Source organism: Lotus japonicus, chromosome 4, assembly GCF_012489685.1.
Source record: "Lotus japonicus ecotype B-129 chromosome 4, LjGifu_v1.2".
NCBI classification, from domain to species: Eukaryota; Viridiplantae; Streptophyta; class Magnoliopsida; order Fabales; family Fabaceae; genus Lotus; species Lotus japonicus.
Genome location: NC_080044.1, coordinates 66,822,154 through 66,948,337, shown reverse-complemented (window position 1 = coordinate 66,948,337; position 126,184 = coordinate 66,822,154). Strand labels below are relative to the sequence as shown.

At 36.0% G+C, this 126,184-nt stretch overlaps 7 protein-coding genes, 4 long non-coding RNA genes, 1 other non-coding gene and 1 pseudogene across 13 annotated transcripts; 6 read left to right on the top strand and 7 right to left on the bottom strand.

Annotated features, from left to right (window-relative positions):
* Positions 1–11,203: 11,203 nt before the first annotated feature.
* On the bottom strand, positions 11,204–12,163 carry LOC130714846 (protein GLUTAMINE DUMPER 2). Its single transcript, XM_057564811.1, has one exon. The coding sequence runs from the start codon at positions 12,015–12,017 to the stop codon at positions 11,508–11,510; it is 510 nt and encodes a 169-aa protein (XP_057420794.1). The 5' UTR covers positions 12,018–12,163; the 3' UTR covers positions 11,204–11,507.
* Positions 12,164–30,559: 18,396 nt separating this feature from the next.
* On the bottom strand, positions 30,560–36,802 carry LOC130711301 (diacylglycerol kinase 7-like). The gene is made up of 12 exons (XM_057560856.1): positions 36,206–36,802; positions 35,788–35,910; positions 35,400–35,537; positions 35,232–35,317; positions 34,935–35,022; positions 34,222–34,297; positions 33,781–33,863; positions 33,459–33,529; positions 32,350–32,427; positions 31,982–32,069; positions 31,665–31,781; positions 30,560–30,970 (listed from the first exon to the last, which is right to left on the bottom strand). Exons 1-12 carry the CDS (start codon positions 36,554–36,556, stop codon positions 30,812–30,814), a joined length of 1,458 nt encoding a protein of 485 aa, XP_057416839.1. The 5' UTR covers positions 36,557–36,802; the 3' UTR covers positions 30,560–30,811.
* A 4,799-nt stretch (positions 36,803–41,601) lies between these two features.
* LOC130713196 (uncharacterized) lies at positions 41,602–41,952 on the bottom strand. Its single transcript, XM_057562986.1, has one exon. The coding sequence runs from the start codon at positions 41,950–41,952 to the stop codon at positions 41,602–41,604; it is 351 nt and encodes a 116-aa protein (XP_057418969.1).
* Positions 41,953–44,045: 2,093 nt separating this feature from the next.
* On the bottom strand, positions 44,046–48,035 carry LOC130715314 (uncharacterized). Its single transcript, XM_057565394.1, has 7 exons — positions 47,612–48,035; positions 46,841–47,036; positions 46,646–46,738; positions 46,030–46,089; positions 45,828–45,902; positions 45,371–45,451; positions 44,046–44,502 (listed from the first exon to the last, which is right to left on the bottom strand). Exons 1-7 carry the CDS (start codon positions 47,905–47,907, stop codon positions 44,149–44,151), a joined length of 1,155 nt encoding a protein of 384 aa, XP_057421377.1. The 5' UTR covers positions 47,908–48,035; the 3' UTR covers positions 44,046–44,148.
* A 6,668-nt stretch (positions 48,036–54,703) lies between these two features.
* Positions 54,704–58,231, top strand: LOC130714310 (uncharacterized). 2 transcript variants are annotated; one of them, XM_057564214.1, is made up of 9 exons: positions 54,704–54,836; positions 55,214–55,337; positions 55,430–55,516; positions 55,931–56,058; positions 56,832–56,928; positions 57,040–57,117; positions 57,209–57,434; positions 57,624–57,847; positions 57,981–58,231. In XM_057564214.1, the coding sequence occupies exons 2-9, from the start codon at positions 55,236–55,238 to the stop codon at positions 58,002–58,004; spliced, it is 966 nt and encodes a 321-aa protein (XP_057420197.1). In that variant the 5' UTR covers positions 54,704–54,836; positions 55,214–55,235; the 3' UTR covers positions 58,005–58,231. The 2 variants fall into 2 exon arrangements, with proteins under 2 accessions (XP_057420197.1, XP_057420196.1); XM_057564213.1 differs by having other exon boundaries at positions 57,624–57,887.
* A 141-nt stretch (positions 58,232–58,372) lies between these two features.
* LOC130714309 (uncharacterized) lies at positions 58,373–63,780 on the top strand (annotated as a pseudogene).
* A 7,104-nt stretch (positions 63,781–70,884) lies between these two features.
* Positions 70,885–70,957, bottom strand: TRNAA-AGC (transfer RNA alanine (anticodon AGC)). Its single transcript has one exon. It is a non-coding gene; the product is annotated as a tRNA-Ala (tRNA).
* A 227-nt stretch (positions 70,958–71,184) lies between these two features.
* On the top strand, positions 71,185–71,807 carry LOC130713195 (NADH dehydrogenase [ubiquinone] 1 alpha subcomplex subunit 1-like). The gene has a single exon (XM_057562985.1). It carries the CDS (start codon positions 71,520–71,522, stop codon positions 71,805–71,807), a length of 288 nt encoding a protein of 95 aa, XP_057418968.1. The 5' UTR covers positions 71,185–71,519.
* A 497-nt stretch (positions 71,808–72,304) lies between these two features.
* LOC130715803 (uncharacterized) lies at positions 72,305–73,737 on the top strand. Its single transcript, XR_009011784.1, has 2 exons — positions 72,305–73,349; positions 73,496–73,737. It is a non-coding gene; the product is annotated as an uncharacterized LOC130715803 (long non-coding RNA).
* Positions 73,738–74,774: 1,037 nt separating this feature from the next.
* LOC130715804 (uncharacterized) lies at positions 74,775–77,720 on the bottom strand. Its single transcript, XR_009011785.1, has 5 exons — positions 77,577–77,720; positions 77,341–77,390; positions 76,531–76,713; positions 76,087–76,237; positions 74,775–75,899 (listed from the first exon to the last, which is right to left on the bottom strand). It is a non-coding gene; the product is annotated as an uncharacterized LOC130715804 (long non-coding RNA).
* Positions 77,721–81,763: 4,043 nt separating this feature from the next.
* Positions 81,764–82,449, bottom strand: LOC130714339 (uncharacterized). Its single transcript, XR_009011259.1, has 2 exons — positions 81,966–82,449; positions 81,764–81,889 (listed from the first exon to the last, which is right to left on the bottom strand). It is a non-coding gene; the product is annotated as an uncharacterized LOC130714339 (long non-coding RNA).
* Positions 82,450–86,373: 3,924 nt separating this feature from the next.
* On the top strand, positions 86,374–91,164 carry LOC130713977 (uncharacterized). The gene is made up of 3 exons (XR_009011097.1): positions 86,374–86,581; positions 90,816–90,926; positions 91,007–91,164. It is a non-coding gene; the product is annotated as an uncharacterized LOC130713977 (long non-coding RNA).
* Positions 91,165–105,419: 14,255 nt separating this feature from the next.
* Positions 105,420–110,085, top strand: LOC130709895 (protein SUPPRESSOR OF MAX2 1-like). Its single transcript, XM_057559023.1, has 3 exons — positions 105,420–107,219; positions 107,710–108,007; positions 108,114–110,085. The coding sequence occupies exons 1-3, from the start codon at positions 106,033–106,035 to the stop codon at positions 109,755–109,757; spliced, it is 3,129 nt and encodes a 1,042-aa protein (XP_057415006.1). The 5' UTR covers positions 105,420–106,032; the 3' UTR covers positions 109,758–110,085.
* The last annotated feature ends 16,099 nt before the right edge of the window (positions 110,086–126,184 follow it).

The following is a 126,184-nucleotide window of genomic DNA, read 5'->3' as shown; positions in this document are numbered from 1 at the left end:
ATTCTACATGACTGCAAATACACCTCTGCTGGTAACACTGCTTCTTGGCCGTACACTAGTCGAAATGGTGTTGCTCCGGTAGCTTCTTTAGGTGAATTCCTGTAAGCCCAAAGCACTTGGCCCAATGTTTGATGCCATCTTTTAGGTTTTCGACCAACATGTTTTTTAATCAAGGAGATCAATGTTTTGTTGGCCGCTTCTACTTGACCATTCGCTTGAGCGTAATAGGGAGTCGAGGTTAGGAGTTTTATGCCCCAAGATTCCGCGAATGATGTCACTTTTTGGCCTACAAATACTGTACCTTGGTCTGTAGTAAGTGACTCAGGTAGCCCGAAACGATACACTATGTGATTCTGAATGAAATCGATCACCGTGTCCTGGGTAACATTTTGTAGAGGAATTGCCTCTACCCACTTGGTAAAGTAATCTATAGCCACTATTATGTACTTGTGTTGCCTAGAAGAACATGGGTTAATTTCGCCAATTAGGTCTAAAGCTCATCCCCTGAATGGCCATGGTTTAATGATTGAGTGTAATTCACTTGCTGGCACATGTTGTATCCCTGCGTGTCTCTGGCAATCTTGGCACCCCTTGGCATATTCTATGCAATCTTTCATGATAGTAGGCCAATACATCCCTTGTCGAAATAGGATCCATTTCATCTTGATTCCTGCCTGGTGGGCACCACATAACCCATCGTGAACGGCCGAGATTGCTATGAACGCGTCGTCTTCGCTTAAACACTTCAGTAGTGTTCCGTCGACGTTTTTCTTGAATAGCTCGTTTCCCATAATGACATAGCTCATTGCCCTGTACTTTGTTTTTCTCTGTCTGTAGTGCCCACAGGATTTTGCAAGTAATCGACAATTGGCTTTCTCCAATCATTAGGTGCCATATTGTCAATGACCAGGATGTTGAGGTCAGAGGGGTTTAGTTTTTCTTTGACCTCGATAAGCTCTTTTAGCCTGCATTTATCGACCATATATCCTGACGCGATTTGTGCCAATTCATTGGCCTCTTGATTGTCTACCCTGGAAACATGGCTTAGCCTAGCTGTCGAATTTGGCCAACAAATTGTTAGCTTTCGTGTAGTACCTAGCCAGATTTTCACTGACGCATTTATATTCCTTGGTAAGTTGCTTTATTACCAACTCAGAATCTCCTTTTATGACAACATTCTTTGCCCCAAAGGCTATTAGGATTTCGAGGCCTGATATCAATGCCTCATACTCGGCCTCATTGTTCGAGCAATTCTTCTTAATCCTAAACTTGAACTTCGTGGGGGTGCCCCCTTGGGATACTATGAACATCCCGATTCCGGTGCCATTTTTATGGCTGGAACAGTCGAAGAATAGCTTCCAAGGTTGGATGCCCACATAAGTTACAATTTCTTTAGGCAAAGTATGATCTACTAGGAAATCAGCGATTGCCTGCCCCTTAACTGACTTTAGTGGGGCATAAGTGAGTGAGTATTCGGTTAGGGCCAAAGCCCATTTGCCAATTCGACTATGCAAGATAGGTTTAGATAACATGTGCTTTATTATATCATAATGAGAAAAAACCATTACATCGATTGGCTTTATATAATATTTCAGCTTTACACAAGAGAAGTACAAGCATAAGCACAATTTCTCGATCATGGTGTATCGAGTTTCTGCATCATTTAACACCCTACTTAAGTAAAATATGGCTCTTTCCTTGCTATCTTCATCTTCTTGAGCCAACATGCTTCCAATGGTTCCATCCGTGGCAGAGATATACAGCTTCATTGGCTTTCCTCTTATAGGTGGCGCCATTACAGGTGGGCTGGACAAGTACACTTTGAGTTCATCGAACGCTTTTTGATGCTCTGCTTCCCAGCGGAACGCATCTTCTTTTTTAAGTCGAAGAAGTGGGGAAAATGATTTGGTCTTCTCGCTGAGGTTGGCAATGAATCTCCTCAGGAAGTTAATCTTTCCCAATAATGATTGCAGTTGTTTCTTGCTAGTTGGTGGACTCGTGTCGAGAATGGCTTTAGCTTTGTTTTTGTTGATCTCGATGCCCTTTTTATGCACCACAAAACCCAAAAAATCACCTGCAATAACACCAAAGGCACATTTAAGGGGATTCATCTTCAAGCCATATTTCCTCATCCTCTCGAAGGATTTCCTTAAATGGGCTAAATGGTCATCCCTCGATGGGGATTTCACCACAATATCATCGATATACACCTGCATAAAAGTTTCAATAAAGTCATGGAAAATGGTGTTCATTACCCTTTGGTAGGTCGCGCCAGCGTTTTTCAACCCAAATGGCATGACCACCCACTCGTATGTCCCCAAGGCGCCAGGACATCGAAAAGCTGTTTTCGACACATCCTCTTCTGCTATGAAGATTTGGTTGTAGCCTGAGTAACCATCCAACAAGCTTAAGTATTCGTGACTAGCAGCTGAATCCACCATCATCTCAGCAATAGGCATGTGATACTCGTCTTTTGGAGTGGCAGCGTTAAGATCTCGGAAATCGATGCAAACTCTCATCTTTCCATTCTTCTTGATCACTGGAACCACGTTGGCTAACCAGTCCACATATCGAGCCGTTCTGATAAATTTACAACTGAGGAGTCTCTCGATTTCTCCCTTGATTTTCACCAACACATCTGGATGGAACCTCCTGGGCAATTGCTTGAATGGTTTCTTGTCTTCTTTGATGGGTAACTTCAATTCCACCAATTCGCGACTGAGGCCAGGCATTTCATCGTAATCCCAAGCGAAACAGTCTTTGAATTCCTTGAGTAACTTCACCATCCTGTCCTTTAGCTCTGGGTCAATAAGAGCACTGACGTATGTTGGCCTTTTTTCTAAGCCATCTCCCAGGTCCACTTCTTCCAGAGGGTCTTGTGCTTCCATTTTCTTGGAAAGGTCGACACTGGCTTTTCGAACCCTAATGGACCGTCATCATAGATGCAATCCAATCTCAAATCGCGAAGGTCCTCGAATTCGCATTCATCGACATTCTGCTCGTTTTTCCTCATGCACGTGTTATCCTTATTTGTTGTTGCCTCCTCTTGAGGTGTCATTTCGACAGGCAGGATTGAGGCATTGGCTTCGTCAGTAGCTATTTCTTTGGCTATTCTTGCGGCCTCTAAGGCCGTCCTTATTCTGTTTTCGGCTGCGTAAGCCGAAATTCGAGCTAGGCTCGAATCAATCATCTTTGACCTCATTTTGCCACTCAGTTGTGGCATCCTTTTCTTGATCGCTGTGCCATCCACTCATGGCATCAGGTTTGTATGCTTCATTAAGGTTTAATCCCCTGATGGGATCCAACGTCACCGAGTACTCCGAGTACGGGTTGAAATATTGAGAGGCCACTGTGTCTAGAGGAGCAATTGTGGCTAAACTTTTCTCGAAATTCTTTTTGCCGACGTAACATGTCTCCGCTAAGTAGTAGCTCTGATCTGCTTGCACGTTCTCAACGACCCCATCTGCTTTCCAAATAGAGATACGTTGGTGTAGGGTTGAGGGCACTGCCCCCACGCCGTGGATCCATTCTCTCCCCAATAGCAGGTTGTAGTCGGCTTTTGAGGGCACCACGATGAACAATGTGGAACGGGCCACCGTTCCTACGGTTATGTTCAACATAATTGCTCCTAAAGAAGAACCTGTCTTCCCTTCGTAATCGGAAAGGACCATGTCGTGAGGGATTAGGTCTGCTTTAGTTTTGCCCAACTTCTTGAGCATAAACTTAGGCATTAAATTGATTGTGGCCCCTCCGTCGACAAGAACCTTATTGACTCCTTTTTCGTCGACTTTGGCCCAAACGAATAACGGCTTCAAGTGGCTTTTCATCTGCTCCGTTGGCCTCTGGAAAATAGCTCTTTCGTCTTCGACGGATCCTTTTTGCATCACGTAGTAGCACAAGGGGTTGTCATCTGGCTCTTCCTCGTCGTAGTAGTCTTCTTCATTCTCGGTGATCTCCGAGATTCTGTCGAATTCAGCGGGTAAGATAGACACTATGCAGATGATGTTAAGATCTTCCCCATCGCTGTCGTCGAAATCGTCGAGCATGTCTTCATCCTCATCCTCAGCCACATCTTTCCCTTTTTCTCTGGCCGGGTTTGGTGGCGCAACTGTTCCCTGTTTGATGGCGTGGTCGAGCTGGTTGATAATCGACGCCACACTAGGTTCATTGCGAGGGTTATCTTCTGGCTTTATGTCCCATAAGGAGCGGAACCTGCCACCTCTTTCTCTCTCAGCTTTTCTTTTCCTCATGAAACGTCTGAACTGAGTTCTGGTCATTTGCTCAGGAGCATAGTAGTTCCCAGAGCCATAGGAGTAGCTCCGTGACACGCGGGAGTTGTTAATATAGGAAGACCCCTGACCCAAATCGATCTTCGACCACTTTTGATGATGTTTCGGTCTTGGGGGTGCTGGCCTGAACCATTGATTCTTTGGCAAACCAGCATCAGGGACATAAGTCTTGTCCTTGATTCTTGACTTTTGGCCTTTGTGGCCATCGAGTTCTTGATCTCTTTCAACCCACTCCTCGTGGGGATATTTCAACCTTCTAGACACAGGCATTTTGCTCTGGTAATGCCTCTTCATCTCAGAATCTTGATAGGCTTTAGCTGCTGACTTGTCGAAAACGGCACTACATCGAGGACAAAGCATGACTTCTTTCTCGCCATCTTTGCTTCGTGACAAGAACTCAACAAGAGTTTCTCCTGCCTTGGGGTAAACCTCCTCTAGGCTTACTTCTTTCGCGACCTCTTGTTCTTCGACAGCCATGTTTTCCTCCGTTGCCTCCTCGAGTGTCAGGCCTAGATTTAGCTTCTCAGAAATGTCGACCATGCCAATGTAGAAAGGTTCCACATAGTTGGCTTCAGCTACCTGCAGTGGATCGGAGTCAATCTTCATTTGGCTTTTGGCTTTTTCGTCATACTTGAGCCTTCCCGAATCCAATGCCCCCTGCACAAGATCCCTGAAACGAACACACTGTGAGGTCCAATGACAAAAAAAGTTGTGATATTTGCAATATTTCTTCCCTTTCCTTTGCTCAGGAGAAGGAAGTTTTTGGTCTTTAGGAACTACAAGCAAACCATCAGATACAAGTATATCATAAATTGCATCACATTTGGTCACATCAAACGTGTAAGTTTTCACAGCAGGAATTGTGTTTTTGGGGTTTTCCTCCCCAAGTTTGTTTTCGCGTGGTTTCAATGCTTTACAAACATAAGGATCACCTGGCTGAAGTTCAGCCAGATTGACATCATTTAAGTCGACGTCTGCAGGGACTTCTCGATAGACACATGGACTTTGACATACTGGATCTGCATCTATGTACGCTACCTTCTCCTTCTTTGGCCACTTAGTAGTCTTGGCCCTTTCTTCAGACTTTTCGGCCTTTAGCAATTCGATGTGCCTCACTCTGTCTGCGAGTAAAGACATATCTCGAATGTACTGAGTATCGATTTTCTTTCTAATGGAATACTCTAGACCACCAGCGGCTAAGACAACTAGCTCGTGTTCAGGGACATGGGTGAAACATCGAGATTTAAGCATCCTAAACCTGTTTAGGTAATCATCAATTGACTCTGCTGGCTTTCTTTTAACACTAGCCAAATCTTTCAAACTCACCTTGCACTCACCCCTAAAGAACTGCTCATGGAAAATCCTTTCCAATTGGGCCCATGTATGGACTGACCCAGGAGCGAGGGTGGTGAACCAGGTAAATGCATTCTTAGTTAGAGAACTCGGGAAGTACTTCATTTTTAAATTTTCATTGATGGCTAAGTCCCCTACTTCGATTTGGTACCTTGCTATGTGCTCTACAGTAGACTCTCCTGAATCCCCGGAGAACTTAGTGAATTTGGGGACCTTCCAGCCTCGAGGAAGCTCGGATTCGAGAACCTCCTCTGTAAAGGCCGACACAAAATGGGGTCTATTCGCAAAACCCACGTTGAAGCCATGTTGATTCAACAATTGTTCCACTACGGCAGCAACATTTTGTTGCCCCCCAGCGTTCTGGTGTCGAATTTTTTCTAACACACCATCAGCATGTTCTTCCCTGTTCACCATATACACATTTTGCAACGGTGGCTGCACTGCCTCGTTTCCCCTAAATAAAGGGTTTGCCCCCATGTCTTGGTGTTGTGGCACCTGATAGCGCACAGGGGCAGGGTTAGGCAATGGGATTTGGTTAATCCCTGGTGCTGGTTGGATTTCGACTGGTGCCCCCAGGGCTGTCGCCAAACGATCCATCTGACGTGCCAAATGCTGATTATTGGCATTATTATTTTGGAGCACGGGGTTAATTATCTCGCCTATCTGACGAGACAACATGTTAACCATTTCATGGTTACTATCGTCGACTTGCTGTCTAATGGCTTGAAGTGAACCAGTGTTCATACCTGTAGACAAATAAATCTGTGAACTAGACCCAGGGATAGTGCCAGGAGGGCTAACTTGACTCCCTAAGTTCAACATTGTTCCATTTGCCCCAAAGGGGGTATGCTAAAAGGAGGGACATTCTCAGGGAATGTCGAATATGTGCCCTGTATGCCTTGCATTATAGACATGGGCATACCATAAGGCATATCTCCTCTCGTAACAGTTGGAACAATTTGTGCCTGCACTGATGTAGATACAGGCATTTCTGCCATTGCAGAGACTGCCACATTCTGGGTTGGCATAGTGATGCCAGGTCCCATCCCAGTAAACACTTCTTCATTGTTATTATCACTACTCCCCCCGGGGCTACCCTGATTGCCCACGTTGGACCCTTGGGGGGAGGTTCTTCCTCGATTGCTTGCCATACTTATAGTTTTACCACTTCTCAGGTGCATATAAATCACAATCAAGGCAAGTAACAAATCCCAAATAGCATGCAATAAACTAAACACACAAAACGCTTCTGTAAAACTTAGTTTTCACAAAAACGGTCCCACCAGGTGTGCCAATTTGTTTACATGGGTTTTTGGTAAACAAATGTCCTCTTAGTTCGACTAAAGGAAGTTTAGATTCAAGGCCCTTTTGAGAAAACGCTTTGCCAAAGTGTTGTGTGTGTGTAAGTGCTTTTTCGGCACAAACGAGTTGGTTCAAACAGAACTGAATTTCATTAAGCACAGGTTAATTACAAAGAAATCACATACATCGAAATGAAACAAAAGCTACAAGAGGTGAAGATCTCGACAGGAAAATGCATAAAGGAACTGGGAATTAACAAGTTAAATACAAGAAAACTAAAGTGCTGGTTCTGCAACATACTCCTCCATCATCACGTTTTGCTCCTTGAGTCTCATTGATGCGGACATTTGGAGCTTTTTGGTGAATTTTCAGAGTTTGAGTTGGGAACCCTTCTTTTGCTGCTGCTTCCTCTATTTATAGTGTTCTTTCTTCCCACGTTCTTGGCGGTTTTTCTTGAATGCATGATGGCTTCGTGGGTTTTGAATTTTGGCGCCTTACCCCACGTTTAGCCGGTGGTCTTCGCGCACGTGACTCTATTGCCACGTGGGTGGTCCTGAGTCGTGGGTAACCGTTGCTATTCGTGGCATCGTGGGTATATGCACGTGCTTGTAGTTGCTCGTTGCTCGGTAACTGCCTCTTCTGTTAAGATGATTGAGAATCCTTCATCTGCTGAGTTTGTCGAGATATAGCTCTCACTATCTTTACTTTGAGGGACACCATGTGCTGAGTTGCCGGTTTCGCCATAACCCTTTCTGTCGAGAACGCACCTTTGCACCATGATGTCGAGAATCGTAGTATTCATAATTTTAGCTTAACAACTCTCTTCTTGTTTCATTCTAAACACATCTCATAATCTTGGGAAAGAGTGTTGAGCCTAGACCTCTTCACTTATTTGGTTCTCTCGCTCATAAGTGACCTCTAAGTTTACAATCAGGTATTTTAAAGAAATCATCAAAACCTAAAGCGGAGGCAAGGGTGTGATTAGCTTTGTGGTCAAACTAAACCTTTTTTCTCATCATCATTGTTCCTTGCATTTTTAGGTTTAGGGTGTCTCACCCCATCTACCTCAAGGAACCTCAATATATAAACTTCGTATGACCTTCTACCCGAGGGGAAATCTAATAAGTGTTAGAAACTCTTTAAAAATCTAAGAAGAATTTTTCACAATGAGACAAACGAGTTGGAAGATCACACAACTCGTGGAATATGAAAAACAAAGAGATTTATCATCTCTGATGCAATGGTGATCTACTACCAGAAGTTGTTGTTCCAATGTGAAAATACTTCATTTTCTTTCTATTTTGCACTTCTTATCACATTACATCATATATCAAATTTGTACCCTCTGAATTTGGTAACCCAAACTTGGACCTAAACCGCACCCCCCTCTCTCCACCGTAAAGGAGAGGTATGCCAGACCCCACTTTATTTGAATTAATGGTGTTACCCCATTCAATAGACTAATCATGATACTTGAATAACACCATCAATATATCCTAAAATCTTGAATAACACTATCAATGTACCATAAAATCGCCACAAACTCCAACAACCCAAGGGACAAATTGAGCCTTTGTAAGAGAGTTTTGACCCAATATCTAAGGTATCTTCACTCATTATTCACATCCTATATCACATATATACTAATTCTCTCTAAAAAATTTCCCTCACTTACTTTCTCTCCCTCTCTCGCGATCTAGGGTTTGCTGGGGAGGCCGCCGCCGCACCGCCGCCTTGCGCGGCGGCCACCCCCACTCGTCTCTTTGGCTTCTTATCCTACTTTCCTTTTGTGCTTTTCATAAAGAACGGTGCATCACGCCTCTCTGCTGCCTTTGGCCTTTACCCTTTTGTTGTCTCTGCCAGCCGTCGGCCTCTTCTCGCCGTCCTTGGCTCTTGCACCGTCCTTCCCCTTCCGCTGTCATCGACGAGGTTTGTTCGCGTGTTTCGCGTTATTGCTCAGTTCTTTTCAGATCTGAGACGGTTTGGTGTTTGGGTTTCGTTTCTTCTGGGTTTTCTCCCAGGGTCGTTGTTGTCCGAAGGGGCTAGTGGTGGTGACAGGTTTGGTTGCGTCCTTGATGGGTGAGGGGGTTTGTGCCGCGGGCTCGCAACAAGGAGTTCCGTTCTCCTCCTTTACAGGTCTCTGCAATCGCAAAACTCCACGGCGCACGGCTGGGTACCTTGTGTTCCTCAGGCGTTGATTTTTGTTTGAAGGAGCTGAAGGTATTTTGGAAAGTAGTGTCAGTTTGGTTTTACTTTCATCTTCGAAGACGTTACGGCGACCCACCTCTCTCCCACTTGTGTTGGCGAAATTATCTTCAGGACTTTTAGATCTATAGTGGGGAGTCTTTGGCGCGCCGCCACGGTGGATGTCTCATGGTTTTTGGCTGGTGGTGTTGTTGCTGCTGTTTCGTCTGTCGCTTTGGGTGGTTGCTTCTGGTGCGCTGTGTTTGTGTTTCTACAGGTTTGAGTTTGGCTATGCTTGAGCTTAGTGAAGGTCTAGAAGTAGTGTTGGAATTGATGTATGCACATGTTCGTGTCGTAGTCTTTATCGTTTTATTTTCTCTGTATTTGGGTCTTTGCTTTTGGGTCTCAGCTCTATGGCGTGCGATGGGTCTTGTGTTGCGATCGACATAGGTGGTTCCCTCTTGCAGGTGTCGTGCGACTGTTAAGTTGTTGTCGACGTTATTCGGGACCTTTCTTAGTGCTTAATTGCTTTATTCGATCGGGTAGTTTTGTTTACGGGTTTCTTACAGGTTGTTAGGGGTTTTTGCTGTAGTGGCTGAGTTTATGCCGGCTTGATGTTTGTACCCATGTTGAGAGGATTTTTTCTCAACTTTATCCTTATTTATATATCATTTAACTTTCAAAAAAAAATCTTCACTCATTATGATTTTTAAACCTTAAGGCAAGTGTTCTCTAACCTATCTTCAGAATTTGGAGAGAACTACATCATTCGAAATAGATTTGTGCACATTAAAATTTTCAAAATGCTAAAAATCGCCACAAACTACAAATATCACTAGCGTCACCGATATTTTAATGTACAATAATTAACACTTACATTCATTAGTTATTTCTATTCTCTAATTTTCTCTATCAGATATCTTAACACATTGGTGTTCTAAATAACATTTTCCTTCACACTATGATACTTCACAAGTATACTTCACAAGTACCAATGCCAATTATTCTGTTTTATCATTATTCAGGAGAGACACTATGGACATACGTACACTAAACCCGCAACACATCATCCTTACCCCCACTACTTCAATGCTTGAGAAAATAAGGATAAAATCAAAAGCTATTTTAGTCTGTACAATTATAAAGCAAATAAGCAATCCATTGAAAGGAAAATACACTTCAAACTACACTTTAATTATAAGGAAAATGAAATAAAAAAGGAGTTTTTTTATAAGCCAAAATAAAAAAGGAGTACTTAAAATGAATGTTCTACTTGACTTGTCATTTAAAAAAATATGCAATAGAATGAGTAAATGTATAGTGTAAAATATTAGTGGAACAGGGTAGGGTCAATCTGTTTTAGACAAATTTGCCCTAATCATATGCAAATGCTGCTTTGCAATATGGGTTGTCTAAATGACCCATGATAAAGTTTGGGTTAAATAACTCATCATCCAATCATATTTGAGATAAATGAGTTGTAAATAAATTAATAAATAAAATATAGAAATTCCAACTCACTTATCATTCAATCACAATGTGATTGAATGATGGGTTATTTAACCCAAACTTTGTCATGGGTCATTTAGATAACCCCTAATATTAATGGCATGAAGCTGGAAGGTGAACACAGTGAAAGTGTGAAACCATTATTCTAGAGACATGAAGAAAATGCCCCAGTTAGACAACACATTGAGCATTCCCAGAGGCAATGAAACTCAAAATATTGTACTAAAACAGAGAAAGCCCTGAAAACGAGAACAATAAAAAAAATCAAAATGAAAGGAAGCAAGTCTAAAACGCATAATCATCATGAGTGTCACGAGGAACAAACAGTGCACCTACTACTGTTTTTTCATGGTGTCCTCTCGCCGCATCAGACACATACAACAATTCTCCTCCCCTTACTTTGCGCATAGCTTTACACGTCTCAACACACACTACAATGGTATCGCCACATCTTGCAATTAATCAAACCACACTCATAAAACCCTTTTTCTTTCTTTGAATTTCTTATCCAAAATTATGTCTAAAAAAATTCTCAATTTCAAATCTTATCTCAATGAAAACCAAAATTGTGAAACAGCTAGCAAATTAAAGCTTCTTTCATTCCATGCACCTCAACCAATTTACACTCCCGAAATGATGTACAGTTGTGAAAATGAAAATGAAAAACCTTATATATATCATCTATATCTAAATTAATACTAGAAGGATCTGAAATTCTGAACCCATCGCTACATAACCAATCCTGAAACATGCAGAGGAAGACACCTAAAACAAAGTTCCAAAAACCAGTGTCACGAGCTTTACGTTTTCACCAGCTAGAAAACAAAAACCCGGAACATGTGCCGATCGACGCCGCAGATCGATGCTCAATTAACGTTCTGATCCTTCTGCCGAGGTGTCAGGTACCTGACCGCTTCCCTGTTTCACGGCGGCGTCGTCAGTGCTCATTTCCACAGATTTCCGGTCGCCGCAGGTACAGGTGCTGGTGTTGTCGGCGAATGATGAGGTTCTGGTAGTACTACTGCTGCTTGTACTCGAGCTTGTCATGCTTGGTGTGGCTAAGAATGTTGGTTTTTCTTGTCCAGCCATGATGACCAAGATCTTCTCCTCGTACGGTTTCTGCGGCTTCTGGTCTTGGTCGGATTTTCCTTCCCCTGCTTCGAGGTCTCGCTCTGATTCGTTGCTGTTTTCGAGGTAGCCTGAGAGTTTCCAGTAGGAGCATGCGAGGATTAACAGTGCGAAAGCTATGAGGCCTAACATGGCTGCTAAACCTCCGAAGAGGTAAGGAACAGGGGAATGCCATGGTGAGTGTGGTGGTATTTGGGATGAGGTAGGGGCTCTTTCGTGCATCATGGGTTCTCTGTATGCTGCTGCTGCCATTTTGGTTTTTGTGTTGTCTGGGTGTGAAACAGTGAGAACAGGGGAGAGAGAGGAAAGAGAGGAAAGAAGAGGAAAATGATTAGAGAGGGTTTCAAAAGGAAAGAGAGGAGTGAAAGAAAGATTAATGTTAATGGTTGAGGAGTGGGTGATGGGGTGGAAAGGTATTTATAGAGAGTTTTTAGAAATGGGTTTCTGTTTTGGATTATGGAGAGCATAGCTGGAGGTGATTCATGATGTCATTATTCACCTGTGGGAGCAGTGGGGTCCACTGAGGTTCATTTTGTTGGCAATTTTATCTAGAATCTTTTATTTACAGTTTGGTTATCAGTTCGAAAGTGTTTTCACTCGGCAAAGGTTCAAAACTTTTTCACGTTTGGGGCGTTATAATGTGTAATTTTGAATTTTAATGTCTCAAACAAACTTCTAAACTGAAAATCAAACACAATATCGGTCATAAACATTCACATCTTAATAGGGCTTATTATGCTTTATAGGATTTTTTATGAGTTGAATATGAGATATTAGTTAATAAAATTAAGTATATATACTTAAATCACATATGTTAAGTGCGGTTCAATTAGTTTGAGAGTTTTAGATTTTTATTTGAAATTTTGATATTTTGAGTCTCTGCATCCAGGATGGATAGGATTGTCCCAAGGAATGCGCACTCATTGGCGTTACTAGTCATGTCCAAATCATATGAGTAATGATATATACACACATCATTATTTATACACTTCATTTCCACCTATTTTTATTTCTATCTCTCTCATCTTATCATCTATCACATCTTATACTTTCTCTCTCTTACTTTTTCTTTTCTTCTTATCTCTCTCCTCCTCCACCTCTTTCCACCTCAATTTAGAGGTGTGGACAAATAATTATTGAAATCATATCCAAGAGGAACAGGAGAATAGCAAAATGTTTTGCCATAAATTCTAAACCCCAAATGGGGTGTTTACACTCAAAATATGAAGAAAAGAAAATAATGATATTATAATATATAAAATTTGAAAGATTCATGAACAATTGAAACATGTGATACCTCTAGTGTAGTTTGTGATAGTCTTGCGGAGTTTATAAGAAAAATAAATTTTACCATTTGCAATAATATTTTCTAGAGTTTATAAAACAAATTGCAGTCAAATTTTCTGTATCGGGATGTCTAGTGAAAGGTTAATGTACATGAACCACCACTATTAATATAAGGTGATAAGAAAAATTCAACAACAATACATTAAGCACATAGGTAGATATATAGAGGGTTAAAAATCATCACAAAACTCAGTATCTTATGTGCGGTCTATAAATATTTTTTTCGTCAAAAAATAGAGAAGGAGAAAAAAATGAGGATATTGTAATGTGAGCTGACATCATCGTGGTGTCTAATAGTTGAAAATTGATCATGAAATCAACAAGAATGTGATCCTCTTGCATGTTTGGCAAGAAACAAACAAAGAATAAAATAAAATTAGAACATATATTCCGTTGGATATGTTTTCATTTCCTCAAGTCACTTAAAAGAGTATCTAGCGATTCAAATAGATGGATAAGCTCTAGCTAAAACATGGGTTCAGTAAACAACTAATTGTTTAATTTGTACCTAGCTCATTCATATTAATTTATAAAATGTACATGCAATGCATGTTTCATGAGGCTGGATTACTGGAATCTGTAAAGAAGATATATTAATTATTTATTGAATAAATGTAAAGAAAAAATGCCACTTCCAGTATAATTTCATATCGTAATTGTAAACTCAATCTGGATATGGAGATTCGACTCAGGAACAAGCTGATTTGCTCCTTCACAATTAAGAATTTTACATGGAATATAATAATATGAAAAAAGAGATTCCCCAACTAAAACTCTTGGGATTGGGATGTTTCATATACAATTCTATTTATACTCTATGATGCTTATATAAAAACATTTAAATATGATGCAGCATAGCTAGGATGCCCGTATCTCATCCCGTTGCTTCCACACATAAAGAATATCTATTAAAAATTCTACTAATTCTGATATTCGAATGCCTAAAAATATTTTTACTTCTCACCAAACTTCTTTTTCTCTCTAATTCTATTTTTCTTTCACATTAATCACCTAAAACATGTTTAAATCTAGTTTTAGTGATGTTCATAGCTATTAATTGAGTGATACAATTCTCATGATGATTTAGGATATCTTGAGTTGGGAGTGAACAATTACCCTCTTCTGCATGTTTGGTTGGGTGGAAGGAAAATGGAAAGGAAAGAAAACACGGAAACCGAGGAGTGAATTAAGACTAAGGTGTAGTCTTAATTCATCCATCAATTTCCGTATTTTCTTTCCTTCCCGCTTTCCTTCCACCCAACCAAACGAAAACCTAATTTCTCATAAGTAGTCATGAGCTGAAAGTTATTCCATTTCCATGGTTTAATCTTATTTATTTTTCTATATTTTTTTATTTAAAAATACTAGTACTAGCATAGTGCAACATAGGATAGGACCATCTGACATCATAGTGGGGCCCAGTATCATTGAGGTAAGTAAGTTTTATGTGAAGACCACCTGAACCTGATGAGCATGAGATAAACCATATGTGCTCTGCTCTACTGAGTAAAGTACTAGGAGATTTCGTGACAGCCGTTGGATGGAGGAACAATCATCGAACTCAGACATGATCCGTTTGGAAACGGCGGCGCATGCATGCCGTGACGGTAGCGTCCACGGTGTGCTCGTTTCTCACGAAATCTTTACTTCTGTCATAATTTTTGTTGCTTAGTAAGGATATGTATGTACGCATAGCATTAATTAATGCAGTGGGTGGAAAGAAAGATAGTGGAAACCGTTTCATTTTCCCTATCAAAAGCAGCTGTTTAAAAAATGAATGAAATGATACTTCTTTTTCCAAAAGCTGCGGATTTTAAATAATTAGCACAACCATATAATAGAAGGAAGAGCATACGAGCAATGATTACAATTCTTATTTAATCTATTATACTAATCCAATCGGGTTCATTTAGGACGGATATTATCTCCTTAGTTATCATGTGTTTTTTAGTGGCTATGCAGCCACTCTTATAAAAATAGAGGATTTGAAGTCTTTCATGTTTTGCTTAAATTATTATACTAGTACGTATTAGACTAACATGTAAATTATAAAAATATGTTTTAAAATATAAGATGATTTATTAAGTTAAGAATGTACGGAAGTCCTTAATTTTTAAATGCATATTGGAAAAATCATATGCACCATAAAATAGGCAATGTAAATGATGAAGAGTGTTTGAGCTAAATGTAAATAACAATTTTTAGTTCATTGAATTGATTTAGATGGATCGTTTTTTCAATTCTCAATTTCAATAAATACTTGAATCGATGGTGATCGGATACAGTAAAAAAGGTCTAAATCGAATTGATGATCCAATTCAACCCAACATAATGTGTTCAGTTCAAATCGGTTTGATTGTATTCACGGATGAGACAGTACTTACTTACCCTCTAATCTTAATATTTTTGGGATGGATGATGAGGAAGGAATGATGAACAATAAAATTAAAAAGAATAATTATTTTCATTAAAAATTTAAAATTAAGGTTTAGTAATTTTTACTTTTAAATTATTTATTTTTATTTAATTAATTTCATTACTGAGTTCACCCTCATTAAAAATTGGATGTCAAATCGACGGATAAATTCTATTTTCACAAAATTAATATTTGAGGGATCAAAGTTGTTTTATTTTATATTTTAAGATATCTTCACAACCGACAATAAGATTAATCTTTTAAAACTCTAAGATTACGTTAAATGAGTAGACTTCTATCTATAGTTCTTTTAAACATATCATGAGCTGAATGTATGTGTTAATAAGCCAAAAATTAATTGTGGCTAACGTGTACATTATTTCTCCGCGAAGGCGCGAAATCTGTCTGATATGGAATTAATGAGGCTTCGATTTTTCGGGATTGTGCTGGCTTACTTATTGCGTACGTATGAATATAGTGCTGATGTGATTTCCGTTAGCATTAGCAAGCTACCAAATGAAACAACGGCGTCTTATTTTCCGCATATTTATGTAATGGAACCAACTAGAATTAATCAATTAACAACCATAGCCAAAACTTAACATCACACAGCTTATCCCTTTCAGGTATTTACACATGTAAAATTAAAGATCAAAAATAGTTTATGCAAGAATAAAAATAAGCTTAACCAGTTAGATTTCATTCCAAATAATGCTCACTCATGAAAGGTCCTTCACAAAGAGAGCCACACGCCCCGAATTGGTTGGCGACAAGGACCCCTTAATTAATTGATGAAGTGCCCTCCATCTCCATTGTGTATGCTTTGCTTGCCACAGATTTTTGCACAAGCTTTTCCCGTACATAGTGCACCTTGTAACTTATTTAATTTTTGTCTTCTCATTTTATCATGTACCTCGCAGTACTTACGTTATGAGGTGTTCATGAGACGGGTCAAGGTGAATTATAATTGTCTTTCAGCCGATCTGCGCCAGAGCTTCACAATCGGGGTTTACGAACTGCTAACGCAATGCTTCATTCCAAGTTCCAACGACTCCATGATTGGGATTAGTCTTTGATTGAGATAATTTTTCAAACTCAAACTCATCATTAGACTTGAAGAAATTTGATGAGATACAAATTTAATAGACTCAAAACATATTAATTAATGTATCGAGTCGGGTTTTGTACATCCATAATTATAATTATGATATTTAGACTTCAAAATAGTCTAAATGCTTACTAGATTTTTCACTTTATCTCTTATTTTAACACATTTATCTCTTATCTTATCACATTTATGTAAATCGCATTCATTACTTTTTTTTCTTTTCTTTTCTTTTTCTGCTTTTCTCATATTTGTCAGATATATGCATTAAGGGGATCTCTACTAATCAGTTTCCAGATATATGCATTAAGGGGATCTCTACTAATCAGTTTCCTGCTAGCATCACCTATCTATCAATCTTTGTCACTTACTTAGGAAGTCTCATTATTTCCTAATAAAGTTGCAAAAGCATATGCATGGAAATAAAATAGAGCAAGGATATTATATAGTAAAGCTGAAGAGAGTGCAAATTTCAATGCTTATCCCTTGTCTGAGCATGAAAGCAGTGAAAAAAGAATAACAAAAATAGGGAATCACAGTGAGGTGGGTTGTAAGGTAAATGGGCCCCAGCCCAATTCAAAGTTTGGGCCCCATTTAGCCTCAATCGTCACCTTCCACCAACGTACACGCAAAGGACAACATGGATACTACGATATTCCTTTCCATAACATAACATGACACCTCGCCACTAAACAATCATCAATATATATTGTATATTTTATTTATTTATATGATCCGTATAATTTCTACCTTTAATTCTATTTAATCTTTACTTACTCACACCCCACTAAGATTATTTTTAATTGCTAGTCACTACGAATATGATAAAAACAAATGCGCTGAGAATAGATTTGTTGTACAAATCCAAACCAAATCCCACTTATTAGCATTAAATAAATCTTGATTAAGTGACCTGCGCTCCACGTATGTCACTTTCCTACACTGGTTAATTTGTCCTTCCATTTTCAGCATTTTATTAATAATTGTTATCCATAGCTATCTAATTTCTACTAGCCATCATTGGTGATAATTAATTTTTTCCCGAAAATTCACACCCTAAAGTATGCATTGACAATGAAATTTGATCTAAAAATGGTTGACTTTGGATTATCTTCCCTTCTAATTTTTTAACTAGTTGCAATTTAACGGTTTTAAAAACTAAAGAGGTAGTATTATTAAAAATTGCAAATTATTTAATTTAACCACAATTTTCAAAAGTGGATCCTAGCTACTTATTGACAAAGTTGGTGGTTAATTTGCAATTTTAGCACTTCATGTCCAAAGCTTTTTAATGTGAACTTCATCCTCTAAAAGATCCAACTATAATTGATTAGATGTACTATTTTCAATAAATGAGGGGAGTTTAAGACGTGCAAAAAGGTTCAAAATTGAAATGATCATCACTAGCCAAAATGTGTCAATTGAAATGGACTAATGCACAATCAGACAATCTTAGCATGGTCATAAAAACTATACATAAAAAGATAAAGAGGTCAAACTTCACTTCAAAAGCTTGAAAGAAGCTCTACGATGGAAATTGCCAAGTACACACATGCTTTACAGCTTTCCTTATCTCTGGTAAAGAGGAGAACAAGCGTCGTCGTTTTTTTTCTTTATTTATTTTTTTTCTTCTAATTAGTTCGATTTGCCATCAAGATACGCCTGCATTTCCATTATTTATCACTTCAAAAAAAAGGTGGACACGTATCTAACTAGCTAACCTGTCTGTTTTTCCTTTTTGTGTTATTAATTTAAGGCGTGTATCATTCACAAAGACAATTTTATTCGAGACAATAACATTTATACGTATTCTGGTATGACTAACTTGTTAGACGAGAGTTTTTCCATACAAAAGATTTGAATTTAAAATCTTATTTAATATAATAAAACATGTATTATTTGAACCAACTAACCACTCATTATATGTTTGGTGTCTATTTTTCCTTTTTTCATCAATATAACGCATACATCATATACTTTAAGAGGTTTTATCATTTACGCATACTTCTTCTTCATCTCAAAAGTAATGAAAACAAAGGGCGCACGTAGTGGCAGTGTAGCCTGAATCATATGAAACAACTTTGGCAGAAGAAGCTAATTATTTAGTAATGGTGGGGTTGCACTAAATGGACCACCTCGAATAAGAATCCCGTTATTGTTACCATTGCAAAACGTACATGGATTGTTATATGTGAATTGTAGGGTTGTGATAATGGCTTCCATTCGTGAGCCAACTCGGGTTAACTCATTTTTTGTGTGTATTATGTTGAAAAAACATGACATATATTGAAGCAAGTTTCTTTTTTCTTTCTCGGCTCGCCTAATTTGGTGAATCAGTTTATTTTTATTTTAAATTTTTACTTTTTAGTAATAGAAAAGAATTAAAATTGTTTTTTAACATTATAATTGGAACATGAGTTAGTTTTTGTTCATGAAATGGTTATGTTTCACACATTTTGTTGTGGGTAATTTGAAATTTACATTTTTTTCTCACATTTTTCTGTCTAATAGTATTTTTAAATGTTTTTCTGAATTTTTCGTTAGTTTTTAAATAAAGTTGAGTCAGATCACCTAATCTACTAAGGCTATGTTTGTATTTCCGTTTGGTGCCCCTAAAGTACTTTTGGTTCATGTGTAACTCTGTGCCATGATGTTTGGCAACTTCCAACTCACATTCACCCAACTCAGTTTGACCCCTAAACCAGCTTTCATCCCAACTCAACTCAAGTGTAACTTCTCAGTTCAGTTGAGTCAGTTGGGGGTGATTAATCCTGAATTTAGATTCATCACCCAACCTGTAGTGACATTAAAGCCCTCATCTTTCATACCTTTGAGCCCACCACCACATCCAGAAACTCATGCTTCACCATTACACACCACCTTCGAGACCACCGCTTCATCACACACCACATCACCCACCACCTCACCACGCCGCGACCTCCGCCATCGTAGTCCAAGAAGCCACTACAAATTCATTCGTCCTCCTCTACCCCTTCATTGGAACACCATCATCACTGAAGTTGCGAACCACCGCGGCAGCACCATCGTCATACTAACAATCTCTCCTTGGCCAGCGCGAGGAACATTGTCGCTTCAGATTGCCTCCGAGAAGCCACCGTCAATCTCGATCTCAAACTCTCTCTTCCTCCCTCACGTTTCTTATCCCCTTTCCTCTGTTGGTGTGAAATGGTTGGGCCTGAGCCTGGTGCTTAAGTTAGGCTAAATTTTCATTTTGCATTTCATTTTTTGTTTGGTGTTTTGATTTGTTCTGAATTTATTAAATTTTGATGGATTAACTATAAAATAATTGCATAAAAATTACGTTATTGCTTAATATGTACTTAAACATGTACCCAAAAAAATGTACTTAAACAATAATGAAAATGATAAATTTAAGGAATAATAATTTCAAAACCTTCACACAAAAATTCATTATAACAATCATACCCTTTTTAGTAATTAGACACATTTAAAAGTGCTTTCAACTAAATTATCCAAACAACATTCTTTTCATCAAACTTACTTTTAAAATAAAAGTATCTAAACATAAATCACATTACATTCAACTCACATTCACTCAAACTCTGTTTTGCAAACCCACATTCACTCAAACTCCGTTTTGCAAACTGAAAACCAAACACACACTAACTCGTAGTGGGTTGAGCCTAATTATGATTTTAGATGCTCACTCAGTTAAGCCCGGTGAAATGTGGGAATAAACCAAAAACTTGAGATTGAGAGCTTTTGTACTCCAAATATATCTCATTTATTGTTTCACCAATGAATTTTAACATATCAATTAAAAATCACTAATGTAAGATTATAAATGTTATATCCCTAGCTACTTTTTTAGTTGGCATGTCACAATTTCATTAGATGAAATAAGAAATGAGACAATGTTATAAAAAAAATCTGCCTTTCACATCATCTTTACTTTGATTCCAAAGACTTAATTAATCATAATGAATGTACCCTCAAGTGTCCAAATCCATGGTTTTATACAAAGGGATGGACTAGGCCATAGTTATAATTAATGTTTGTTTTATATGTATGTTAGTTAAAATTAGTCTTGTTTTTTTAGGATCGATTATAATAATTTAAACAAGGGATAAGGCACTTGAGTGGAATCACACTGAGAACCATGGCCACAGAAATAATGTAAACTAATATTGATTCATCCTAATAAGAGCCAATTAGTGCAACAAAGCCTAACTAATAAAGTTGGAGCTACGTACCTAGTAATCTGAGTGTGAAAATGTTGGAATCTATTATCTCAACATATAACTTGAATAAAATGGCCTGAAGGATGAGAACTTGTTCCCCTTCTAGGAGGAAAAGACTCTTTCTAGGTCTTTCCTTTGCGCGCATTAATCTCAACGCGGTTGTTTAATTTTAGATTAAACATATTTCAATGATCACTTTGGCCATTAAAAGAAATGAATTAACTAGCACAAGCTCAAGAGGTGCTAGAACCTAAGTACAAAGAGTTAAAATATAAGAGTTAGGTGCCAATAGACAGCCAGCAAGAACATAAACAGGACGGAAAGGGGAGAAAAGCAAACAGAAGATTGTTCCAACTCCAGCGACGGAGAGTCCCAATACATTATTGCTGTAGTAACAAGTATAAATGACGAAGCGTTAGCTTTCCGGTGGTCACTCTCTTTGGCCAAGGACTTGGGTTTCCGAAGGGTGTGCTTGAAACTGATTGTTTACATCTTTTTGAGACTTGGCAGAAGGCAAATCGTGGAGATTCTTATTTGTTTTCTATTCTTAGTGACTGCAGAGATTTAGTTTTATCGTTTACGTCCTTTAGTTTATCTTTTGTTCGTCGTACCGGCAATTCTGTAGCTGATCACTTGGCTAAGAACTCCTCAAATTTTCATAACTCTGTTTGGATTGAGGAGGTGCCGCCGGAGTTGGAGTCTTTGATTCAAGCTGATGTACTAGCCTCTATGACAATTTGATTTCTTTAATGAATTACCCCGTTTCAAAAAAAAAAGTATAAATGAAATAAGTCTTACATTAAATGGAAAATCAGGGATTGAGCAGTTTATATGTGAAATGATTCATTTATTAATTGTATTTAAGTTTTGTGGTGACTGTATGTGAGTGATATCTAATCAGGGCCGATAGTGCAATGACCCTAGTGAAATGTTGATGGTGTAACTTTGGCTAGTGAAGCCAATAATGACGACATTAGTGAAAGATCATGTATAACAATTGGTACTTTTTATCTAGGTAAATTCTGTGGTACCCTCAATTTTTTTTGGGTATGGTACCCTATTAAGTAATTCTATAGATTATTATCATGTTATTCAAGGTAAATACTACATCATTAGATTTTACTTTACTTGTCAATTAACTTTATCTCATGAAATTCATTTTTTGATAAAAATGTACGAGTGGTGGAAACGAATAATGGTGATGGAGATGCGCGTAAAATGACTATGGTTGGTGGATGCACAAAGCTCAGAAAACACAACTTTCAAATCTCACGTCCCTAAGAATGGAACGTTGCATTACTACGATAGAACACAATCAAAATTTTAACCGGTATATGAGTATTTATTATTAAAGCCGACTCATTTTGGGTACCACACCTTAGTCTGGCTTAAGGTACCACAGCAAGTACCTTTTTATCGATGCTTATGATCGTCAGTACATAATCTTTTCCACCATGTATTCTTGCCACACACGAACTTTCTCGCGAAGTCTTCCTGCAGCACACTGATGGTCATGGCTGTTGGTAATAATTTTTTTCTGAAAAAAATGTAATACTATTGGAGAAGTTAGTGATTGATGTTAGGCAGTCGGTAAAAATTCATCAGTATTTACCAATTTACTTGTAGTTGAACCAAATCATTTGCACTAATCAAAGACGATGCCACTGGTACTTAAATCCACAAGTCAATGTGATCATAACTCATAACCCCAAAAAAATCACAAGCCCTGCATACCCCCAAAATCCTAACCATGCTAACTATTAGAAATTGGGAGGCCTATACTCAACCACAAAAGTTAGTTCAAGAGTTAACAAATGGATCTAGAATAAGCTTTGATACGATAATAGAAATTGGGAGGCTTATACTCAACCACAAAAGTTAGCTCAAGAGTTAAGGTTTGCACTACCCCTTATAAAGGCAATATATGCTCTATTTCTAGCCAATGTGGGACTTCTAACACTAACCCCAAATTAACATTACAAAACATGTAACCCTTCCTTTGAGAATGTCCTCTTTCTTTAACCGGTAATTTTAGCATCTGTCATAATCAATGTTAATAGCAGTTCAGTGCGAGACTTAACACTATGTTTGGTTGGAGGGAGGGGAAAGAAAAAGGAAAGAAAACACGAAAATTGAGGAATGAATTTGTTTTCTTTCCTCGATTTCCGTGTTTTCTTTCTTTTTTCCTTCCACTCCCTCCAACCACACAAAGCATAAGTGAAACTAAAAGAAAAAATTGGGTTGATGTCGAGACTGACGCTAAGTAATAGTTTTAAAACTCGGCTCGGACCGGCCGGTCCGACCGGTTGAACCGGGACTCGGTCACTTGACCGGTCCGAGCCTCATAATGGATCGGTCCTGCAATTGAACCGGTGGGAAAAATTGGGTTGATGTCGAGACTGACGCTAAGTAATAGTTTTAAAACTCGGCTCGGACCGGCCGGTCCGACCGGTTGAACCGGGACTCGGTCACTTGACCGGTCCGAGCCTCATAATGGATCGGTCCTGCAATTGAACCGGTGGGAACCGGTAAACTCGGCCGGTTTTAATGATTGAACCGGCGACTCGGCCGGTCTTGGTTGAACCGGCGAGTCTTTTTTTTTCCAGCATGTATATTAGTTGTGAAAAAAAATTGGAAAAGTGCCTAGCATGGATTTGAACACGTTCCCTGCAGGTTCAATACAGTGAACGTTACCATTGGGCTAGGCAAGTGTATTGACAACATGGTTACAATCAATTATATATATATAAACATAAATAATAAGCAATAACAACACCCAATGAAATTCTTTGAAAAGTATAAAACATCAATGTTATTACACAAAAGTGATAATAATTACTTATATATATTATATTATAATTAACAATGACTTAAAATAAATTATTTGTGTGTTTTTATTATGAAGTTATTAATTAATGTTAGTAGTATTATTAATTTTGAATTTTTTTAATATTAGACCGAGTCAAGCAGTCCACCCATTAACCCACTGATCCGACCAATGACTCATTGACTCAGTACCTCAACTGAGTCGACTACCGAGCTGAGTCTTAAAACACTGCGCTAAGTTTTTACTCAACCTCACTTACATGAACTATGGGAGCAAATGTTGGTCAACTTATGTCAGGGATTGGTAAAATAAATTTCCCATGAAAAGACATTGTTACTTATAGGATCAAAATTGTACAACAAACAACTATGTGGTAAGGAACAGGGGTCCAGAAGTCCACTGCTGTCATTGTTCTACATGATGCTTGCCTATTTTGTTTGTCAAGCAAAATTCATAGTCAGTTAAAAACGTGAAACGATGATTGCTAGAATGCTAGGTGATGTATTGGGTCTATCTGGGTCAATCATAACAATAATTTACTTAGTTATAAGCTGAGTCTGAAGAGCACTCATGTTCTATTGGTGGCAACCTGGCCCCGTCTTTATGATTCCATATTTGACCATTTCTAGTGGGAGTGTCGGCATCTACACTATAGGTGACGAAGTCTTCGGTGAGTTGGTTTCAAAATGAACCACCGTGGTTCAGTGAATTTTTAAACGAAAAGACAAAAATGCCCATGTTTTTTTATTTTATTTTCTCTTTTCCTTCCTTTCTTTCTGGGTTCTTCCACTGCTTTCTGGGTTTTTCCACTCTCCTCTGTTAATGGAATGAGTGAGACGCTCAAATGTTCAGATCTGAGCGGGTTAGAAGCCACCGCCACCGTGCCTTCGGATCTGAACAGATCAAGCTTTTCCTCCTTTCTAATCTTAAGGGATATTGATGAAGGAAGTCGGTGGTGTTGTTGATTGTTCTTGTCGTTGGTTTTGTTTTGTTACATCATATTATACTTTTTAGTATTGTTTAACAGCTTTTGAGTTACAAAAAAATTATTCTCTCTTCCTCTGATCTACACCTAGAAGCTGCAACAATACAACCAGTACTGAGAAGAGTAATATGGATTTGCATTTTAATGGTTGGAATCTAACTGTTTTGGTTTTTAATGGAAGAAAATCTTGACATTTTTTTGATTGTTCATCTACACTAGAACTCGTTGATGGAGGTGACCTAAAAGGCTCAGATCCGGAAGTTTTGGTATATGGTCCCGTTGTGCAGCGTTGGTGGTGGCCGGTCGGAGGTGTGGGAGAGGGGCGTTGGAGGTGTGGAAGCTATTGAGGGTGGTGGTGGATTGAAATTGGGTTGAAGGACATTTTAGTCAATTAAAGACTCAACCACAATTAATCTCAATCATTCAATTTTAAATTATTATATCTAATGGTTGTGGTTAAACTGAACCACCGTGGTTCACTTTTTAACCGTCTCACCGAAGCCAACACCCTATCCTCTCCTCTCTCTCTCTTTTTTTCCTCAATTTCTATGGCACACAAATCTAATCTAATCATGTTATGCATCATGATTCATCTGATTTCATGTTAAAGGTTTCAGACTCCAATTGGTAACTTGGCTAATCCAAATCTGAAAGTGGCGAGTGGTTAGCTTGTTTCATAAAAGAATAGGAGTGGAAGATGATACAGATATTATATCTTTGTTGCAAACTAAAATCTCCTGAATAAAACATGAGAGTTATGATAAACAGTAAGTTATAAGTTTTTGCTTGTACTACATGGGACTGTGAGTAAGCGTGACAGGACATTCTGTCGTTATTATGGTCGACATGATGAGGCAGATTCAGAATGGGAAAGGCAGAAAATTATAAAAGAAAAAAAGTGAATTATGATGGTCATGGTCATGGTCAGTGCTCACTCATTTATTTCCTTCTTTGATCTCTTTACCCAAATGATAAAAAGACTTTTCACTAAAACTGCAGTCATCTTCCACATAATTTATTTTCTAAAATGCAATTTCAACTCCATTAAACGCATTTGCACCTGAATGATGAATGACCTCTTGGAGTTTAGTGGAGATGCCACCCACAGATTCTATCGAGAGATTCACTTGCATAACAAACATTTGTTGGTAATGCAACTATAATGTCCACACGGCTTGACTTCAGCTACCATGGGATTCATTGCACCAACAAATTTCCTCCAATGAACAAAGTGTTTTGAGGGGACAGAAGTCCACATCGGTTAAGACTAAATGACAGAAAGACAATATATCATATATTTAAGAGATCCATGAAATCAAATACTGAAATACTAATATTTTGAGTAAATATGTTGTATCCAAATATCTTATTTATAATGGTTTTCCTTATTAGTCCGGAGGAGTAGCTTCTCCTGCTTGCTTCGGGCTCCTAGTCTCCAACTGTCTCCCTGACAACTTGGTTTCCCTTTCAACCTTTGCCATGTTATGCAGCTTTCACATCAAATTTAATACATTTCACTAGTGAATTACATTTTTCCTCCTCAATCATTCCACGATCGAGCACTAGCAGTAAGCATTTAAGGGAACTGTTAGCACCACTAATATAAACAGATCAAAATTTGTGCATTACAAATGATAGCCCCTTGAAAATCTGCCACAGCTGAAGTACAACTTGTCACATTCAGGGGATTTGTACTAGGACTACCATGATATATAACTATAGACAATGCGTGATTACATAACAAATTTTCACCTAGCTGCCAATCAGTGGGAATTTTCGTGGACAACAATATAGACACTGTCTTTCCTTATCTTACAATGTCCTATAACATTTTCCTAGGTAAGGAATCTAAATCAGGTAAACAACATAAAGGAGAAAACAAATTAAAGCACATATCGATCCTGTTGGTATGGTGAACTAGTGTGATATGATATCTGTGGAGGATGAGTATGATGTAGTGGGTAGAAAAGAACAAAGGGTGAATAACACACATGTTTGCTCATAGGGAGACATGAAAAATGGCTTTATAGTACAAACTACGAGTATGTTGCATCGAGGGCCTCAACCAGGGGCCCCTTCAATTTCATTGCTACCTTTATATAACTCACTCCAAGTAAATTGAAGTGTAAAACCTTCAACTTCCAGATGAAATGCAGTGCAAATTTAGCCATGGATACATGTTATATGTATATTGTGTCCTACCCTTCCGAGCTGTCTCAGTCATACCATTCTGACATCATAATCACATGAAAGCTCTGTAGCTCCAACCCTTCCTCTTCATCCTGAAGGCTACCATAGCCTCACTTCTTTCTTCCTCTTTGTAGGGATCAACTTTCACTTTTTTTCTTTTTCACTTTCTACCTTCTTTTTTATTGTGAAAATAATGAGTAAACATACGGTTTCTGTCGACATACATTCACATACAGATTAGCGACGGGTGAATGGTCACTTTCATCCCTAAAGTTACAGACGTCGGGCATTTTAGTCTCTATTCTATGGAAATGTCGTCCGTAGTCCCTGATGTTGCAAAACGTCAGTCACGTTAGTCCCTGGGTTCAATTCTGTCCGTGAATGTTAACGGGAAGGCTGATTTGGCACGTTAAGTGCTCCTATGGAATTTCCACGTGGATTTAAATCTTGAGATTTTTTTTAAAAAAGTTATAAAACTTCAATTCAGTCCCTAGCGAAAATCCCCAAAATAAAACTTAATTTACTTAACTTTAATCTTAATTCTACAAAAAAAAAGGTTTAATCCAAATTGAACTAGTAATCTCTAATCTGCCTTCACCTTCATCTTCTCATCTTCACATCTTCATCATTAAGAACCCAGAAGAAACTATCCATAAACCCACAAAAATCAACCACCCACAACCCAGATTAACATCAGATCCAGAATAAAAAATCTGAAAACCCATAAACCCACCAAATCCAACCACCCTCATCTTGTTTCCCAAAATTAAAGCTTCTCAATATTCCATCTGCAATTATGTGTGTAATTGTTCCCCTTCTTCATGACCCAGAAACATTAAACAAGAAAACACTTAGCAAGAATCTGCAGCATGATGATTGTTCTCCTTCTTCATACATAAAACCCATACCAAAAACATACACTTACCAGTTCTTGTCTGCAGCATGGTGATTGTTCCCCTTCTTCATCAGACCAACCCATAATCGCAAGCACCACACCCAGAGCAAGAAACCCATAATCGCAAGCACCAAACCCATAGCAAGAAACCCAGAATCACATCTCCCCAAACCCAGAATCTGAATGTTCAAAGACCCAAACCTAGAATCTCATGTTCCCAATTTAATCATGGTAGAACCAGAAGACAACCTTCAAGCCTCACGGATCGGAGAAGCCGAGAACCATGCGAGAGAAACCCAGATCAAGAGAGAAAGCCAAATTTCGAGCCCTTCTTCGCCTCTGAAGCAACCACCGCCAGCCATCTTCAACCCAGATCGAGAGTGGACGAAGGAATCGAGAGCGAGAACCAGCCATCGAGAAGGTGTCAGCTATCCAGAGGAGAAGTGTGGTGGCACGACATGTTGTGATGAAGAGAAAGAAGAAGAAGAATGGTTTGGATTCTTAAAGAAGAAGGGTTGAAGAACAAGAGGAACATAAAGATGAAGAAGAAGGGTTGGGTGGTACGGTGTTTTATGTTTTTTGTTTTTTCAGTAATTTGTTTAGATTAATTAGGGTTTTTTTTTTCTTATTTTACTTTTTAATGATTTGTTTTTAATTATTTTGCTTTTTGTTTAAGTATTTGTTTTAAATTATTTTGGGGATTTTCGCTAGGGACTGAATTGAAGTTTTATAACTTTTTCAAAAAAAAATTCCTAATATTTAAATCCACGTGGAAATTCCATAGGAGCACTAACGTGCCAAATCAGCCTTCCCGTTAACTTTCATTGACGGAATTGAACCCAGGGACTAACGTGACCGACGTTTTGCAACATCAGGGACTACGGGCGACATTTCCATAGAATAGGGACTAAAATGCCCGACGTCTGTAACTTTAGGGACGAAAGTGACCATTCACCCGATTAGCGACGATTTTTTAGTAATATATATATATATATATATATATATATATATATATATATATATGTATATATATATAAATTGTTTGTTGACGATAAATTGTATGTTAATGTATAAGATCTCTTTTTCTTGTGCAGCATTTGCCAGCATAGGAACCTCCAAGGAGGTAATCATATCATGGTGACTTTTAATTTTTCCATACTCATGATATTGCTTAACAAAAATCAACCAAAAACTACTTGTTCGGTTCTTTTCAATAATATGAATTCTTTTAAATTAAATAAATTAAACCCTGTATATATTATAGCGCCTTTCAAGTATTTCAACAATAATGAACTAGGTCAAGAAATACTAACGACTAAATTTAATGTAAACTCATACTAGTTTTTCAAATGTTTTGAAATGAAAAATTTCTAGATGCTAAAGAATTCAAAGGTTGAAGTTCCGTTGAATTGACCACTATTGACCTTGTTAGCATTCATAGCTCGTAGAGTCGCAACCAATTTCAAAGGTTGGTTTCCGCTGCTCTATTGTCAACGTAAGAGGACTAAGTAATAAAAATTTAGTGTATGTTTGAAAAAAATTATAATTCATTTTCACATCAAAATCAATTCTAAGAAGATATCTATGTAAGTATAACTTTTGGTTTCATATTTAATCATGATGAAGACCAAACATAATTTAAGCATATGAATTAATTTAGAATAAAGTACTTCTACAATATATCATTTTTTCAAAAAATACCCAAACAGATATTAATTTTTTGAAATTATCAAATGTTATAAAATTTCAATATAAATATTTTCTTAAAACAACAACAAATAGATTGCCCCTTAGTATTAAATCCTAATGCTGAACCAATATTTAGTTTTTTTTTTTGAAATACCGAACCAATATTTAGTTATTTACTCATGATATCACTAATTGCTCGAGGTAGCAAAACGGGTTGGAACCCGTTGTGTCAACCCAAAACAGGGCGGTTGAAGTTTCCAAATCAATCTGCACGTTTTGACCCGACCGCATAACCTTCTAAAAAACGGGTTGATTGCGGGGAATGTGAGTTGACCCGTCGAATGGGTTCAAACGGGTGTTGGGCTTGAACTGCTTTTTTGTTTGATCCAAATTTCATTTCTTTTGTATTTCTAACCAATTTTTTATACAACTTTTTTAGGTCAAGTATATGCAGAACAGGTTCACTAACATATTGGGCCACCTATTTTTTTAATAGCCCAAGGATTAAAACAACACTTTAAGATCAATTAATATATTGACCACAAAAAAAGATCAATTAATATATTATACCTATTCAGTTTAACTCAATTAAAAAAAATTAACCAAAAAAATAAAACTCAATTAAAATGAATTATACCTATTCCTATGATTTTTCATAGAAACACTTTAAGCCACACAGTAATAGTTAATTAGTTATAACTTAAAAAAAAAACAAATTTATAAACATTCAACAACCTGCTGCAATCAAGGAATGTACTACTTCAACGGTGTCACCAAGTTGTTACTTCTTCATCTAAGTACAGTACAAGTCACTTCTTTAGCTGTAAACTTGGAGTCCATAAGTATGTTAAGGGTTGGAGACCAAACCGAATCTGACCGCCCCAACCCAGATGGAACCATTTTTTGGGCCTGACCACACCCGCAACTAACCCGACTAAGCTCTGAAAAAACTAGCGGTTTCTTCATTTTTGGTTGGAGATTGTTGGACACCCTTAGGTATGAACACTAGTTACTCTAGAAATGTAGTGATAACCCTACCATGTCAATTCTCTCCAACCGGGTAATTCAGTCAACACCACAAATAGCTGTTAATACTTAATACTACCTGCTCCAAAGATGACGGCAACTAGAATTTCTTCACAAGTCAAGAGGAGGAATTTTTCACAATAATTATTCCATAATAGACATGCCATCCACAAATTCCATCAAAGAATCACTCTCCATTAGATTTTCACACTGAAATAACAAATTGGGAAGATTTTTACAATACCAAATTCTTCCATGTAACACCTAAGATTACATAAATACACAAACCTTTCATGAATCTCAGCTATATGCACCAGTCAATCATCTAAAAGATCTAAAATAATTACTTTCCACTAATCACAAGTGACTGGAAATGCTCCCTCTTTATCTCCACGAATGTCGAGAAGTCCTTGCTTAGTGGCTGTTTCCAGGGTTCTCCGTCCATTTGCATATAGGCGTTTTTCCAGCCTCCACCTCTGAGTTCAAATCGAATAGCTGATGCCTGACATGTATAAATAGAATTCATCATTGAATAGAAACCAGCAGAGAAAGATATTTCCTAATGTCAAGGATGGCAATGTAAAGAAACAAGAGGTGTGCTATGATCAAATTTGTCAACATGCGCCATACAAGAGAGAATAGAATACAACCTAATGAACCTATATGTTACAGACAGGAGAAAAAGTTTTTACATTATCAAATTTAATATGAACTCAAGTAGCCTGTAAATTTGGATTCTCCAGTAACAGATATAAGTTGTAATACAACAACTGATAAATTGGCCGGCATCCTTCACTAGTCCGTTGCAGTAGATATTTTGTTTCCTTGACATATAGTAATATGTAATGAATTTCGAAGAATGTGGGTTTATTTTATTTTTCTTTGTGAAAGAAGTAGATTTATGCCACCTTTTTCGATGGCACGGGTTTAAATACTACAGACTATATTTATGTTAAGAGTTATTGTTATTTCCTGCTAGATCTTGATATAATCTACAAGCAAACATACAAGTGATCAACACAAACACAGAATATTAAGAATTTTCAAATCAACAAGGGGAGCAACAAGAAAGTAGCATGCTATATTATTGAGAATGTGTAGCCCATCTTATCCACCAGCAGCAATGGAATCTTCATAATATTTCAATTTGAGAAGTAAGCAATTTACCCAATAACACAAACAATAAACAGTGGTACCTGAGCTAAATGCTTCGCACTGATCAGTTCAACCATGACAAACGATGCATGCCATGCTTGCTTTAAGCCAAATATTTCCAAGAGCCCATCAGCGACATCAGCTTCAACAAAGCCTTTCTGGAAGTACATAAAAAAGTATACTCAGCCAAAACGTAGTTAAATTTGAATAACACTAACAAGTTCATCAAGTAACCTTAGAACGCATTCAGTTATACACTTGTTAGGTATAACAATAAATAAATAAATAAACTGAACATGAGAGTGAATGCTTTCACAACAAAACGTCAACCAGGTATAATTTCAGGAGGCATGAATACCTTTTCCAAATATTCTGGTTTTGGTTTACCCCATGGGTTTCTTCCACTTCCATAGCTATGAAGATTCAATGCAACTATAGCCCTTACACTGGAAGGAAATACAAAACCTTATCAATCCAAAAACCTCACAACAGAGTTTGCTACTCTATTACATTCACTAATAAGAAGATTAAACAATTTAGAATTCCAAAAACTAAAACAATAAGTCAAAACAACGTGTAAGGAAAAAATGCACAGTTGCCAGCAACTACAAATGGTGAAAGGTGATTGATACCTGTTTCGAAAATACTTATTTTTTTTTTCTCTTTACCAATTGATAAATATGCACCAGTAACAACTAACAACTATACCATAGGATAAGAAAGTACCTTTTAGGAACTGCGATCGGCTCCCACTCTGAGGAATTTACCTTTTTTATATGCATCCGCAAAATGTTTTTAAGTCCCCTAATGGCAGAAAGGATATTTAAGAATATACTAATGACGATAATCTAAATAGTCATTAAGCACACAGAAATTATCCACAAAGAAAAGGTTTTTTCGAGACAAAAAAGCACATAAAAGAAGTGAAAACACAAACATACTTTCCAGGACCATGTAGAGGATAAAGTGAAAGAAAAGGAAGATAGCCAGAGACTTAGAACGTTCCGATTGGAAAGCCAAATCCAAATTCAATTTAAAGGGCACATCTATGCCCATAGAGCACCAAATCAAAAAAATTGTGACTACTAGCCCCAATAACTATAATTTTCTATATAATTTTTTTTCAGCAAATCTACCTTAGTTTACACAGCATGCAAAATGTTAAAGAAACCATCTCTTCAGGAACTTGGAAACGAGTTTCAATCTAAATGATATTGATAAAAAAAAGTTTATTTTTCATATCCAAAAATGAAGATAACTTGTCTTAACACCCAACCATGTTAAAACTCATTAAAAAAAGTTGCAGGTCACCATAAATCCAAAAACACTATCCTACTTCTTTGTCACAAACACAGTCATATCATATGGGTCGTGCTGGATATAGAAGAGATTAAATCAGTGGCTCTTGATGCAGTTATAGTGCCTCATTTCCTAAATATTTGGACAAATACTAATTTACCAGTCCAAGGGGAATTATCATAGGACCTAAGGAAATAGAAGTTGTCACAAGTTTGTTGTTCCATGCATATTCAGCTTGCACTAAAAGGTCAAATCATGTCATATTAAACAGATGATCTGAAACTACCCCCAGTGTCAGTAAAAAATATTTCTTTCCTAAGACAGGAGAGTAGAAGAGACCTTTTGTCAACTCAAATTTCTGATTCTTTGAAAATAAGAAAAGAAGTGAGTTTGCTGCACTAGTGAAATAACCTTTTTCTTATTAAAAGCAATGTCTGTTTCACATAAAAAAAGAAAACAAGAAGCAAAAACAATCACAGAACTTTTTCTTTGCAGATTTAACATAAGGTTAAAACTACTTTAGTGGCATATCTTACCTTAGACCTGGATCACTTGTGCAAGGTGTGAAGAACCAGCCCTGAGTACAACTGTAACCAGAGTATATAATCTGCAACCAAAATAAAAAAGATTAACAACAATCCTTGCCTAAGTCTATTATATCATTTTTATGAGACATGGTAGTTATTTGACTGTTAACACCAATGCTAAAACGTTCATGGCACATAATGGCGCTGCCAAAAGAATAAAACACTACAGATTGCTTGCTGAAAAATGTCAGATCAAATTAGGTAAACTGAAGCAAACAAGAAGGTGAAGTTATTTATAAAAACACATCCAAAAGCTCCAAAGGTTTAATACCTTATTTGTAATCGGACCACTTGCAAGGTAAGGTTTTTCATCACGTAGATGATGGAAGCCATAAGCCACTTGAGCATCCATTCCTGTAAAATATAACAGGAAATTCCAAGACTGCTCAGAAATACATATTGGAGAATCAATGATCACAGCTTGCATAAAGTTCTGAAGCTGATGCCGCGCAAAATAGTTGTAGGCCTCAAAGCCAAACTTCAGGCATGAAAAATATGGGCAGCATCTATGATGAGTAAGCAACTCCATCCTTGAAATACTCTCCAAGATACATGATTAACAGACAGAGGGTAATTTGTCTTTAAAGTAATGTTTCATAGGATTAGGATATGGTATACTCACGAATAATAACTTAATTTTTAAATCTCAATAATTAAATGCAACTATCATCTAAGGCACTAATAGACACTAATGATGTACAGATCATAGTACCTATGCTGAAGTAATTATAGTACACGCCTTCAAAACTGGAAAGTTTCTCAGGCAGCTCTCCCTCGATCTCTAAGCCCTGCGTAGAGCAGACACAAGAAACTTCATATATTTCACCCCCCATAAAAAAAATTATACTAATAAATTGGATAATGAAATTTGATGAAAAACATTGAATGCAAAAAATAATATAAATACTAATTGTATAAGTTGCATGGGGACTCAAATACTTTGTAGCCTGTTACAAATTTAACACTTCATGGAAAGTTGAGTGTCCTGGAAAGTAAACAACCATTCATGGCTCATTCTATTCCGCCATCAAAATAAATAATGGATCAGGTCATGTGATTTAAACAGAAACCTCAGACACAAATGGCCCTTAAATTCCTTCGTAATAGTTCCTCATCCAGTTATTTGCCAGAAAAATTATTTTAGAAAGGTCGTTGTGACCCTTAAAGCTACCGTATTTCATATTTTCACTTATATACACTTCAAAGAATAATTACAAAAAGTTTTAACTTACTGGCAGAAAAAAATACAACCACGGTGTCACTATATAAATAAGGGGCAAGGTGCGTTATGAAAGTATATGAGGTATATGCATTTGGACCCAAATACCATAAGCTCGACAAAACATTGCAATTACAAAAGAAGCCTGATTCATTCATCGTACAGTTCTAAAACAAGTCAATTACATAAGAGACCAGACCAACCACCTGTTCAAGAGTGAATTCTTCTGTATGCTTCAAACAATGTGGTGGCTTCACAGGTGTGCCTTCTGGCATTGCAAGTGAAACTCGCCAACTACGTTAAAAGTGAAAAATAATTACATGACATTAATATATGAACTACATAACAAAGTGAACTTTTAATGAATAGTCCTCATGTTTTCCATGAAACTACTAATGGCTAAAGCTGAAAGCCGAACTTATTTAATTTAGTGAATTCATATCCACCACCAAGATTGACTTCGTCAAGAAAAGTATATATGCAAGAAATGAAACATACAATACCTGTCCAGACGCTGAATTGGCCCCGTAGTAAGCTGGTGTAGAATTTTCTTAACAGCTGACTTCCATGCAAAAGGAAATGAACCACCCTGATAAATATTAGAAAGACAAATTAGTACAGTAGACCCAATATTCACTTAATCTATAATTTCAAAGCATATCAATGCTTACCCATCCAAAACTCCTAGACAGGTCATTGCCAGTCCCAAGTGGTATGATCCCCACCGGAGGAACCGGTTCTCGACCTTGCAGGCGAAGATCTGTAAGACATCCTAATACCCAACCAACTGTACCATCACCTCCAGCAACCTGTCCAACCAACCAGTTTCATTCATCCAGTGCAACTGCTACTACAGTAACACAACATATTATCTAATATATGACTTGCGAAATCAGATAGTACTATTGTGATTATGGGGTTGACTAGCATCTCATGACACGCAATCGCGCTAATTTTATGAAACCAACAAGTTTATGCATTATAATTACAGATTATAAGAGGCAGAGGAATCAAAACAAGTTATGCAACTATATGCTTCAACTGCACCTATCAACATACCATAACTCGAACCCTTTGGCGAGTTTCCTTGGCACAGGAATCACCAAGACCCGCCAGCATCTCCAGGCAACCCAATCCATACTTCACGAATTCATGAGGCTTCACATCTGATAAGTCAAAAACCTGCAGCGTACAGTCAAACATGAATCAACATGAATCACACAACATGGAATGAAGAACAATTTCAATAGAGAATAACAGGATTGGAAAAATTCAAACAACAAAACCACATGCAACAATCGATGGATGATGATGATGTAACTCAAATCACTAGTAGAATCGTTGAAAATGATACTTCTGAGTAGTTTCAGCGTCTCTAGCACTAGATCGATTCGAAAATTGAAAAAAAACAGTTCATGATTTCATGACATTAGGTTGAGTGATGAGCACAAACAAGCAAGCACGGAAATGGTAAGACCTGCTCTTCGCTGATGAGTTGCTGGAGCCTCTCCTTGAGAGCAGGACCGTGACGGCCGCCACTGCGAGAGTTGATAAAGACGACGACGGGCGAAGGAGGAGCAGCGGCGTCCTGTTCGCGAGTGAGGTAGCGAGATTCACCGGCGGCGGAGTCCTGAAGGCGGATGGAATCGCGCATTGCGAGGCGGAGGTAGGGAGGCATAGTGAGCTTCTTCTTCAAGTCTTCCTTGTCAATACGCATGCCGGAGAGGCCGCAGCCGCTTAGTGACTCCACAATCGACGTCCTCACCGCTATCTTGTTCCGGTCACCGGTCGTCGCCGTTGGCGTTGGCGTTGGCGTTGGCGTTTCCATCTTCTTCTGTGTTGTTCGCTATACCACACACGCAAAGCAAAGCAAAGCAAAGCAAAACCCTCTGAGTTGGAATTGATAGAGGAATCTTCAAATGGAAAGGAAGGAAGGTAGGGAATATTTTGAATAGTATAATAATAATTGAAAATTGTGATGTGTGTGGGAAAAGTGTGTGAGGTAGTTTTTCGCAGTTGGCAGGCGGAGGAGAAAGTCCAAAATTGGAGGAGTGAGACTGGGAGCGGTGATTTTTCTTTTTCAAAACGATTATTATAAAGTAGCGCCGTCGTGGAAATCAGGGTTGGGGAAAATGCCCTTCCTTCTCACAGTTATTTACGAAAACAGGTGACTGCTCCGTTTACCACTTAACGCACCACAAGTCCTCATCACCCGTCGTTGTTTTCTCTCCTATGTTCCCATCTCTTTTTTTTTTTTGTCCTTTCTTAGATTTTTTTTATACATGAAAATGAGTTTTACAACTTGCTAGTATAATAATATAATAATAGTAATAATAATAATAATGATAATAATAATAATAAAAATAATAATGGAAAAGATGGTGTTTATGTTATTTCCGTTTTATTTTAATTTTTTCCACACTTTTAAAATTTTAATATAGTTGATACTTGATAGGTTGATCATGGATATTGTGAGACAATTCTTCCCTTAGTTTATTATATTTTCCTCACTGTACAAAGAAAAATTAAATCCTTTGTAGAAAAATATGTGAATATAAGCTCAGACCCAAGTTATCAAATGTTAAGGTGACCCATGGGAATGCTAGTAATATTATGGTTTTCATCGGTTTGGATTAATCCAATAAATTGAATGATCGAAACCAAATTAATGTAAATGGAATTTGTCGATGGTAATGTTTACACGTACGAAAAAAATCCTCAGCGCACTAATAGTTTGATCAGTGAGAATCCTACCATAGGAGATCAAAGTGAAGCTAACGATGAGATTGATATCAAAATAAGTCATTTGAAATAAATTGCAGGTGCATGTGAAGTAATGCTGGAACAGCATGGGCCATGCTCACATTAGAAGCAAATGGAGATAAGCTGAGATTGGTTGCTTGATGCAATTGAATAGTTGAAATTGTTTATTTCGAAAGTTGGTTGAATTCGTTGTGATGAATTCTAATTTTTCTATTGTTACTTTGGCATAAAATCATGTTTGCATTTAAACAAACACTGAAACAAAGATAGAATGAAATAAATTGGGGCATGTGATGCAGAGCTGGAAGTGCATTGGTCATGGCCAATTGGCCATGTACACTAACTAATTAAAACCCACCATTGATTTCACCAAATACCAAGAATTCATGTGCAGGCAAAGGACGTCTGGCAATTTTGTTGAAAATGAAAGGGCAAATATGGCAAAGCAGAATTCTGATTTCCTGGCTTCTCGAATGAGTGGGGACGGCCCACGCGGTTGGACGACAGTTGATTCAGTTATTGGAATTTTGGAACGCTAACCTTGTCCTCAACTCAGCTAAAAACTGAGAGTCATCAACCAAGTAATGAAATATCCTCTCCCGTCATTTTTATAAGAAAATTTTGACAAAATCATACAAATCAAAGAGATTAACATTTTTTATAAAATAAATTGTTATACTTAATTTTAATGATGTTTTTTCCTTTTCACAAAAATAATTATGCTAATTATCATAAATGTTGACAATAACTATTAGGTACTTGCAATTTTCATCCAAATTTTTGCACGGAGAATATGTATCTTTGCATTGGAATGATTATTTGACTTAATTTAATAAGGTGTTTCTTATAAAAAGGACAAAAAAAAATTGTCAAAGTGTTTCTTATAAAAAGGACCGGAGGGAGTAATTATTAACAAAAAAAAAAAAGTAATGAAATAATTTAACTTCATTTTTCTTTAGTGATATTTTTTCTATTTATTTATCATTTTTAATTTGAAGAGAGCACTAATTTTATTTTACCAATTTTACAGGTGTTATTTAAAAACCAAACATTCTCATTTGATTCGATGTGGGTTCTTCATCTAGCCCGAATTGCTGCGTGGATTCGTGGGTGGTGGCAGGAATGTCCATACTCTTCTTACGACTTTGATCAATACTTTGGGGACTTAAGAATAAAGCCCACAGTACCAAAAACCAGATCAGCAACTTGGTATGCACCTGAAAGGGGAATCCTTAAAGTAAATGTTGATGGTTCTTCAATGGGCAACCCAGGTCCTAGTGGAGCAGGAGGCGTGATTCGTAACCATGCTAAAGAATATATTGGTTGCTTCTCGGAGGCCATAGGACACAAATGGGCATACGAAGCTGAGGTAATCGCGATCCTTAAAGCCCTTCAATTCTGCAAGGCTCATTCTCTCCATCATCTGATCGTCGAGTGTGATTCAATTTTGGCCGTTGGTTGGACTAATAACCAATCCAACAGACCTTGGAAGCTTGGCAATGAGCTCAATCTGATGGATATTCTTAGAGACGAACTGGGGGTGGTGGCCGTGAATCATATCTTTAGAGAAGCGAACCCCATCGCTGATAATTTGGCCAAATCAGGGGTGGAGAGATCCCGTCCTCTTAGCGTTTTCTTTGGTCTACACTCTATGTAGGGTAGACTCGTGGCTGTTACTGCCGTTGCGTCTCTTTTGCTATTTTGGTTGTAGCGTCTTTTCTGTTTTTTTTGGTTTGTTTTTCTCCTTCCTGTAGTGTAACTCTTTTGCCTACTTGAGAGGGCTGGTCTCAAGCTATTTTCTATTAATCATACTTGATCTTTCGAAAAAAAAATTACTCTTAATAATGGGGAAAGAAAAATTTAAAAGTCAAATTTAGTAAGAAAGTGAAAGGACATATTAGGAAGTTAGAAGTAATTTAAAAAAACAAAAAAATTAGTATTAATTCTTAATACATGTGTCAAAACCTTAAAGTGGTAGATATATAAGAATTGATAAGGATTTTCAAGCCTTGAGGGGATTAGTCTTATGCATGTCGGCTATGAGATACCAAAAAGATATAATTATATTGATCTAGGAACATTTTTGTTATATTTTCTTCAATTAATATTAGTTAATACACATATTAATTAATTATAATTATAACAATTTTTTACTAGCTAACTTTTAATTTAAAAAATACATTTTTAAACTTTAATTTTTGAAGTAGTAGTTTTTATGTAAAAAAATGGGTGAACATAACAAAAGTCATACAAAATAATAGAGAGAAAGTTAAACTAAATAAGAGTGTTATTGTTAAAAAGTAATTAATGAATTTAATGCATCACAAACTCCAAGTTGGTTCTTATAAAAAAAAAGTAAGTAAATCTCTCATTTAGTTTTAATAGATAGAACCAAAAGTTTTATAAGTGTTTACGCGAGTGTTTGAATAAACTTATGTGAAGAGCTAATAACTCACTTTTAAATTAAATTATTTTGAGCTTATTTTTATAGATTATTTAGCTTATGTTCAAAAAAAAAAGTTTATAGTTGTTTATGCTCACTTTTTTTTTACATCGGAAAAGATTTTTTATGCTCACTTAACTTATTTTGATTAATTTATCAAATTAATTTATAATTAACCGGTTATTGGTAAACATTTAAAATCATATTAATTACTTAAGTGGTTTGACCAAATTCACCTAAAGCTTACGACTATTCTGACAGCAGATTAACCAAGTACAATACTACCAGTCATTTGAAAAAGTCTTCAACATTTGAGACCCTTGTTCTTTGTCTAGTCTCTATCGACATCTTTTTTTTTTTATTGAACAAAACCGATGCCCATCTTACTTTGCCTCTTAATTATTGTAATTAACTTCATACCAATTCCTCTCACTATCATAATCAGAAAAAAAACGAGAAGTTTTTTTAAATTCTCATCAAGCAATATGTCAATCAATTTTTTTTTCATCGGAAAATAAAAAACAGAACATAAAAAGTACAAGGCTAACACATCCCTTGCTAAGAAGAGATGAAGCGGAAGAGGAGGGTCCTCTAGACGCGTGAAAACACACTACTGGTCTATACCCAATCCTGCAAGGTAATCAACAACTTCATTGGCACTCATAGGAACATGCTCAAGCTGAATATTCCAATATCGATGCAGGAGGTCCCAAAGCTCACAAAAACTAGAAGCAAGTTCATGGAACTAGAAACGATTGTCTTGCAACGTATCTACAATCTCCAAATAGTCAATCACTTTAAGTTCAATAAATCTTCAAATGTCTTAAAAAAATCTTCAAATTTATACATCGCATACTAAATTATTGAATCACATCAAAAAAAATGTTGAAAAAGTGGAAAATACAGCTAGGCAACCCCCACATCATGAGTTTTTATTTTTAAAATATCACTACACAAAAAATTTACATTGATACATTGTCGACTTGTCGTTGGTTGTCAAGAGTCCAGACAGAGGGACCAACGTTAATTAATGGTTCATAAATTTTGATCTGCCAGGAAAATTTTGGCTTATTTTGTATATCAACTGACAATTCTTTCTGATTCTGGGGGATAATGTAACTTATCGTGTTGCAATTAAATTTTCCGAAGAAAAAATGAAGAACTATGATTATTAATAATTATTGTGATCATGTGTTTTTGTTTGTGTGCGTACATAAAAAATTATGATTCTTCATCTTTTTCCTTAGCTGAGTGTCTGAGATTCGTACATCCTATTCAAGTTGTTCTCAGGCCCAAAATATGAATTGCGGAACGTCAATTTCATTCATTATTGAGATAGTTATGGCTCAGGTTACCTCTAGTAGGCTAGCACTCTAGCAGTTTCATGGTATCACTATTCAATTCAGATCTCTTGTCATTATAATTATGAGAACGACGATTCCTTAACTGTGTTTATAAGTGAAGGATGGAGTTCCGGAATCTCCACGTACCTTTTGGACAATGTGATCATGACACGAGCTTGTGAAATGTATTTTAATGTACAAGCTTTTAGGTGTGGAGCTTAACTATCTTTATTTAACTAGTTATCATTGAGCATGTAGATCAATTGTTGGGAGCTGATTTTTTTTTTTCTACATCCAAAAATTAACAACAGAAAAACGAAAAAGCTAAGGAATTGCTAAACGATCCCACAGGACAAGGATCTCTAACTCCGACGGCGGAAACTCCAGGAGACACACATCCATGGACGGAGAGGAAGCACCCTTCTTGACTAACCAATCCGCTGGCTGGTTACAATCCCTACTAATCGCATTGAAGACCACCTTCCAGCTTCTACTGCTCATTTCATGAATATCACTCAGGATAGGGAAGAGGTTGCGGCTATCCTCATCTACTAAAGCCAGCAATAAATCACTGCAGTCCACATTACAGCGAACATCTCTGAATCCTCGGTCCCATGCTAGCTGAAGTCCCAGTTTTAGCGCCCTAGCTTCCGACAACAGCACACTGCCACCCATATGATAACTTGATACACATCATTTAGGGAGAGGGTATATATACCAGAGTCAGTCCTTGTATTACTATGTTGTGATTGATATCCTGTAATGGAACCCCTATTTCCCCTGTTTCTCTATTCTTTCTCTGGTCTATCTTCTTCTTTCCCTATCTCTAATTCTATCCCTATCATTGGTATCAGAGCACCGATCCGGTGCACCTGAGACCAGAAAATCAAAAAAAAAAAAATGGATGCAGATTGGTGGAAAGCCCTAGACAGGCTTGATGAATCCCTGAAGCGTTCCCATGAAGCAGCTCGCCGACGTGAAGAAGTTCGCCAGCGAGAAGAAGCGGCAGCGGCGTATGAGCGGCACGTGGCCGAATACGAGCAGTACATGGTGGCATACGAGCGGTACGAAGCCAAACCGGCAGCGGCGGCAGAAGCCGAGGCCACGGCGGAGGCAGAGCGAGAAGCTGCAGCAACGGAAGAACGTGAAGCAGAGGCGCTCTCAGAGGCGGAGCGTGCGATGACGGTGAAGGAGGAGGACGAGCCAGCGATGGTTATCGACGACGTTCTTCCCGAAATCGTTCCAGTGAAGGTCATTGACGACATTCTTTCTCCAATTGACACCGTCCTTCCAAAAATCAACGTTGTTCTTCCAAAAATCAACACCGTTCTTCCTCAATTCGATGCCGTTTTACCCCAATTTTGTAATTTAGGGCTCGAAATCGTTTTCCCCCAAATCAGCGATTTAAGGTTTGCGATTTCGCCCAAAATTGGGAACTCTGTGCTCAGCGGCGATGTTCTAGGTGATTATGGTGGTGATTCAGCGATTGACGGAGCAGGAACGCCTCCATGGAAGCCTCCAGATTCGTTCTTTTGCAGCGGTGAACTGTGCTTCTTGGTCGCAGATTCTTGGCGACCGGTCCTCTGTGTTTTGATCGATCTTTTCCAAATTGATGATCTAGGGGTCACCGAATGGTTCCAATTGAGTAATTCAAGGCTCCTCGACGACGATTCGCCTAAGTACGGCGACGACGTTGGGCTCGGCGGTGTTGTTTTGTCTCAGGTTGAGGAGTTTGCGTCTGGTGGAGGAAGAAGACCTCCACGGCAGCCACCAGATTTCTTGCTTTGCGGTGAGGACCTTTGCTTCTTGACCGGCGACCCTTGCAAGATGGTGATTGCGAGGAGGCCACCGGCGAAGCCGCCGGATTCGTTCTTGTGTGGCGGTGCTTTTGCAGTCTTTGTCGGAGGTTCTTGCTTGCTGGTCATGGCGCACCGGCCACCTGCGAAGCCGCCTGACTTATCTGTTGTTGGCGGCGGACCATTTTCCTTTGCTGAAGTGTTGATTCGTTCGGTGCCCTTCCACGCAACTGGGCCAGGCCCGCTGTTACAGGATGGAGATGGGCCTCGGGAACTTGGGCATCACAGGAAGAACAATAATGGGCCAAAGGACGCATGGGTTGTGGTTGCTGGGAAATATGAGAAGGATGATGAGGTTTTTGGAGTCATGTTTCATTTGTTTTTAGCTCTATTTGTTTCATTTGAAATTTTCATGTTGCTTTTTGTCTTTTCTTCATTGTATTTTGTTCAGGTTAGTGATTGAATTTTGTTGTGTTTCCTTGAGGACAAGGAAAATTTTAAGGGGAGGGATATGATACACATCATTTAGGGAGATGGTATATATACCAGAGTCAGTCCTTGTATTTGCTATGTTGTGATTGATATCCTGTAATGGAACCCCTCTTTCCCCTGTTTCTCCATTCTTTCTCTGATTCTATCTTCTTCTTTCCCTATCTCTAATTCTATCCCTATCATAACTATGGAACCCGCAAAGGCGCAAACCCACTGGCTGGGAGCTGATCTAACTTAATAAGAAGCCTCAGAGTTTAAATATTAAATCTACAATTATATTATATATTAAGGACAGAACTTAGCTTCTTATACTAAACACTTGGAAACATAGTTTTGCTGCTTATAGTCTTACCTTTTTTTTTATTCATGCTTATAGTCTTACCTATAAGCAACTAGCTCCTGCTTAGATATTTGCAAAATTGCAATCAAATGCAATTAGCTAACAACAGCATGCTATCAAGCTTAAAATCGCACCAAGTATCCAAGAAAGTTCCTTCTTTAATAGAATTTGTTCTAAAAGAGCAAAAACATTTTCATTAAAGTAAAAAAAACGAAAATCAAATTTAATAAGTTATTAGTTAAATTAATTGTAGGAATTGGTCTTATTGTCCAAGACAGTAGAAGTTGACACCTTTTCTACAATTACATTACCATAGTGGTCAATTCTATAGGAGACATCAAGTCCCTCCAAAATGAGGTGATAAATTACTTCCTTAGAGTTTAGAGAACTCTGCTCTCTTTCATGGACTAAAGCAGTTTCATCTTGGTGCTCATCTACATCATAAGTAGTAGTACCACCTAATAGTTCATCCTTTTCTTTTGTCAAGAGTGCATCGTGAGGGCGATTTCGTTGACTCACTGACCGGATATCCCATGAAAGAACCTGCTTTATTAAGCTTTGGAACTCACCTGGTGATGCATAGAGTGACTTCTTTTCCTAAAGCAGTAAAGGAGAATCATCACCATAAGAGGATCAAGAAGATAAGGAATTGTGGCTAATGCAAAAGAAACAAATCTTGTGCTCAATAACATACTCATTTGCAATATATAACAACTGCTACAGCTTTTTTCTATGATTGGAGGTGGGTCAAATAGATTAAATCATTAAACGACACCATTATGTTTTGTTAAGAGCTAATTCTTCTTTATAGAGGCCATTCATATCTAAATCATTATAATGCTTAACTCAATTATTATTGGTCTTCCTCAACCTCTAGTTAACAGCCGCTCATGCTTCTGATCAACTCTTCTAACTAGGGATTCCAATAGTATTCTCATTCATTTTCCAGTTAAGGCAATCAAAAAAGTTTACCAGCAAAGTGTAGCCTACTTGGAGTTTAGAAGTAAGAGGTTGGAAATGACCTTGGACTTGAAAATATCATATGTTGCATCCAATTGCAATACTAGTAAGGCTAGTTAAGGAGCTAAGAAAACTAATTTCAAACACAATATGGCAGTATGCCACCAACTGAAATATAAACAAGTAAAACCAGCACTTAATAAATACGGCTAAGGTTAAAAAAAAAGGTGAGACTTATCAAAATCTTTGAAATAAAGGATGTATGATGGTCAAAGAAAAAAAAATCTTCATTTGAGCCACACTTAATTTACCACTTTTTTTTCAATGTAATCCCTACTGTTCGTAACATCCAAATCCAAATAAAAACGTTACGGGCTTGCAAATGTTCTGAATGTGTCATATTGAAAAGATTTTTTTTTATTCTTTTAAGGGGGTTGAGGAAAAGGATGGACAAGAAGCAGGTACTCAATATTTCAAATAACTAAGGATGATGTTAACAACTCACTGTCATTGTCCAGCAATTCTCAAGTGATGAAGTGAAGTCCTCCGCAAAGCTAATAGAAGCTACTGAAAGTAAGTTATCCTCCTGAAGAAATATACAATTTTTTTACTCAGAATTAGATAGCCATCTATTAAACTTCTAAAAAGAGATGTAGAATAAAATATAATGCTACTAATATATTTCATTGCCGACTATAATGTGGACCATAACTTAAAAGCTTTCAGAGAATAAGAATACAATAACACATGAATAATAGTGTTTCAGTGACTAGTAACTCAAAATGAGGGTTGTCTACTTGATTAGATCTCATTCTTTTCTCATGCTATGAATGAGTTTGATATCCAGGCAACAATGGCTTGAAGTTAGTAAGAGATGCAAAAGAATGAAATTGATAGACCGTTAAGAAAGGTAATATGCAGGCTGCAGCATTAAATATATCCAAAGGATAGTGGAAAATTACCATCAACCAATTTGGCACTGAAGCTTCCTGGATGCTGTCACAGTATGGTACATAAGGCTTGATATCAAGCACTGGCTGTGGATAAGATTCAGAAAATAGGCATCATTTCTCATTAAAGCATCACGATAACAGATTCACAGAAAAATGGCATGTAATTCAAGTTTACCATAAGCAAGATTTCAGATTAGCAATGGAGACTTACAGTTCCATTAACCAGATCCACCCCAGAAAGCAAAATCATATTTCCCTGGACAGCTTCTATCTACAACACACAATCATATAAAACAGAAGTTACAAAATTCAGTCCATCATTATCTCTTTTTATCCTTGAAGACTAAAAAGTTGAAAGGTGAAACTCTAGGGACTGGATGGAAAAGAGAATAGTACAGAATATACTTCATTGATGAGGCTCTGAATAACACTGTGAAACAGGGTGGCTAACACACATCACCAGCATTACTGAAACTGAAATTACATAATTCAAAAATACCAAAGCACTTCTTTCACGACACAAACACAACTTGTCTTTAGTAACACTAACAAGGGTCTGAAATAAATTCCAAAATTACATTAGGAATAATTTTTCATAGTCTTTGAATAATCCAGCAATTCTAAGAGGAACTATACATAGCAACCTAGGAAGAATAAAGGATTAAGTGACATTTTCTGGGACATTTGGTCTTTGTATTTTGCTGGTCTCTCCAACATTGGATAATATGCACTTAACCAGAGTGATATAATTCGAGAGAGTGGGATAAAATACTATCATTTGTGAGAGCATGTAATAAACATCCCACAGGACCAGCAAGTGTCCTTACCTTTGCAACTGTGAGTCCTATGGGGCACGGACGATGTGGAGATCGTGTGGCAAACACCCCCATTCTTCCACCTTTCAGCCTTGGGACCCTCACCTATCCATCCACTAATCCATAAGAAAATATTTCATAGAAATAAAATTTGAGGCAAGAAGATACCGCACAGATAAGATATCAATAAACACCAGAGTCTTAAACCTTTGCCTTGAACCCTGATTGAGATGGATGCTTCCACAGCTTCTCAAGATCTGTATTTAAATGAAATATATACAGAACCCAACAATGAGAATATTCAGCCAGACCCTCAAGAGATGCAGGCGGAACACGAGTTGCATTGAAAACCAAGCTTGCTCTAGCAAGTGGTACAAGTAACGGTTGCCTTGGTGTCCCATTCCTGCACTAATGTGAAGCAATGGTTCATGAATCATAAATTGGGAAAACAAGGTAAATAAGTTCATATAGAAACAGGCATGAAGTAAACAAAACAAAAAATACATACTCAGCTGAATGTGCAGTTTACAATCCGTTTGGAAACACAGCTTAATTAAGCGCTTATTCATAAGCTATTTTAAAAAATTTATTGAAATAAATCGAAAATAAGCTATATATAAACATAAGCTCTTTTTAAGCTATCCTGAGTAGTTTATGAAAATAAGCTCAAAACAGCTAATGGTAGGCTGTAAGCTGTTTGCATAAGCTCTCCCAAACACTGACATAAGAGCTTATGCTATCAGATAAACTCTTCCCACTGGGCCTTAATCTACCTAAAATGTACTTATACATGCACTGAGATTGACTGTCATTTGACTATGACCCTAACAATTATAAATGAATAAAAAAAAACTGGATAAATTGAAAATTCTTAAAGATTATAACTTTATCCAAGTTTTAACTACCAAGTTTTATCCAAATTCAAAAAAAAAAAAAACTACCAAGTTGAAATGTATAATGAATGAATAAACATTTAACCTGGTAGAGAAGCATGAGTGGATAGTAGCAATTGGGATCATGGGATAATAATTGAGCTTCTGATTTTCAGATTGAGGTTGTGCTAACCCTTTTCTCAAGGCCTGTTGAGCCCTAATTCGACCTTGCCTCTCAGAGGCGCATTTATCAGAGCAAGACTTGAGAGATTCCTCCAGTTCACGAATCTTGGAGTTGAGAACATCCCATTTTCTCTTCAATGCGATACCAGAGGAGAAGCAAATGGTAGCGAGTGTTAGTGTTAACGTGGTTATGGTGAGTGTCGCTGGTAACCAAACCATTGTGCTTCTGAAACGGTGCTATCACCGAGAATCAGCTTCACGCTTCCCCAATCAACTTCATGCTCCGCGTGAACTCCTCCTCCTTTGCACTCAGTTAGAACCCTAGATCCTCGTATTCAACTACTGCTACTGGTATTCAAGGTAACTCTCTCAGGGACCATAACACAAATACACAATGCATTGGGTCATATTTACAATCATGCCTCATTATAGGGTCTTATTTGTAAAATATCTTTTAATACACAATCCAATGCATTGCATCATTTACAAAATTCTTTTAATAAAAAATACAAATTTTCACCTCATTTTTCTATTTACTAGCGGAATTACCCGTGCAGGGCACGGGTAACTTTTGTTATTTATAATTGGCTTAAATATGTTGGAGGCCCCTATAAAATAGGGTTCCTTTGGTTTAAGCCCCTACAAAATTTTTTCTTGGGAATAAGCCCCTAATGAGAAAATAATATATAGTGATAAGCCCCTGCCGTCAACTTCCGTTAAAAAATATATGAGTCAGCAAACGGAGCTGACGTGGACCTTTGCCACCTCATCAAGTGGGCCCACAAGCTGTTGACGTGGAAATGAGAAGAGAAATATGAAAATGTCAAATGTGGGATTTGAACCCAAGACCTATAGCATAATGGGCAACATCCTTCCCACTAGGCTACAAGCTGCATCTTTAATACAAGTGCAAAATTTGATATATATCTCATTTAAACTAACAATTTTTTTTAAAAACACCATAATCAGGATTCGAACACCATAAATGGAGGATCATACTCAATGTCCTTACAATTGAGCCACTGGCTCATTTTGTTATTCATGCGCACAACAATATATATATATATATATATATATATTATGTAAAAAAAAGAACAAGAATTCAACCCCACTTAAATCATAAAAAACTATTATTTTGTTCTTTCAGTATATATACTCATTAGTACTTAAAAAAAGTCAATATATGAACTCTAATAAATTTGTAAGATTTAACTTTTTTACGTTTTAAAGTTTTGTAAATATGTTTTTCTATTTACATTTAATATTTTATTTTGTTTCAAATTGATACATTATATAAGAGCGTCTAAGAGCCTAAAAATGTAATTTTTAGATCTACCACATCAAATTTATTTAGCATTATCAGTTTGTTTTTAAATATATATTTAGTTTTGCGCTAAAAATACATGCATAAATTAGGCATTGACTTAGTGGTTAGAGCCTCCTCCATGAACCTCTATGTTTTGGGTTCAAATCATGCTTAGGACATTTTTAAATTTTTGGTTGAAATATTAGCAGCTTCAGTTTAAATAAGATATATATTAAATTTTGCACTTATACTAATGATGCAGCTTGTAGCCTAGTGGGAAGGATGTTGCCCATTATGTTCTAGGTCTTGGGTTCAAATCCCACATTTGGCATTTTCATATTTCTCTTCTCATTTCCACGTCAGCAGCTTGTGGGCCCACTTGATGAGGTGGCAAAGGTCCACGTCAGCTCCGTTTGCTGACTCATATATTTTTTAACGGAAGTTGACGGCAGGGGCTTATCACTATATATTATTTTCTCATTAGGGGCTTATTCCCAAGAAAAAATTTTGTAGGGGCTTAAACCAAAGGACCCCTATTTTATAGGGGCCCCCAACATATTTAAGCCTTTATAATTTAAATTTCGTGTAATATTATATTTTGTATCTTTTTAGTAAATATATCTTAATAATTGTTTCAATTATATGTTCTTAATATTGATAATTGTGTATTAATCTACCATAAATTTTTACTTATTTAAATATAAAAAAATTCAAATTTTTTAACTTATAAGACTTAGATTCACTAAAAATTTTGTATATACATTAAATCAGTATTTTTAATTTTTTAATACATGTTTAATTATTAATATTCGATTGATCATTTTTCATATCAATATTTTTATTTATTATAACAATATAAATAATAATAATAATAATAATATATATTTTGATTCAAATATTTAATTTCAAAGAGAAATCAATATGTAACAAAAAAATGAAACTCCACTTCTAATAAAACGCAAATCAAATCATAGGAATAAATCACCAGATTAAATAAACCAAAATAATAGATAATTTACCAAAATTATTTAGATCCAAAGACTTCTCTTATTTTTGAATAAAGTCTCACGTGACTATTACTTTTAAGTTTGAACTCGTTCCCCTTTTTTGTCTTTGGCTCTTTTTTTTTTTGAAAAGTTGTCTTTGACTCTTTGATCATACTTTTGGTAACAACCGGCTACCAGGGACAATGGAGGAAAAATCCATTTTATCAATCCAAGCAGATAAATGGAAGGATTTCCGTTTTTCCCATTCATGATTTAAAAAAGGGGTGAACAATATATAATTGTGAATCGACAATAGAAGAATGAGTAAATAATAGGATCATGAAATAGCGATGTTCATAACTGAACCAAACCAATTAAAATCGCTCAAACCGGTCCAAAAAATCAAAACCAAAAAAACTGAAAACCGCAAAAATCGATATTTTCTTCCCATGTTCAAAATCGAACCGATCCAAACCAAACTGAAAGTATTTATTTACTTAAATTTTGGCATACATACTTAACCATTTAACCATACTTATAATGTTTTTTTATCTTTTTAGTAAATATATTTTTAACAAATGTTTTAAATATATATTCTTAATAGTGAATATTTTGTATTAATTAACCTAAATTTTTAGTTAATTAATTATGAAAGAAATTAAGAATTTTTTTAAAATACTTAAATTCACTCAACGTTTAAAGTCAAAATCTGTTTTTAATTCATTTGAATTTTAAACTATAAAGTTGTGAAATAAAATATAAGAGGAATAACTTTTTTTTTGTTAAATAAATAAGAGAGAGATAATTTTATTTCGAAAGGTAGAAGATATAATATTAAGACTGCCAAATGTTTTTTTGAAATTAAATTCTTAAATCTTAGATAGATTGACTCATTGACCACCAAATTTCTTAAAAAAAAAAAGACAATTCAATTCAATTATATCTAGTCTATGGAATTTTCCTCTTGTAACCAAAAAAATATCTAGTCTATGGTTGTTCAACAACCTCCGTCCCTGTTTTAGTGTTATTTTTTCCTTTCAAAAAAAATGTATTTTATTTTATCTAAACATTTTTGTTTTTTCATTATGATTTCTCTCTCACATTACAAAATGACCCCAAAAAGCTCATCCTTTTATCTTCCATCAGCATTTTCCAGAATCGACATTTTTTATCCTATGTTTCTCTCAATCGTAAAATTCATCAGCCCCAAACATGCACCATTTCTTTCTTCCATGGATTCTCTAACTTGGAACTGGTTTTGTTTCAATACAATTTTGCTTACCCAAAAAAAATGTATTGCTTGGTTTATATTTGGTGAGACCCAAAAGACTTGGAAAAAAGAGAGAATGATTACGCCATGTCCATCTCTTTTTCTCCAACACTTCAATTTGTTTTCTTAATTTCTTCATGCTTCTTACTTCCATGCGTTTTCTTTATTTCATTCATTTTGTGCTTATAAAATATGAACAACCTTAAGCAGCTTGTTGAATGGTTGTGCTTCGCTCAATTTTTTTTTGATGCTTTTAACCAAGTTGCACTTCCTCCACCGATGATGTGTCTAATATACAGAAACATGGAAGGAAAATGATGGCTCTTGAGGACATGGTGGAAAAGACTGTTGATAGGAGGCAGAAAAGGATGATCAAGAATTGAGTTTCTGGTGCAAGTTCAAGAGCAGTAAAACAAGTGATCTTTCTATTTCTTTATTTTTAGTTCAATAAGTCCTTATTTTCAATTTGTTTTCCTTCAATAAAAGCACTCAATCTGAATGATAGATACTGTAAACATGCATACATAAATGTACTCGAGCGTAATGTCTAAGGTCTTGAAGTGGAAATTGAAAGGCTGATGAAACAAATGGTTAGATTATTGTGTTATACTAAAAAAGATTAACAAATGGTCTTCATTCATAAAGAACAGCAAGGAGCGGAATTGCGGTGTAAAACATGAACTGCACATAAGACACCGATCCAGAATCTTCTGACACAAATCCCTTGTTGCTTCGTGCATGCTTTCTTGACCTGCATAAATTCACATCCAATATAATTAAGTGAATTTTGTAATATTTATTTAGTAAAAAGAATAATTAATACTATTTTCATAGAATACTATATGCCTATGATGTCCCCGAGAGTTAACTCAAGTGGTAAGAGTTAAGGGACATAAGGGTTGGGGAGGGGAAGGTCCAGGGTTCGAATCCTGGAAGGGAAATTTGAAGGGATTTTCTAACTTACTAACAACTAACCACTAACATTTGCCTATTAAAAAAAACTATATGACTATAATACAAAGAATCATGTACGTTATATACTTACGGTTGTTCTTCCTTCCCTGAACCTATTAAACTCAGATGATGCATGAAAAAAATTTAATATACAACCCACTTAAACACCCAAAAATATTTTACATGTTATAATTAACAGATTAACACATAAATTGTTTATAATACCGAATCAAAATGAATCTATAGTACTCTATAAACCATACCTTATAGAGTTATATTTGAAAATACTTTCTCGTACACAACATTAATTGTTTTGTCATAAGGTAGGTAGATCATCATGATTTTCTATTAGGATCCGTAGCCCTTGTTTGTATTTTACTCTAGATATAGCAACATATAATTGTCAATGGTTGAAGACTCGCCTCGGAAGATATAATCCTACACACCCAAGTATTTACTAATAAATAAAATACGAATTTTTTGGTAATATATGTCAGTACCTTTGTACATTTTCATTTTAGCCAACTGCAGAATAAGAACCACTGGACCATCGTGTCCTTCAGCAACATATTGTAAAAATTGTTGAGCAAAATCTTCCCATTGTTGACGGTAGTATCTTCTTTCTTGAAGTCTGATAGTTGTCATTTGGCTACGACAACACCTATGACGTCTGCATCAAAATATCAAAAGTGATGATCTCTATATTTATTTAAAAAATACAAATACTTTTTACACATACCGATCAATTCCTCGTCTTCTTTAAGATTTTCAAATATTGAACCATATGGTGCGAAGCTAAACCCATAATAGAGAATTTTTTGAGCTTCTATAGGTTTCACTTCAGTTTGCAACTTGAAATACAACCTGCATGGATGAGTGCAAGGTGTGTATTTGTAATTATTGATAGCGACGCTGAGAATGACAATTTCATAGCACAACCCCTCTTTTAAGGCTGACTCAAATTTTACAACATGGCTACCCCACACTGTAGCCTGAATCTTGTCACCCTGGAAATTGTTGGATTTTCGTTAAAAAAAAAATGAATGAAAGATTTTTTTTTTTTTGAAAACAGATCAACATGCTCATATCTTAAAAAACGCAAGGGCATGAATTTGTTTATAAATTTAAACCTTAGCATTCAGGAGGATCATGTCAATTTCTTTAATATCGAGTTTTTTTTTTTAAAACATTATTCAAGTATAATGTTCAAATCCTTAATTTCATATAATTTTTAAATGTATAATTTATATCTTTTCATTATTTATTTAATATTTTATTACAATATTCAATTATTATTTTTAAAAGCTATTCAATCAATTTTAGCATTAACGTTTTTTTTTGAACGTGCATTAATGGTTGTTTAAAATAGGAAAAAATTTGAAATTTATGTAGTGATTGGAGAAACTTAATAATGAGTATGGAGAAACCTAATAATGATTGTTTTAATGGTTGTTTAAAATAGAAAAAAAATTTGAAATTTGAATGACTTTTTTTAATATAGTTGTATTTTAATATATAAAAAGAAACGACATATGAATGTCAATATTTTTTTCATTAATATATGTTTAGGTTTTAAATTAATGAATTATTATTTTAATATTTTTGTTTTTTGGTAATATTTGTAAAAACAAATCTGGATTTCATGCTTTTTTTTTCTTTAATATCAGTTTTTTTAAGACATTATTCAATTAAAATGTTCAAATTCTTAATTTCATATAATTGTTAAATGTATAATTTTTCATTATTTATTTAACATTTTAAAAAATTATGCAATTATTATTTTCAAATCTTTATTTTCGTATTATTTAATTCAATGAGTGTTAGGCATTATTTTTGCAATGTTTTCAAAATTATGGTTAGAAAAGAAAACTGAAAATTAAAATGTAATTAAATTAGACCACAATAATTAAGGTGAGTTATGATTGAATGTTGTGTCAAAAAAGTAGATTGGTTTTTTTTCTTGGAGGGAAAATGGATAACTTTGGAGGTGCCATGTGTCATAGGTTTCTAGAAGAAAACATTATTTTCATATATATATAGATTTGTTTTTTCACATCGAAATATAAATTGCACTTTCTAGAGATTGATCTCTAGATCTCCCTCATTAAACTCATATGTCCTCTAACTCTTACAACTTGAGCAATCATTAGGAGACATGTTTTATTTATATTTTTGGTTACAAGAGGAAGGCTAAATGGACAAACTAACTAACGAAAAACATCCTTGTAAAGGAGCTCAACAATGGCAGGGGGTGGGGTATGCCAAACACGTCGGGGGATCGCTAATGCGAAGCTTGCTTCGCCATATAATCCACTACATTGTTCCTAAGCCTGGAGATGAGGTCAATCTTGACTGTCCAACTTCTAGTGAGCATGCGCCTAATTCTAGCGGTTTTTTTTTGTCAAACATGTACCACTTGAACCAATCACCGCTAAGAGAGTTTATTATTACTTATTATTATTATTATAAAAAAAACATATTCCATTTAATTTTACTCAACTTAATTTGTCAAATTCATTGGCGTGGGTGGTTTGACTTTTGGTTTTGGGTTTAGAAAGGTGAATGCGTTTCCTGTGTTTTGAACCGGATCTGAAGGGGGCAAGAGCTGTTATCTACTTCGCGAATTCACACTGTAAGCTACATACACTATCACTCTTCTTTTTAGTATCCATTATATTCAGATTCCAAATTCGTTGGTCTTCTCTTTTGTCTCCTTTCTTCTATTTATGACATGACTGTTGAAGTTGATGCATTCTGATACCGCAATACTTATTACTTGAATCCTTAAAGTCCATGTTTGTTAGAAAATGGAAACACCAAATAGTTTGAACCCCACTTAACTTAGCTGCTACAACATGCATTTAAGAATGTTGAATCCCTATCAAGTTACAATGAGTGCTAAAAGAATTTTTCTACTCCACTTTGTTTTCACTTCCTATCTCATTTTTCACATTTTAATTTCCACTACCAAAACAAGTGTGGCCTACAACTATTAGCAAATTTTTGCAGGATATTGTTTCGACATTTAGGCATGGCGGAAAATGGTCCAGTAGAAGGGCCACTAGTGGAGGAGTTCACTTTTGTTGCAGGATCAGCTCCCTTCAAGAGTTGTCATGCTTCTACCATTGTTGAGGTCATGAAATACAGCCAAAAAAATTGCCCCCTAAAAATTTGTGGATTTTTATTGGCAAATGAACTCAATACTATGTTGTTTGATTTTTGCAGGTTGATAAGGATCACTTTTTGGTTGCATATTTTGGGGGCACATCAGAGGGGGCACCTGATGTCAAAATATGGTTGCAGACTTACAAGGTAGTAATAAATTTACATGCTATATGCTTAAATGCTATGATTGGATACACGTTGACATTAGTACGACCAGACGTTAGCACTCATTTTGAGATAAAAATATAAACTGAACACAACTTTTCTCATAGACCGACATGAAAGTCTGTTCAAATTGCACTAAATTGTTATCCCAGCACATACTAAGTCAACGAAGATGAAACCAATACAAACTAGTGCATCAGGTAAATAATGTGACTATTAATTAGTTTTACAAATGTACCTCAAGAAGTGGATACAAATTTTATTTCTAATCACTTAATCAGTCATAAACTATGTCTGTCTTTGTGCCTTCAACTATGTATGAGGGACAGAGGGAGTATTGATCTCAAAAATTTGTGAATGCTGCATTAACTTTCTGAACACAAATTTGGTGGACAGAATGGAACTTGGCAATCACCTGTAATTGCTGATGAGCAACCAAATGTTCCTATGTGGAATCCTGTACTGTTCAAACTTCCATCAGACGAGCTACTTCTGTTTTACAAGATAGGCCAAGAAGTTCAGAAGTAAAGTTTATAACTTCTTGTCCTCCTACATCTATTTTCCCCCAGTACAAGTGTTTGTTGCTTCAGTTCTTTCGAATATGGTATATGAGAGTTGAGAGATCTAGGTTCATTTAATCCACTTTCCACTATCCTGCATGGTATTATAGACCTAAATGCATATTTGGGATTTGCTATTGTAACTCTTTCTCACTGTAACTTTTTCTTCCAAATATATGTTAATTGGAACTTTCATGAAAGCATATATATTCGTAAATTCTGAATCAGTTTAGTAAGTCTTATGATATGAAAGAGCATTTAATCACCCTAAAGTACTATTCATGAATGGTTTTTGGCTAATTGCCATGGCTCCAGATAAAATTATGCTTCCTAGAACATCAAAAGCATTTCATGTGTTACTATGTAAATTTCAATGCATGCTTTAATCTTATTGCTTCTCCTTAGTAAGTTCTTGGTAACTGGGCAGCCGGAATGATATATTCATAGCATACTAGAACCTGACATGTTTCAGCAAGAAAGCTCATATTTATAAATAAATATCATTTCTAACTGGTAAAAGAGAAAAACTTGTAACTTCATATGGAAATACTTGATGACAAATAATATATTGGGAAGACGTATGGACTAAATTCATGATTCATTGTGAAGAATTTGTTATCAAGTTATGTATCTAAACGGGTCATCATAAACTGCCCTGTGTATATATAGCACCGCGAATTTTGAGTTTATTATTTGTCTCCTTTTCATATGACCTGAATGAGTTTGTTTAATTTCAGATGGAGTGGATTCATGAAACGCTCATATGATAAAGGCATTACATGGACAGGAAGAGAACAACTACCTCCTGGTATCTTAGGACCTATAAAAAACAAGGTACAACAGAATCTATTTCATTGCGTTTTTATCTCTGGCAAGAGGTTTGAAATTTATTAGCTATATAAAATTTATTCTTCACTAGTTCTACCTTTGATTACTTTTTCTCAGCCAATTTTGCTAGAAAATGGTCATCTACTTTGTGGATCATCTGTCGAAAGCTGGAACTCCTGGGGCGCCTGGATGGAGGTTTAAACTGAAGTCTTCCTAGCTGAATAGTTGTATCAGAGATGCTTTGAAATGTTAGCTTGCTGACATTTATTGCTTCTTGTGTTAATAGGTCACAACAGATATTGGAAGGTCATGGAGCAAGTATGGCCCAATTTACATTGAAAATAATCCCCTGAGTGTTATTCAGCCTGTACCTTATCAGTCTGCAGATGGGAAATTGCGTGTTTTACTACGATCCTTTACCGGCATTGATAGAGTGTGTATGTCAGAATCATCTGATGGTGGCAAAACTTGGGGACATGCAAAACTTACTGAGCTCCCTAACCCAAATTCAGGTCAATTTGCTGTATAGTTATGGCAAATGTATTTAACTGAACTATAAGATCTAAGTTGACCATGCCTTACTATAATTTTGAAGTTCTTTACTTCAACCCTGAGTATCCCTTTTTCCATTCATAGTCACTTTCATTTATCTATTTTCTGTATTAAGTATTAACTATTTATCTGGTAATATCGTCTGCTAGGTATTGATGGAGTTAAGCTTAAAGATGGTCGTTTATTGCTTGCTTATAATACTGTATCGAGGGGTGTGCTTAAAGTTGCACTCTCAGAGGATGATGGTAATTCCTGGTATGAGGCTCTCACATTGGAGGATACATTGGGAATGGAATTCTCATATCCTGCTGTTATTCAGGCTAGTGATGAGCGAATACATATCACTTACACATATGATAGGACACAAATTAAGGTACTACCTTCCACATTTATATGGTAGTTCTCTGTAAATGGTAGGTTTCAGGCTTTTCAGCTATCCCTTGAGCTTTTCCGTTCATACATTTCCTGATGAGATTAACTCCTTATTCTCTTTTTTATTTTGGCAGCATGTTGTTCTCCAGCCAAAGTGATGTGGGGTAAATTGTTTCAACTAAACAGAAACAAATCATGTGGCCTTTTCTATGACTTTGGTGTGAACAAAACGTTTTCTTCTTCCATCCTATTTTCATCTACTTTCTCTTCCTATCTCTTTTATGTTCTCATTGTATCACTCATCATATCTCTCACTTCTCTTCCTATCTCTCTCTAAATGTATAGGTGGAATTGGTTTGAATAGAACATTTTCCTTTTTCTTTTTTTTTTTCGGTTACAAGGCGCGCTTACACCAAACTACCCAACAAAACCTCTAGGGAACACAGTTCCCCTCACATCAAAAGCTAGACAACTAACGCATTCCCTAGGGGGATCTGCTAAAGACACCAAACCAGAACATTTTCCTTTCTATCATCACTATTTGTAAGCACATGAGCAGGAACTAAATCCTGGGTAATGTTGGCTTTCCAAGCACATTAGACCATCTCCAATGCAAGGTTCTTAGTTCTTATTTTGAAGTTAAGAACTAAGAACTAAGAACTTTATCATTGGAGGTGCTGATATGGACTCCTTAGTTCTTAAAAATAAGAACTCAGTTCTTATATAAGGAGTTTTGCTTTTTGAGTTCTTAGCTTAAAATATTAATTATTTCTCTCATCCAAATTACATTATTACTTTATGCGTTTTGTTTTATTATGAAAATAAAAAGTATAAATAATGTGGTTGGTGAGACCAAATGAATAGTGATAAGAACTAAGAACTCATAGTTGGAGCAAAATTGCTTGAGAGTTGCTTAAACACATGTGGCAATACGGGCCCACATGAATAGTGCTAAGAACTAAGAAATAAGAACTAGCATTGGAGATGCTCTTACAAGCACCTTATTTCCAATTTTATATATTTGGGGTTTCTTATTTTTCAAAAATATTCTTACGATAGCTTTTTTTCACTTTTAATCAAACATTTTTTTATTTATTAAAAAGGTGCTCTTTTCTTTCTAAAAGTTGCACAAACATCAGGTTCAGATGCTTCACACATTTTTTTTTTGTTTATTTTTCTTTCAAACCCAATATACATATATACTAGTAAACAAATTTTGCCATCTTCCTTTTGTAACAAAAAAAAAATCGCCAAAAAAAATTACAAAATATAATCAAAATCATGCAGAGAAACTAAGGGTCTGTTTGATAGCAGTTTTAGTTTTCAGTTTTTAAAATAGTTTTCAGAAACAATTCTGAAAAACAGTTTTCAGAAAAAGAAAACAGTTTGAATGACATGTTTTCGAACATTTAGAAAACTGATATCTGAAAACTGAAATTGAAAACATCTTTTACCTGTTTTGGTTTTTTAGTTTTAAAAAATGAAAATGAGAACTGTTTTCAAAAATAGTTTTTGAAAACAGGTCTTACCAAACAAGTTTTCAGTTTTTAAAAACCGAAAACTGTTTTGGAAACAGTTATCAAGCAGACCTTAAGAAAGCCAACTTCTGATAGAGGAAAATCATCCTCATCCGGTTCTAGTTTGTATCCAACTCTAATTCCAGTTTACATCCATTAAGTAATCTAATTTATCGCCATTCGTCAATATCTTTCATATGTTCTTTTTTCTTGCAAGAAATATCTTTCACATGTTAAAAAATAGTATAAACTTCTGACCTTGCTCATTGTCTATTTTCAGATTTTCACATTATTAAAAACACATCTAAATATGGTCCTTGTCTCTTCCAAATCAATGAGTATGTGTCTGAGAAAGTTTTTCTATCAGCATAATTAATTTTCTAGAAACAAAATAAACTAACTGAAGAACATTTTAGAAAAGATCAGAAAAATAATTGGAGTTATTACTTTATAGTAGTTGATAATAATAAAGTAAGATTGAATATTTAATGAAAACTAATTTTTTATTGAATAAACACAACCTTGTTTTTTGTGTTTTAACGCCAATGGATTAAATTAAAATAAACGGTAGAGACATTCGAACAATCAGAGGGATGATGTTTCAGTCAACTGGCAAACTCAATACAACAAAAGTTATTTCCCTCACATGTTGTTGTTACACAGTTTACATAGCATATATCAGTGGGTGAACTGTGAAGTGGAACCATGTCTCTGTTACCTTCCCTTGTCAATTTGGCCTTCATATTCTGTATTATCATTCATGGAGCTCACTCATTTTCTGGGTAATGTGCTCCTTTCCTTTTTCTTTCACATTACCAATCAACTATTTGATTTATATATTTCACTATTTGTAGCTATTCTCTGGTTCTATTACATTATTCTTCTAATGTTGATGATTTCTGTTCATATTCACAAACCTCAATGCTTCACAGTTCACGTTCTAAGGTTCTGTCAGTAGCAGACCATAACCATAATGAGATTTATGAGAAGCAATTAAAGTCCAAGTATGAGTTTCAAAGTACTTCAATCATTTGGTAATGAGCTAATATCAAATTGCGAATTTCTGCAGGCGAAACTCGACAAGTTCGGAAGCAATTAGCTTTGGCAATGAAAACCAAGGCTACATAGAAGGGCCTGTTGTGGAGGAATTCACTTTTCCTGCAAAATCTGCTCCCTTCAACAGTTGTCATGCTTCTACCATTGTTGAGGTCCTTAATTACAAATAATTTTTCCTATTTTTTCCGCTTTCATGTAAAAGGGATCTTGTCATCAAGTATAGAACTACTAATTGTTATCTATTTTGATTTCGATTTCATCAGGTTGGGAAGGGTCATTTTCTGGTAGCCTACTATGGCGGCACATCAGAGGGTGCGCCTGATGTCAAAATATGGTTGCAGACATACAAGGTATGTAAATAGTTAAATCTACCAAGTACATGAAATTAGTAATACATTCACACACCTTTCCACTTCTTTTCCACCTTCATTTCAATATATTTCTCTTTTCTCTATCAATCAAATCACCTATCACATCTTTACTTTCTCTCTCATTTCTTCATATCTCTCTCTTCCTCCACCTCTCCACACCTCATTTTTGAGGTGTGAAGATAACATTATTCCATTCTACTACATTAGCACCTATCTTATAGAAGATTGGATATACTTATGCAGTAATAGTAATTTTGAAGATGTCTATTTTGAAACCTAAAAACCTCTCACTCATAGCAAGCAAATTCTACTGTCAGAATTTTCCTGGTTTAGTTTTCTTTCTTTGTCTGCCTAGAGTGCAGGTGTGACCTTCAGAATCCTCTTGGAAAGCAGATTAGTTACATACTAAGAGTAGGAGATTCTGTTTGATTGTCATCAATGAAAATGCATTTCCCTGAAGATATGAAGTTAATCAATTTTCTTACTTTATATCTGCAGAAATACATAAAGAAATGTAGCATTCAAAGCATATAAGTTTCCAAAGAGGATGGCATGTAATGTTTAAATAAATTCAATTTCAAATCAGTAACCATCCTGCTTGTACTGTAATTATCTCATGTTCCTATCTTAGGACTTTGGAAATTCGCGGGTAGGGGATATTACTTACCCAGGTTTTGACTGCTCATTTTCCTTTGTGAATGCAAAACTGTTTGGCAGAAGGGAAGATGGCAATCACCCGTAGTCGCTGATGAAGAGCCAAATATTCCTATGTGGAATCCTGTACTGTTCAAACATCCATCAAATGTGTTACTGCTGTTTTACAGAATAGGCCTAGATGTTCAAAAGTAAAGCTTCTAACCTTGAAGTGTTCTTTTCTCTATCTTACCTATTTATAATGCTGGGATCAATTTGAACCTAGTTATTGCTAAGGAGTAACAGACAATTGAAAGGAAATAAACAAAGATCATTACATCACTCATCTTTGTGGAAGCAGCAATCCGAGCGTATAGCTGATCACTTTGAAATGGTGTTAATGTTTTCAGTATAGACAATTAGACATGAGTACAAATTTCTTGGACTCAAGTGGAAGAGGCCTTCTGTGGTGAATTAAGTTGTCTATCTTAATCAGTCATGGTAATCACCTTATTACAATTTACAAGTCTACTTAATTTCAAACTTAAAAGAAATAGCTTATTTAATTTCAGATGGAGTGGATTCATGAAACGCTCATATGATAAAGGAATTACCTGGACAGAAAGAGAACAACTTCCTCCTGGTATATTAGGACCTATAAAGAATAAGGTGAAACAAAAGCACTTAATATTTGTATTCTTCTATAGCTTAAGTTTGGTTTCATATGGAAATTTTTAGATTCTTCGTACTGAATTTAATTACTGTTTTTCAGCCTCTCTTACTGGAAAATGGTGACTTGCTTTGTGGATCTTCTGTTGAAAGCTGGAACTCATGGGGAGCATGGGCTGAGGTTTCTAATACAACTGATCTAAGACATTCGATTGATCTTTACCAGCTGCTTAACTTCTATATACCCTTGTTGCATGGTAACAGGTTACAACAGATGTTGGCAAGACATGGAGAAAGTATGGTCCAATTTACATTGAGAATAAGCCTCTTAGTGTGATTCAGCCAGTACCATACCAAACTGATAAGGGGACACTGCGTGTTCTGCTTCGATCCTTTACTGGCCTTGGTAGAGTTTATGTGTCAGAATCCATTGATGGTGGCTTGGGGGTATGCAAAGCCAAGACAACTTCCCAACCCGAATTCAGGTTAATTTTCCAAACTATGCATGTTGCTTGAATTTCATTATATCCTTGCAGATATCATCATGATCATATGTAATTGGGCTGCAAGAAAAACAAGATCAAGATCTTCTCTTCCTAAATAGTGTCCCAATTTCCCGTCCCACTGGTGCAATCTTACCAAGTCATTTAAAAACACACGAGTGACAGAGTTACAAACTTACGTGGTAGTTTTCAGTTGACATTTCAAAATTTTATTGGTGCGACATGAAATTGAGACACTTCTTGGGAACAGATCATTTTAATCGAGAACAAGTTGATCTTGAACTGCTTTACTTTTGAAGTTGTTGACTTAGTTTTCCTTGTACAAGTTCTGTGCTACACATGTACTCTATATCCTCATGATGTCATGCATCACAGCATCAGTTCCTTATTTATCTCGGAAATCTCTTGTGTTGTATTAGGTATTGATGGGGTTAAGCTTAAAGATGGCCGTTTATTTCTCGCTTATAATACAATTTCAAGAGGTGTGCTTAAACTTGCCATTTCTGAGGATGATGGTGATTCCTGGCATGAGGCACTTACATTGGAGGATACTGTGGGGATGGAATTCTCATATCCTGCAGTTATCCAAGATAGTGATGGGCGAGTTCATGTCACATATACATATAATAGGACACAAATAAAGGTACAGGCTAAAAATTAATTTGTTTAGTAGTTGCATTTTCTCCTTTTGATTGCATTTTTCTGCAATATCGTGATGTGGCGTGCATTTCTTGATATGACTAACCTCCTTTCCTTACCTTTTTATTTGGACATGCAGCACGTTGTTGTTAGGCCTAGGTGATGCAGACCAGTTTGTTTGAAGTGCACAAGCAGGAAAAATTTATGTACATGGTCTGTTTTTTTACAAATCACAATTACTATGACGCGAATTGATTCAAAGCGTTACATTCAGGTAATTTTCGGCTATGATTGATACTTGATTAGAAGCTCTTTCTCCAAAATTATGCTCAGATAAGAATCATAAAAGTAGTCTTGCTTCTGTTTATCCTGATTGCATAGTAGCATTTTGATGAGATAAGTTAAAAGAAGATGAGTCCTATTTTGTATTTGGTGTAAATTAAAAGTAGAAGAGAAGGTAGAGCATAAAGAAAATGTGACATTTTGATTTCACTGAAACAAATTAATCCGAAAACATGAGGATGGACTATTTGGTTTTGTTATTTGCATGTCAAATACTGATCATATAGTAGCATTTAGCAGACATATGACAATAGAATATTATGTTCTATGTTTTTTGGTAGCATATGTTAAAAGTGAAACAGAATAAAACATAGATAAAGTTGTGTATTTTGATTCCCTTAAAACTTAAAAAGAGTGATTTTTCTTTTGTAGACTGAATGGTTGGAATTGAGAACATAATACTGTAATAGATTGTTTTTCTCTCTTGATGTTGGTGACAGATGACAATTAGTACCACTATTCTGATAGACTCTCAACATATATACATGGGCCTTGCCAAAAAACAACATTGTCTAAGTTCGGGAGAATCAAAGGGCTCGTTATGAGACAAGTAATGGGCCTAGGCCTACACATTGGGTAAATTACTTTTTTTTGTCAAAAACACATTTAAGGGGATGAGTGCACAACTTTGAGAATTATCAAAATAACTCAAATCTCAGTATTAGGATTTAGATTAATGCAACACTAATTACTAATATACTCAGACAAAGTGAAAACTTAGTATATGTTCGTGGTGGATACGCACCTAATTAAACAAACCTTTTAAATCACTAGCATAAAAGTGGATGTGTTTTTTTTTTTAGAAATTCATTGAATGTGAGACATAAAACACGCACAAATAACAACAATGTCAATTCGCCATGCAATTTATACGAATGGAATTCGGCCTAGCACTTCCAATGTGTCGGTGCATTTTCAAGGTTTTTGCTCTTTTTTGTTCACATTCATACATACCAGGCAACACCGATTTCATGTTTTTGCATTAACTGCCACATCGTTTTCATTCTCCTTGATTGGTGGACTTAAACTCCACTGTTTATTTAACGTGGAAACAATAATAATCAAGAAAAAAAGGATCATCTACAAAAATAGAAAAAAAATTACCAATCGGTTTTATAAATAGAAAGGCATTTATATTAACGGAAGAAGATAGAAGAAAAAGTCAAGGGCATAGTAGTTGCAGTGAGTTCATGTGGGAACATAAATGCATTTTGCCTATATTCGACAACTTATGATAATTTTAGGTAGAAAAAGACTCACAATGTGACTGTACTAACTACTGTTGTGTGCATGTGTCTGTCTCCCGTAACACTGAAGGAATCAACATGATTGCGCTGCTTTTCACTGCTTGCTTCTGACATCAAAGTTTCTGACTCTTCTCAGCTTTTCCAACTCTTTCTTTATTCCCTTTCTTGGCACTTCTCTTGCCTCCTTACACACATGTCCATTTTATTATCGTATATATAGTATTTTTCGTGGGTGAGATATTTCACCGTAAGTAATTAGTAATCGTGAGATTAATTTATCGCTCTACCATCAGTACACTATTAACAGTAGAAGACTACTAGTTAATGAAATTTTACCATACAATGGAGTTATTATTTGTTACTATTATTACTAGGGTGTCCATGGCCATTGGCCCGATCCGAAACCGCAAAAACCAAGGCTTTTTTGGCTAATCTGGTGGGTTGACTCGGTTTACGGGTCAAACAATTCAGGAAAACCAGCTTTATAAGGGTTGGTTCGGTCGAAATCGGTTTGGGTTTCTAACCGACCGAACCAGGTCTTGTAAAAAAATGCAGCATCAGCCCAGGCCCAATCCCATCCAAGCCTTCAACCATATAAATTCTCTCCTTATCCTTTAACTCTAAACCTCATCTGTCAGCCTCCAAACTCAAACAAACCCTAACTGTCGCTCCACCACCACCGGTCCTCCACTTCTCCTCGACGGAACAAGCCACCACCTACGCCACCACTTTTCCTCTACGAACCGAAAGATCCACCACCACCACTTTTCTTCTCCTCGAACCACCACCACCACCACTTCTCTGCCACCACCATTTCTCTATCTTCTCCTTGACGAAACGAGCTGAAGCCACCATCACCACCACTTCTTCTCGACGAACCCGGCCACTTCTCTCTTCTCCAAAGTTATCATTTTGTGCCTCTGCCGCACTATGGACCCATGCAAGAAGAAGATGAAGAATATTGTTGCAGATCTACACGTTGTTAGCAACTTAGCATTTTTTTCTTCTTTGTTAGTATTTATTTAACTTGTTACTCTTGTTTTTGTTGAGGTTTCTTCGAATTATTTTTTTGTTAATTTTGCTCTCCCGTTTTTCGTTGTTCATTTATGATTCTTTTGGTTTTATTGCTATTTGTAAACTTTCAACTATGAATATGGTCTATTGTTCATGTCATGATCTTTTGCAAGATGAAATATTTCATTAACATTATGTAGCCTTTCCTCTTTCTCCTCATTACCTTTTCTTTTTTTCCTCTCACTAGTCCCCGATTGACCAATCTGAATTACCCGCAAACCGCAAAGACTGAAATCCGACAAAACCAAAGATATGAACGAACGGTGGCAATCCTTGCAGTGTAGTGTTTCTAACCCGATCAAAACCGAGATTTAGGACCAACCCCACCTGTTGGATAGCCCCAACTATAATTACTATATTAAATGAGGATAAAAACATAGAAAGAGGAGATGGAAAGTGAAAAATATGATAAATTGTAGGATGAAAATGATGCAAACTACACTAATGTAATTGGTTCAAATTTGTTTATGTAATAGTTTCATGTCATGTTTTATTTTAAAGCAAAATACATTAATAGATAGTGTTAAGAAATATCTCCTCTCAACATGGGTAAAGTAACCGATACAACAAAGCAAGCTAGCATAAACCCAACCAAACATAAGAATGCAAAACACCTCCAAAGCAAACCCCAAAAGCATTAACACATGTTATAACGCCTAACAAAACAGACCAAAACAAACCCTAAGGGTGACAAAACCGATCAAATCGAGGTCCAACAACCATCTTCAAAGCACGAGGCAAAAGAGGCAAAGGGGAGTGGCAACAAATCAGAATCAGCAAGAAGCACGACGAGCAAAGGACAACAACCCAAGATTGAAAACCCCCTAGCAAATCAGAGTCAACAATGTCACAATCTACCCTGCCTCACCTGACCAGAAGCAAAAGGAGAAAAAAGGAGCGCATCAAAACCAATCAAAACCCACAACACCAAATGTCTCAAACCCAGTGAAGTTCAGCGAACCTGACGCACTACTCTACGGAACTGCCCTGCATCACCAAGACTATGAATCAACTGTCGTAACCGGTGGAATGGCTTGGGGGGGACCCCAACCACACCCAAAAACACCAAGCAAGGCACACTGCATTTAACTCAAACTAAACTAATTTCAGTCAGTTACTTTAAAACTTAAGTATTTAGTACTCAAACTGTTATTTTTGAATCATGTTGGCTTCTCGTATATACGCACACATATATATCTCCCAAGAGCTACCTCGACGGGAAGAGTTGTGTATGGGTATTAGGTTAAAATTTTGATTATGGATTTTATTATAAATGAGAAATTTTAAATAAATTATTCTATTTTTAATTTACTTCAATTTTAATCGTAATATTTTTTTTAAAGCAAAGAAAATTTTATTTAAATGGGAGAAGTATATGAGGACAACCCCGTCATTAAGTCACACAGAGTCATACAAATTTTAATCATAATCTTTAATGGATACACTCACTCAAGAACAAAATAAAAATGGTTTTCCTACTGTAACAAAAAAAAATGGTTTTAAATTTTTAACATAGGGTTCTCATTGCAACCACATGAATAATTGAGACTGCAGTTTTAAGTTCAATTTTAATTATGGGTGGTGTTGAGAGATAATGGAATTGAAGTGATTTATATTGGCCTCAGCCTTCAGGACAAAGCACAATGATTAGAGGGGAAATTTCTGAGAATCTACCAAAGAATGCCAGGTGGGAGTATATATTTGCATGAGTATAAGCATGTATGTACTTTTTAAGCTTGAAAGTGAGAATGCTGATGCCAAAGTTTCATTAACCACTATAAGAAAACGTAAAATAAAAGCAAATTGGTGTTATTGAGCAATTTAGAATTGAAATGGCTAAAGAAAGATGAATGAAGAGAAGTGCATGGAAATTAAGGGCCCTTTAATTAGGGAGCCTATAATTTTCTGCAAAGTTTAGGGAGCAGTCATCTCATATGCAGTTAAACTAAACACGTATATCTTGCAAACAAAGTTTACAATATTATTTATTGCAACAACGACATGCAACCACGTCCATGATGGATTTTTTTGTTTGTAACACCCCTATTAGGTTATTTATTATTTTATTTTAATTAGTATTATGGTATATGGTAATTAAGTGATTTTGTTAGATAATTAAGTGATTATGTGATATAGATAAATAAGGTTTTAGGGTTTAGTGTGAGTAATTGAGAGTGGGGCCCATTGTATGGCTATTTAAGGGTTAGGAGTGAAATAGAAAGAAAGAAAAGGAAAAAAAAATAAGGATTAGAAGAGAAGCAGAACAAGAAACACGTGAAAGCAGAGAAGGAGATGAGAAAAGAGGAGAAAACTTAGAACTGATCTACAAGAGATAAGAGTTTGAATTTATGTTTTATGGATTGGTATGATAGTGGATAATGATAGAAAGCATGATTTAGGAACCCTAGGTTGCAAAAATTCCCAAATTGAAATAGTTAGGGTTTGGTTTTTAGATGATTTTGGGGTAGATGATAGGCTTGCATGATGCGCAGAAATTTACGTTCTCTTGTACCCTTTTTCGTGCTATGTTAATGGCCGAATTTGAAGAAGTAGTCTTCATAAAAGTTGTAGGTTTTTCTGTTACGAAACTTTTGCCACTGGTTTCACGTCATTCCGACGTCTGTAGCTCGAGTTTTGTGTATTTTAGTGAGTATAGGTTAAGCTGTCCAGTTTCTTACGAACTGCGGTTAGTGTACGATTTTTCCTAATTTTTGTACTTCGAATTGTGACTTGAAAATTTATAGAGGTTTACAAAACGTGTATACGGAACCATGATAAAAATATTAGATTTTTCTGAGTATATTTGATAATTTACATCTGTTTAATAGTTCATTAGATGTGTGGTGCGCGCACATGGCGAGTTGCGCAGGAAGATGTCGCAAGATGTCGCGACATGGCGAGTTGCGTAGGGAGATGTCGTGAGATGTCGCGACATGGCGAGTTATTCAGCGACATGGCGAGTTGCGTAGGGAGATGTCGTGAGATGTCGCGACATGGCGAGTTGTGCAGTGAGATGTCGCGAGATGGCGAGCATGAGCATGTCGCGAGTTTTTGGGAAAATTTAGAGAGAAATCCAGTCTTTAGGAAATAGTTGCAGAACCTATTATATATGAATTATATTTAATTTACATCTATTTTTAATAATCATTATATGATGTTGTTTCTGAATTGATGTTATGTTTGAGATGCTAAGTTGTTGTGATTGCAAGTTGTATAATTGATAACATGTAATATGTGTTTTGTGCAACTGGTGATGAATATGCTAAAATAATTAGGACTTGGAGATGGTCTGAATATGCATATGTTAGTTGAGTTTTGCACAATACACTGCATAGTTGTCAAGAGGCAATGTTTGCTAGTTCTCGTGGAGGCTAGTGACTTGTCCCAAAACTGGAGTGGTTTTGAAGCCTAGAGCGAGGGCTTTATTGGTGGTTATCTGTCTGGAGTGGACGCGGTGATACCGCTAAGGATAACAACTTTGGTACCAAAGGCATTTGCACGGGTCTCACTTGAGTCATATGTGTTATGGTGATATTTTTGGAGAGATTTGATGTGGTGGTAATTAGAGACTATTATATATGTTCTAATTGAGCTATAATTTATGGAGTATTTGCCATAACTGTGAACTTGATTAATTATGTTAAAATTACATAATTTATTATTTGTTAGTGAATGTGAGTAATTTATGTGGAGCATGGATAAGCTTTTACATTATTTATTATTATGCTTATCCATATGATATGAGTTCTCACCCTTCTGTTGGAATGATGTTCTATGCGACATCGCTCTGGTACCGAAGATAGTGGAGCTTCTCGCGAGGGTTAGTTGGAGGAGCTAGTCTTTCATTTACGGTTTAGTTAGGGGAGTCATGCTCTGTTATGTAACACCGGGAAACGTTTAGTTTTGTACCTTGATGTTAAGAGTTACCTATGAACTCTCTTTATGTTAAATTTTGGAGTTGAAATAAATCCGCTGTGCTATGCATATGATGTTGCGATATTAAAGTTGGAAAATTTATATATTTATTATGAGCATGACAGGTGTTTTGATTTATGTTTCTGGAGAATAAGTGTGACACCCTCTGTGTTATGCATTTTACTCTGATTTATGATATATTATTATGCGGGGTTTAGAGGGTGTTACATTGTTCATGGAAATTAATTAATTAATTATATTAATTATCAAGCTTATTGAATGATTTTTCAGAGGACTGCCCCATCTTGAAGGTGACATTCTAACCATGAGACGTAGATAATTAATTAGTTTTGGCCTGGCAAGTCTTCAGAATCATAACTAGTACTACTAACTAATCCAAATCAGTAACCCATAAAGCTCAATGTGTAGCCCTGTTTTAATTAACAAAGGTAGGTTTGCAAATTAAGGACAAACACAGAAACAAAGTTGCTTGGGTTTGTCTACCGTAAACAATTTATGCCTTCAATGCAGAACAGAACGTCCCTGATTTGAAAAGAATGGTCGTTTTTCAGATACAGTTTGATCATTCGTGGGGTCGTGAGAAAAATATGAAGAGATCCTCCAACTATCTGATCGATATTATCCACATAATGTAGGTTTAGAATTATAATATATGATCATAATATTTATTCACTCTAACATAATAAATTATATTCTCTATGTTTTTCATAACTTACTTTCATTCACCAAAAAAATTATAAGTTATTCAATTAATTAACTCACATGAATTATAAAAAGAGTTTAATTTTGATGCACCGACGGTGTAAAGTTTTTTTACACCGTCAACCAATCAGATTTCAAGGATGTGAGAAAATCTCTCTTTTCATTTAATTTCATTAATTGACGTGGCATATCTTTGAAATCTGATTGGTTGACGGTGTAAAAAAACTTTACACCGTCGGTGCATCAAACTTTTTCTCTTATAAAAATTAGTTGTTGGTTTTAAATTTGTTAAAAATAAAATATGTGCTGATTTTCTTAAATTACCTCCATTGCAAAATCAAAACAATATTGGAGATGCGGGGTATCGATCCCCGTACCTCTTGCATGCTAAGCAAGCGCTCTACCATCTGAGCTACATCCCCATAACATATTAATACATTGAAAAATGACCATCTAATAAAGAATCCAATGTCTCTTTTCATATGAAGTATGAAATATTCTTTGATTTAAAAATATTTTTCATATTTTTTTCTATCTATTCTCCCTATTTATTACTATTTTTTCATGAGTAAATTATCCCTAAACTATAAGTATTATTATTATTATTATACCCAGCTTTGTACTAATGTTTGATATAAATTTATTCTGGCTCCCTATCAAGATGAGTGTCCATTTTTCAAAAAATAAAGGCTTAAAGGGTCAAAAGGCCCATGAAATTACAAAGAGAATCGGTTCTAGGATCTAGAAAAAAATTTCATCAAATTGGGTCCCTAATTTTTTTTTTAATTCAATTAAGGCCAAATGTTGCCACGGCTCAATTTTGTCCTAATCACCGTTACCGCGTGGCTTTTTTATTTATTTTTTAATTAAAAAAATTAATAAAATTTTAATTTTGATTCCAAGTCAGTTATATAAGCAGAAAAAAAAAACTTAATAAAATCCTCAGAAGAGGAAAGAAGAGCACAGAAGAGGAAGAAGAACACGATGGGTTTGATGGTGTTGGAAGCTATGCTCCCTCTGGGAATAATAGCAGGAATGCTTTGTGTCATGGGAAATGCTCAGTACTACATTCACAAAGCTGCTCATGGCCGAGTCTGTATTCACAAAGATTCAATTTTTCCCAATTTTTCGTTACAAGCTTCGATTTTGATTTGTGGGTATTTTTTGTTTCCATTCTTTGTTCTGAAAAATTGGATCTTTTTTCAGCCTAAGCACATCGGGAATGATATGTGGGATGTCGCCATGCAACGAAGGGACAAGAAGATGGCTTAATTGCACATTTGCTCCCTCATCTTTCACCATTGTGCAAAGTCTCTCCCTCATGTTTAAAATGAGCAGATTCCCTCCCTCATGTTTCAAATTGTGTTGTCGTTAGCTTTCCATCCAATTGCTAACGGTGGTTGCTATTTTCACCCCCTTTTACTATCTGCACCACCCACAGTGAATTACAAAAAATAAAAAAATTAAATTGATAAACCCTAAAAAGAGGAAAATTAATCAGATTCAATCAACCAAAAAATACTCAAATTCTTGCTCCATTCCAAAACTTTCAGAATCATCTCCTTCCATCAAATTTCATGAATCATTTTCCTCCTTCAACATTAAAAATCCAGAAACACAACCTCCTTTAATCAATTAATCTCTCTTCATTATCTACATTAAACTCAACAACAAAAATTGAATCTGAATAGAATAATAGTCACCAGCACATGATACAATCAATAACAATATAGCAATCACCGAAAATGATGAAGAATTTTGAAGCTACACACCATGAGACGTGAAATGAAATGAGTCAAAAAGAGAGATAAGAGAGAGTTGCTAATTGGAACTGATGAAGAAGATTGAAGGGCCCTCAAGTCTGAAGTCTGAAAACTACAGTGCAGTGACAGTGACAGGGTGAATCCTTTGAATATCCCCTAAAAAGTACTTGGCCTAAACACCAGCATCGTCTCCCAATTCCCCACCCCACCGCAACCAACAGATCCATAACAAATTAACAGCAACCCCACCCCACCGGATTGGAGAAGTTTCTCAATGCTTTGGGCTTCGACCAGAGCTCGGCGTTGGGTTCTGTATCTAGTGGGTCGTTTTCCTGGCGGTTGGTGTGGCGGTTCCGCTGGTGGCTCTGTGGATGGGCAACTGCTCTGAGTGCGAGATCTACGAGCTCCGCGGCTGCGAGATGGTGATTGTCACCTTTCAGGCCACGCTCGCTGCCGCCTTCTTGCTCTGCCTCTCCCATAACCTATGTGTTCTTGTTGTTAATACTCATCTTCATCTGGGTTTGAAATCTTTTGGGTTTGAAAATTGAAACAAGAGAGTTGAGGATGAAGAAGGAGGAGAAAATCAGAGATGGAAGGGTGGTTGTGGTGGTGAGTGGCGCTGGTTGAAGGGGAGAAGAAGGGTGGTTGTCAATGTGTGTGTGGTTAAGTGTATATGAGATTAAATTTGGGGTAAAAAAAATCTATTGGGTTTTTTTCTTGTATACTATGAGGAAGATGAAGATCATGAGGGAAGAGATGAAGATGATAGATTTCTGGGTTTTGAGTTTTTTATTAATTTTTTTTCTTTAGAAATTGTGTAGGTGGTGCAGATAGTAAAAAATGGGATGAAAATAGCAATCTCCGTTAGCTTTCAGACGACTCACTAACGGAATGGGCATATTTGCACAAATTAATACATGAGGGAGGAAATCTGCTCATTTTAAACATAAATGAGAGATTTCGCACAACGATGAAAGATGAGGGAGCAAATGTGCAATTAAGCCCAAGAAGATCGTGGACCAAGCTTTTGCTGCTCCTTCGAATTAACAAGGTACCCACTTTCATCAGATTTACCTTTTTTGATGCTCAATTGCTCTAACAGATTTACCCATAGATATCTTTGTAACAAATATTTTATTTTGTTTTTAACAAGTATTTTAATTTAAACTTGATGAGGTTCGACCTTTCTAAATGCAGCACCACCTTGAAAGTTCCTTGTTCTTCGCTCCCTCAGTTTGTATTCTATGTTCTTCGCCTTCCTCTTCGATCTTCGCCTTCTTCGTCGATCTCTGGAGGTGTTCGTTGTGGCCGTCGTTCGAGTGTTCTTTGGAGGTGTGAGTCATTTAGGGTTCAAATTGGGAATGAATAGGGTATAATTTGAAGCTGAATTGTGATTATTAGATTAGAGATTTGATATTATTAGTTTAAATTATTGTTTACATTAGGGATTTTATTCAGTTTTTTTTTTCCTGCTTACATAACTGACTTGGAATTAAAATTGTAATTTTAATTAATTTTTCTAATTAAAAAAAGCTTAAAGGGTCCAAAAGCCTCTGAGATTACAAAGGGAATCAAATCCAGGACCTAGAAAATTATTTCATCAAATTGGGTCCCTAGAATATGTTTTTTAATTCAATTAAGGACAAAGGCCGCCAGATTTCAATTTTATCCTAGTCAGCTTTTCCATGTGGCATTTTTTATTATTTTTTAATTGAAAAATTATAAAATTTTTATTATTTAATTCCAACTGATAAAATAAAACCTTAATAAAATCTTAATATAAACCTAAACTTAAATAAATCCCTGAACTAAAATCTTATATTTTGTGTCTGGGTTTTACCCCTCACCGCAGTCCCACCCAAAACACCACACCCACCTCCACCGCCGCAACCCATCCAACCCCTCGCCGCTTGCAACCCTTGCCCCCACCGCTGCAACCCACATCCAACCCCACCCTTTGCAACTCAACCATTTTATCCTTCTTCACCTATGAATTTTGCTTAGTTTTAGCACATGAAGTCAATTACAGAACAAACGTATCATGTTGGATCCCCTAGCTTAGGGGCATATCAAGCATCACCTTTTCCTTCCACCGCTGCAACCCCCATCCAACCCCCGCCGCTTGCAACCCCTGCCCCCACCGCTCACAACCTCCACCCCCACCGCTGCAACCCACATCCAACCCCACCCATTGTAACCCAACCAAAATCAAGAAACCCAGAACCGCCACCGCTCACAACCCCCACCCCCACCACTGCAACCCACATCCAACCCCACTCATTGTAACCCAACCAAAATCAAGAAACCCAGAACCGTCACCGCTCACAACCCCCAGCCCCACCGCCGCAACCATCATCCAACCCCACCCATCGCAACCCATAAACCCTCACCCACCGAAACCCAGAGCCAAGAACCCTCACCCACCGCAGACCCACCCAAAACACCACACCCACCACCACGCACCCTAGATCCCAGATCCACCAATCGCACCACCACTGTGCACCCTATCCACCATCAGGCTAACCCTCCTTCATCTCCTCCAATCGTCGCCACTCCCTCACTACAACAAAAACGCTTTTTACCGGCAATAAAAACTCCTTTTAGCGGCAATAAATATAGCCGCTAATTCTTTTACCGACAACCGCATCTTCGCCGGTGCATCGGGGGTTGGTAAAGGATTTACCGGCCGTTATACCGGGCGCCGGTAAAGACGTCAAGAACGGCCGGGAAAAGTCACCATCCTATAGCGTCCATACTTGCCGGCATTTACTATTGCCGCTAAATATCATAGTAGGCAATGTCTTTATTATCTTATTTGGTGGCGGTTTTAGACCGCCAGGAATGGATTTCATAGCTGCCACAAACAAAACATCCCTCAGAAATATCAAGAACTAAAACCATTGCTTTCAAGCAAAAATAAACTATTCCTACCGATCTATATACATACCCATGTAAGACTACATGTCATAAGAGTAATAAAAAAGAGTCGTAATTTTTCGAACCACACATCTTATAAGAGCACAAAATGGCATAGAGATGATTAACAAGCTTCAAGGGACTAAAACTAAAAATACAGTTTTAATGATTTAGTCACTCACTCGATTTAAAAAATGAATTAAAGCTGAAAAATCTACTATTAATCAAGATAGAAGGAAACAAAGTGAAATGTGAAGTTTCATGCAAGTTATCCATGATATTCAAATCTTTAAAATCAGTTTTCACAGGGCACTAAACAGAATCTTATACCATGTTTCTGCTTATAACTTCTATCTACAAACTTCTGAAACTTGCTAATTAGCAATAACATGAGATTTATTCAAATATACCTAAATACAACATGCTAATTTTCATGGTTCGTGATGATGACACATCTAGCCCAAGAACCCTCGCAAGTACATAACCAAAGACTGACAAGTCTAATAAATAATGAAGACAATCCACAACAGAGACTGACCTTGACATACAACAATGGCATAATAAAATGAGAATCACAGCTAAGAGCCACCTACAAGTTAGAAGAATCAAATGCAAGATATTGAAAAACTAACCTCACTGTTGGCAATCTCTTCTTTATGTCTTGGTAAAAAAATATTACAGCCACCTGTCAAACAAGAATGTGGCCCAAAACTATAAATTTATATCAATTGAAGTACCTAAACATAGGATGCCCTATTCTTATCCATGTTAATGTGCATGTGGGTAAGAATAGGATACTTTCTTCCAGATTCAGCCTTGAGAATCATTAGAATGCAAATCTAGCTTGAAAAAAAATTAACACCAAAACTTACCTTAAAAACTCTGGGTAAAGGTGAGGTTGAAGAATCCTCATTTAGACCACCTCTAAGCTCTGTTTCTGGCTTCCTTGGCCAATACCTAAGGTACTTATCATTTTAGCTACGCTGCACAAGGAGGCTAGTTCACCAAGAACCCTTTCTGCTTCTGATAAAAAAGATAGTTAGTGTAAACACGTTAGAAAAAAAGTAATATGATGGTTATAAGTTATAACCCTGAAGGCTACCTCCTTTAGATACAAAGTATTGTCAAATTAGAAAAAAAAATGTAACTAATTAGAAGAAAACCATAAAAAATGATGGTGATGACCCTGAAGGCTAGTGGTATGTAACATAAGCTAATAATAAAACTGCATCCCCTAGTTGCAAAACATGTATATACCATTGTTAATAAGAAGACACAAACTAGTAATAAGAATGCATGAACTAAATCAGCTCAACCTTGAATACTCTTAACCTGCATGCAAACCCCAGTGAAGAGAAACATTTGAAATCAACAGGCATATCAGTGAAGAGAAAACAAGGATATAAAGAGAGGCGAAGAATGCAAAAACTTACAACCTCATAGGTTGCTTTGGAAATGTGTCTTTCCACTACTTGTCACACCGTAGGAAAACACAGTTCCTACAATTATTATCATGTTAGCTTCCAAACTCAGCTAACTCCATCAGTCACTTTAAAACTAACCATTAAGCGACAATAAATTAACCATGTACATGTGGTGTGACAAAGTAATCCAACTAAAACATTAAGCATCTGAAACATTAATGGAGAAAGTCTCATCAGTTAGCATTGAAATAAGAGAATACCATGATAAAAACCAAATAAATTTAAAGAAACTTCAATTAGAAACAAAATAAGAGAACCCTAAACAGACAAATCTTAATAATGGACTAGTTCTATTATGTTATATTGTCATATTTCAGGGTTCCTCAGCTCAAACTAGTTCTACCTTCACCACTTAAGAGGACAATCCCAATGGCCATCAGCAGAGGATGAAGAGTTTGCAGTTAAAGTACACAAGAAAAATGAGGCAAACAATTTCACTATGAACAATGGAAAATCTAAATCATCCAATACAATGTTATCAAACAAGAGAGGTTCCCATCAACTTCAAAGTAAGGACCCTTCCAGTATTCAAATAACTACTACAAAAAGAGGTTGCATGGGGCACAAGTAAATCAATTAGAGCAATGAAGCATGTAATTGTACACTCACTGACTCACACATTTAGAGAGAGAGAGAGAGTACCATGTCTACACTGACTGATTTTCCATCCAGAGCCAAAATCCCAGTGCAATCTCACAAAACAAAAAGTTAGAGGAATTAGCAATGAGGATGAAGAAACATTATTCAAATCAAACAAAATAAGTAGTTAAATTCACAACAATCAATAGTAAGAAGAAACAATAAGAAGCAGAGTGGGCGCAGCAATAGGAATTGAAAGAGGAATTAGGGTTTGATGGAACACTCAATCGTGCTCGTACAGTGGAATCGGGTAACGGCGAGTTCCTTCAATCTATGGGGCCTGGATCACCGCTGCGACAGAGGCGTGTTCATCGGGGAAGGGAACGGTGTGGCCGCAGCCGCCACGAACGCCGTCGCCGCAACCGTCGATAGTAGAGGGAAAGAGGGGTTCGGAGGAAGAAGAGTGAGGGCGAAGAGAAGGGAAGAGAGAGCGAGGAATGCTTGGTGAGAAAAATTTGAGGGAAACTGTTCGCGATACTGAGAAAGAGGATTCGAGAAAGAGTAATGGCCGGCATACATTTACTTATTACCAGCCTATCATCAATTGCCAACACATATCACCCACCATCTCAATCTCCCTCCTTCTTCCCTCTGTGCCTTATCTCCTTCTTCGTGGTTCTTCAAATTAGGTTAGATTTTTTTGTTTTTGAAAAGAGATTAGGTTAGATTTATTTAGTTTTAATTAGTTTAGGATATTGTTCAGATTAGGATTTTATTAAAAAAAAATTCTGCTTATTTAACTGACTTGGATTTAAAAATAATTTTTAATTAATTTTTCTAATTAAAAATAAATAAAAAAGTCACGTGGTATTGTTGACTGGGAAAAAATTGATATGTGGCAACATTTGGCCTTAATTGAATTAAAAAAAAAATTTAGGGACCTAATTTGATGAAATAAATTTCTAGGTCCTGGAACTGATTCCCTTTGTAATCTCAGGGGCCTTTTGACCCTTTAAGCCTAAAAAAAATAAAAAAAGTCACGTGGTAACGGTGACTAGGACAAAATTGAGCTGTGGCAACATTTGGTTTTAATTTAATTAAAAAAAAAGTTTTAGGGACCCAATTTGATGAAAAAAATTTCTAGGTCCTGGAACTAATTCCCTTTGTAATCTCAGGGGCCTTTTGACCCTTTAAGCCTAAAATAAATTCATTTTTCTTTCTTAATCAATATTTTAAAAGCATTTTTTATTGGTAGGAATGTTTACAGGTTGGATTAGATCGGTTTTGAAGAAAGAAATCACTCAATTCAATCTTATTGATTTTTCCATTTTATCATCATCTAATGTATTTGTCTATAAATTTAAATCCAATAATATCTGACTCGTTAAATAGAATTGGTTTTTTATTTTTATTTTAATTAAATTTGAGATTGTAGTGTATAAATCTAAAATTTATATTCTACGTAATAAATACAAGGATAAGTAATTTATAGTATAAATATAACATTAATAAATATCATAAAACATAAAATAGCTAATAGTTTAAAAAATTATGATTATTTTTTTTTCTCTCTTTTTTTTTTGGTTGCAAAGAAGGGTCAAAACCCCAAACAAGAAAACAAAACACTAAGGCACAAGAACTCCCACAGTAGGGAGGTCTGAAGAACTTAAATCCTTATCAAGAAGCAAGTGAACTTAAATATCTTTGATGCATATTCTTTATTTATTTTTTATAAATGATTATGTGTTGTATAATAAATATAAAAACATGTAATCATGTAATAAGCATTAATGATGTAATATATGTGTAAATAAAATTATACATATTTAAATGATCGGTTTGGATTATAAGTTTGATTTTGAAAATCATATATGAAGTCATGTCGAATTCAATAAAAAAAATATGGTTTTTAATTTGTTTGGTTATCAGCTTAATTAGACTTTAGTTTTTTACATCAATTTTTCAGTTTTTACTGAATTGAAGCAGGCTATAAACACTATCATTTATTAGGGATTTGATGTTAAATAAATATCTTTGTAATTATCAGTGAATGAATGAATTGGCGTAGGCCCCTTGAGGGAATGGGTATCTTAAGATTTGTCACAACTTTAATGAGCACATTTCTAAAACCCGGCTTTTGTGGCTTACAGGAATCTTACTGAATTGAAAGGATTAGGTGGTGGTGTGGTTAAAGATATTACGTATGCAAAGGCAAAGCATGCTTCCTTTTTCATTTTCATTATGTAATTAACTCATGGCAAAGACCTTGGTGACTCATTTTCATGTCATGAGAGCTTTTTTTTTGCTAGAAAGCTAACTAGCTAAAAGCTTGTGTATAAAGCATTGGGGATATATATTGATATTGATTAGTAGTGCTTGAGCATGAACAAAAACACTTGAACACCACATTAGTAAGTGGAGGAAATTAAAGTAGCTTTTCATCTGGCTTCATCTAAGTGGGATTTTCTAGAGTTAGTAACACTTTAAGGATTCCATGTAATCAAAAAGTTTAAAGTAAAGAAGAAGATGCCTTGCTTATTCAAACAAAAGCTTTTTGAGGTGGGAATTTGGCATCTTCTCTGCATCACCTATATGACCAAAATGGAATCAGTGGTGACTGGTGAGGAGAATTAAATGGAAAATATTACATTGGGGCGGTGCCCCTCTCATCATAAGGACCTATATATTTTGATAGCCTTAATTTATTATTTTCTGTGGAACGATGTGTCTTTTATAGAGCAATTATGTCAAATTAATAATAGGTACCCTACAACGGATTAATATTCTTCCTCAATAATATCAAATTTCAGTTTTAATTTTTTGGAGTTTATTTTTTTTATTTCCCTTTTTAATATGTCACAAACCTTTTTTTATAGTGAAGTGTAAACCTCTTACTCTTACCTTAATTTTTATTTGTACCTGATCGGGGGAAGCCGACCAAAATTACCCAGGAAGATGTAGGTATTGAGAAGAGTAACGGGATCTGAGGACAAAGGGTCTGGTGAACTAGGAGGGTGTAGGGCGTCGAGGGTCGTACGGAGCTTATTAGGTCGGAAGTCTTAATTGGTGCACCCGGGAGGGGGACCTGCAGGGACTCCAATGTCAAAGTTAGTTCAGGGCCTTAAGAAATATTTAGAGTGTGTGAGATTATGAAAACGTACATGCTCCATGAGAGAGAGGGGACCTTTTATGCTCCCCTTTAAGGCTGAAGGGTCCTAGGGGAGAGGTCATGAGAACCTACGTTACTAGGGGCTCCCTCACCGTTGGATCTTCCTACAACCTCTGTCGTGTTCAGAGATCTAAGGGCTAGGGGTTCCTAGTATCTAGTAGCTAGATCTGGGGCTAGCTGTCCTACACGCCACCGTGAGTGGGGCCCAGGGTTGGTGACGTGGTGGTTGGGGTGGAGACCAGATCTTTCACCCAACCGGTGACGTTCGTCCCCAGGGTGATCGGGGTCTAGGTGCTCGGCGCGTCCAAGGAAGTCGGTAAAAAGGTGATCGTCCAACCGGGGCTCGTTCGTTAGTTCATGTCTGCAAGGGTTGCAGAGTTTGAACTAGAGTGTTTCCTAGCTACAACCGGTCATTGCTAAGTGGGTTGGGTCGGCATAGGTCGATCGTCTATTCCCGGAATAGTACCTCTTAATTAAACATTACATAAAATTTTAATCTATTTTATTTTATTAAGTCTATGGAGAACAAAAATGTAGAAATTTGTTGATTATGAAGATATTTTAATATATAGGATGATGGAGTAACAATAAAACATGATATATTCGACTATTATTATTTTTTCTCTATAGTTTCTTCTTTTGAAAAGGAAATGATGGTACAATTCTTCTACTGGTAAAAAGGGAGAACCAACGGCCTTCTTTTTGCTTGATTGGTGCTCTTCTGCCGACTGACTTCGTCTCTTCAAAAAGCAATACCACTTTCTTTTATTCTAATCTAAACTTGAAAAAGGAAGCCAAAAAAAAAAAGGTGGGAAAAGGCTAAGGAAAAGAGGGGAGGCACGAAAGTCTACTTGCTTTGAGTGCAAGAAGCTACCAAAAAACTTTTCTAATGGCTCTAATTTCTTTCCCAGTTGTGAGTGATTTGCTTTTCTCTGTGTTTGCTTAAAGTTTGACCTTGATGACATGATTTTCGTCACCTTTTTACATATCTTAATAAGAGCAACTCCAACGCTGGTTTCTTAACCCAGTTGGAGTTGCTAAGAAACCGTTTCTTATTTTTTGCAGCATTGGAGCATGTCTAGTTGGCAGTTTTGGTTTCTTAGCAACAGTGCAGAGTTCCTTGTGGAAGAAACTCTGCTTTTTGGTTTCTTAGATTAAAAAAATGATATTTTCTCTCACTTGCTTCAACTGAATTCAGAGGGAAAGAAACAGAATGAAGGAACATCAACACATCAACACAGTTCTTGTTCTTAAACCAGAATTTCAGAAATTTTATTCAACAATAAAATAATTAAAAAATTATAATGAAATGTTCAGAAGAAAGAAGATGAACAAATTTATTTACAAAAGATGAGTTTTTTTACATAGAAAAAAGATAAAAAAAAATATGATCTTGACTGTGTGGAAGAACAAGAGCTCCGATCCGGTCGTTTTTGCTCCGATCTGGAAGGGAAATGAGAGAAATTCAATAGAAGAGTAAAGAAACTGACGAAAATCTACAAAATCAACATAAACTTACCTCAAATCGGCTTGCATGTGTCAAAGAGGGGCGGTGGAGGCTGCATCGTGGCCGGAGCGTGGCGTGGCAGGAAGAGACCGTGAGTGGGTGAGCGAGAAAGGAGGAAGAGAGCGATCGGAAGAGGAGGAAGACAGTGAGTGGGTGAGCGAGAAATCAAATCTACTCCTTTGCAAGCTTCAAGGCTTTGAAGCTATGAAACATGGGCTGTGGGGGGCGGATCAACGCTCTATGGTGGCGGTGGTGGTTGTTTGGTGGCCGGTGGTGGTGGTTTTGTGGCCGGCTGGGGACTTAGAGACGTGGACCAGAGGTGAGGGAGATGAAAAATGGAATTCAAGCAGAGAGAGGGGGAGAGAGGAAGGAGACGGCTGATCAGAGGTGAGGGAGAACTAGGGTTTCAAGTGGAAGAAGAGAGAAAAGGGAAATTTATACCCAGGTGACCGGTTCACCCGGTTTTTTGCCCGTTTGAGCCCTGGTTAACCGGCTGGAACCCGTTTTTTTTACCATTTATGCATATTTTGACCGGATGGGCCGGTTTTTTGTCCATATGGGCTCATCTGATCAGCCCAATTTATTTTTTTAATTTTAGCCCAATTATTACTATTTAATTATAATATTGGAAAATTAAAAGAAAATCATTTAATTTAATTATATTATTAATTTAGTATTAAATTATAAATCTAAATTGGGTGAAAATAAATATTATAAATTAATGTGATATGGTGGGACACATGTGGGACACTTGTAATAGTAATTTAAGAAACCATGGGTTGGAGCAAAATCTGCTTCAGTTTCTTAGGAGTTTCTTAAGTCTGATGTGGCAGTACGGGCCCACAAGAATAGTGCTAAATAGTGCTGAATAGTGTGTTAAGAAACCAAATAAGAATTTTGGGGTTGGAGTTGCTCTAAGAATAAAAGGCATGCTAAGGTGGGGTTTGTCTTGCCATAGTGAAAAGTACCTTTTGCCTCATTATATTCCATCAATTACCCTTTGTGGGAAACCTTTTCTCCCTCGCCTATTGATCATATATAAAATGGAACTTGTGGGAAGCTGCTTTTCTTCTTCATTTTCATAATTAGTTTGTTAATGTAATGAATAGCATATACATGGAAATTATGGAATATTATTTAAGTACAAGAAAATGATGAGCAAGATACAAAGAGAGTCATGGATGACATTCAAATATTAAGGAAAAGGAATTACAATAATCAGTACCATTAGAATTTGAGAGATCTAATTCTTTTTAAAAACTAGCTTAGATATGATGACTTTCTTCTTATATATAAGGATTACCTTTATCATAACTCTAACGAATTTGAAACTTCTAACAAACTCATGTACTCATGCCCGGGACAGAACAATATTTGATCGAGTGTGGGATATTTTAAGATTGAACATAAGCGGAATGGTTCATGTATAGGAGATTTTCGACAATTAATCTAGAATAGACTATAATTACTATATTTAAATCTGGAGTATTAACCAAAGTTTTAAGATGATATAGATAAAATGATAATTTGTTTAATCCACTATACTAAGTTGCAATTTTTCTTATGTTTATTATTTTCAATTTATTTTGATTAGCTTATACAGAAGGAACCTTGAAATGGAATCAAAGGGTGCAGTAATTGGAATCATCATATTTCTCTATTATTGGTGGGGATGCATTGGAGTGGAGTTGAAAGGCTTTTCTCATATGAAGAAATTAAACTAACTACGAAGCAACAACATCTTTTGACAATCATACTGAGATAAATCATTTAGAAACATAAATACAAAAGAAAAGGGAATATTGAAATTGAATGTGCGGGAGAGGGAAAAAGTAATTATATTGATGGTTAAGATAAGAGATATGGCTAAGATCAAGGAAGAGAATTTAGATATGCCAAATGATTGAGAAAAGTGTCGCGTTAGGATTGATGAAGTCACCTATAGTCTTTTCAAATGGAAAAAACTAATTACAGCATCATGCATGCTTAAGAAGTATACATAGATGCTAGAGACAAAACAACCAAGCTTTTTTATGGTACAAATTAGTATGGATTAGCTAAAATAGTGGTCTATGCGTGGATCCATTAGGTTTAAATTAAATTTCAACCCCTCTCTGTTTGTGTGTTTTTGAGCTTGGGGCAAAGAAAGAAGTGTGAAGGGAGAGGTAAATTGATGTTTAATCATTTTATTGATGTTTAATTTGAAACATTTCAAATTTGTATTAATATATTTAATGGTGTACTTTTTCTATATGCATAATTAACAGTGATTCATCATGAATCTGGTCCATATTAACCTAGGGCCGTTTTATATATAGTTGGAGAAAATGGAGAAATAAGAAAAAGTTACGGGCCAAAGCATATACTCCGTGTTGCCTTTAGCGTTTGTATTTTTCTTCCATTTTCTCCTAATAAAGTTTGTATTCAAAATCAATCGAGTAAGGTGCCCGAATCGTTTGATATGGACAAAACATTGTTTGACAATCTCTCAGACATTATCATTGTGCCTTCATATTATTTATTTTTAATTTTTCTTCCCACTCCTTCAGTCTTATCTCTATAAATCAATTTCATTTTGTCATTATACAAGATGATAGGTGAGCTTATTTCTTATAGTTATGGTTTATGGATTGAGACGTAATCATGTCACATGACAATAGCAGGGGTATTTATCGGTTCAGATCAGCTAAGTTAATAATCTGAACCAAACTACTGTGACTCATTCGAATTCGTTTGATAAATTGGTTCATTCGTTCATTAGCCCGAACTAAACAAATTGATATTAATTCGACTCTCAAACTTATTTATTTCAAGCTAATCAATCTGATCATCCATTTAAGTTTTTTAATGTACGTTCAAACTTTATATTTATACAGTTTAAACCATATTGTTTATAATTTTTCAATTAAAGCAATTGCATGTATTACCCTCTCACGCTGTTATTATTATTGTGCTCACCTCTCATCTATTTTATAACACACATTAATGATAAATCTTAGGTGATATCAGTGCAATTGTACTATTTTTTTTATAAGCAAAGTTTACATTAATGGGAGTACAAGGGGTACTCAACCCTTAATATATAATAGAGTCAAAACTCAAATAAAAACAAAGAGCACTGCAATTGTACTATTAATAAACATCAGCGGAGGTTAGTGCAAATCCAAATAAAACACTAGTGGTTAATGTCTTGCTAAAAAATATAGGGAGGGCACTGCAATAATAATAAACTTTAAGGGAGGTCAGTGTAATTTGCTCATACTAATTAGTTTTTTTATTGGTAAATGTTAGCTTTTTTTTACGGGTACAAATGTTAGTTGTTAGTACTTACACTACTACAGAAATGACATTTTGTCACGTCTCTATTGTCACGGTTATAGGCGAAACCGTGATAATAGAGCAATTACCACGGTTATAAAAGGAACCGTGGTAATAGGTAACAATATTTTATTAATTTTTTTATGGACCGTGACAATAGAGAACTTTACTCTTCAAATTTTTTCAGAATTTTTCCTAAACCCTCTCTCCCACTCGATCTCCCACTCTCCCACTCGATCTCCCACTCTCCATCGGCTCGTTCCCTATCTACCACTGCCGCTGCTCTGTTCTTCTCCCACCGCCGCCGCCGCTGCTCTGTCCTTCTCCCACCGCCGCCGCCGCTTTGTTCCTGATTCCGTCTTCCACCGCCGCCGCTCTGTTCCTGCGTCCCTCTTCAACCGCCGCCGCTCTGTTCCTGCGCCCCTCTTCCACCGTCGCTTGCATTTTGCCCACAATCTGAGGTATTCACTTCCCTTGTCAATATTTGTTTATATTCCCTTCCTTTGTCAATTCTTCAATTCCCTTACTGGTTTAGACCTATGACTTCACTTTAGTTCTGATCTATTTCTAAAATCCCTCCAGAATCAAATTTTAGTTATATTTTTTCGTTCCCCCAAATTGGGGGGTTTTGGGGAATTTGGAACTTCCAAATATGGAAGGGCTTACTTCCTTTCTCCCTCTCTTGCCCTCTCCTTCCCCTCAGCCACCCCTCCCTTCCCCTAAAGACTCCCAAACACACCCTAAGAGACCAATATTAGGGGGGAAAACAGCTTGGAGGACCAAATCCAAATCAAGTAAACTATAAGAACTATTTAACCTAAAAAAATCAAGCGTTCGGAAGTCTTGCTGAGACTCCAGACACATTTGGAAATGGGTTAGGGTAGGTTGTAGCATTGTCTTTTGGTTTGTATTCTTTGGGATGGAGTACCCCTAGTACTCCATATTAATCCAATTTTGCTTACCCATAAAAAAAGAACATGTTTGGAAAGTTTATGATGTTATCTGACCAGAATTGCTTGGCCTGGTCTTGATGATTTATTATGAATTGCTGTCCTGCACCTTCTTTGAGTGCTGATTTTTTGTGTGTAACTGTATTGCTATTTTCATTGTAAATTCCCACTTGTTCTTTTCTTTTTTGCTTGTGTATTTGCCTAATTTTAATTACTCTTGTTTATTTTGAAGGATTAGAATTGCAATCAGTGTATCCTGCTTGGGAATCGGAAAATTGCAGAGGAGCAAGTGCCACGGCTGGAGCTCATAGTCATAGGCAAAGTTACTTGGTTGATTTGTTGTATCAATTTGTCAAAAAGGTATTTTGTTTTACATCTTTGCTTTGTTTTTCCTTGCCTTACCTTCATTTCAGCTTGATTTGTTTTTCCTTGCTTTGTATCAATTAAGTGAGTTTTGACATATGGTTCAGAATTTAAGCTGCATATGTATACATAAAAGCTAAGTTCCTGTGAGCAAAAGAGATAACTGTGTACAGTACATGTTGACAAATAGAAATAGAGAACTAATTGAGGCCAGGTCAACGGAGGCTTATCATGTGTAGTTTAGTTCTATGTCTATTGTTTAATTTGTGTCACCTTGTGTTTGGTTATCTCATTTATATGAGCTCATGGCAACATATGTACCCATAAAAGCTAAGCTCCGGTGAGCAAAAGAGATAACAGCTCATGTTTACGGGCATCTTGTTCTGCGTAGGACTTTTGTTCTCTTTCTCTATTTTTTTTTTTGAATGAGTCTCAAAGCTGTATGAATTTGAAATATGTGCTATTTAATATGTGGTTGCGGAGTCACTTTTCAGGGTTGGTAGGCCTTATTAGTTATAATCCTGAACCTCTTAGACATTGTTATTTGAATTGATTGAATGAGCTGTTATTTAACATGATATTAATTCAAGTTGTCGAGCAGAATCTTCTTGTTGCCAATAAAATGCATACTGGAGATCTGATCTGAATAATTACAACTTGTGAAAGGTTAATAGGGAGTCTAATAAACTTTTCTATTTTTGACCAACATGATTCTTGAGCACCCACAATCTAAAAAATCAATTTAGTGTACTGTACCACCCATTCTGTCGTTTCTGCTTTTAATTGCTTGCTAGAAATACAAATTCATTTCCTTAAGAAAATCAGTTTTGATCATCGATCTGAGCTTATATTTGTTTAAAATTTTAGTAAAATAGAACTCAAAATATGACATGTGTAAGACCCAAGTTTTTAAGCTTAGAATAAGTGGAAGAGATTTCCATTTACGATTAGGCTTGATGTATCACGAAGGAAAGACTTGAACAAGAGTTTATCGGATGAAATAAATTTACGAAGGAGAAAGTTCAGGAAAAGTCAAAGGATTGTATCGAAGTCGATTTAAGTTATAGCACGACTATTATCCGTTTTAAAACCTAGGACAAGAACCTTAGGAAATCAAACTATGTTCCACCCTTGGAACACTATAGGAATAAAGTTTCCAAAAAGTTCCACCCTTGGAACACTATGGGAAAAGTTCCAAAAAAATTTCAGAGAAATGTTAGAACTTCTCTTTTTCCATATATCACAACCGTTTCGAGGCGAAACTCTAGGATCTACGAACGTCCGATTCCAATCATCGGAAGTTTGCCGAAACCGAAACCCTGGTATTTCAAAACCCTAGAATCAACCGACGATGAAGACTTTTTCTATTCATAGCTTCAAATGAAGATTCCACACGCGTACGCCCACTCTAATCGACGTTCCAAATCTTTCTTCAGAAGGAAGTTTCTGCATCCGAGGTCAAAATCATAAAGTGCATTTTAAGCCGGTAAACATTAAAAACAAGCCTCGAAAACCAAAAATCATACTGATATTTCTTCGAAGAATTAGAAGATTCAGCGGGAAGAATATCGTGTCTAAAATACGTTGGAATCAGTAGGAAGAAATCGGGATCGCTCTTATATTTTTATCTTAACTCTATGAGTTAAATCCTCCGATATCTAAACTAATCTGTACCGGTTTACAAAATATCTATTCAACCTTATCCAATCCTTGATAAATATCTATTCATACTTATCCAATCTTTGATAAATATCTATTCATACTTATCCAATCTTGATAAATATCTATTCATACTTATCCGATCTTTGATAAATATCTTCCATTTCATTCCCTATAAATATGTGAAGCTTGAAACAAAAACCTCACAAAACACACACACACAACCCGCGGCCACAAGAGGAGAAAGAGGAGAAGAGTTTTTCGCCGATTCTTGCCTGATCGTTCCATAGTTCGTTGCTACGCGTAGGTCTCAAGGTACTGATGCTAATCCTCACTTCTGATCGTAAATTCTGCCGCTTTTCTCTATGCTTTTCTGTGCTCTAAGTTTTGAGGTTTTTACAAAACTATCTAGATAACTTCATCTTTCTATCTAAACTTATTCCCTGCGTGCCCCTGAGCATGTTTAGCGGATTTCATTTCGCCGATTCTCGCCGAATTGCCGCCGAATTTCAATTCTGCTCATAATACCCATGTTTGGCTAAAGTTCCAACCTTTGGGCTTAAAACCCTCGACTGAGTTTAGCGTTAGTAAGATTAGTCGTCATAATCGTCGTTGGTATCAACCCCATCTAATTTATTTTTCGAAATTCTGATTTTGAGTTTCCGAGCTAAAAATATTGACCAAAATACCCCTGCGACAGTTTTCGATTCGATAATTTTTCTGAGAGTTTCCCTGGCCTAGATATCGCCTAAGAATACCTAGGAATCGATTTAGATCGAAGAAAAAGTTCGGGAACCCTATTTTTTAGAGTGGCCGAAACCTATTGCTTAGGATACCGTGTCCAAAAATAATTTTTGGGTCTCTATGACCTGAACCATTACGTAGCTCTTTCGATTGTCGAAATTTTGGCGCTGGTTTCGTGTCATTCCGAGTTCTGTAGCTCGAGTTATGCTCGTTTTAGCGAACGAAGTTCTGTTGTCAATTCATGCCTTAAGAGGAACTCTGAAGCTTTAAAAGCTTTCTTTCCGGTTTCGATTAGCGTTATTAGATAGTGTTACTTCTAGTAGGGCTTGTGTTGATGATTGTGTTTCCTTGTTCTAGGTTCACAACTTCCATGCCCAACTTCTACTCACGAAGGTAAGGGTAACTCAGTTTTAGAGTGTCTTTGAGTCTTGCCTGCTTTTATCGCACTGCCTGTGTTTGAGATGAAGATGTTTATATTGATTGGCAGATGATTATGATTATTATGCTTGCTTATGTTGACTGTTTCTGAGGCTTGTGCCAAATGTTTTCTGAAGGCTTCGGCCGAGTAAACTTATTGAGACGTGTGTCTCCGTTTTCTGAGAGGCTTCGGCCGTTTACTGGTTTCTGTCATTACTGCTTTCTAGTGGATATGGCATGGTTATTGTTGATACTTGACTTGGTTATTGGATTTGGGAGTTGTTGATTGACTTGGCATTTAGGGCTTGAACTTGAAGTGGCAATGTGGTGGTGATTGTCCCACGCGATTGTCCCGTCTTTTAAGGCGTTATAAAGTGGCGGTGTGGTGGTGATTGTCCCACGTGATCGTCCCATCTTTCGAGATGTCCTAAAGTGGCAGTGTGGTGGTGATTGTCCCACGTGATTGTCCCGTCCGTAGTGGCGTTAAGTGGCGGTGTGGTGGTGATTGTCCCACGTGATCGTCCCGTCTTGAGAGACGTTGCTGATCGATCCATTTTGGTAGAAGCATATAGTTGCATTATAGGGAACTAACACCTACCCTATGTTGTTGGATTTTAGTTATTAGTTTATTGATATCTGAATTGATGTTATATGTTAGGTTGTCGATATCTGAATTGATGTTATAAGTTAGGTTGTCGATATTTGAATTGATGTTATATGTTAGGTTGTCGATATCTGAATTGATGTTATATGTTAGGTTGTTGATATATGAGTTTAGTTATGTTGTTGGTTTATTTACCATGATAGGTAGTTAAATTTGAATAGCATGATTTTCTCTTTCATACATGGTAATGGTATGGAGTTAACCCTTTCTATTTGCTACTTGTTGTTTGGGCGCTTAACGCTATTAGGCGATGGAGAGCCTTCCGCTGAAGCTTAGCCGTTCGAGTTAGAGACCGTGACCGTGGGCGGTCGTGTAAAGGTGGATGAAGCAGTTGCTTCTTCCTTTTGGTGGACTATGTCCGAGTTTCTTTCCCCATCTGAAAACTCTGTTGTTTAAACTTTATCTTCGCCACTGTTCCAGTGAGCGTACTTATTTTGGAAACCTGCTTACGATATTGTATGACACTATTATTATATGTCGGGAACGGGTTGTTGAATAAAGTCTATGTTATGTATTCAATTATGTTCAGTGTTTCGAAAAGGAAAAAAAAATATATTGTGTTTTCTTAGGATTACGAAATAGTCCTTAGATTTTGTTAGGTAACTAATGTGACTCCTCAGTTGAGAAATTGGGGCGTTACAACATGAAAATAGCAATATTGGGTGTTGGAATGCAGTAATATTGGGTGTTGGTTGTGAGCCACTACTTGATTTATTAATATTATAATTTAACATGTCTTGCTTGTAGGGCACATTGGGTGTTGGTTGTGATTAATGCCACTACAGGGACCTTATTTTACTTGGATCCTATACATGGTAGTTTGAATCAACGCAAAGTCATGAAAGAGATGTTTGATAAGTAAGCTTATATAGATCTACTTGCTATGTTAGTCATGCTATTCAAATATTTAATCATGAGTTTTTCATTCAATTTGTTAGTGCAATGATGATCTACCGTGCTAATTGCAATGACAAGAGGATTACATGGTCCAAAGCCAAATGGAATACTATAAAGGTATACATATTTACATAACTGAAAACAATTAGATCTACCAAATCACTGATATATATTATATTTGTTTTTTGTAGTGCCCTGCTCAAACAAATGATATAGATTGCGGGTACTATGTACTAAGCTTTCTAAAGGAGATAATTGCGCACAAAAAATCTACAATTCCACAAGCGGTATGGAACTTTGACTAAATTCTTAATTTTTCCTATTTTTAAGTGTGACTCTAAATTTTGTTACTTTTACCATCATTTTGCAGTACTTCTCCGATTGTCAATTTGGCTTCTATGATGAGGATCAACTAAATGAAATTAAAGAAGAGTGGGCTACTTATGTGTTAAAGAAATTTGCCTAGTGTGGGCTATTTGGTTTAATTCCTTGTGAGAGTATGGACTACTTATGGTTAGGAACTGTACTGCATGTTTTTTGAGAGTATTTGGTTCAAACAGTGTACTGTACTGGCTAGTGTGAGCTATTTGGTTTAATTCCTTGTGAGAGTATGTTCTCAATAACAATTAGTATTGTTTTCTTATTCAAGGTTGGAATATTTGAGTAATTTGGCTAGAATATCTGAATGTTGGTGATTTTATGCAATTTATTTTTCAATATAAACGTACTAAAATTTATGCACAGACCAGGAAAAAAAATCAAAAAATCTGTAGCTATTTCACAGAACAGATCTGTATGACCTATTGTCACGGTTAAAACCGTGGCAATAGAGGCCACCTATTGCCACGGTTACGTACTTAACCGTGACAATAGGTACGTACTTAACCGTGGCAATAGGTGGCCTCTATTGCCACGGTTAAGGACGTAACCGTGACAATAGAAGGAATCTATTGTCACGGTTACGATTTACTAACCGCGATAACAGGTGAGTCAATTGTCACGGTTCCGCCTATAACCGTGACAATTGAGCAATTGTCACGCCTTCTATCGTCACGGTTTAACCGTGATGAATGGGCGATTTTAACCGTGACGAAAGTCCTTTTCTGTAGTAATGTTAGTAAATTAGTTCATCCTCAGGGTTCGAACCCTATACTCTTCACCTTTCATCCCACCCAACTCTTATGTCCCCTAAAAGATCATAATTAAAAAATAATGAGTTAGGTCAAGTTATGATTATTTCAAAATTAATACTGATTAGAAGTGTTTTTTGGATTAGCCATGAATTTATTAAAGGGCACCAAGGGTGCCACCCAATAATCCAGAGGAACAAAAACGAAAGACAGTAAAGAGAAGTAAAAGAAAGATAACATGGGCTCAACAAAGTCCAGAACAGGGCAACACACAGAAAGCAAAGAAACCATTTCTAGAAATAAATACAACTAGCAAAGAAAAAAAGTAAAGAGCACTACATTGATCAAAGATAGAGACCTCAGCGAGTTGTTCAAATCAATGTCGGAGAATCAAAATCCCACACCTCACCCGATCACCTCCACTCCAATTATGCCAGATGTGGACGCCAACCTGATGCACACATCTGGTTGTGCAACCCACTTACATATAGAAAGTAAATCCCTTCATCTTTCCAGTAAGCTAGAGCCAAGCTCGATGATAAGCCCTCTCTAGCAAAGCCACAACTTTCTGAATCACCCCTCCATTGAAGACCACTATGTTCCAATGAGTCCAAAGAGTCTAGGCCACCGCAAACCACACAATTCTAAACATCATATTCTTCTGCGAATTCATAACATAGCTAGCTTGCTGCATCAAATGTGATATGCAATCCCCTAAATTAAAGCACCATAGCCCACCCCAACCACCTTATAACACCTCAACTAGGTTTATGAAGTAAGAGGACATGTTGTCAACAGGTGGTCAACAATTGTGATAATCTTCCTCTTTGGAAGATTGACCCTCGATGACAAGCGATCCAACTCTCCAAATGAAAACATATATATTCGATGGAACACCAGGTCCCCCAACAAGGCAAAAATTGGGTCTGTTGTTCCATCTGAGGGCCCATGAATAGCCTTATAAGCTGACTGCATCGTGTAAGAACCCTCCGACTCCGCTGTCCAAGTCCAAGAATCAAGAACACCCTCTGACTCTGTTGTCCAAGTTCAAGAATCAAGAGCATGCCTAGGGTTGCCCCCAATCAGGATTCCCAAGTACCCAAAAGGAAGGTTTGCCACTTTGCAATTCAGAATAGAGGCGTACTGCACTAGAGACACAGATACCAACACAACAACTTTTCAAGAAGTTTACCTTTAGTCCCGAGGCTAACTCAAAACATCTCAGAATGCATTTCCATATCAACATGTTCTGCAAAAAGCTTCCCCCATAAGGAGAGTGTCATCTCCAAATTGTAGTATTGCCACTTCAACCCCATCTGTTGTCCCCCGCCTTGAATCCCGAAAGCTTTCCCAAATCCTTTGCGCCCTCTGAATAAGACCAGATAAGGAAAAGGAAAGGTGTCAAAGGATCTTCATGCCGAATCCCCATCTCCATACTAAACTTCTCCTCCGAACTACCATTCACGAACACAGATATTGACGCAGTGGATAGACGGTCATCCGCCCATCTATTTGACTATTGTATAATGTTAGAAGTGATATCAACCTTTGCAATTTATTTGACTATTGTATAAAGTTGACCCAACGTTGTGTTTAGAATTTTAAAAGGATAAACAATTGTGTATGAACAAATACACATATGACTCGTTTGGTACATAATATAAACTTATACAATATATTAATGATTTTATCTATTGTTAGTGTTCATTATATTGTATATGTTTATTTATCAATCTACTCTTATACGTAAAAATGATGAGAATCTAACACATAGAGTCGTAATAAAACTTGACAAGATTGTGGCGTATAATTATATCATGAGATACTTAAAAATATTTAATCCATAAATACAACTGTTAATGTTAATGAAGGCATGTCAAGTTAGGTAGGACATTTCTATTTAATTTTTGAAAATCGGGGAATAAATGTGAGCGAAAAAACTAGTGATTTAAATCACGCAAATATTAAATTAGGATATCAAAATTGTAATTAATCCTTCATTAATTTACTTCAGCTAAAGGTTAAAGAAGAGAGCAATTGCAAAACTGGAGATTGGAGAACCTTCGACAGTGACCGAACTAACCATTAACCAATACAAAAAGCGCAAACATTCAGATGGTAGCACAAATCGTCAGCATTAATAAAAAATGGTAGTAGTAGTGATTTAAGAACAATTATACTCCATAATCAAGCACACGAAAGTAAATAATATAGTCATAGATATCATGTATTCATATTATAAAGTCAATGAATAAGAATATACCAAAGCATAAAATGCTGCCTGATTCTCTCATTTCTTAATTGAAATTGATGTTAATCTCTGTTTCAAAAAAAAATGTTAATCTCATTAAATTGTCACAAGATATTTATAGTGACGATTTTTTAAGCTTTTAATGACGAAGATGATCGTCACTAAAAACATCATTTTCTGAGGAGAATAAATCAATAAGAAAGTACTGACAAAAAATATTAAAATGAGTGTTAATAATATTTTATTAGAGTCATTTAATTTACGTAGAAAATCAGATTTATCAGGTTAGCTATATATATATATATATATATGCGAGTTAAATAGTTTTTTTTTTGAAATGATGTGCGAGTTAAATAGTCAAATTGAAAAACTTGGCAAAAACAAAAATATTATATGAAAAATAATCTTATAAGAAAAACATATTATGTTAAAATTATTTTATATATGGAAATGGGTATAATATGACAGAACTCGCTTAAAAATCAACATTTGTTGAAATTTATAAATAATTTTAGTGACATGTTAATTTTTTAAGGTAAATGAATTCAATTAGACGCAACGACAACAGTAAGAATTTCCCCTATCACAATTTAAACCTAAAAAAGCAAACTTAGCCAGTAAAATCCGAGCTAAATTGTCATTTAATAACATGTTAATTTATGACATTCAAATTTGAAATAATTTTTTTTTCTCACAAGATTAGTATCTTTAAAAAAAAAACTTCTACTTCTTTTGACCAATTTTATATCAGAATGATAAATTGTAGGGATGAATTTTTAGACATGTCTCTCTTCAATATATATGTCACCTAACTCTTACCCCTTGAGCTATTATTTGAAGACAATTTCAGATCAGTTTGACATGTTAATTAATTTTCAAAATATTGAAATCTATTAAATTTTACATATGATTAATTTTCAATTTTTGTAAACCAATTTATCCGGTATTATTTTCAACACTATATATATGAAGGCAGAGACTATTTGGACCATCCCTCTTTACTATCCACACCATCCCCTTAAGTGCAAAAATACATTTATACCCCTAAATATTTTAAAAAATAACTGCTCCAATTTTTAAAAAAAAAAAACCCTAATCCCAACATAAGGGAAATCGACGTCTGTTAAATTTAAAATCTTCCGCAATCAAGATAGCGGTAACTACCGCAGTCAAGATAGCGGTAACTTCCGCTATCAAGATAGCGGACACAACAAACGTGAGCATTAGACAAAACATAAGGGAAATCGACGTCTGTTAAATTCAAAACCTTCCGCAATCAAGATAGCGGTAACTACCGCAGTCAAGATAGCGGTAACTTCCGCTATCAAGATAGCTGTAACTTCTGCTATCAAGATAGCTGTAACTGCTATCTTAATAGCGGAAGTTACAACTACCTTGATAGCGGACGTTACAGCTATTTTAATTGCGGTAGTTACCGCTACTAAGATAGCGGAAGTTACCGCTACTAAAATAGCGGTAGCAATTAAACGTCCGCATTTTAAGTGGCGGAACGAACCAGAACCCACATATTCAACCCAGATTAACGTGAAAAACCCGTAAAAATCCTAAAATCTCACCTATTTTGAGCTTCTAATCTTCTCTTGATCTCACCCACTTATCTTCTACACTGATTTGGAGCTTCAAGGTGTGTGATATATTGATTTAGAAGATGAAATAGGGATGGGGGAAGGTGAGAGTGGAAGAGGAAGAAGGAAGAAGAAGGTGAGATTGTGAGAGTATTTTTTTTTACTGCTTTGTTTATTTTCTATGTGGGGGGTATTTTTGGAATTATAAAAAAAGGGATGGTGTGGATAGTAAAGAGGGATGGTCCAAATAGTCTCTGCCATATATGAAAGTCACCATTAGGATGAAGAATATTTATTTGATAAAAAACGACAAGACAAAAATAGATGGGTTGGCGAGGAAAGGGTGTAATAAATGCAGAAAGTTGAGACTCTCTCACAGATCCAAAGTATGACTTTTTGTGGGTCACCCGAAAAGGAAAGGACTAAAGTTTCACTCGTCAGCTTTTTCTCATTAATTTGTCTCTCCACTCCACCCATTTCACACACAACCAGTTTCAATTTACAATTCTTTTTTTTTTGAAACTTCAATTCATTTTAAATTTCAACATCTCAAAATTAATTGTTATCTCAAAATATTTGGTAGATATATTACAGGGGTGAACACGGGTCGATGCGGATCAGGTTTATGATACTATTGAATCCGAATTGATAAAAAATGTTTAAATTGGATTTGTTTAAATTTTACCTTTTTTAATGGATTTAAACCGAACCAAACCAATGCAGATCATCATCCGCTTCATCAGTACACTTGCGTAATGGTAGCATCAAAAGGCTTCTTCGTCGGAGTTGGATTGTTCACTGCCGACACATGCTTCGTGAATGAAATGTTGTTACTGATTATATGGCCAAGCTTGGTTTAATTCATATGAGTGTTGTCAATGTTTGGAGTGCTCCTTTGGCTGAGGTTATGCCCCTTTTGCAAGCTGATGCGCTTGGTGTGACTTTTTCTAAGGCCTTAGTTTTCTTTCGTCATTTTTTCATTTTTTTTGTTGTTGTTATAAAAAACCGAACCAAACCAACTATAATTAAGTTGGATTAGATCGGGTGATAGGATTTTCAACATATAAAGGATGAGAAGGGGGGATTTTAACTACGAAAATGAAGAGTAAATCAAAAAAGGGGAAATTAATCGCAAATTTACAAACGCCAAACCACTCATATCAGAAATCAAATCCTAAATTAATCATTTTTGCCCACTCCAACCATAATTTAAATCAGAAAGGGGGAAATTAACAACAAACGAATTAACAATTTTACAAACCATATCATCAACAATACAAAACTTGAAAAGCCTCTCGAGAAGTAAGGAAAACATAAGCTAAATTCTCTCCACTATCCAATGAAATACTTTATTAATTTGTTTAAAGAAGAAATTGAAAAGAGGAATAATTCATTTTTTAAGAGGAATTTAAATGGCTTCCTATTAAAATAATATTTTGCAGTCGATTCTTTTTTTTTTTTTTGCAATAAATCCAAAGTTTTTTGTTTTTAAATTTACCAACTGGTTAAAGTCGTTTGTAATCTATAAATTACGATCACATAACTTGTTACTCCTCCCCTTCTTTCTGCTCGTTCTTCTATGCAATCGATCCCTGGAGTTTTTTTTTTTTTATTTGCAATAGATTCAACTTGGCGATCACGTAACCTCCTCCTCCTAAGCAATTACTAATATATTATAGTTTTCATATATTTGTATATGTGTTAGCACGTCTTATGCTTATTCAATACATTCTTTACTTATAAAAAAAAGTTTTCATAACTAATGAAATTATTAATCATGTTATCGATACCTTTTGCTCTTCAATAGATCTCGCTTAGCTTATTTGGTGGACCTTTCTATTTGGTTGTTTCATCTGCAAACAGTTAAAAGATTCCATTAAGGATCACAACTACCTACAAGAACTTTATACTCATCTAATTAATTAAAATTTTAATTTTGTTGGTTAATAGATTACTTTTTTTTTGAAAGAATAGATTACTTTTTTTTAACGTTGGTTAATAGATTTTAGCACCTATTATTTTTTCTTTATTGTGAAGATAGCACCTAAAAATAAACTTAATTTTGTACCAGAAAACCAAAATATCGATCTTATATCAATACTAGATATAATCAGGTATTTATATATATTATCATAAAAATTAATATTTACATCTAGTTGACATATTTTAAATTGAGTTTCCTTTTTCTCTTTTAATTTTTTAAATTGAAAGTTTCAAATGCTTATATATAATATATTTTTACTATAAGGCTTCGTTTGGATTGGGGGAAGGGGATGGAGTGGAGCGGAAGGGAGAGAGGGGTTTGAAAGATCCATTGTTTGTGTAATTAAAAAAAGGATGGAATTAGATGGAAACCAATGGTATCAATTCCATTATGTTCCATTACTTTCCCCCACTTTTGCTCCCTCCCAATTTGGGAGGAATGGAATGGAGCAAAAGAACTAATGTCTTGTAAAATTATAAAAATACTAATATACCCCTCATTAACCCACTCTCCCACGTTGAAAATAACCCCTTTCCCACGTTCTGCTATCTGCTACTTACCTGCTAAGTTTTTTTTGGCTTTTTTTTGTTATTTAGTTGTTCGCTCTCATTATCTGTCTTGCTCTTCTATTTTATTTTTTTTACATTAATTCATCTAAATCTTGTTTATTAATATTGGAGTATAAACAACCATAAGAAATGAACACCTAATGGTAAAATTGGGATGGTTCTAAGTAAGAAAATAAGGGTGTCACTATTTCTACTCGAAAAAAAGAAAAGATGAGTGAAGATATTTTTTTTGAAATAGAGCAATTAATAGTTAATAGTTTTATAGTAAGGGTAATATAGGAAAAATAATAATAATAACTTGTACCACTCCGTCCATAACCCAAACAATAGAGTGGTAATTTTCCTCCGCTCCATCATAAAATACCCAAACAATGGAATAAGAAATTTACTCCGTTCCATTCCACTCCATTCCGTTCCTTCGTGTTCCATTCCGCTCCGTTCCATTATGTTCCATCAATCCAAACATACCCTAAAAAAATATGTTTTATCACTAATAATTTATCCAATTTTGTTTCTTTATGTTGAACAAAGAAAAAAAATTGTACTTTAGAAATGTTATGGATCAGTCATCTCGCATTAGCCCATATCACATTGAGTCCAAACTAAGTCGGCTCAAGGTTCAAGCTGCCTTCTCGGCCTAATCGAGTAGCTTCTCGGACAAGCGTGATAAGCGTGATCCCAAATTAGCCCAAATGTGGATGCTATCCAGAATGAAAATATAAGAATATCATATTCTAGGATGACTCCCCGAATATCTAGGAATATTCAAATAGATGAAATTAGCCACAAAGGCAACAATCTTTGCTCATAATATGGATCACCAATCACAATTATGGTAAGCACACTTTCTACGTACTATTACTCTACTCAACCCTAAACTAATTTGAGCGTCAAAGCCCCTTAAGTGACACTCTTCTAGCCAGTCAAAGAAATCAAATCTTGAATCCAATCAATCAACTTGAACTAGAAGTCAAGCCAATGGGACAAGTGGAAACAGATAGACATGGCATCGCATGAGGGAAACGTTAAGAATAGCTTACACCACGACAATTACATCACAGTTAACATAAAAAAAGTATCTTATCCTCAGTAAACCCTTGAAGATCTTGTGGGCGATCCTCATTTATATAATTTCCAACCCGTCCAACATCGATGCAAGTCCAACAAAATCCCCCATCCAGTGAGAAGCGCACAAAAAAAGAATTATGCAATGCTCCAAATCAACGAGCCTTGAACAACAACTTCATCAACGCCTTGACTAATACAAACACCTTTATGGGTAGGGCAACATCCTTGGGATCAAGAGTTCCCCCAAGGTGAAATCGTGAACTTGAGGTGTTACTTCAATGAATTATAAAGGGTTGCCTTTCATAATAGATATTGACACATTATTAATTATTACATTTCTCTCTAGGATTTTATTGAGTGTAGCTCATTCGGAATGATCATCTGAGAAGCTGCGTTAGAATGAAAAGAAATCAAGGTGTGTGAAGGGGAGATGACAGGATGCGTTGCTGATTGCCCAACCTAGGAGAGGAAATGACGAATAACATAAGCAAAAAACTCAGTGACCGGGTTGCCTCGCTGTAAAAACTAAAAGGCAAAATGGTTATATTGATTGCCTCCACATGCCAATGACACGGTCAGCTCGCTTCACGTGACAATTGTCTAGTTCCAAGATGTAATAAAAAGGATACGCAAGATTCGTGGCTAATGAGGGCCTAAGAAATAACAGTTGAAGTCCTAGCCTGCATTAAAAAAGAGAGGGCGCAATCGAGATGCTAGCAAAAGAACAGATCGACCCATTCGAGTAGGTTGCTTAAAGTGTTTGTCATCGTTGGAGGAAGAAACTCTGCAGATACAAAGAAGAGTCACATGCACCCTATCATGAGGGTGTCGACCCCACAATGCGCTCTATTATGTGTAAATTACTTAGATGGATTTTTTTGCTTTGATTTCCAAAATAATCCAAGTTTATCTAATGAGTGTTGGTCACAATAATTGTTTGAATTTCTATGATCAAAAGTTTGGTTCTTATGAGACGCAAATCTCTCTGTTAAAACTGAAAGTGTGAATAAAGTGATGGAGTCTAGATAGTACACTTTATTATATTGTTATAATTTATACTTTTAATAATATAGTACTATATAATCCCAATTATCATTAGCGTTTGAGCACTCCTTATCATTTATTTTCTTCAATCCCACCCTTTTAATATATAATTAGTTTGACATTAGAGCGGTTCCCGACTTTTTCCGGTTTCCGCAACTTATTTCATATCCTCCGCTACCGATTCTACTTTTCCTTATGTTTCGTCACAATGTGTTTGATCGCAACGCAAACGGATGTGATCATGTTGAGTTTAACTGAATTCAAATATATGCATTATTTTACTGTAAGACCCGAACAATCATTAATTAGAAAAACAAGAGCTGTAGAAGTTATTTTAAAGAAATAAATCAAGGTCGGGGAACCATCCTCAATCCAAACATTATATTACTACCACCTTGTAGGCGATTAGACATGAAATAAGTAGCTTTATTGCATTCCCGCTTCACATGATTCAGACAATATACAACAAAACTAGAGGTCATCTTTGCAGTCCTGGACAGTGGACAATGTAACTGAAAAAGTTATACTATTAGTTTCCTAGTATCACAATTGTGTAAAATTGGAATTTTTGTTTTAAAATAAGTTGCATTCTTTATAAGCTAAATAATATAATTGGTAGCACAAGGCTGCCACAGTCACATTACATAAAAATAAGAATTGAACAAATAAAAATTTAACAAACAAAATACACCAACTGAGTCTCTATCAACATATATACATACACACACAAATATATATTAACTAAATGACCAATTGAGCATTTACAACTTGAGCTAACTCTCAGGGACAAAAAGCATTAAAAGAGATGAAATTGTTATTGACTAAATGTAACTACTCTTAAGAGCGTGAATTTTTTAATAGATTTTATCTCGGCAATGAGTTGATTAAAAACAAATATTTATCTCAGATTGAGTTAACAATTCAAAGTGATTATTCGTGTTGGATTTCTTAACTATTACATTCATAAATGCTCCACTATATTTCACATAAACTTGTCAAACTTGTCATAGCATTATTACATGTCAAGTTGGGAGGTCCTCCTGTTCTAACTTGCTCAAATGGTCATTAGGGTTAATATCGTCTTGGAAGACTCAAATGTCTCACAACCAAGTGAAATTTGATTATTTAGTTACATAATTAGCATTACTCATTTTCCTCTTTTTGATCTAGTAGCTGACTTAATTATCGTAGTGCTACACTGCAAACCTTGCGCACACTGCTGTGCGTTTACCCCATCCACCATGCAAAGATCAAAGTCTCTCACTTCTATTTCTAGAGGAGCAATGAATAACATATTTATATGTCACTTTAAATGGTCAAGACAATATTTATTGTTATTTTACCGATTAACCAAATGTCTTCTCCAATTTATATATATATGTTTCTATTCTGTGAAATTTCCTATTCCTATTTATCTATGACATTTAAAAGTTAAGAGGAGTATTGATTAATTTTATTATTTATACTCATGACTTAAAATATCATTAATAATTTAGATAGAAATGTTAACAAAAATAAGAAATTAATTTTATTTTTTAATAAATTTGTGCAATCATGAAAGTGATTATAAGGAAGTGATGTTTTTATTTTCAACTAACTCTTAAATATTCTACATACAATGAAATTAATTACTAAATAGGATAGAGCATAAAATAAAATACATTTGATAAAAATAAATGTTTGAATGAAAACCATAGATAGGAGGAAGAGTTCATGGGTAAATTAAAAGAAATAAAAAGGAAAAGGAGCTGTTCAACCGAGGTCGTTTTCTTCTTTTAAAAAGATTGTTATTTTGCGGATTCAATGAAGGTCGGTCCATATAAAACCAAGTTGAATTTGTCCACTGAATTTATTGCTAGATATTATTGGGCGGCTGGGTCTGCCAAGGTTAGGCCACAACCATTTTTTATGCATTTAATGCACTTCCTCTTAAATTTCATCACAAATTACACAAAACATAGTACATAAATTTTGATAAGCATTAATACATAAATGAAAATATCTATTCGTTTTTATTTATTATAAGTCACTTTTATCTAATTTTTTAAAATTTAAAAAGTTAAAATTCATTAGCAGTGATAAATTTATATTTATTTTATTAATTTTTCTAAATTATATTTATTAATTATTATCTCTCCATATTAATGTTCTACTACCTTTTATTAATGTTTTAGGGTAGACATGAAAAAATAATCAATGCTTTATAAATGTTACGTATATTTTGGAAAAATATACTAAAAAAATATAAAGGAGATAAAGAGTAATTAATACTAACTTCAGTGATTAAGAAAAAAGCAAAAAAAAAGACCAGCTTACTTTTGAATGACTCAAACTTGAGCAGCAATATACTTCAAGGTCCAAACTATTATTTAATTAAGACATGCTGGTAAAATATTAAAATGTGATTGAGTATATATATAATATATGGTCCGTCTCAATAGCTATCCTTTTCATCCTAACAAACGTGAAGTCATGCACCCACTTGATTCCGAAGAAAAGTTTATTAAATCTGAATTTCAAGACAAAGAGACAAACTCATATTAATATCACTTAAAATTCAGCTTACACATATTATTGGTCTAATCTTTGAAAATTAATTTTGCATAAAGTTGAAATTGAAATTTTCTGCTATCCCAACCAAATAATAGACTAGTTTATATATAGTTACTACTCAACTTAAGTGAAATAATTTAGAATAATTAACTTTGACACGAGAGTTGATAAGCACACTTTTGATTAATACTAGAACCATCGTCAATTAATCAAAGATTAGTGGATTACACCCTTCCGTCACTATTATAAGCAAAAGTTAGTTTTTTAGGTTTATTCAATAAATGATATATGTGGCCATTTTTAATGGCCACATATATCATTTATTAAATGAACCTAAAAAACTAACTTTTGCTTATAATAGTGACGGAAGGGTATATCATGCAAATGAGTGGCCCTTTTCATGTGGTAATGGTAACTTGCCAAACGATCACGTATGCTTGGACTTGTGATAAAGTAAGAGAGAGAAATGGAAGTTAATTGATTGAATTCAAGTGTAAAAGTTGGAAAAAGGTGAAAGTGGTGAGATACCTTTTTAGGTGTTGCGTGTGAAAAGCAGAAAATTTGTTGAAAGGCGAAATTGAGGTGCGTGTGAGACAGTGGCAGTTATTCTCACTTTTCCCAGGCGCGTGAGGGCCCCCTCAATGTGTACAATAGGTCAAACGTAGTAGTGTGGTCAAACTCCCATAACGCGCGTGTGATACTCCACTCCTCCTTGTTAATTTCCCTTTAAACTTTTTTATTACAGCTTCATTAAGTAAAGAGAAAAGGGGTGAGATAAAAACTAAACTAAAAAGTCAGTCAATACAAACTCCAAAGACCACAGTCATAGAATAGAACTAGAGTATTTCTCTCCTATCATCATCATTCTTTTTATTTTTACTCCGATTGTGATTTTCTCTATGAGTAACTTTTACTACTAATAAGGTTTACAATAATGATATATATACATCCAATTTTCTAAATACTTCCTTTCTACTCATTTTTATTTCTATTTTTCTATTTTTATCATTTATCACATCTTAAATTTTCTCTCTTTTACCTTTTCTTTTCTTCATATCCCTCTCTTCATTCCACCTCTCTCGACCTCAAAGAGATGTGTGAATGAAACATTATTCGAAAACAAGGTTTAGAACAATTGTGATTTGAGATTCTTAAACATTTAGTTTTCATGTTTAATCTTTGGGTGTTGTGCATGAAAATGACTTGTTAGAAAAAACTTACTCATTTAATACGATTTTTGAGTCTTAAAGAGATTAATCTCCCGGTTATTGATTACATGTGATATTACTGTATTGAATTACACTTAGTACTACTTTGTTACGCGGCTAATTTTTTTTTAAACCTTAAGTTTTTTTTTTTACATTGAAAATAAATTGCACCCTTATAGATTGATCTTTAGACCTCTCTCACCCAACATATATGTCTCATAACTTTTATCATTTGATCGGGTACAAAACCTTAAACTTAAGATATTAGATGTATGTTCTTTTAACTTATATACTTATACACCAGCTAATTTACATGATGTGAGGTTTCTTTAAATCACATTTCTTGCTACTCTAATACTACTATTGTGTAAAAAATGAGCAACTTTTAACCAGACACATTTGTCTGTTACACATGTATTCTAAGTTATCATTTATAGCACCATATAATGTAAAAATCATGTCAATTTTTTTATTAGTCATAATTTTTTTTAAGATGTTGGTAAACATTTTAATTTTTTTTTTTAAATATTGTAATATATAATAGGTTTTTTAATGAGCAAAAAGTTAACTTGCTCATCTCATCCTCCACCACAACAACTAATCTCAAGTAAAGACAAATTAGCCTTTAAATTAAATTATATTAAAAGAAAGCAGACAAGAATTATTAAAAAGGCAAGTGTGTAAATAAAATAATGATTACATATAATAGTAATAACCATAAAAAAACAAAGGAAAAGGGGAAGATGACACGAAAAGGTGAGCAGATTGCTCTGTCCACCAAGCATATTTTTCCAGAAATCTTTGCAACCGAGATAGATAGTACTTCCATCCATCCATCAATTCTCCGTTTACTAGAAATTCTCTGTCTTTCTTTTGCCACAATAGTATCTCTTTTCTTAATTAATTATCTCCTTTATCTTTTTCCTCCGCACTGCACCGATAATTAAAAACAAATAGAATAATAATTAGCTTCAAAGTTCACTCAAATTACCTTTACTTTACTGAGTTCATGCGCTCTGTAAAATACAAACGAGTTAGCTTTATATTCACAATCACCACTCATGTTCGTGTGAAGAAGAGGTTCTGAAATATCCTTTTCGCGTTGAATTCCCAACTAGCTTTTTGGGAGAGAAATAGAAAGGAAGTGAAGGAGAGGGAGGGAAAAAAGAAGATAGATCGCGTAAAGTAAGAGAAGCCATATTACTTTGCTGATTTTTGTTTGTGTTTGTAAAAAGCTTGTTTTGATTGTTTTGCCAACCCAACCACAACCCCAACCCCTTGAAAATGTGAATTTGTCTATATTGAAGTGGTTCTTATCTTATCTCACCTCACCACATACTACTAATTTCGTTTTCTCTCCCTTGTGGACACTTTCTCTTAGCCTTACCACCAAAACAAGTGTAAGTTTCACACACATTCTTTTTCTCACCTCCCATAAAGTCAAGTAACTACTCCTTCCCTCACCTTCAAACAAACAAAAACACAACGACAACGACATAGGTGGTGCTTCTCTCTGATAAGATTCATTTCTTTTTTTTCTTCTCCAATTCAATACAATTCCAATTCAACCAAGAGCCGAAATCACAAACAAATTCTCAGCAAGTTTCAATTATTGATCAAACTGGTGAATTTGTTGATCGGGGACAAGAGTGTTTAGAATTATTCACTGGGGAAATGAGAGCGGGTCTCAGCACCATCCAGCAAACCCTAACGCCGGAAGCGGCGAATGTTCTCAACCATTCAATCGCAGAGGCCGGACGCCGGAACCACGGCCAAACCACGCCGCTTCATGTGGCGGCGACGCTTCTAGCTTCGCCGTCTGGTTACCTCCGTCAAGCCTGTATAAAATCTCATCCCAATTCCTCTCATCCGCTCCAGTGCAGAGCACTGGAGCTCTGTTTCAGCGTCGCCCTGGAGCGGTTGCCGACGTCGCAGAGTAGTAGCCCCGGCATGGAGCCTCCAATCTCCAATGCTTTGATGGCGGCCTTGAAGCGCGCTCAGGCTCACCAGCGGCGGGGTTACCCGGAGCAGCAGCAGCAGCCGCTCCTCGCCGTCAAGGTGGAGCTCGAGCAGTTAATCATATCAATTCTCGATGACCCGAGTGTTAGCAGGGTGATGAGAGAAGCGAGTTTCTCTAGTCCTGCGGTTAAAGCCACCATCGAACAGTCGCTGAATTCGGTTCCTTCCGCCGTGAATTCCAGCTCCATCGGATTGGGGTTCCGGCCGAGCGCCGTCACGCCGGCTACCGCGCCGAGCAGGAATTTGTACCTGAATCCGCGGCTGCAGCAGGGGAACGCCGGCGGTGGCGGTGGCGGCGGGCAGAGGGGTGAGGAGGTGAAACGGGTGGTGGATATATTGCTGAGGAGCAAGAAGAGGAACCCGATCTTGGTGGGTGAATCAGAGCCGGAGGCGGCAATCAAGGAGGTGTTGAGGAAGATTGAGAACAAGGAATTGGGGGAAGGGGTTTTCAGCAATGGCCATGTGATTCATTTGGAGAAGGAGCTTCCTTCCGACAGGGCGCAGATTCCGGCGAGGCTGAAGGAGTTGGGGGATTTGATTGAGACCCGTTCCGGTGGCGTTTTCATCAATTTGGGTGACTTGAAATGGCTGGTGGAGGGGTTTGGGGTTGGTGGTTTGGGGAATATGCAGCAACCGACGCTCGCCGACGCTGGAAGAGCTGCGGTTGCGGAGATGGGTAAATTGGTTGCCAAGTTTGGTGCTACCAGACTTTGGTTGTTGGGTACTGCTACTTGTGAGACTTACTTGAGGTGTCAGGTTTATCATCCTTCCATGGAAAATGATTGGGATCTTCAGGCAGTGCCAATTACAACCAGAGCACCTCTTCCTGGAATGTTTCCAAGGTAATTTTTCTGTTTCCTTGTTTCTCACAATTGAATTTGATCCATATTGGATCATGTTGTTTTTTGGATGTCTGATTATTTAATTGAAGTAATTGATTGCTGAAGGAGAACTAGTCTGGTGTTTGAAGGATCTTCAACTAATATTTATCTTTTCTGAGATTTAGTCTTGTTTCACTACTTTGATTCAAGTGATCTGCTCTGTTGCAAGATCAAATAAAGTTAGTAATGTCAATGTTTGAAGGTTTGGAATTAAAAATTATTCTTCAAGGAATCAATTAAGTGTGAAATTAGAGAATCTTATAAACATGGGATGTTCCTGTTTCCAAAGACACTGTTATAAGACAGGAGAATACTATGTATTTAGCTTGTCTTCAACTATTGCACTTTTGGCTGTTTAGCACTATTAGGTTGATTATGCTCTGAAAATGGTTAAATCTGTACCCCCGCCATTTTGTATTATCGGGTAACCATTTTACCTTCTTGTGACCAGGCTTGGGACCAACGGAATTCTTGGTACAACACTTGAGTCTATGTCCCCTTTAAAGGCCCTGCAAACCACAGCAATCACTCCACTCAGGCGTGCCTCCGAGAATGTAGATCCTGCTGCAGTTTCAACTTGTTGTCCCCAGTGTATGCGGAACTACGAGCAAGAAGTAGCAGAAATGTTGAAAGAAACTGAGAAATCTGATTCTGAGATCAAATCAGAGGCAGCTCGCCCGCCCCTTCCACAGTGGCTGCAGAATGCTAGAACTAATAATGATAATGCTAAAGCAACGGATCAGGCTCAGGTAAATTTCATTACTAAAAAGACAATGCATTTACATTTTTCGTTTGTGGGGGTTCCTAGAAAATATTGACCTTTCTTAACTGTTGTGTTCCTTTGTCTTTCAATAGAGTAACAGCCCAGAAATGAATGTGAAGAGGAGGACTCAAGAAATACAAAAGAAATGGCATGATGCCTGCTTGAGTTTACATCCTAAATTTCATCAACAAAATGTGAGCACAGAGAGATTGACTCCCATTCCTTTTGCAATGACTGGCCTATGTAATGTGAACTTGCTGGGGCGCCAATTTCAACCTAAAGTGCCTGTTAATAAAAATCTAGGAACCTGTCTGCAATTGAGCTCAAACCCAATGTCTATTCAGCCACCAGAATGGCCGGTGAGCCCACGGCGAAGTCCAGTTAGAACGGAGCTGGTCCTCGGGCAAACAAAGCTAGCTAATCCAACTCCAGAAGAAGTTACACAGAAAGAACGCACTGATGACTTCTTGGGGTGCCTGTCTTCAGAGTCACAGGACAAGTTTGATGTATTACAGAGCAAAAAACTCCTTGATGCCGACTCTTTCAAGCAGCTCCGTAAAGTCCTGACAGAGAAGGTGTGGTGGCAGCAGGATGCAGCATCTGCAGTGGCTACCACAGTAACACAGTGCAAAATGGGCAATGGAAAACGACGCTCAAAAGGTGACACGTGGTTACTGTTCGTGGGTCCTGACAGAATCGGTAAGAAGAAAATGGCAGCGGCACTTTCCGAGCTTGTATCTGGTTCCAACCCAATCACAATATCTCTCGGGCAACGGCGTGGGGATGTAGGAGACTCTGAAGTTAACCATCTCCGTGGAAAAACAGCATTTGATCGGATTGCTGAGGCCATCAGAAGGAACCCACGTTCTGTCATCATGCTTGAGGACATTGATGAAGCCAACACCCTCCTCCGTGGGAGCATCAAAAGAGCCATGGAGCAAGGGAGGTTCCCAGATTCTCACGGGCGTGAAATCAGCCTCGGGAATGTCATGTTCATCCTCACTGCAAATTGGTTGCCAGAGGACCTGAGATACCTCTCCAATGGCACCCCACTTGATGAAGAAAAGCTCGCAAATTTCGCCAGTGGGGATTGGCAACTGCGGCTATCAGTGGCTAAGAGAGCATCAAAACGCAGACCCAGTTGGTTATCCGATGAAGACAGGTCTTTGAAGCCACGAAAGGAAATCAATTCAGGGTTATCATTTGATCTCAATGAAGCCGCTGCCGATATTGCAGAGGAAGACAGGGCAGACGGATCACATTCACATAATTCCAGTGACTTCACAGTGGATCATGAAGACAACAGCAACAACCACCTCGATGGGGGAGGATCAAGCTCCATAATACCTCGTGAGTTACTGGATTCTGTGGATGATGCCATTGTCTTCAAGCCATTGAATTTCGACCTTCTTCGCCGGAATTTCAAGGCGTCAATCTCAAAGAGGTTCTCTGCCGTGGTGGGTAGTGGGATCTCAATTGAAGTGCAGGAGGATGCTCTTGACAAGATTGCCAGTGGAGTGTGGTTAGGCCAAACCACCATAGATGAATGGATGGACAAGGTGTTGGTTCCCACCTTCCAGCAGCTGAAAAAGCAGAACTTCAATACAAACACCAATCATGACAATGAGTCTTGTTCGCTGCTGGTTAGGCTGGAAGATGATGATGGCTACTCCGATCGCCGCAGTAACCAAGAATGGTTACCTGGTAGTGTGAGACTGGTGGCGGAACAGTGTTGAACTTGAATATAGGAGGATGTTGTGATTAGTATTGAAACATAAGGGACATGAGTGGTAATATCCGTTTTTGTTGGTGATAGAAATGTAAATAGACCACTTTGGCAGGGGAAAACAAAGTCAAAGGCTCTTTGTAGAAGAACCATGAAAAAACCGTTAGAACAAGGGTCGGGATGTGTCCATTTTTTTTCTTCTTCTTAGAAAAAGATTAATTAATTTTTGCGTTTATAAAGTTTATATTGTTTTATTGTAAGCAAAGATATATTTATTAATTAAACGGAGAATGATGATTATATTAATAAAATGGAGCTCTGGTTCCTGTTTTCTCGAATCCTTCATCCCTTTTTCACATTTTATAATCTTTCTCTACCTAATGCTGCTTGAAAAATACACAGCAGAATTTATTTAAGTATAATTAAAGTATTGGACATTGGTTCTCCTGGAGTTGTTGATTAATGTATTAACCTAATAAAAACAAATAGAACAGTAGCTAGGGAGTTGTTTGCGGGTTTGGTATAAGATGAAAGATATAAAGGGGCTCGCTCCACCCAGAGCTTTTGTTTTTGAACTTTTTGAATGAAATCAAAATAAGAATGAAAAATGATTTTATTAACTTCTCATAAAAATTAAAATAAATTTATGTAAACTAAATTGATACTTCTACAATTAAAAAAAAAAGTATTAACTGATTTTCTAAAAGGAATTTTTTTTATTCATCTACATTTAACTTTCTTTTCTATCTTATTTTTACCCACTTTATATTTTTTCTCCTACCACGCCACATATCGTATCTTCAATTCTCTTTTATTTGTCATCGAATGATAGCTCAAGTGGTAAGAGCTAGAAGACATGTATGTTGGGTGAGGGAGGTCCAAAAATCAATCTCTTGAGGGTACAATTTATCTTTCCGATATTAAAAAAAAAATCTCTTCATTTGTTCATTTATCTCTTGGTGGAGGTGATAATATTGAAGGATGAAGATCCTTTATCCTCAAATGACATCTCTCACTATCCATTAATGGAGATTGCGTTGTCAATTAAAAACCACTTTTTAAAGTTATAAATGTCATATTCATCCATTTTTTTAATTTACATGTCATAATTTCATTGGTTGATGCTCTTAAAGTGAACTTGAAAGAGATCAAGCTAAGAATTCAGGGAGAATTCAAACCTAGTCTTTTTGGTATTCAAGTGAACCTAAGGTCTTCCTTGACTAGACACCTCTATACATGATAACCCAAGTCTTTTTTCGTAGCCGCCTCTAACCACGTAGTTACAAGTGGGCGTGAGGGTGGTGTGTTATGACATGTTCAAGATGAAAACATCTACAATTACAACGGTCTTTTTGATGATCCACATGGCGAAACAAAAAGATCGACCAAAATGAACCTTATCGCCTGACCTTAAGAATGCAAATGACATGTACATGTGAATAATTAGAGGCATAATAGAGGCTCAAGTCTTTAGGCCCAAACGTCGGCTATTCAGTTATGCTTCGGTAGTGTTAATTCATATCTCCTGATCTAGTTCAGTTGGGAGAAATGAGATATTATTTAAAGACGGATTCTCGATCCATAATCGGTGTACATGTGAATACTATTATTTTTGAAGTTACACATAGTCTTTTTCATAATCACTTTTAAGTTATACCAGATATACCTATTAATAGGCTTGCCAACACATTTTAACCATGCCTAACTATCAGCTCATGAACCATGTTCCCAATTGGCATTGGTTGCGTAGAAGCGGGAGGAGCACAGTTAAGAGACAACCCTACCGACAGAAATGATGAAATGAATGCTTTTGAGCTTACGTATTTCTTTATGACATGGAAACTTGATAGCAAAGAATGTATGTTCCTATCTATACCGTCATTATCATTTTTCCTGCCCTTTGTACAAAAGAAAATTAATTAAGGCCATCTAACCAAGATACTTAGCAAATTAAGATAGGTTAATTAATTATTAGCGATGAATTTAATTTAGAAAACCGGTTGCGGATGCAGCCTTCCAGCTTAATTCAAGCCTGTTTTCAACGTTACGTTTATTGCGTGTGACTTTAGCTAGTTGTAGTTTTTGGTAAGTTGGACTGCGATTCTAACCAAAGTGCAAGTGACCAAAACAAGACAAAGCTATAGTATATGTATGCTTGAGGCATACTTCATTCACTTTCATTTAATTCACATTTGTCCATTGTTGACCCCATCGATCATCTTGCTTTTTTAAGACTTCAATTCAACCCTAACCCAGCATGCATGTGTTCTCATTTATTTTCATCTTCTTCCACTCCATTATTTGTTGTCTATTTCTTGCGCTTCTGTCTCTGGACCTAGCTCCTCTCATTTTTTCAAGTCACTCAGGTCAAACTATTCAGCTTTGTCCCCTTTATGACCAAAGAAAATTCTTCAACCATGGCGGCTATATATGTATGCTAAGTTGCTAATGATGCTATCTTTACTAACCATAATTAATCTAACCAGATCACCATTAGAGATAGATCTAGTCAATGGATCAATTTAATAAGTTTTTCATGTATACTTCTCTTTCACTACTATTTGGGAAGTTTGAAACATAAATAAGAGATGATTGAAAGGCTTCTCAATTATTTGTCATTAAACAATATTTTTTTACTCTTTTAACTTTTATCTCATGTTATGACCGGCCTAAAAAACCACAAGGCTCAATAGCATCCTTGATAGCTCAAAGGACTAAGCAAATGCCATAAGGGAGAACTGAGTGACTTGCAAAATGAATTGTCTACGCTGCCACATCTTAAGGCCGAGCGGTCATGCTACGGTCAAGATTACAACGTTAAGGCAATACTTCCTATAGCCAACCTTGCGCCCGAAAGTCCCTTCCTAAAGGCTTATGAAGAACCTGTAGAAGTAATAACTATATATATATATATATATCCCAAGCCTATAAATACATTCCGATTGTTCATTTACTTAACACACTATTTATTCTTACAATTTATGAGTTTCCTAAGACTCGCTTAGATTATCTCTTTACTCCCTCACTCACTTCAGCCTCATAGTATCTTTACAGAGTGCTCCCTCGTCGTGTCCAAACAACTCTACCAGGTCAACACCGCCATCTCGGGCTACACGCCAACACAGAGAGAGGAAAACTACTGAGTCATAATCTAGGAAGAACATCCACAAAGGCCCAAACCATTCATGTTATTATAAACATTGTCCAAATTTAAATGATTGATGGCAAATGAGAAATGTGACTCCAAAGGAACTTATCAGATTCTCTGGCAATTTTAAATCTCACAATCTAAATGTGTTTTAAAAGAAAGTGAAACGTAGTTATCCACAAAAAATGTGTGTATGTAACACAACCGAACAATTTATGCTAGTTTCAAATATGTCATAATTATATACATTTCACTTTTATTTAAAAGAAACACGCCAATTAATAATTAGAAACCGTCACAAACTGCTGGTATGTTCCTTGGATGTCGCCTTTCATGTATACATCGCGACCAAAACATTATACTTCTTCAATAGTGATTAGTTTCTAGCTAACTTGCATACAAAGATGATTTTATATTGGTGAAATTAGAATGATAAAATTTTAAAATAAAAATTGAATTCACAGGTCTTAGTATATGTTTAAATTTTTATTGAACTCGCCATCAAACATTTAAGTCAGCATGACAAAACTTATTTCTCACTTTCATATGGATAATAGCATTAGGATATAAACTGACGCGTTCGAAATAAGTTACCGGTACGTTAATTGACAATTCTGCACCTATGAAAATTGAAAACGGATCGGAATGACACTTTTCAGTCTCATAATCAAATACGGATCGTTTGATTAAAGTAGAGGGGGTGGTGGTACAATGCATTCAGCGAAGAAATTCAAGACTATATCTATATTCCATTCAAAAGGAAAAAAATGATGGATTTTTCCTTAGTTAAGTGGGACAATTAGATAGCAAGTAGGTGGAATGAATTAATAATAGCCATTGTAGTGAAAAGAATTTAACTTCTTTTATACGGTGGTTGGTGCCAAAGAAAAAATTTAAATAATTTTATTTGACCACGTACCAGCATGAAATTTTGAAATTTAAAACTTATCAATAATTGAAAAAGTTAGCGCTTACGTGCAGTCAATGGTAAAAAGTAACTGTTTTAAAACCTTTAAGTTAAGTGTTTGAACTTTAGGAGCTTCACTTTTGAGAAAACCTTTGGTCTCTACCACACTCGATCGAGTCGAAATTTTAAGAAGAGTTTAATTCAAAGAAAAAAGTTAGCAGTGCTTATCTGATTGATTTGTATTATTAAGAAGGCATAAATGCATTTTTGGACCATTTATTTTCACATTTGAGTGATTTTAGTCTTCTTACTTCTAATCGCTCAATTTTAATCATCTTACTTTAAGCTTTAGGTGATCCCCTTACTTTAATTTCAATTTCAATTGCTCAATATTAACCCATATATTTTCTCTAATAATCAAAGCCCTTCATTAAAAATAGGCTTAATACATCAGAAGGTCCCTGAAATTGTAAAGGGAATCAGTTCCAGGACCTGTAAAATTTTTGCATCAAATTGGGTCCCTAAGAAATTTTTTTTAATTCAATTAAGGCCAAAGTGTGCCAGCTGCTGATGTGTCTTAAACTTTTTTTCCACATGACTTTTATAATTTTTTTAAACACCATTTAATATTTTTATTTTATTTTCCAACTCATTTCCTAAAAAATAAAACCTAAATCTAATTACCCTTCAATTCACCCAAATTATAGAAAACCTACAACCCAGTTCCAACCTCTTCCTGGTTCAACCCTTCCATTCCCCTCTCCAGAACCTTCATTGCTTCGCTCCTCAACCTGTCGCCGCTCTCCCTCACCCACCGGAGCTCCTCGTCTACGGCGTCGATGCCGGCGAGGTCGTGCTCGTCGCAGAGGCTCAGGATCATGGAGTGGAACTGCGCGGCCTTGGCGAGGTCGAGCTTATCCGGATCGGCGGCTGCCATGAGGTCTCGGAGCTTCTTGCAGAGGCGAGGGCGTGGAAGGAGTGCTGGAGAAGCTCGGTGGTTCCGTGGAGGTTGGAGAGGTGGGAGGTTTTGGTAGCGATTGAGCGGTGAGGTTAGGAGAGTTCAGATCGGAGGCGGCGTTGGGAGGATTGGAGGGAGGAGAGGAGGGTGGAGAGGGCGTGGTCGGCGTGAGGAGAGATGGGAGAGGAGGTTGTCGTGGCGGGAGAGCAACTCGGAGCGGAGCTGGATCTCGAGGAGGTGGATCGCGTTGTGGAGCTTCTCAGTGGTGGAATCTGGTTTGTGATTTTGTACTGCTTGCCAGCACACAAAAGAGGGGTTGAATCTGGTTTGTGATTTTTTAATGAGCTAGAAGTTTTGTGATTTGGTTCACATATCATGTTTATGATTTAAAACATAAATGTTCATTTTGATGGGTTGTCCAGCTTGAAGATTGTGGCTTCTTGACATTCAGAGCTTTTATGTGAAGAAACCTTGATTTGAAATCAGTATTTGACTCTTTGGTGGTTTGGGGCTGAAGATGAAGACGATGAGTGATGTTGAATTTGTGGTTGTTTTTGGGTGATGTTGAATTTGTGGTTGTTTCTGGGTTTGAGGATGAAGATGAAGATGGTGGTTGATGTTAGATTTGTTGTTGATTCTGAGGATTTTTTTTTCTTCTGAATTTGTTGTTGTTGATTCCATGGAGATTGAGGGAGATAAGATTAAAGATATAATTAGGATAAAAGTTAAATAAATTGGAATTTTTTAATTTTTAATTTTTCTCTTTAAATAAATGAGATGAGTTGGAATTATTATTTTTTAATTAAAAAAAATTATAAAAGCCACGTGTAAATTATGACTAGGACAAAATTGAGGTCTGGCACACTTTGGCCTTAATTGAATTAAAAAAAATTTCTTAGGGACCCAATTTGATGCGAAAATTTTTCAGGCCCTGAAACTGATTCCCTTTACAATTCTAGGGGCCTTCTGATGTATTAAGCCTTAAAAATATCGACCCATTTTATGTCAATTTTAATAAGGCTATTAAAGCTAATTCATGATGTGACAGCTGATGCAATAAATAATTAGAAATAATTTAAAACATATCCTTGAACATTTTCTCCTAATTCCTCTCTTGTGCATTTAGTCTTTGATTCAAAACAACATTAGTATTTTATCTAACATTATTTTGTAAAGTTCATTTGAGAATTTTTAAATGCTTCCCTTCATATTGTAATTTTTATCTGAAGATCTTTTATTTATTTAAGATTGACATAAATTTCAAGCTAATTTTGTTTTAAATTACATCCAATCATTTAATACATCAGTTGTCATATGGATTAGCCAAAATATTATTAAAATTGGATGTAATGATGAAGGAATTTGATTGCAACATTAGGAAATTAGATACATGGATTAAAATTGAGCAATTGAAAGTAAATGGACTAAAATCATCCAAAGTTAAAAAAATAAGGAGATTGAAATTGAGTAATTGAAAGTAAGACGACTAAAATCATCAAAATGTGAAAGTAAATGGACTAAAAATTGTGGTTTTTGACCTAGTCATTAATTTTTTTATGACTTTCATAAACCATCGGTAATTACCTAATTACCGACAACCTAGACCTTCGGTAACTTACTCATGACTATTTTTGTCAATAACTGCGCCGACGATCTTAGTCGTTCGTAATTGATTTAGTCTGCACACAAAAACTCATTCATAAAAGTAACATCATTATCCGTAACAAAATAAATATTTTTGGACTTTAAAAATATCACTATTCATAATTTATATGAACGTTAGAAAAAAGAACAAGGAAGAAGTGTGAGTAAAAAACTTAACCAATATTTTTTTAGAATAATTATATGTTGCGAGCCGAGCCTACGGTAAAACTTTTTTAAGTCTGCCAAGTTAATATACTGTAAAACTAGTTAATTAAATTAATATAGAAAAATTGATTTACTACTTAGGTTACAACATGGCATTGTAATCCAGTGCCAGACAGAGAATAATATGCATCGAAAGGAAAGCTGCATTTGATTTTGTCCAGATGCAGAAAAATCAGACCATGGAAAAGGCTACTTGGTGTCGTATTCTCCAACCCACACACCTTTACAACTTTATACCTGTGTCTGTTCCTCTCTCAGCTCAAGCTTTTTAGAATCCTCACCTCAACGACTCTCACTGTCTCCAATTCTACTCCAATTCAACCATTTTTAATGATTTTTGTACTTTCGTTTTCTCCATTATTCATATTTCTAGCTACAGTATGATATAGAACAATTGTCCTTTCTATTCACTTAATTAAGGCAATAATTGGAGGTGAAGTTCCTAATATAATTTACCGTAGATTCGAACCAATTAAACTATAATAAACTTTAAAATTAATTAAAATACTAATTAACCGTATGAATTAATGATAAGAGTCATAAATTGCTACCTTGTGCAACCTTAAAAAGAAAAATAAACCTCAATTTGCTTTCAATGAATTGCAAACGAAACATTATGTATATATATAGACATGACCTCAGATTTAACTAGCTAGGTTTCATGTGTGCTCTTACATCGGAGTCCATTGCACCAAAAGCGATTGTTAATAAGTAAAAAAGCAATCACTTTTCATTTATATCAACATATATCTTGTGATGGAGTGGAGAAGAAAGAAAAAGTAGTTGATCCTCCAATGTTAAAAGTGTTAGGATGCTTTCCGTGAACCACACCTTTTATCTGCCTGATGAAGCCGTGCATCGCGCACGCCTACTCAAAAAGAAGCAAACGATTCTTAGAAGTTCAAAGAAAGATTCATCATTTAAATGGATCCTCTACACTTTTCACCAGGGAAAGACGTATATATGGGATTATCAGAATCCGAGGTAGCATTCTTTCTAATGTGGGTTCCATCTCGTTTATAATTTTCCAATGGTGTTTAATGTATGTTTGCTTTTTCGCGTTAGAGGGAAGACAAATGTGATTTTTTTTTTTTGGTTACAGACAAATGTGATTTTACGTATTTATAAGTATTAGTGGAGTAATTAAATTTTGCCACATTGAGATTGACACACTCATTTCAACTAATTCACAAATTTTCCCCTGAATATTAGACTATTCTTTTAGCTTCGAATCCTTCGGTTTTGAGGTTCGGGTTCAGGACTCCAAGCTGGCTCAAAACATTGTCAAATGTTGTATCGAGGGCAATCTTTAAGTAGTCTTGCACCTCATTACTCATAGTTTGAATTACATGTTTGGGTTCAATTCTAACACTACTAGATGTGGATTCATTTTTCCAAAAATAATTATTTAATTTGTATCTTCTACTAGATGTGGATCACACATAGGTGTGGATCCATTTGTATTTTCCAAACACACAGAGCTTCGTAAAGCACAACCTCTTGCCTCGCGCCATGATTAGTAGCCTTGTAGAGCTCGGCTTCCTTGGAAATCATATCAAATGAAGAAGCTAGCAAATTAAAGCTTCCTCAACACACTTAACTTCCACCCCAGAGCACTTGACCTTCAGACTTTTGATCTATTCTCCTTCTCATTGATGGTTTCTGAATACTTGTGTTACAAGTTTTTTTATCTCCTCGACAACAAGAGCTATCCTATCCTTTTCTTGCAAGGTCTTTTCGAAATTCTCAGAATTTGCTCGAAATTGAAGGAGGGTGTAAGTTTTTCCAAAATTGAAAACCAAAAGTGACTGGAAATAACTTTTGGTGGCTAAGTCAACAACGCCTTGAGAACCCTATTTTTCTAGGTACGTCTTAATGGGACCCCTCCTCAATGATAGTTGGTTAGTAAAATCTAATTTCCTCGTTGGAGAAATGGTTTCACTGTTTCTATCAAGAGAATAATGTAAATCAATAACGTGCGTTTTGTCGCTCTGGCCATCGTTGATATGACTTTACTTCTTTGAAAGCTTGGCCTTCTTGGTCTCCGGCTCTTTAGGAATCCAAGACATAAAAACTCCAAGGTTAAGTGTGCTAGCTTTGGAGTAATAATGGGATGGGTAACCTTATAGAAAGTTTTTATGTAAATGCTCGTGTTGTTACTGTGAGGTCAGTCGTCAGATCAAAGGTTACAAATGGTATCACAACCAACTTTCTCAGTACGGTGCGGTTTAGGGACGAACCAAGCGGAAGCTGGTGGGCATGTAACACCTAGGGCCGACGAGGCAGAGAGTGAATGTCGGTGCAGAGAGACGCGGACATGGAGAGACTTCTGAAAAGGCATCTAGGCAGAGGAACACTTGAATGAATTGATCTCACACCGAACAAGAGGTATTTCAAGACTAGTATAGGTATGAAACTATACAGTTGAGAAGGGCATAAAGTATTTGATTAGTGTTACACATGACAACAAGATACATCTTCGTTTTAGGAGTCCAACCCATAAAAACTTTAAGGTTAAGTGTGTTAGCCTTGAAGAAATATTGGAATGAGTGACCTTCTGGGAAGTTTTTTCAAGAAACATGTGAGTGAGGACAAAATGTGCTGGAAAGACTCATATTGTTACCATGAGACCAGTCATCATATCAAGATGTTACAATAGGGATCATGACAAAATCTAATGAAGGATAATTGAGAATGACACATTCGTTGTAATTGCTACTATAGTTGCTTGGATTGAGTTCCTATAGCCATCTTTTTCCTTTTCCTTATCGAAGGACGAAAAAAACATTTAAAGGAATTGAGGCGAGAATAGTAGGGTTTTCGAGTGTGAAACCCTCACCAAAAGAATTTATTGATATATCACTTGTGTTCTCATTTGAACGGTAAACAACCACCACCTCCGTAATAGATGAGCTAAAAGAAAGATGAAGACGAGGTTTGATGGTTGGTAATGGAAGACGGGCAAAAAACACAAAGGTGCCAGTAAAGAGAGCAATGAGATCCATTTATGGAGCAAAAGAAAGTTGAATGAAGGGAGAAGGAAAGCTTCAGGGGGCTCTAAAAGATGGAAACACTCATAATTCTTTAGCTTCCCCAAAGAAAGACTGAGAGAGAGAGAGAGAGAAGTGAACAGTCACGAGTTTTGACGAACAAATGTAAAAGTTGAGAAAGCCATCACGCCCAATTGCTTGGGACGTCGGGAAATTTCGATCCGCTTACAGAAAGCCCTCAAGCAGCTAGGAAATTTTTTTAGCTCAGACAATTGAGCAAAATGACATTCCACAGATTGAACAAATATGAGCATCTTGCCGATAAGCTTGACATGTCAAGCTGCGGGCTCCTATTCCGACCAACTTCTAAGCTAACTGGTTTGAGGACATCTCAGTCAATTAAAAGGCATGCGTAGAAGCATTCGTCTTAAGGCCAGACAGAACGACTCAAGGTGAAACACCCCGCTCAGCTAGTGTTCGCTCGGTCACTTTAAAACCGAGATCACACCTACTCGGAAGCCCAGCTCGGAGGGTCCCCCTCACACTTGTAAAGGCAACTGCTATAAACATTAAGCCTATAAATACAAGTTCTATCATTTATTTACGCATCATACTATTCATTCTTTCAATTTAAACTTGAGTTGTAACCGAGTCTCTGAGATTCTCACCCAACACTTTCATTTAGTTGAGCGTTGAAATGTCTTTTACAGATATCAACCCCTCCATAAGGTGAAACAAGCGCTCACTCCATGACGGTGAAAGCTCCACTGTGACCTCAAGAACAACTACGACCATCATGATTCTTTTATCATAGCTAGGAGAGATTCCTTATGGAGGTTGAACAAATTACATGATTAAATATGTTTTTAATATTAATGTATTTTTAAAAATAAAGTCAACAAGTCATGCACACAGCATATGGATAGATTATTAGGAAGTATCAACATGCAGAAGATAAGACAAAAGAATGCAGAAAAAGATGAAATGCCCTATGTATTAGTTAAGCACATGTGCTCTTAACCTGGTCCAATTATGCTATGCTTTTGTAATCTTCTATAAAGTAGAAGATCAAAGTCTACACTATAAACTTCCAAATTAAATTAACCACGATAAGTCCCTCTTTCTCTCTCACGCTCCTTCAATGATGTATCGCTCTCTTCAATCCTCACCTAAACCCCTAAAAAGGTAAAGGATTGTCTTGGAAGGAACACTAATGAATCAACTTTTTCTGTTACCTTTTAAAAGCAGATGCTGACATCTTAAGCTTACCTTATTAATATTTTATTTCAGTAATTCATAATGAAAGGCTAGGAAGCCATGGTTGTCAAATAATATTCCTTTATCCTTTTGCTTCCACCAATATGGTCTCTTCTGCTTTTTGTTCTGTCTATACATGTAATAGGGTACAATATAATATAGACCAGGGTTTGGATCCTCTCATGTGTAAAAAAACTTGAGAGTGTCAAGTTTCATCATTTCACCATTAACTTTTGTGTAGGCATGAATTCCCTTGGAGATTGCTATTTGCTCGCCAAAGATTTTTAAATTGGCAAAAATATAATATAAACATATATTTTTATATTTAAGTGCCAGTTGATTGGGATGTGAATGAAGTTTGATTCCAATCTATAAGATTTTTTTTTTCACTTTTTACATTGAAGTAACTAATGCTAATGTGTATGAACACATGTGTCAACATATATCTAAATATGATGGAACTAAGTTGCCGACTAGGCAAAACATGCCTTTTAATTTCTGTACTCAACTTTTGGTAGATATGCAGGCTTTTAGAGCACCATGCTTACCTGTTCCCTGATCACTATGTTTATATAAACATTTTAATCAACCTTTTTCCCTCCACCTTTTCCTTATAATTGATGGATGGGGCCCAATTCTAAGTGAGACACTTGAGCACCATCACGTTTGCAATAAGACTGGGAGCACCTTTTTCTAATTTAATAATCAAACCTGTTCCTCCACTCATAATTGACCATCTCCATAGACTATAAATTAAACAATTTTGAATTGAGATGTATGTATGTGGTAGGTATCTGATCCTTATCATTTGCATATGCATGAGTTCATAATATTTTAATAATCAGCACTTTAAAATTATCTTCAAAGTTGAAAAGCATGCCAATAACTTAACTCATAGGCTAGTATGAGAATGATAGCTAGGAGGGCACGGTGATAAATTAACATGTATCTTTTGGATTAATGCTTCTATCTGACGTCATAATATAAAGGCACATCCAAATTTAAATGAAATGAAACTGGTACCTACTGCATTTATGATCTTAAAAGGGTGCAAGGATAGTGTGCGGGCACCTAATTAAAAATAAAAACACGTGTATTAAATTAAATATTAATAATAAAAGGGAAAAATCTACACCATAACTTACTGAATTTTGACATTAATGTTACAGATCTGAGGAAGTTGGCCAGAGAGAAACAAGCTTGCATGAAGTTCCTTGCATTAAACAACAACCACTTTTCCATGCTACATACTGCTCCTTCCGTTTCTATATAAGTAACACTTTAAAGTTGTTGCACAAGTATTAAGAAATAATAATTAATGTTCTTGTTTTATTAAAATTATAATCTAACTTTCTATTATACCCTTTATCTCTCTTATTAATTCTAACTTTTTAATTTTCCTACCACCAATAAATGAATGATATAATTGGTAAATTATAACTAATGCTCTCTTGAACTTTGTAAAGTGGCAGATAATTAGGAACAAAATTTAATTAGAAATAGTGTCAGTTATTTAGGAACGGAGAGAGTACACCATTTTCTTAATTTTAGCATACTATAGCTCCTTTTACACATCAATTTTATGTTCAAATCATATTCAATTAATGTAAAATATAAAAGTTAAGTATAACAAATCTTAAATGCATAGTATTAGTAAAAAACAAAATCTGACATGTCTAAAAGGATAATATTTCATCCACACCTCTCTTTTGAGGTGAAGAGGTAGAATTATGAGAGAGATAAGAAGAAAAGAAAAAGTAAGAAAGAGAAAATATAATGTGTGATAGATGATAAGATAAGAGAGATAGAAATAAAAAGAGGTGAAAATGAAGTGTTTAAAAAATGTGGTGTGTATATATCATTACTCGTCTAAAAGATAGTTAAGGTGTTTAACATGTAGTATAACATAAATATTGAAAAATCATTTTTTATGGACTATACTTTTATTTAGTACTATAATTGCCACCATCAAACGCGTAAATCAATTGATACAAGATTGTTCTAACTTAAACAGAGGTCTTGGTTTGAGTTTTTTTGTGAATGCAACTGTGTTAAATACTTGGTAAAGAATTTTACCGCTCATAGTAGTTCTATCAAAATTGTGAAAACAATTAAATACACAAAATAGAACTATAATTGCCCATATCTACATTGGGACAGAAACGATCTAACATGAAATCTTTAGAATAATGCTGGCCACGGTTCATGGGTCCGGAACAAGCTGGAAATTTCGACTCATTGTGTCAAAACTTGTATTGTAATCCATCTACCAAGTACAGGTTTTGTTATTTTTTTTTTTTTACAGTAAGTATAGGTTTTATTACCTGTTAACTCATTTATTTGCTTCATATATGGTACCGCTTTTATCGTCCATATAAGGTTTATACAAACACCATGTGTATATAATTGAGCCCACAAGGGTGTTGGGCCTATTGAGTTCTCTTTCTCATGCGGATATTGGAGTGGGTCAACAATTATTGTCATATTCTGGTTTTCTAATGATATTGTCTGGTGTTTTTTTGGGTCCAATCATGTCAGTTGTAATTTTGCCTTTGAAAAGAAGTTTATGGATCCAAGCCCACCTTATACTGCGAACATATATTTTTGGTCAATTGTAGTATGTTTTTGGTGTATACACTGCTAACATTTTCATTGACAAAAAAAAAGCCGTCTTGTTATTTGTTTTGCTCCTCTTAATCTGCGGGTTTGACCCAAAAAAAAAAAAATCTACGGTCCTTCTTCTTGTGCAGAAATGAATCAATCATCATCAATATTAATGTATATTAAAAAAGAACAATTACTATCAGACTAATTTAGTGACGTGATAGTACCAGGTTAATTCTCATAAAAAAATTCCACATGTCATTCTCATAAAAAAATTCATGTGTCATTATGTTAGATAGTTTCTCTTCTGCTGTGTCTTTTATTTTATATTTTATTTATTTTTAGAGTATCAATTAATTTTTATAGTATTTTTATTGAATTTTCGGATTTTTATTTAACTCAATATTTTATGAGTTTTTATTGTAATTTGCTAGATTTTTGTAGTTTTTATCTATCTATGCAAATTTTCTCGAAAAAAAAAATGCAAACTTCAAATCTTTGTTTTGAAAATGAGACCAGACCCTTCTTCTACCTAAAAACAATTAAAAACTAAATCGAATGTAAGATTCATTTAGTCCAAAAAAAAAATTATAGGTTCCAACAAGTTCAGAGAATATGAATAATTTTTGCTACATAATTCATTGATATTTTGTTTTAGCAATTAAAAGTCAAATATTAGTTTACCTTATCTTTTACTATTATTTTATACTAGTGTTTTTTTACCCACGCGTTACACAGGGAATATGTCTACTGTATTTGATACGTCAATTAATACCTTGATTATTAAAAATTAAACAAATGATGAAATAGAAGAGTCAGAAATGCTAAACAAAGTTGACATAAAGACTTATCTTCTAAGCCTGATTGAGATCAATAGGAACTCGTTTCACATTCTTCGTGAATATGAAGACAATAGCACAAATCACAAATATAAGGAATTACCAAAATATTAATCTTAAAAAAGTGAATGTGATAGTAGCACAAATCAGGATTGTGAAAAATAAATCATAAAGTATGACATTATTGTGTTTATTCCAAGTCATCCAAGTTTGAGTCAATATTGACGCTGAAAGCAATTTTCTGTCTATATATTAGATATAATCAGTTGCTCATTTTATTCAAGCTTGATATCATCTTCTAAAATAAGCTTGATATTATCTTGACATATTATTGATTATTTTTTGAACTGGACATATTATTGATTCTATTTATCCCTAATTGGCTAGACAAATAATTAATGTTTTTTTCCTTAAAAAAATAATTATTGTGTTTTTATTTCCTATTTCGTTATTATTTTGTATATATTTTGAAATTTATATAATTTTGTGATTCTTATATTGTTATAAAAATTATATAGAATTTTAATTGTTTTCGAATTAAAATGTGAATTACTTCAAATATATACAAAATAATTTTTTTGGGGAAAATCAAAATAAAAAAATGTTGATGCTGTAAATTTTTAAAAATATCAATATCTATTTGATTTAGAAAATAAAAAAAAAATAAATAAAAAATTTAAAAACTAATAATGTTGTTAACGAAAAAAAAATCAATATTTAAATGCTCATCATACACCTTTTAAAACCAATCAAATGTTAAATAGATTGTAAAAAATTTATATAGCTATCTAACAAATTTACACGTGGGATTCAGGTTCCTAATTTTATGGCTGGTCTGTGTTCCGCATTTGTCAACATATGGTCCTTTATGAAGCTAGTTTGATGCTCCTTGCACCGTGTTTTTGTTCAGATTGATGCTTCGGAGTGCTAAATGTTATTTTTCCCCTCCGCCTTTTTGCAACTTTGGTGTTAACGGCATATATGATGATTCATCCAGCTCTGTTCGTGAGGTGTTGCAAGGTGGAGTTTTGGCCAAAGGCACGACGCAACCGATGAGGAGATGTTCTTTGTCATAGATCGTTTTGGGGCGTTATGGTTCTTGTTTTGGGCGCTATGGTTTTGGGCTGCGGAGTGCTGCTCAAGGTCAACAGTGAAGGTGGTGAAATTTCGGGCAGGCGTGTGTTGTTTAGGGTCGTAGTCGGGTGTTGTTTCCTTTAGGTTTTTTTGCCTTTGCTTTCCGGCTGATGTCGTGTGTTGTTTCGCGTCCCCTCCAATAGCGAGCTATGTTTTTGTTAGGTTATGTGGTTTTTGTTTACCACATCTAGGTCCCCGACATTTGCTCTTTCTCATTGGTCGATTAATGCTTGATCCGGGTTTGGACCTGTTTAATGTGATTTTTAGGTGTTCTTGGGGAACATTGGAGGGGTTTATGCTCACTTTGTTGAGTTATGTTTGTACAATCAACCATTCTATTTAATAAAACTTATGCTTTAAAAATTTTTTTGACACGTGTAATTTTTCTCCTTTGCTCATGGATCTTCTCTATTGGGTGGAAAGAATCCCACCATACATACTCGCCACTATTGTCACATAAATCATACTCTTTAACTTTGTTGGTGCCCTCACAAGGTAAAATGCCCTCATATGGGCCAATCCCACAGCAAGCATTAATTCCTTCCTTAAAACCTTCAACGAAAATCAAAATTGAATTGGTCACATACATTGTGATTGAAATACATTGGCAGTAGGGAAGTTAAGAGTAATGATTCATGGACATCCGCACACTGAAGACACCTAGCAGACACCCCGAGTGAAAAATGAGATGTTAGTTGAGTGTCTAAACTATTTGGTTGTCTAGGTATGGT

Bases quoted from the DNA above. Each gene is read 5' to 3' on its own strand.
- LOC130714846 (XM_057564811.1), bottom strand. From the start codon at position 12,017: ATGGCAGCAGCAGCATACAGAGAACCCATGATGCACGAAAGAGCCCCT.
- LOC130711301 (XM_057560856.1), bottom strand. From the start codon at position 36,556: ATGGAAACGCCAACGCCAACGCCAACGCCAACGGCGACGACCGGTGAC. The intron at 33,530-33,780 runs GTATTAAACCTT...TTTTGGTTGCAG, and splicing joins GTGGTCCGATTACAAATAAG to ATTATATACTCTGGTTACAG. The intron at 32,070-32,349 runs GTACTTTCTTAT...ATTTCCTTCCAG, and splicing joins CCGATCGCAGTTCCTAAAAG to TGTAAGGGCTATAGTTGCAT.
- LOC130713196 (XM_057562986.1), bottom strand. From the start codon at position 41,952: ATGGGTGGCAGTGTGCTGTTGTCGGAAGCTAGGGCGCTAAAACTGGGA.
- LOC130715314 (XM_057565394.1), bottom strand. From the start codon at position 47,907: ATGGTTTGGTTACCAGCGACACTCACCATAACCACGTTAACACTAACA. The intron at 46,090-46,645 runs GTAAGGACACTT...TGTGTGTTGTAG, and splicing joins TAGGACTCACAGTTGCAAAG to ATAGAAGCTGTCCAGGGAAA. The intron at 45,903-46,029 runs GTAAGTCTCCAT...TCTTATCCACAG, and splicing joins TGGATCTGGTTAATGGAACT to CCAGTGCTTGATATCAAGCC.
- LOC130714310 (XM_057564213.1), top strand. From the start codon at position 55,236: ATGGCGGAAAATGGTCCAGTAGAAGGGCCACTAGTGGAGGAGTTCACT. The intron at 55,338-55,429 runs GTCATGAAATAC...TGATTTTTGCAG, and splicing joins ATGCTTCTACCATTGTTGAG to GTTGATAAGGATCACTTTTT. The intron at 56,059-56,831 runs GTAAAGTTTATA...GTTTAATTTCAG, and splicing joins ATAGGCCAAGAAGTTCAGAA to ATGGAGTGGATTCATGAAAC.
- LOC130713195 (XM_057562985.1), top strand. From the start codon at position 71,520: ATGGGTTTGATGGTGTTGGAAGCTATGCTCCCTCTGGGAATAATAGCA.
- LOC130709895 (XM_057559023.1), top strand. From the start codon at position 106,033: ATGAGAGCGGGTCTCAGCACCATCCAGCAAACCCTAACGCCGGAAGCG. The intron at 107,220-107,709 runs GTAATTTTTCTG...TCTTGTGACCAG, and splicing joins CTTCCTGGAATGTTTCCAAG to GCTTGGGACCAACGGAATTC. The intron at 108,008-108,113 runs GTAAATTTCATT...GTCTTTCAATAG, and splicing joins AAGCAACGGATCAGGCTCAG to AGTAACAGCCCAGAAATGAA.